The 123,943-nt window shown below is 51.7% G+C and overlaps 1 protein-coding gene across 6 annotated transcripts; it reads left to right on the top strand.

The window, feature by feature from the left end:
• The first annotated feature begins 21,951 nt into the window (after positions 1-21,951).
• On the top strand, positions 21,952-78,211 carry Blk (BLK proto-oncogene, Src family tyrosine kinase). 6 transcript variants are annotated; one of them, XM_047549351.1, is made up of 13 exons: positions 21,952-22,516; positions 58,418-58,523; positions 61,485-61,533; positions 62,942-63,035; positions 63,932-64,030; positions 65,005-65,108; positions 70,568-70,714; positions 70,968-71,120; positions 71,937-72,116; positions 72,853-72,929; positions 75,285-75,435; positions 76,337-76,468; positions 77,146-78,210. In XM_047549351.1, the coding sequence occupies exons 2-13, from the start codon at positions 58,419-58,421 to the stop codon at positions 77,349-77,351; spliced, it is 1,497 nt and encodes a 498-aa protein (XP_047405307.1). In that variant the 5' UTR covers positions 21,952-22,516; position 58,418; the 3' UTR covers positions 77,352-78,210. The 6 variants fall into 6 exon arrangements, with proteins under 6 accessions (XP_047405307.1, XP_047405312.1, XP_047405308.1 ...); XM_047549356.1 differs by lacking the exon at positions 21,952-22,516 and adding an exon at positions 35,350-35,447 and having other exon boundaries at positions 77,146-78,211; XM_047549352.1 differs by lacking the exon at positions 21,952-22,516 and adding an exon at positions 39,783-39,908.
• Positions 78,212-123,943: the final 45,732 nt, after the last annotated feature.

Genomic DNA, 123,943 nt, shown 5'->3' with positions numbered 1-123,943 from the left:
ATTCACTGATCTTCCACCTCTTCCGAATTCTGCTGGTTTGTTCTGGGTCAGGGAGGTGACACATCATGGTCATTGGAGCCCTGGTGAGAGGAGAGGGATTGTCTGGGGAGGGTGTGGTGAGTCCTGATGTGGAGGGCTGCTTCAATCCCCAAGGTCATGGGATTAGGTCAGGTTCAAGGTGTCAAGGGAGCTAAATGAGGAGGCCTGGGGCAGGAGACCCACAGAGACATGGCTTCCATTTTGCCAGAGGTGATGACCATCTAAACTGTGGTGGGGGTAGCTTGTGGACTGTGGCTGGCTGTATTCCAGGTGATGGGATGAGGGGACTGCAGATGGTGACAGGAATCAGCAGGGGATCTGGAGTGAGGCAGCCCCCAGGTCAAGTCCTGGCTCTGCTGGTGATTGGCATGTGCCTGGAGCAGTCTCTTGAGTCTGCAGTCACTTGTGGATGGAATGGACATGGCTTCGTTACTTCTGACTTGATGCATGAGCAAAGGGGCCTGCCCCAGACCTGGGTTGCTCTGGCCTTGGGGACTTGCCACTCAGCCCACACCCTCCCTTTTGTCTGTGTTCTAGGTACCAGGACCCAGGAATTTCCAGCCTGTTCGACCTTGTTCCTGGGCTGTGAGGCTGTGTGGATGTTGGAGTCTTAGCTTGGGGATCTCCTCCACCAAAGTACAAGTCCCTGTCAGGGTGGGGGAAGAGGAGACCATGGATGGGGGCCGAGGCCTTGCTCCCCATGTCCCTCCAAGTCCCAGGAGTCCAAAGTGACATCAGAGTCCAGCCTTCGAGGTTGTTTTAAAGGTGTATTTTGTAAGGCAGAAGGGAAGAACACACCTTATTTCACAGAGTATTAGGTTGATTCATAATGTTGGAATCTTCAGGCACATGGCGTGTGGGCCTCCTGTGCGTTTGCTCTAGACCTCTCAAATGTCAGGGGCGGGATTGATTGCCGTCCATTCTGCTGGTCTGGTTAAGGAGCAAATGACACACACCGTGCACATAAGGATGAGCTGTCGCCATCCTCCTCCCTCTCAGCTCCAGCATGGCCTCTGGGGACTTGCTCTTTCCTCTCGTGAGCGTTCCTAAGAATCATCATTGGGAAAGTGTTTCCAGTCCTGGCCCCAGCACATGACTGGTGACAACTGAACAGAGGACTCCGGCACTTGAAGGAAATAAAAAATGGCACCGTTCATGGAGATGGTGCACAACCCTGAACGGCAGGCACAACCTTCTAGATGTGATTCTCTACGTCATCTCTGCTGAAGCGATGGGCTCCCTAAATGATGGAAGGAGGCCTGGCAATGTGCTAAGAGATCCAGGGTCTAATTAGACCTTTGTCACGTCACTTTGCCCCACTGGTTGGTCCCTCCCCACTAGAACAGAGTACAACTCTGGCATCCTCTGACCCCAGGTCCTTGGCACCCACCTCCCAGAATCCTTCATGATGGGCAGTGGAGGAGATAACACCAGAAACTGCAAAGTCAGAAGTTCAGGGGGATCCCACAGATCTGGACCAGAGAGATGGAGCTGGGTGGAGAGAAGAGCTTACTCTGGTGCCCACAGAGAGCTAGCCTTGAGATGCTCATGAACAAGGTAGGGAGAGGGTTCCAGTGCCGGGGGAGAGCCTGGCTGTCCTGAGTCCTGTTTTAAACTCAGGTGGGTCAGGTATAGTGGCTTTCGACCTGCAAGCAGGGTCCAGAAGTCGAGGACCTCAGTAGGACTCTGCTCCTCAAGGAAGCGAGGCTGGGGATGTCCACGGCTTACCCCATTCAACAGCCCACTCCTGGCAGAGCCAACAGCCATGTCAGTACTGGCGAGAGAAGGCCCATGAGGTGATTTCATTTCTACCAGCCAATCCCCGAGGATAGTGGACCCTAGAGGTGGGATGGGAGAGAAACTGCTGCCCACTGGACAAATTCAAACTTAACGATTCTATCACCCAGAAAACCTGGACAGAAGCACAAGCTTTCGAGGTGGGACCCAGACCAGTGGCAAAGGCAATGAGTGTTTGCTGGGAGGGAGCAGAGCCCAGGAGGGAGTCTGGGGGGAACTTCTGTGGACCCTCCTGTTCACCCTCGTTCCAGGAATTGCAGCCTGAGGAGATATCAGCGAGACCCCCTTAGTTCTGGCTGCTCTCTTCAAATCAGTTGAAGAGATGTTGAAACGAAAGGGACTCAGGCCCCTTTCCCAGCCCCAATCTGACCAGCAATGTGTGGGGGTGTGTCCTTGTGCAGAGTCTGTCCTGCCCCAGTTTCCTCGTCTACACACCAGGGCTGACAATATCTTCCATTAACGGCGGGCAGTCGGGATTGTTAGAACGAGCGCCTGTCACGCTGTTCGGCAGGGCATAGGCATACGGTGCCGCTCCTCACACTGTGGCCCTCCATGGAGCACCACCTGACGGGCAAGCCTCGCACCCACTTCCCGTTAAGGCCCAGCACGCGCAAATACTCCACAGCCACGCCAGCAGAGCCTGAGCGACTTGGCTGCCTTGTCTGTCCTTTCCAAGAGTGAGGTGGCCTTGTTTGGGATCTGACACCAGCAAGGAGCGCCGAGCAGACAGGCAAACCCGCCATTCAGCCGCGGTTTTGGGGGCAGATTCCAGAGCACTGCCTGCTGGAAATGTGGCGGGCCGCTCCAGCGTGGTCGGCTGCCCCTGGACTGACTCGCAGCTAGGACCAGGGCTTCATGTGCTTCGCAGAGAGAACTGGAGTCAGAAAGGGCGAGAACGACAGACCCAGGCACACAGCGCGGACGTGAGGGAAGGACAGTCTGGGGAAAGCTCACCTGGAGTCGCTGCTGCAAGGGCCCCGGGGCCACCTCGGCTGAGTTTCATGTGAGCCAGATGTTTACAAACACATCAGCCTTCCTTGAAAATGCTGTTTGGGATGATGCCTGGGTTTGTGAGGAGGAGGAGGGGGGGGCGGCGAGGAGGAAGAGGCCCATGATGACCAAGCCAGGTGAGGGTCGAGGAGGTGTGTTCTCAGCAGCCTGTCGCCCTGGAGCCAGGAGCCTGGGTATGTGGCCAGGACTCTCAGGAAGACTGGAAACACCCTGACGCTTCCTCTGCCTGCTCACCGAGGCCGTGGTCCAGGCAGGCCCGGGCAGGCAGCTGTTCCAGGGAGGGCCTGCTCAGCCTGGGGCTACTAGTTCTGCGGCGGGCCCCACCTGGGCTCCCCCACCTCAGGACGGCCTCACCAGGGCTTCCTCCTGCAAGCAGTGCTTGTCTTCTGCCCTGCAGAACTTCTCCCCATCCTCTTCCACCCTCACCTCCATTTCCGACCCTCGGACATGCTCATGGATGGAGGGCGTTGGATTGTCTTTGAAGTTTTCCAAGAGGGAAAACCGCCAATGGGCAGTTGGAGATCAAGGCCTCAGTGTGACTGCAGACTTTCCTCACCACCTCTCCCACCCCATGGACCTTCAAACCCTGAAGTCCAGCCATGCAAGTGACTCAGGCCTACAGGATCTCATAGATTAAAGGAGATCAGATGGGGCCCAAAGAAGTCGGGTAGAGGCCGAGATTAAAATACAGTTAAGATAATAAGCTTTTCAACCTTATACTCCTTCCAATTCTCCCTCTATAAAAGACTTCTTGCCCCCATTTTTAAAGCCCATTCACACCCAAACTTACCCACCCAAATGTATATAGAACAGATCATGTGGTCTGACTTCATAAACCTGGTCAGATGTCCTAGAGTACAAAGATTCTCTGACCTTCCCTTAAATACATTGGTTCTATTTTCTCTCCCCTTCCCCCAACATCCACTTCCCCAGCTGGGATTGTTGCCCCTCACTTCTGCTCCCCAGGGCAGGCCCCACTCTGACACTTGCCAGGTGGTCACTCCCCTCTTGTCCACCCTCTGTCCTGTGAGGTCAGGGATGGTGCTGTATTGACTTCCTTTTCTGGAAAAGTTCTGCCTGGGGCTGGGTGGGGAAGAAGTGCTGAGTGAGCGTGCCTCCTCATAACCCTTCTGCTCAGCCTCTGTTAATGCAGGGACGAGGGGCCTTGTGCTGGCCCAGGGATGCAGGGATGCTCCAGGTGGACATTTGGCCATGGGATGGGTGACGGATGAGTTGAGCCTTTGTCCTCTCCACCTAAGAACCAAAGAGATAGGAGGAAGGAGCTGTGGAAGGAAGCAGTAAGAAGCTCCGTGGGGCTCCCTTACTCACCTGAGATGTGGGTCCACCCCACTGGCCTGTAAACCGACCACAGGAACAGGCCTCTGCCCTGTTTTGAAGGGGCCAGCATGCTGTCTCCTCTTTCCTGAGGAGCTCAAAGGGGGCTGTGATTATTCCATCTTCCTTCTCTAGAAGTCAGCAAGGAGCAAACTCTGAAGTGGGAGTCTCTGCAGAGAAAGAGGCGAAGGCTAGAGGAAGGTCCCTTTGCAAGGTGCCTCCTGGTGGCTCACACAGGAAGCTGCCCTTGACTGACTGCCCATGCTCCTCCAGCTCTGTGCACTGGGCCAGGGCTCTGCCTGGGCTTATCTCTCCCAGGCATCCTCCTGCGGTCTTGGGCCCTGAGCTCAGGGGTGAGACATGTAGAAATATTTCCTCCTCAGTGGCCACGATGACTTGGGGAATTCCACAACTTGCCCTACACACACACACACACACACACACACACACACACCACACACATATCCCAGGCCTAGGCTGCTGATGTGTTTGCACCCAGTTTCTGGAGACGCCTGTGTGTCAGGGCCAGGAAGAGGAAGGGCACACAGGGCCCATGCATGTCCTGGACTTGACATCAACCCTTGGTGGGTGAGAGCCTGGCCTGAGTCAGAATGGGAATTTGGCAGCCTCTGGCTCAGAGGCCCTGTGCAGGCCGCAAGCCCTCTATAGCCTTGTTTTGGAAACCCCTTTGGGATGAGGTATGGGTGAGACCAAGGACTGTGGGAAAGCAAAGGGTGTTGGGAGGGATAAAGCAGGCACTCCCTGCTCCTTAGGAGGCTGGAGAGGACCTGAGGCCTCCAAGGCCAGGAACCTTGGATCCAAGGTCACTCTGAAATGCCTTTGCTCCTTAGCCCAATTCTGGGCTCCACCCTGTGCTCCCCACAGAGACAGTTCCCCAAGTCGGGTAAGGATCAAAGGTGGCTCCCCAGAGAGCCAAGCAACTGCTCTTCTCACCCAGATGGGCAGGTGGCAGAGAGCTAATGGCTGAGAAGAGCCAGCCTCAGGCGGAAGGAAGGGGGAAAGGCCCACCCTTGCTCTGGTGCCTCTCAGCCCCTCTCCCAGGAGGGCCCCTCCAGCCTTTCTGCCCTGCATAGTGCCCAGATGCCCCCTTCTCTTTGCTTTCTGGGCTCCTGCTCTGCGTCCCCTGGCCCCTGGGCCCCTCCTCATGTCCCCGCCACCAAGGCTGCCCTTGTCCTCCACACCCCACTCCACACGCAGGGAGCCCAGCCCTGCTCCTCCTCCTGCTTCCACACAGCCTGTCCTCACTTGGCATCGTGTAAAGTGTCCCTCCCTCAGAGGGACCAGCCCTGGCTACTGGGGAGGGCAGGAAGCCACGTAGGAGAGGTAATGCAGTTTTCCTGGACACTTCCAGAATGGTTGCCTTCCAAGAGAGCTATCCCCCACCAACGGACCTAACCAGAGAATTTCAGCATGTTGGCATCTCCACAGACTTAGGGTTGTTCTTCTCCCGGAAGAAAACAGCCATCCGTAGTCCCGCCACCAATAATGAACTGTTACGGTATTTCAGCACATTTTCTTCTGTATTTTTTCATTCTGTACATTGCTTTTCAAAGTGTGCTGGTTTAAGCTAATTGATTCTTCTAAAAAAAAATTAGAGCCCTCTAGGTGAGGCCGAGTGCTTTTTTTTCAGGCTAAGTCTTTTTGGATCAGGCCTCCTCACTCCCCTGCTTCTCTTCTTCCTTCCCCAGAGATTATTGTTGCTATGCATTTGGGGTGTATTTTCCTGTTCCATTGTTTTGCTTTTATAAACATGTGTACCAAGCACACAGCTTCGTTTTGTCGGTTGGCATTTTTTCCTCGTGGTGGAGTGTCATCCGTGTGTTCTGTGGCTTGTGTTCTTCCTCCCAGCAGGGACTTGCTGCTGACAGGCACAGATCTGCGCAGATCTGCGCACGTGCACTACCCGCGCCTCCTGATGGCTGTCTGCCTGTTCCCAGAGCCGGCCGTGGTGGCGTCTGGCTCCCCAGTGCAGGTCCCTGGAGGTGGCACTGTGGGTGACGGTCCCACACATTTTACCAGGTGCTAGCAGAGTCCTCCCTGTGGCCCTGTCATTCACATCCACATCCCAGCCAGGAGGACCCCTTGACCTGATAACCAGGTCAACTCGGGGAGTGGCTGACTTTCCTGAGTGTGACCGGGGAGAATGGAGTCTCGGTGTCACTTTTCTTTGGTTGTGGCTGAGGCTGAGTATATAATTTACTTTTTTTATTAGGATGCCAAGTGCTTCAATGTCATTTATTGACTCCTTTCTCCTTTCTCCACTGGGTTCAAATGCCAACACTTAATACAATTTATTTCAATATATGCCCGGGTGGTGGTGCTCAATTCTGCTGATCTAGCCTAGTCCGAGTCAACACCATGGTGTTGAGTCGTTGCAGCTTTCTAGGATCTTGACATGCACACAACTCTGCGGTTCCTCGCCTGCTGATTCCTTGGGCTTTCTTCCCCTTGACACATGTGTGTGCTACTGGAATGACACCGCAGTCATTGTGTCCCACATTATGAAGTGGCTGCACCCAGGAAGATCCATTGGCTGTTCTGCAACGCTGGGTGGACGTTTTAGTGATCTCAGCCTCCGGAGAACTGGGCTTCTTGAGCAGCAGGTTTATTTTTCTGTTTTGGAGACTGGCTGCTGAGCATGCTGTGGGCTGTCCATTCTGGGCTCTAGAAAACCCAGAACCAAGTGAGTAGCCCCCTGAGCAAGAGGAGAAGCCTCCCAGGGGCTCCGGCCTCTGCCCTTGTTCCTCCTCGTCTTCCTTCTCTGTTGCCCCTCCTCCCTCTGCTGCATCATAGATGGCAGTCTGGGACACCACACTGTTTTACTTGTAGCTTTGTCATACATTGATGACGACGTAATTTTGCTAGTTCCTGTCTGCTGATTCCCCTGCCTGCTGTAGCAATGTGATCTGGGAATGCAAAGTGAAAGGAAAGCATTTCGGGTGGTCCCAGGAGCTATCTGGGGTCCCATCCCTGTGTGCTAGGAGGTTCCGAGGTCTTCTGGGGGTTTTTCTTCCCCAACCAGGGCCTCTTCCTCCTCCTCAGAGTGAGCTTGCCACATGCCAAGTCCTGCAGCCTCTGCCCGGCCCGGCCCCAGCTCCCGCCTGCTCCGTCATGCTCACGAGCCTTGGCCTGTGCCTCAGGGAGAGACCCTGGCTTGGCCTCAGCTTCTACTGCTGCCCTGGGCGAGACTAGGATCCTCACAGGCACTGGGCCTGCCATAGCTTACAGACTGGGCTGTGACTCACCAGGGTGGGCCCCACCAGGACAGGGTGGCCCTGGTGGCCAAGCTGTGGAGGTTGTTGACCTTTTCTTAAATTACTGAGAAAGTTCGGTTTGTGCAGCTCAGCCTCCAGGGTTTGAAGTTCCCAGCACATCTGCTCTCGACTCAAACCCGTTATTAGTGGGACTGTGGAATGGAGGTCTGGGAAGTGTTTTCTACCAGGCACCCGCTGGAGAGAAGGAAACTGGACCGTAGGTGGAGAGGCCTGGGATCTGGTCTGACGTCACTGCTTGCTGTCCTGTGACCTTGAGCAAATCTCTTTTCCTTCTTAACCCTGCAAAACAGGGACAGCAAGATCCAGATATGAGGCTCCCTCAGTCACTCTGTAATTTTGATGGTGCACCTTCCAGGTACTAAGGACTCTTCAAGGTTACGGGGGGATAGTGATGGACAAGAATGGCAGGGCTCCTTCTTGTAGGTCATACTTGCATCCTTGTAAGCAAAAGTAGTCAGCAACGGTCAAATAAGCCAATGGACAAGGTATCTTTAGATCCGGATAAATATCATGAAGGAAACAAGATGGGTGACTCCAGGGAGCAGGGAGTTACAAGTGATGGGAAGGCAAGTGCCTTCGACCTGGCGGAACCGGGAGGTAGACACGGCTTCAGATCCCCCTGGAGGTGAAGCCCATGGGGTTTGCTGCTTGTGAGGGAAAGGAGTCAAGAGGGCGCATCCATGTTCAGACCAGAAGGCTGTCCTTCCGGAAGCAGACGGCTCATCCTGAGCAAGGCTGGGTGGCCCAGACGGCGAGTGGCACATACCCCACGGCTCTCGCTGAGTGGACCTGAACCTGTGGAGAGGCCTCAATTGCACCCCTCCCCGCAGCAGTTTACACTCTGCCACCAAAGCTTGATTTGCACCTGGGGAAATGTAGTGTTCCTGGACGGTGGAGCGTTCAGCTTGGTGACCATTGGTGGTTGGAAGTAAGCGGTGGTCAGGACTCACTAGAGAGCAGTCGGGCCAGGGCTCTGCCACAGAGCCTGCCACCACAGACCAAACGGGGTCCACGCGGAGTCACCATAGGCATGTGGGGGCTTGGTAACAGGGACACTCAGCTTTCAAGTATGCTCCTTACTCAGGATGAGCAGGGGAACAGGTTTTCTGACAGTCTCAGACCTCTGCATAAACCTAAAACATTCTCCCCTAAAAACAGCCCCTGCGAGAACAGTGCTCATACCCCAGTTTGCAAAGGATAGAGCAAAACTTCAGAGGACTTAAGTAACTTGACCAAGGTCACATTTAGCAAGTGACAGAGGCTGCAGGAAGTTTTCTCTGCCATGACAGCCTACGCTCTTTCTGTTCACCACCAGGGCAGAGGCTGAGGACTCGAGGAGGGACTTGTCCAAGAATGGAACCTTTAGACACCAACTTGCCCCCAGAGTCCCAGCTGGAGACAACATACCACTGTGCAGACAGCCCTCCTGGGACACCTGGCAGGGAATTCAACTGAAACTTGGACAAGGAATTAGGGGCAGGGACTCAGGATCACAGAGTCACTCCAAATCCCTTTCCCTCTTTGGGTCGTAGTGCCCTTAGCTCCAGAAGGCGGAAGAAGTTGGAGCAGATGAGATGTCAAAAACCCAGGGCCCCATCAATCCAGAACCTGTGACCGGTGGAGCAGATCCAGGTTAAGGGCAGCCTCTTTCTCTGCCATTCATTGTCACACTTGTGATAGAAGAATGGAGACAAAAGTGATTTTGCCTTCTGTGGGCCCAGACACAGCAAGCAAGCCACAGCCACAGTGCAGCTCGGTGAGAAATGGTGACTGAAAGTCAGCGTGCACTGGGTAGACTTGACGTCGACCTGGGCTCTCCGCTGCCTGCCTCCCCTGCCTGGAGCCTCGGGGAGCGCAATCCCCAGGAGTTTCCAAAATGAAACGGGAATCTGGATCTAAAAATAAACCTCCTGTTCTAAAATGACTGTTGACAAATCCCAAACGTGAAATAAACGGGCTCGTGAGTGAGGGGCAAACAGAAGACATCGCATCTGCAGGGGCTGACCACACACCCGGGCTGCTCGCCTCCCGCTTGGTGGCAGGGTGGGGTACTCCGGGGATGCCACGAGACAGTCCTAAGATGATACAGGATTTCGATGCTGTTCAAACGGTGGAGCCACTCGCAGGCACGGACACCGGCAGGATCACACAGTCTCTGGCTGCAAATGGCAGCTGTGCTGGTGTGATCATACTCAGCGTTCGGAGCTGCCTATCCTCCCTGTCCCCACTTGCCGTCATCGTTTCATGTGTCCTGCCAATGGGATTACAGCGATGGTGGCAAATGTCTACAGACATCTGTGCATTGGAAACTATTCTAACAGCTTTAAGTGTATCAGCTCATCAAATCCCCACAAAACCCCAAACGGTAGACGTCAATCATTCCTGTTACGAGTCAAGGAAACAGACCCAGCTAGGCTGGCAGCTCCAAGCTGTTGGCCACTAAGCTACACCAGGGACACATAAGGACTCACAAGTGAGTCCTAGGGCAGGGTGCCTTCTATTTTAAAGAACAGATTAAAATGCTTTCTGGGTGCTTTTCCAGGGCAAGTCACTTTATAGACCTGCTGATACAAGAACCCTAAGAGCTGCATTTTGTTATCCTAATTTTAAAGATGAGGAAACTGAGGCCTGGATAGTTAGACAATACAGCTAACTCTCAAAACTGTTGCATTTATACGGCTGGGATTTCAACTTCATATTGCATGGTGTTAAGGCCTGGACTTGTCCTGCTGGATCCAAGGGCTTCCTAGGTTCAACAAACTCCCTTCCAGAAACTCCACACCAGCATTATTTTTTTTTCTCTTTGGGATTTGATGCCTGAGTGACAGTAAAAATCAACATAGTTGGTCAGACTAACATTATAAAAATGAAATAGAGACAGAATGATGTCAGCGAGATGGCAGACTACCACTTGTTTACCCACAAAGACAAGGATTTAACAACTACCCGCAGATGAAAATAGCTCTGGAGAGCTCCAGAGTACAATCAGGAAGCTGCAATGTCCCAGCAGGACACAAAAACTGAGAGTGGCAACGTAGGAAAGTCTAGGAATCATTTTTCATGGATCGCCCTAATCCCAGGCTGGCGTAACTTGAGGCCAAGAGCTTTCTCTTTGGCTGTAACTTCCTGACATAGGAAGAGGAGAGCAGGAGGAACCCAGTAGCTTTCTCCACTGAGGATCCCAGCAGCTCTTGCCATGGCACCCACAGCTGTTGTCACTGAAGACCATGCAGTCTTAACTAATGCTGACCCCAGCTGATGGAGCTGCCTCAAGTCCACACCACTGTGCTCCCTAGGGCCAGAACCACCACTCCACAACGCCCAGAGCTGCCTCTCTGCCCTCCTCGGGCTGGACCTGCCACCACACATACCAGCATCCCAGCCTTCTTGCTGCTGCCCCACACAAGCCTGTCCAGTTTTGGTCTTAACATCACCAGTGCTCAAACACCAAACCTGCTGTTGCTACCTGATCCCAGAACAGGCACCTTGCGTGCCCTGGAACCAGTGTCTCTGCACATCCAAGAAGCTGGCATCTTCCACACCCCATCCAACCACCACCCTTTAGCCTACTCGTGGGTGAAGGCCTTTTCCCACCAAAGCTAATCCATAAAGTTGGGAAGAGTGACTGTTCTTAAAATGTTCAGACTTCCAACACAAGGTTCCAAGGAACACACAAAAATCAGGGAATGAAACATCACCAAAAGATATAATACATTGCCAGTTAACAATCCCAAAGTAATGGAGATTTACAAATTGCCTGACCAAAAAAAAAAAAGAAAATTCAAAATAATTGTCTTAAAGATGCTCACAAGCTATAAAAGAACATAGGTAGACAATGCAACTCTGTCAGTAAAACAATATGGGAGCAACATTAGAAATTCAACAAGAGATAGAAATCATTAAAAAGAACCAAAAAAAATTCTGAAGTTAAAGAATACAAACAATGAAATGAAAAAATTCAATACAAGTAATTTACAGAAGACTTGATTGAACAGAAGAAAGAACCAGCAAACTTGAAGACAAGTCATTTGAAATTATCTAGAGGAGAAATAAGTGAAAAAAGAGTAAGTATCACTTATGAGAATTATGGGGTATCATCAAGTGAACCAATATACACATGTCAGAGTTCCAAAAGGAGAAGAAAGAAAGCTTTTTTTTTTTTTTTTTTGCAGTACTGGGGATCGAACTCAGGGCCTTGTGCTTGTAAGGCAAGCACTCTACCAGCTGAGCTATCTCCCCAGCCCAAGCTTATTTAAAGAAATAATGACTGGAAACTTCCAAAAATTCAGGAAGGAAAATGGACATTCAGAAGACACCAAATAGGATTGACCCAAAGAAGACAACAGCAAGACACATTATAATCCAATTGCCAAAAGTCAAGAATAAAGAACTTGAAAGCAGCAAAAGAAAAGCAACTCATTACATATACAGGAACTTCCACATACTATAAGCATATTTCTCAGCAGAAACTTTCAGGCAAGGAGAGTGGAATATGTTCAGAGTATTGAAAGAAAGAAACTGCCAATCAAGAATACTGTATACTTCAAATTTAAGAATATATATAAGCTGAAAGTGAAGGAGTAGAAAAAGATATTCCATGAAAATGGTAAACAAAAGAAGGCAGGGACAGTTATACTTGTATCAGACAAAATAGATTTTAAGAAAAAAAAAAACGGGCTGGGGAGATAGCTCAGTTGGTAGAGTGCTCGCCTCAAAAGCACAAGGCCCTAGGTTCAATTCCCAGCAAAAAAAAAAAAAAAAAAAAAACCCCAAAAAACAAACAAACAAAAAAAACTGTACTGTCTCTAAGAACAAAGAGGGTCATTATATAATGATAAAAGGGTCAATTAATAGGAAGATATAAGAAATATAAATATATATGCACCTAACATCAGAGTACCCAAATATATAAAGCAAATATAAATAGATCTAACAGTGAAATTGACAGCAATACTACAATAATAGGAGGCCTTAGTATCTTAGTTTCAATAGTATATAGAACACTCAGATAGAAAAATAGTAAATAAATAGATGACTTGAGCAAAACCATAAACAATATGGACCTTGCAGACATATGCAGAACTTTCTACTGAACAGATGAATAAGCATTCTTGCCAAGTGACATGGAAAAGTCTGCAGAATAGATCTTTTAAGTCTTTTAAGCAAGACTTAAAAGATCAAAATCATTCCAAGTACCTTTTCTGACCACCTGGAATAAAACTAGAAATCAGTTGGAGTGTGTAGAGGGAAATGAGGAGAGGGGAGAGGGTGGGGGGAAGGAAAGATGGTGGAGTGAGACAAACATCATTACCCTATGTACATGTATGACTACACAAATGGCGTGACTCTACATTGTGTACAACCAGAGAAATGAAAAGTTGTGCTCCATTTGTGTACAATGAATCAAAATGCATTCTGTGGTCATGTGTAACTACATAGAACAAACACTTTAAAAAAACTAGAAATCAGTGATAGTAAAAAAAAAAATGGGGAAAAATCACAAATACACGGAAATTAAATAACCTACTCTTGAACAACCATCGAGTCAAATCACATTACAATCTGGCAAGCCCATTTCTAGGTGTACCCCACAGGAAATAAATGAATATCTCGGAGACATCTGCACTCCCACTTTTGTTGCAGCATTAATTTACAATAGCTAAGAAATGGAAATGACAAAATGCTTAGGTGGATTGATAAAGGGACAAAGAGAAATATAGCTATACATACACAATGGAAAATTAACCTTTAAAATGAAGAAAATCCTGTTATTTGTGACAACGTGGATGAACCTGAAGGACATTGTGCTGAGTGAACTAAGGTAGACACAGAAAGACAAACACATGATTTCACATAAAATAGTAAAACTTATAAAAGCAGAGAGCAAACAGGCAGTTGCCAGAGGCTGGGGAATGATGGGAATGGGAAGATGTTGGTCAAGTGGCCTAGGTGACAGTCACACAGGATGAGTGAGTTCTGGAGATCTAATGCACAAATATAGGAACAGAATCAGCAATACTATTGTGTTTTTGAAATCTGCCAAGACAGTAGATAGTGGGTGTTCTACACACACACACACACACACACACACACACACACACAGGAAAAAATGAGAACTATGTGAGGGGATGGATTTGTCAGTTAGCTTGATTGTGGTGATTATTTCACTGTGTCTGTGTGTATTTATATATGTATCTTACATCAAAATTTTACCTGTTATTTATATCTCAACAAATCCAGAAAAATTAAATAATAAAAATGGAATAGAACAAAAGACCAAAGAGCACAAAAGAAGATATAGGTATGAAATAGAATAGGATAAGATAGGATAGGATAGGATAGAAGGTGAGGCAAACCGCTTTTTGGGGAAACTGGTTTAGTTGTTCACGTGTGTAATATGAACAATGTGGTTGTAACAGAAACTCTGGTCGCTAAAAAGACTTTGGAAGCCTCTGCTGCTTTCCTTCACTGCTCTCTGTATGCAGGCATCTCCTTTACGGCCCAGGGATGGTGGTCTCATGTCCTAATGGTGTCCCTGTACCCTCCTAGCTTTGGACAGAGCAATTCTGAAAAACAAATCCATTTCCTGTTGGCATCCCCAAGGATTATGGTCCAGTCTGTCAATTGGGTGAACTCTGGGATAAGTGCTGAGTAATGTCTCCTTGCTGCTCCTTACATTAGCATCAAGATGTTCCTCAGGGCCACCCCAGAGTCTCCCTTTGTTTCTGGCAAGATGTCACCCGTGAGGTCAGGAGGAGCTCTCCTCCCCAACTTGAGTTATCCTGACCTTTCTCCCTTGGTACTCTGTTTTCAAAATTTAGTTTTAGAATTTATCAAGGTCATAGGTGAATGTGATTTTAACAATGAAAAGAAACTTTCTCTGAAAAAGGTTCCCTTGGTTTTGCCAACTCCCTATTACCTCTGCTCCCCAGAGTCCCGGATCTTAGCTGGTTCAGCTGATACTGGGACATTGACCTCTGCTTCACTGAATAAACTGCTTGGATTTCTACCTCTTGATTTTTTCAGTTTTAGGCATAATTTCTGATTTCTTACTATAATGTAAATTTACCTCTTTCACCTCTCCAACTCACCATCTCCCCAGGATAGCTATTAAAATTGAGTAGATCAATACTTAGTATTTATATTATAATGATTACAATAAACTGTACTCACAACTCATGAGCCCCATAGTATACCATGCTTATTTTGTTTTGAACACAGTATTACATTTGTCCTGGCTATAACTGATTTGAATTTTCATTTGCTTCGCTATCAACATGTTAGATAATTCAACCTCCAGACTAGTTGCCCCTACTGTGTAAATCTTTTTTCAATACATTCGAACATAGTAGGCAATTTGGTAATATCACTTTCCCAGGGAAATGCCCCCAGAGGCCCTCACCTGCTCCAGGATGGGTGGGTTTCTCCCAGGCTTGCTGCACAGCTGGATCCTTAGGATTTCTCTTCACTGGCTTCTTGGGGACCCCTTTGCCTCTCTCCTGTTGTCTATTCTATTGCCAGGATTCCTGATCTTTTCTTCCTTGTCTTATGACTTTCTTGAATGGTGCACCTTGTCGAGTACCTTCTAAGAAAGGGGATACAAAACCAATGTTTTGAGATCCCATGTGCCTGAAAATATCTCTATTCCACTTTTATCCCTGGCTCATTCTGACTTAAGACAGGACTCCATGTTGCAAGCAATGTTCCCTCAGCATTTAAAAAACATTGTTCTGTTATTTTCTGGCTTCTGGTGTTATCTGGAGAAGCCCAAAGCTGTTTTGGTTATCGATTCTCTTCTACTTGTTTTTATTTCTGGAAGTTGTAGATATTCTCATTACTTCATTATTCTGAAATTTAATGGTACAGAGCCTTGGTATAGTTTTGATTTTGATTTTATCACTGTTCTGAACCCTTTCAATCTGGAAACTTACATCTTTCAACTCTAAGAAATTTTCTTTATGTATTTGAAAATCTTCTCCCTTCCGTTTTCTTTTTCCATCTTTGTATAAGATTATGTTATTTAAAAGTTAGACCTTCTGGAATGATCTTTAAATTTTTGTTTCTTTTCTCTACTGTTTCTCTCTCTTTTCTCTTTTGCTTTATTTCTTTGATTTCAACTTTGTCTTCCAACTTTTTCATTTTTTCTATTAATCTCTAAAACTTTGAAAAAAATCTCTGGCTCTTCTTCCTTAAACATCCTGTTTTGCTTGTTTTATGATTCAGTATTACCTGCTTAACTCTTTATGAATAACTATCATAATCTTTTTGAAGTTTCTCACATAGGCAGTATCCTCCTAGATGATTTTTTTCCTATTTTTTCTCTATATGATTTTTTAAAGATTTTTTTAGATTTTTTTCCCCCTCAAATATCTACTTACCTACTTGTTCTTGGCCAATTGCTCATAATTTCAGAATGCTGCACTAAAAGAAGGAGTGGGGGAGGGGAGGAAGAGGGAGAGGAGGGGGAGGAGGGGGAGGAGAAACAGCTGTTTGGGAACTTGGAGCCCACATGTGGGTCTTGTCAGCTTTCCTCATTCTGGAGGGATTTGACTGAGGGAGTTTCCATGGAATGCTCTCCCACCTGGGTGATGGCATGTGTAGGCTCTGGCTGGGCAGATTTCCCACAGAGGATGCTGTCACTCTATTTCTTGGAGGCCTGGGCCTGGATGCAGCGTGGGGAAGGAGGCTGGGGCTGGCAGTGCCCCCCGGCAGCAGACTGACGTCCCGTTTTCCTCTGGTTTCAGTATATCTCAAGCGGGCCTCGCCTCCCAGCTCAGAGTCCTTGTGTGGAAGCCTTACCAGGAAACAGCCTTCAGACTCCTGGGCGGGGAGGAGGGCACATGCCAAGGGAGTGGCCAGGCAGAGGGAGGCGGGGGTCTCACTGCTTCGTAACCACCTTCCAGCTCCCCACAACCCTCACTCGTAATCCCTGAGCCTTTGGGGGATTCTGCGATGAACACAGAACCTTCCTTTCTTTCTTGATTGGTATAACCAAGGATTGGTCAATACCATCTTTGGTTTCATGGTTATCTCTTTTGTTTGTCTTTTACTCCATTGATTCCTGTTCTGAGCTTTATTATTAATGTTCTTCTACTTACATTAGATTTGATTTTCTCTTCCTTCTCCTTGATCACAGACCATGCTTCTATAATTTTCTAATATTCACATTTAAAGTCATAAATTTCCACATAACTACTACTTTCACTGCTCTCGTAAAATTTTGTATGCTACACTTTCATTCTGATTCAGGTCAAAATCTTTCCTAATTTCCCATGTAATATTTTCCTTTGAGTTTATTTAGAGTTATGTTGTTTGATTTGTGCACCTTAAATAAATCTAAAGTTTGACCAGATTTGTTTTTGGCATTGATTTCTAATTGAATTCCCTTGTGGCTAGAGGACACACTTGGTATAATTTTCTTCCTTTTGTGATCAGTGAGGCTAGCTTTAAGGCCCACGCTGGATCTGTCCTAGCCACATAACAGGTAAGGCTTTCTCGGATCTGCCAGTTAGTCCAGTTGGTTGGTAGTGCCCGTCAGTTTTCAGTCCTTACTGATCTGCTTTGCACTTCTTTATCAATTACTGAATGAGGAGTATCCAAATCTTCAAATAAGTGTTCCATGGTGTGCTTTGCCTTTTAATTCAGTCAGTCTTTGCTTCATATGCACCAGGGCTTTTAAAAGAGGAACATACAAATAATTTTGACATCTCTGACTGCGTTTATCCTTTTGTTACCACGAAGCTGCCCTCTTTCCCCAATGCTATTTCTTTTCTTAGACCACTTTGATATTAATGTAAGTACTCCGTTTATTGTGTTTATTATTTACATGCTGTATATTTCCTATCCTTTTTCAATCTGTGTTAGTGTTTCAAGTTGAAGTAAATCTTTTGTAGTTGCCATAGAGTTGGATCTTGCTCTTTTATTTGGTCCAATATTTGCTTTGTATGTGGAACGTTCAATCTACTTATAATTAATGCAATCTTTATGTTTGGATTCCCATCTACCATTGTGCTCATTTTTATCTACTTGTCAAGTTCTTTGTTGGTCCCCCTAGTCTTCCTTACTATATGCTTCTATATTAAAAAAATATTTGTGGTAGACCATTTAAATGCCTCTGTTCATTAAGCTATTTGTTTTAGAGTGCTGGGGCCAACCCAGGGCCATGCATGTGCTGAGGCTCCACCACTGAGCCGCATCCCCAGCCCTTTATTTTTAGAACTATATTGCTTTGAATTTTCTTTTCCTTAGTGTTTGCTCCAGAGATTATAATATGCATCTTCAATTTATAACAATCTGATTTAAATTAATACTGATTTATACTTGGTGAAAAATGAAAACTTCACAGTTATAGCTCTATACCTTATATTCTTCTGCTATTATTATTATATATTTTCTATTTATATAGTTTACAGATCTGCAATACCATGTTATAATTTTTGCTTTAAACAATCATGAATTTTTTAAGAGAGTTGACATATACACACGCTTTATATTTTTGTGATTATATTATGTATTTTAAACTTACCCATACGCTGGCCATTCTCACTGCCCTTCTTTCCTGTCTGTGAACTGGGTTACTATCTGATATCATTTTTTTTACCATTTGGAAGGACTTTAGTTTTTCTTGTAGAATGCCTGAGAGGAACAAATACACTGAGTTTCGTTTATCTGTGAGCTATTCATTTTGAGGGACAGATATGTTGGATAGGAAATTTGCGACCTATAGTTTTTGTCATTGCTTCATCCCTGTAAATAGGTCATTTACCCCGCCAGTCACCATTGTCTCTGATGAGAAGTCAGCCATCAATCATAGGGTTGTTGCCTGAATGTGATTCCCTCCCCTTCTTTCTTTGGTTTTTAGCATTTTGACCGTGATGTCTTTGTGTTTGTCTTATTTTGGGTTCATGCGGTTTCTTTAACCTTTAAGTTAATGATATTCACTAACATAGGGGAATTTTCAACTATTTTTTCTTCAAGTAATTTTTTTCTGTGCCTTTCCTCTTTCCTCGCACTTTGGGGCTTCTATTACATTTGTTCCAACAGTTTACGTTATCTGACAGGTCTCTAAGTCTCTGGTCATTTCCTTTGCTCTTTTAGCTCTCTGTTCTTTGGAATTAAAACTATACTGCTCTTTTTTCAAATTTACAGTTTCTTTCTTCTGCCATCTCAGATTTCCTGTTGAGCCCCGCTCATGAATTGTCAATTTCAGTTTTTGTAGTTTTCAGCCCTAAAAATTCCATTTGATTGTTTTTAATAATTTTCATTTCTTGATATATTTTTATTCATTGACTCTTGTAAACATAATTTTATTTAACTCTTTGAACATAATGTTTTTTCAATTACCTGAATATAACAGATGCTCTCAAGGGTTGTCAGAATCTATTGACTGCTTTTGTTTTAATTTTTTTTTCTAGTCATACTTTCCTAGATTTTTGCATATCCAGTAATGTCGGGTTGAAAACTGAATATTACAGTGATTCTGAATGAGTGTTTGTTTTCTTGGAAGTTATTTTTTAAAAACTTTTAGTGACTTATCTGGACTTAAAGGGCAGAATTAGTCTTCTCCATGACATTCAGCCACTAAAATCACAGAGTAGTGCTTATTGTAAATATTTTACTTGCTTCTCAGTCTGGTTTCCTAGGGTGACCTTCCTTTCTGCCTTGTGTAATGACCAAGCAATCATTTGCTTGGTCAAGATGCTCAGACATCTTGAATGAGGAAGATTTTCACCCTCCACTGCCCACTGTGTGTGACTGGAGAAGCACATTCAAATTTGCAGCCAAAGCTCGGACCCCCTTAACTCTCACTTGCTGCTGTACTCTTGGGTCTCCCCCATCCACCGACCCACTCTTGCATGTTAAGGCAGTCAGTTAGGAATGTATAGGAAGTTTATTTTCTCAGTCCTTTCTTGCATAGCCCCCTCACTCTGGGATCTCTCCATTCCAATTCTGGTTGATTTTCTGTCCAACCTGAACTCAGGCTATAACCTAGGCCAGGAAGCCTGCAGTTTTTCGCATCTGTGTAGAACTGATTGCATAAGTTTTAACCCATAAAACTGCAGGTTTTTCATTTCCCCATCTCAGATCAAATCTGTTACCTACAGCTGGCACAGCTGCTGGTGTCTGCTGACAGACTTCAAACCAAGTCCACCATTCCCACTAGTAAACCTGTGGTTTTCCTCACCCGAGATAAGGGCAGGAACCTCCGGCAAGAAGACCACACTCTCCTGACTGTCTGATACTGTTGCAGATCCTAAAGATCAGACTTTCTGATTTGTTGTCTGCCCTGGTGCATTTATCAGTGCCCTGATGTTTTTTAAACAATTTTATCTAATTTTATATTTGTTTTCATCCAAAGGAAATTGCCCAACTTCTCACACTCCCATTCCAGAGGTAAATCTTGAACTGAATTATTTTGATGATTCTCCACTCAAATATTCTATGCCCACAGCTGTTGATTTTGATCATAGATGACTTGTATCAGGAGGCTGATGCAGACTCATGGAAGGAGAATTCTGAATTTTGCATAAGACATCTTAAATGTGCAAAAATAAATGGGGGAGTCAGTGAGGCTGAACGCAGAACTGGAACTTCTGAATTGGGGTCTGTCCAGTCCAGGCCTGAGAGGACCTCTCTGAGATTCTCTAACAAAAGCGTCTGGCCAAGGACGCAGCCTCCTGGCCCATCTCACCATTTTCTAACTTCCCTGAGTTCTTTCCCCACCTCCCCTTTCTCATGGACTCTGTGACTCCGTGAAGGTGAAAATGGCTGAAATTAACTTTCACTTCTGTTCAGATATCTGGAACCCAAGAGCAACATCATTTCCTTGTTCTTTTCTGAGTGACTGCTTGGATCCGTGTGTGCACACATGTTCTGTGCCTTCTGTCTACAGGGATTGGGCAGAGAGGCGGCTTTTCCCCAGGAACCCCAGGGCCAGCAGACAAGCTGCTTTTGTACAAACTCCACACGCCTTTCTACTGTCACCTTGCATAGATGGGCCGAGTCAGGAAAATGGGCTTTCTGCCCAGGGACCTGAATTTCTTCTTCCCTGTTACATTCTTTAATACTAGGGTTCACGCATATAAAGTTGTTTGAAAATTGTACATTCAGGCTCCACTGATAAATCATGAGAGGCAATTCCAGCAGCATCACAGGGTCTCTGTTTAGTAAAATTCTCAGCCCAGGGCTGTGCCTTTGAGAAGCAGTGCCAGATTCTTAGTCACCAATCACATTAAGGCTGCCTCCTGGGTAATTCTCCCAGTGATCTCGGAGGGGTTGCGATTCCCGCCTTTGCTCTGCTCTTGGGTGTTGCTGGGGCTTCTCTAGCCACACTTGCCTCCCCGATTGCAATTGCCTGTTTAGGAGAAGCCACCCGATGCCCTTAGGCTGAGTCCCTGGGAGGGGAATGTGCCTATTGATAACTGACCTCCCCCCAGTGTGAGCTTGCCACAGAGTAGAGGAGAGGTTCAAAAAAGTTTGCTCTGTTAATTGAATTGAAATAATAAGCCTGGGTAATCTCATCTTGAATTAGTAACTTTTTGTTAGTTTATTTGGTACTGAGCATAGAACCCAAGGGGATTTACCCCTGAGCCACATTCCCAGTCCTTTTTATTTTTTATTTTGAGACAGGGTCTCGCTAAATTGCTTAGGACCTCACTAAATTGCTGAGACTGGCTTTGAGTTTGGGATTCTCCTGCCTCAGCCTCCCAAGTTGCTGGGATTATAGACTTGCGACACTATGCCTGGCTCTCAAATTAGTCACTTTATAAATGGTAAATTTAAGACTTTTGACGCTCTTTCAATCTGTATTTAATACTTAGGTCCAACTCTTAGGCATCAGGAAGTTGATATAATAATAAATTAATAATAGCTGTCATGCAGTGAGCATGCCCAGTATTCTGGACACTGTTCTGAGTCCTTTGTATTGGGTAATTTTTATTCGTCAATCCATTTATTCTCACAAAACCCTTTGGGGAAAAGAAGCAGATTGTTTTCACAGTGACTTAAAACCCGAGAGCTGAATACTACTGCTGCTGCAGCTCCTGCTGCTGCGAACACCTGCCGAAAGGTCTTCCACAAGAACTCACAGAGAATTGTTCCCTTAGTCCTAAATTGTGAGGCAGGAAAGTCCACGAGGAAACTGAGGGTCTGGACCGTGGAGTAGAAACGGCCCTGACTGACCCGCGTGCCTCCAGGATCTCAGCCTGGTGTCTGGCTCGTCCCCGTCACCCCGCTCTCTCTGCTCTGCCGAGTGGTCATCCAAGTGGAGTGGTGCAGTCGAAGGAGCTCCGAGATCAGAACCAGCCACAGCTGCGGGGCTATAAAAATGGGGATTCACGTTTCTCAAGCACCAGTCCCATGCCCGCCATCTGTACCCATTCTACCATGCAGTGCTCAGAGCGTCCTGTGACTTGGCTATTATTAGCATCATTTAAAAGACAAAGCAAAGCCCATGAGGCCGAGCGAACAGCTGCCTTGGCTCCCACAGGTGGCACAAGCAGAGGCCAGGCTTTTTGTCTGTAAGGCAGAACAAAATGCCTCGTAGAGTTTGCTAGAGATTCGCTCACCCCGCCAGACTCGGCGAGGAAAACATCAGCCATGTTGTTAAACCAAAGCCCCAGGAGAAAACATCGGGGAGGCAGAGGGGCATTTTGACCAAGTGGCCCGAGGCTGGGGAAAATCCAGCGGCTTGCGGACCATCCTCAGGGGCCGTTGTGGGACAGAGGGGCCACAAGACCCCGTGAGCCCACAGAAGCCTTCGCAGTGCCCGGCTGCAGGGTTGAGGGCTGCAGACTCAGGGCTCCTGTTGAGCTGGCTCTGGGAGGGCAGCTGGTGCAGACTGGGGTGCAGATGCTCTGCCTGCTGCCGGCAGGAAGCCACGAGCTACACACACTGCCTGAGATGAGGGGACTCCACCTGAGGTTGGGCTTCTCCTTCCCAATTACATGGAGGGCTGCTGGTCACCGCCAGAAAGTGGCTCCACTGTGAGGGCACTGGATTCCGAAGAGCTCTGGCGAGAAGCCACGGGAGCCAGCAAGGTAGGTCTCTGCCCCTGGCAGTGAATGACCGTCTCGTTTCTGTACATTGCGCCAACAGTGCTCTGAGCCCTCGAGTCGGGTGAGTAGGAGGGACGCTGCTCGGTGTAGAAAGAGGGATTTGTATGGTCTGCACCCTGGCTAGGAAGAGATGGCTGCTTCTCTTTCGCAGGGATTTCTGTTGTTTCTAGAAGCTCATCCATCCAGGGTAGATGCTGTGTCTTGGGCTCTGAGCTGGAAAAGGCCAAGGGTGTGTCACAGAGGATGTGGCTGGACATGGGAGGTGGGATGGGACACCAGGCCAGAGGCAAACTGGAGGCACAGTATTCAGCGTCCCGTGAAGGACCGCGGGGCTGGCAGTAACATATGGGAGCGCCGGGCTCAAGGTCAATGGCTGGTGTTGTTTTGTTTGTTTGTGAATGAGGTTGTTCCATTTTTCCATGCATTCAGAATAGATGTAATGATTACTCCTTTGGTTAAGAGATTTATTTTACCAGGAAAAGCCAACTGTGAAAAGGAAAGGAGAGCTGCTAACATACTTTGAGAGATGTTTTCGATCCTGGGGACTGGACCACTTTTCTGTCCATTTTGTAACTGGCCACGGATTTTACCCTCCTTGACCCTCCCAACACGAAATCAAAGGTTGTGGCCACTTGCATGAGTGCAGCATTCCACAGTACCGTAGCCACTTTACTCCCCACCTGCAGAGAGGAGGGACCTGGCAGGTGGAGAGGAAGAACATGGCTGTGAGGCCGAGAGCCCTCCAGACACCAGCTGAGCCATGGGACCAAGTCAAACCCCAGGGCCGAGTCACTTTTCCTACAATGCTAGTCTTCCCCTAAGTCTGTAATCTGGTTTTAATCATGAGAAAACATCAGATAAATCCAAACTGAGGGACAGTCTGCAACATATCTGACCTTCAAAAGTGTCAAGGTCATAAAACAGGAAAATATATGAAATGAATCACAGCTCAGAGGAGAATAAAGAGGTGTAACAACTAGATCCTGCGTTTGCATCCTGGGTTGAATCCCAGAGACAAAAGTTATCAGTGGAAAGATAGGTCAAATGTCAACAAAACCCAGGTTTTCATTAATATCATTGTACCAACGTCAGTGCCTTAGTCCTGGCAAATAAATGTACCCTGGTGAGGTAGGATGCAGGGAGCAGGGAACCTGGGTGAGGGGTGTATGGGAATTCTCTTTACTATCTTTGCAATTTCTCTACAAATTTAGAATTATAAACTAGGGTCTAAATCTAAACTAGAATTATGAATCTAGAATCATGAACAAACTAAAAAGTTTGAAAATATTCACACTCATCCTGCCTTAGAGCAGAAGGGGTCAAGAGCTGAACTTGACCCCTTGTCTTGGAAAACTCTCGTCCGTGGCCTGGTGGTCCCCTCTTTGAGCCTTCTGTACTGTGGGAGGCCTTTCGTATTTTTGCGTTCTCTCTCCCAATCCCTGCCTTACTCAGGGGAGAGTGCTGTGTCCCCACTTTGGGGACCCCAATTGTGTCCACTTAATTTTTCATTCAGCACACTTTCCAAGCCCTCACTTTTGGGGGGACATGGGGCTGAACACAGGCTGGTCTGCCCTGCAGGGCTCACTGTGCTGGTGTAGACCCAGCTTCCCAGACCTGAGTCCTCTGCAGGAAGGAAGCCAGAGGCCCAGAATGGAGGACAGGAGCACCCAAAGCCCACACAAAACCCTGTCTCCCACCACATAGAATCTGCCACCCTCAGGCTCCACCGTCCCCACGGGATCTGGGGCCTCTGCGGTGGCCTCTCAAGTAGCTGCTTTCTCTGTGGGAAAACGCATAGGGACTGGAAGTCCCTCCCTGCTGAGCGGAGACCCTGACCTGGGGGCCCCATCCTGCCGCCCTGATTGGTGCCGCTGTGAGCACAGGCCTCAGAGGCCAGCGGCCCACTTGGGGGTTCAGGGTGCGGAGAGGGAACGGCAGGCAGAGCAGCCTAGCCCCAACCCCCGCAGGCTCCACAGGGCAGGTGCGCCCTGCTCAAAAGTGATGCCTCACCAGATTAGAGATGCTTAGAATCTGTCCAGGAAGAAAACAGAATCACCAAGTTGCAGGAAGACAGCGCTTAGATGAAATCACGACACTGAGATGAGAATCACAGGACTTGGATGAGCGCCAAAGCTTAAGAGTGAGGATCACCGTCGGCCCCCACGACCTTCCCGTCAGACCTGCTTCCCCACTGCCAGCTGTCCTCCCCTGGACTCCTCCAGCCACACAGCTGCCCTGCATGCCTGGCCTTACCTGGTCTGCTTCTGCTGGCCTCGGCCTGGAGTCCCTCCCGCCTCCTCAGGGAGGCAGGTCTCCCTTTCTAGCTCAGGGGCAGTGTGGACGCCTCCTCTTTGCTCACAGTGCACCAGTCAATCCCTGTGTCCTCAGTGCCTCAGTGCCTGCTAGGGCTCTGTCTTGCGGGACTGCCAGCCTCTCTCGAGTGCCTCAAGGGTGGCTGGCAGAGCCTGCTTGCCCTTTGAGCGCCGGTGTCTGGCCCACAGAGGGGTAACCTGTAAACGGGCCACGGTTGAAAGAAACAAGGACAGAACCTGAATGAAGTCTCTTAAGTGAAGGCTAAGGCGTGAGGAAGAGCTGTGGACAGAGCTATTGATCACCCTGCAGACACACTCTGGTGCCTCCCCGGGGGCTCTTACAGGAGGGAGCCCTTGCCAAAGGGCATGATCTGCTTCCTGCAAGGCGGGTGAAGGGGAGCTGGCGGCACATGAGGCAGCCGCCTTTAGAGCGCACCCCTCCCCAGGCAGTGACCTAAATAGAGTCACGCGATGGGAGTCTGGGCCCTAAGGCCATGGCCACCGTGTGGCTCTTGGTTCCCCTTTAGTGAGGGTATGACACGAGGAAGTTCTGGGGGCCCTTGCCATCACCACGCTGCTGGCCTCTTTGCACACCCTGATATCCGCATGCGGAGGCGGGGCTCGGGAGGCCTTGCTAGCAGCGTGGTTCAAGTGCAGAAGCATTTGCGAAACGCATACCCATCTGTAGTGTCCCTAGGGCTGTGGCTGCTCTGTGCTCAGGGGGCCAAGTCGGTTCTGACCTTTGAGACCCGGGACTCCTGTGCTTCCGTGAAGTCCAAGTGCCCTGGACCTGTCCATGAGTTCTGTGTGTGTGTGTGTGTGTGTGTGTGTGTGTGTGTCTGTGTGTGTGTGCACGCATCTTCCACAAGGGCTGTGGCTTTCAGTCGTTTCCCAGGAGGGTCCGCAACCCAGCAAGGTTTGGAATCACCAAGTCTGCTGTTTAGTGAGGCATCACTGTCCCCTCTCAGGGTGCTGGGACTACGAGCAGTGGCAAGGGCAGGAGCAAAGCAGCAAGATGGAGCAGCTGTGTCTGCGAGGGGGTCTCCTGGGGGGCTTAGACGCAGGCTTGTGTTCAGGTTCCAGCCCTGCCGCTCCCGACTTCGTGCCCTGGCAGGTCACTGAGTCTCTTCACAGGTGACTTGGCCTCCCCGGGTTCTGGTATCCTGACCTGCCTCAGGTGAGCTGACCACAGCCTCCGAGTTTTCTTTACTTGTTGATGATAACACATCACAGGGTTATCAGAATTGAACTCCAAAACCCTAATTCTCAGGCACATGAAACTTGATGAGCACACACCGTTCCCGCCCTTCTAGATCCCACTCAGTTCTCATGGTCAGATCCCAGAGGAGCCCTGCAGTTAGAGAAAAGACACCTTTTACATGACAAGTTCTTTGATTATTTTTTATGTAGTGTTTATTTTGAAATCTCAAAAAGGGCAGCATGCTTTGGTGATATTTCTCAAAAGAGGAAATGAATTTAACATGATTGTAAAAACATGAAGGTAGATATTTGGGTCCTGCCCCCGTATCAAGCCCGTCCAAAAGCCGTGTGTCTGGATCTCAGTGCCTGGGCTGTTCAGAGGATGACCTGCCTGGGTCATGCGTGGCTGCATGTTCCTGGTGCAGGCACGCTGTCCTCTGCAGGTGCTCAGGCAGAGGTGGGGGGCTCCCAGGGGCCTGTTGCTGCTCAGGGTCCTCCCAGGACCCTCCTGGAAGGAGTCAGGGGAGAATTCTTCCGACTACAGATCTGGGAAATGTGTGCCTCTCTGGATCCTGGGTGTGACTTTACGGGAAAACCATTTTCCACTCTCTGCTTTGGACTCCAGGTCGCGCAGGGCGAGGTGTGCCACTCACTGCGAGCCACGGTCCGCGGTGGCGTGCCAGGTGTCTCCACCAGCTTCTCCCCACTCTTGCTTTCTGCCCTGATTTGCCTTCCGGTCTGATTTCGTGGACTATTTTCCTCTTCCTTGTGCTGAATGTTTATATAAGTGGCCTCAGGTCTTTTCTGGGAAACACCAGGAAATGAATAAATAAATAAATATAAACAAGCCAGCATTTCTGAAGCAGACTGATGTGTATGTAGTTCTGTAAGAATTAGCTCCTGTCCCTGATGGAAAGAGTCCTATTGTGAAACGGTCAGCTGTGAGTCTCCCGTGGTCAGACCAACAGCGGAAGTACCTACTGCCTGCTTTTACAGATGTCCCACCTTGTATTGTCAAAAATCACATAAAATTATTTTAAGATTCTTTTTTTCCTACCATCTCAGTGGCACAAACACATTTTAAGAATGAAATTTTAAAAATTTTAAAAATATTATGCATTAAGACAGATTCCAAAGTAACAACCATTTTCGTGATTTTTATCAGTGACTTTATGAGAAAAACTGACCCTCCTTCCTCTACACATTGATATGGAAATGAAATGATTTCCACCCTGTGGCATCTGTCTGATGGGCTCCCTGCACATGTCAGTGGGTGGGGATATTGTTTGGTCAAGGTAGTTTCCTTGTAGATTGAAGCAGAGTGTGCTGGAAAGGTTTAGCAACCAGATTTCTGGGAAACAAATGTACTATACTCACACGTATTCATTATAAAACTTATTATCATGAAAGATAATAAGTAATCATGATAATCTTATTATCATGAAAGATAATAAGATAATATGTAACTCATGATTTGCAAATAACAGCAAGATACAGTATTCCTTGTTATAAATGCTATGTAGCCGACTGAAGCCCTTAGAATGCTTTCCGATGAAAGCTTTTGCCATCGTGGATTGCCAAGCTGTGGTTGCTGCTGATCAACATTGGCTGATGTTTTCACTTATGTTAGGAAGATAAGATGAAACACGAAGATGTGTGAGAACCAATGTCTACTTACTGACCTGGGCACCAAACTGATTAATGGACTTGACACACCCACGAGAGTTTGCTCCATTTTTCGTGATGTTCACGGTGTGCTAACATAGGACACTTTTAAGTCTAGAAAATTCCGTAATCAAATCGAGCGCAGACTGGTAGCATTTGGCCATGGTGGTGTGAACGCTCCCACAGCGGCTGACTTCAAGTACCAACCAGGCGTGGCTGGGTGTGGAGCTGTGAAGATCAGGCGTAGGACGACGCACTCGTGCTGAGTGCTTCTGCTGTGCAGGTACAGTTGACCCTAACGACCGCAAGGGCAGAAAGAGCATTAAAATGTAGTTAAAATAGTTAGGAGGCAGTGCATCCTACGCGTTGATTGCCTTTGTTTCTAATGTAAGTCATTTAAGTCATGTTTTATGTAGCTTAATATGAAGTTTCTATCACTTTATTTTACATAATTTTTATGATTTCATTCTGAATGACAATGTGCTGAACTACCAGCTGACAGCATTCCTGAAACAGTCGCTCTTGGCTCTTGCAACCTGGCACAAGCTGGTCCTTGATGTCACGCTGCAGACCTGGGGCCTGCTTGCGTCTGGCTTTGCTAAGTGGAGGGTAACCTGCCTCTTGGGCTTCCTGAGTCCAACGCTGCTCAATGGCAGGCATGGGGGAGCGGGTGTTGCCTGAATGGACAGCTCCTCCGTCAGTTGTCACTCGCCACACCAGTTATGGCCGGCCACTGTCCGGCTCACAGGTGCCCCTTCACCAGGGGGCAGCCGCTTGGTACAACTGTGTGGTGTGTGGAAATTCTCCACTGTCCGCTGGCCTCTCTGCCCACCTTAGGAGAAGGCAAGAGCATAGGGCTGCAGGGCTTTAGGTGGCTCCGGGCCATTTGGGGCACCATATCCGCCTGTCGCGTCCATAGGACGCTAGATGTTCTGCGCTTAATGGGCTGCTCTGCCCTTCAAGACCAGGGCCTCCTGGTGAGGCTCCCGCGGACTGCGCTGCCTGAGGCTGTCCACCAGCAGGAGCCGGGCACTCCTCCTTCACCCAGGGTTCTTGGGCTTCCGTCAAGTTCTTCAGGTGGGGAGGGTTTGGACTGAGGCACAGGAAGAGGTGACTTCTGGTGACTCCAAGGGAGAGGAGCAGCTCTGCCACTTGTTCCTGGGTCAGCGGGGGCTTTCCTGCTCCTGCCTGCCCAGCACCTGCGGGGCACCCTCTCTGGAGAGGCCTTTGCCCTGTGTCAGATCACATGCACGTGCACACACACACAAACACACACACACAGAGCCCACTATTAACAACAACAAAACCATGCACGTGCACACACACACAAACACACACACACAGAGCCCACTATTAACAACAACAAAACCACCTCCTACAACAAATACCACCGCAAGGAAGATGAATGAACAAATCCTGTCCCTTCAAGAGTGTGTGGAAATCTAGGCCCTGGAGCTCCACTGTCCCGAGTCCTTCTTGTTCTTTCAGCTGCACGGTGTCTGTAGTCAGAAGGCGAGAAACCCCAGCCTTCTCCTCCGAATGGCTGGGGAAGGCAGTCAGCACCCACTCCTGGTTCCGCTGGCCCAGTGCCCAGCACAGGTGCTTGCAGCGGGCACCCCCAGGGCTGCAGGCAGTCGGGGAGACACTGGGCAGTGGGCCATGGGATGGAGGGGGCCGAGGCGCAGGCAGGCCATCCTCGCGTGACTGAGCTGCCGAGGCTGAGTCTGGAATCCTTGGAATGGCTGCTTCAACTTTTATGCCCCTGCTGTGAGCCACCAGCTATGCTGACATTTCTGGATGAAGGTTTTGCTCCCAGAGGAGGAAACGTGGAGGCATAGGGGAGGCAGGAGCGTTAGCAAAGGCCCAAAGTTCCCGGAGCCCCACCTGGCCTCGATGGTCCCTGCGGAGGGCACATCTGTGAAAGCTCCTGTCCCCTCCTGTCTCTGTAGCTCCATGGCCTTTGTTCTGGTCCTCCCTCCTCCAGACTGGACAACTGCCTTGTGGTTCCCCTCTGTCCAGTCTCCTCCAACCCAAACCATGTGTGCCCAGGCCTCCCACCCAGGCCTCCAGAGACTGGATGGTGCAGGCCCCTTGCTTCTCCAGACATGCTGGGCTGTCCTGTCCTCAAAGACTCCCTGTGCACCTCAGAGCCTTTGCCAAACCCTCTCCTTGCCTAAGGTGCCTGTCTCCCCTGGAGACCTCCTATGCATGCACGAAGGCCCAGACCTAATCCCAGCCTCTGTGAGCCTTCCAGTCCTCGCCCCTCTCACGCTGCTCCAGCACAGCCAGGCAGGGCTAACTTTCTGGAACTGGGCTCAGCGGGAGGGAGAGTGAAAGGAGCTTCAGGCTTTGCACCAGTTCCTGCACATATCCAGAGAGCCGAGTGCCTCCCCTGAGGTCACACCGTCAGTGTCCAGCCGGGCCCTGGAGCGACGCCTCCTCTTCCGGCCACACTGCAGGGTGCCTAAGGCAGACTTGGAAGGCCCTGGAGCTCTTCCACCCCCTGTTTGCAGGCCAAAGGGGAGGACAGTTCAAACTCTGAGTTACCTCACCCTTTATTCCTTTTGACCTTCCCAAGGTCACACAGCCTGTGGACTCCCGGGGCGTATTTGGCTTATTTATCACTTCAAACAACAACAATAACAGAAGGTGCTATTAGCAAGAACAACTACACCAAGCAACGTCTTTGAAATAGTTGGGGACTCTGGCTTCATAGCAGGTTGAAGCGTGGGTGAATTCATTCCTAAGGTGCTTCTAATCTCTGGAAGGATGTGAGGCTCAGGTAGCTATGAACAGACAGCAGATTCAGGTGTGGCCAGGGGAATCTCAGCCCACAATTTGATGTGCAAAATCAATAATTTTTGTGTTAGTCAGCTTTTTCGCTGCTGTGACTAAATGATCTGATCAACACAATAGAGGCGGAGAGGTTTATTTGAGGGCTCACGATTTCAGAGGTCTTGGTCCATAGAAGGCTGGCTCCATTCCTCGGGGCTCCAGGTGAGGTTGAACATCGCGGCAGGAGAAGGAAGCAGCTCACATCATGGTGATCAGGAAGCAGAGAGAGAGAGAGAGAGACTCCACTCTCCAGATACAAAATATGCACTGCATAGTCACACCCCAATTCCAATCTCCAGCCACACCCCGCCACTTCAGTTAATCCCATCAGGGCTTAACTCACTGATTGGTTAAGATGCTTACAACCCAATCGTTTCTCCTCCGAACCTTCCTGCTTTGTCTCACATACGAGCTTTTGGGAGACACCTCACATCCAAACCATAACACATCTTAATTTCTCCAGAATAGTAGAAACTAACACCAGTTAGCTGGGGGTTCTCCCTGCTTTCTGCAAGGGTAGGCCCAAGTTCCAGGGGGATCATGGGTCTCAGGTCAGAGGTTTCTGGGGTGGCCCCTCTGGTCTTTGGCATCAATCCATGCATCCTAGGGGCGGCCAGGATGTCTCATTTCAGCCTCTGGCCCTGGCCAACCTCATCCTCAGAACTTCTGTGCCACAATCGTGGGGCACGGGCTCACTGGACCTCTCCTGTTCATTCCAGCTGAGACTTGGTGAGGCTGCCTAAGCCCTGTCTACCCAGACCAACCCAACAGCATTGCCCTCAGGTGAGCCCACGCCCAGTAAGTTTCTTTATATTAGATCATTTCCTGTTGCTATAACCAAATTCCCAAGACTGGGTTCTTATAAAGAAAAAAGCTTTATTTAGCTCCAGTAGTAGAGGCTCAAGAGCATGGTACTGGTTTCTGCTCTGCTCTGGTGATGGCTCGTGGCAGATGGCCTCACAGAGTTGTAAGGGCATGTATGAGGTCACATGGTAAGACAGGAAGCCAGAGAGCATGAGGAGAGGCCAGGCCTGCTCTTTGGTAACAACTCTCCTGGGAGCCACTTTAGCCTCTTCCCAGGACACCCCCCAGTGACCCCCTACTAGACCCCTCCTCTTAAAGTTGCCTCTACTTCTCACATCACCGCCCTGGGGACCGAACCTCCAGCACATAAACCCCTTTCAAACCACAGCGTTCTATTTCCTGGGGACAGCAGGTACAGAAGAGCCTCACCCACAAATGGGCTAAGGTGTGGTGTGGACGGAAAGTGAAAAGTGAACGGAAGAAAGAACAGTCCGAGGGTCTCAGAGACACAGACCCTGCGCCTCCTGCCAACAGGCCTGTGGGAGCCGCTCTGAGTTGTGACTTGGGGGTTTTCCCAGCCAGAATATAAGTGTCCACTGTATCTGCGACCTGCGTTTACAAAGCCTGGAGCCTGTGACCGTGCCTGGGACGGGAGGAGTGACGGGCAAGGCAGTAGAGGCAGGACTAGGAGGAAGGACAGCCTGCAAACCAGGGAGAGCCCGGGAAGGTGTTCAGAAGAAGCAAGCCAGGGTCTGACCTTCCTGCCTGTGGCCCGCCGTACCCCTGGGAATGATCCTAGGTCTTCCGGGCGCTGGCCAGGGCTACCATGAGTGTGTTGGGACGCAGCTGGCACTGCAGGGTCCTGCCAAGCACTACCCCTGGGGAGGGCGGCTGTGGCCACCCTGGCTTGAGAGGCAGACACCACCATGCTGCAGGGCTGGTGGGAGCCTTTAGACAAGGAGGGCCGGTGCTCTGAAGGATGTTAAAGGGACATCCTAGTGGCCCCAGTGGAGATCAAAGGCCTAGGTCAGCAGGGCCCAAGTGCCTGAATTTAAGAATCACTAACCAGAGATTTCCAGGGGGCCAGCTCGAAGGCTTGCGGGTACAAGCGTCTGTGCCAACATAGAGCTGAGATCTGCCAGGCCTCAGGGTGCAGATGATGTTAGTAAGATCTCGGATGAGGACCGGAGGGGGCATCCTGAGCCAGGGGCACTGGGAAGGGGTGGCCAAAGAATGTTGGCCCCTGCCAGCCTAGTTTTGTCCCTGAGACTATGATTCGAAAGCTGGGCACTGGCCTGACTGTCTTGGCCGGGAGACGTCGCCCCTGGCTTGTTTTCTCGTCTGCCTTTCCAGGGGCGGCCTGAAGGGCCAGGGGCATTCCTCCGTTTGGTCGGCCCTCTGGTGGTTCTGCGTGGCACCTCGGGCACACAGGCCAGATGCAGAAGGGCTGTGGACTTGGGTGCCAGGAACAAGACAGATGCCTTGTGCATGGGCTCCATGTCCACAGTAGCCCATGCTGTCATCAGGAGCCTGTCCAGGGCCAACCAGGGCCCCTGGTTGGGAAGGACCAGAGCCGAGAGGCAGACTCAGGTCTGTGTGCTCTTCCCTCTCCGCTGGCCTGTCCTCATTAGGCTGCGCCGGGCACTGCAGTAAGGCAGAAGGCATTGCTGTGGGGGTAAGCTGAGCCAGATTGGGAAGTTGAATGCAGTTCTTCTGCACACGTGCGTGCACACACACACACACACACACACACACACACACACCATGCACTACACACACAGGGCACTACACACACAGGGACTGAGAAGTTGAGAGTCAGGAACTGACTAGTTTGGAGTTCTGATCAAAGAGGAGCTTGGGCTGGTGACCCAGGCAACATGGCCTGTGGCTATGGAGGTTCTGGCACGAGCTCACCTGAAGGAACAGGCCTGGGGAGAATGTCCTGTGGAGCCCATTCCCGTCCACCCAGGAGCCCGGCCTTTACCCCAGGCCCCCACGTCTCCTTGCCCCACATGCCTTCCCTCCTTCATGCTGCCACCTCTGATCAGTCCTCCCCCGTTCTCTCTGCCTCCTTGGCTCCCAGCGCTGAAACTGTCACTCTTCACTCATTACTTACTGGGACACATGGGAAGGCAGACACTGTGACTGGCCCTGGGGCCACCAAAATTAAAGTCACTGCAGAGTTAGCCCTGCGCGCCCCACATTCATTTCAGCCCAACTCAAATTGCAGTGGACATATTCCCCAAGGTCCTGCCATGCACTTGGGGCCACCAGAGGAGGGAGCCATTCGTGTGTCCAGTGGCCAGGGGGCATTTGGGAAGGGTTTGCAGGGCAGGTGGGGGCTGTCCAGCTCTCACTCCTTCCTCAGCAGCAGGTGGAGCTGGATGAGGGGGAGGTCATTAGGAGCCCAGAGGGGAGGCCAGGCCTTAAGGTCAGAGCTGCAGGCAGTAGGCACTGTCTCTACCCAGGAGGCTGCCCAGTAGTGACTCCGGCCCTGACCGGACCCTAACTAGGTGACAGTGGCCTCCCACCTGATGTTGGAGCTGCTCTCTGCCCTCAGGCTCCACCCCAGGAAGACTTGGCAGTTTTCTCACGGTGGCTGTTGTGGTGGTAACTGACCTCAGGCTCCCACGAGGATACCATGAAGACCCCAGGTCTGCTTCTAGCCTCAGCAGATGCCAGCTGGAAGCTAGACCGGGCCTGGGTTTGTCAGCAAGGGACTCCAATGCCTCCTACACCCCAGCGACATCGTGAACACATCATTCATGTCTGACTCCGTGTCAGTCTGTTCCTGTGTGAATGCAAAAACTGGAAGCTCCCACAGGGTTGGACTCACCCTGCTCGCCTGAGTCCGTCTCTGCCCAGGGCTCAACCAAGTGAGGCCTGATAGAAAGCCATCGGGGTGGGCGCTGGAAGTGCTGACTCTACCCTGCAGCACTCTCCAATGCCAGCCTTGGGTTTTGTGGTCGTCTGGGTCGGGGGGCTTTGCTGGGTCTACTGCCCGCTCTGTAGCCCAACCACAAGGAAGCCACAGAAGGAATGCAGCGGCCAATGCTAAGTTGCTAGAGTGGCCGTGGCCATTTGGAAGAACAGGCTAATTTTGTACGGATGTATCATGTGTCTCCTGACTTAAAGATTGTAAAAATTATGTAATCCTGAAGGGAAATCTGACAGAAGCCATTGGCAAGGCTGCCAGGCCAGCCTTTTTACCTAAGCAGTTCTCATCGCGGTTCATCCCATGCAGATTCTGTTTCTGGAAGCACAGAGCAGCTCTTTGAATCTGCTTTCTTTTTCCACCATAACAAACACATCTTTCCTGTGGCTCCAGGTCTCCACGAGGGCCGTGTTTGAGGCTGTGTACCATTTCCTTGTGTTAACTGTTTCAACCTGACTTGCCATCACAGAGGGCCACCATCACAAGCAACGCACAGCTCTCAAAGTCGCCCTGACCCGCGCGGTGCACCACGCAGAAAAGAAGCCACTCTTTCCTAATCCCTCCGCAGACCAGACCGCAGTTCAGTGGGGAACTGGCCTAGAGACTCCTCCCCTCTCATCTGGCATCCTGGTGACCGTATTGTGGGCCAGTGCTGCTGATGTGGTCTTTGGCCAGAAAGCAGACTTTCCTGCCTGTGAAATGAAGTGACTCAGAAAGAAACAAACCCCAGTGTTGGCCTCATTGTTCTTAATCAGAGGCCCAGGAATTGTGGGGCTTTGCCGGGAAATCGGTCCTGAAATTGGGTGCCAAATCTGGCACATAAAGTTAAATTAAAAACCTGTTTATATGTATCAAATATCAACAATAGTTATGAACAAGACCCCTCACTCTACTTCACAAATAAAGCACTCATTGTTTTTTAAAAGTGGCATGTAAATGTCTTCTGGGGACAGATCTGTAGTTTCAATAGATTATCTGAGCAGGCTGTGATTTCCCCGAATATTTTTTAAACTGGGTTCTCCCCGCTCTTTCTCTTTCCTTCCCCCTCCCCTTGGTTTCCAGGAAGGGTGGAGTTGAAATGAAGAGTCTGAAGATCCCCACCTGCACACTGAGGGTCAGCCCTGCCATGGGGAACACACGCTCCCCACTTTGAGATGTAGAGGTACTTGCCAAGGGACACTGCGTGGCACATGAGATCCTCGGGTGTGAACCCAAGTGCTCCTTGCTGTGAGTCTGCATGGGTGCCTTCTACACGCAAGTGCCTCATCACTGAGAGGGGTCCTTCTAATTGACTTGTTTAACCAAAGCTACTTGCTCACGCATTAAAGCATGAGGTGTGGCCAGATTTGTGGCCATGGTGACTCTCAACGAAAGGAAATGTTTGGGGATTTTTAAAAGAGATCCGTCCCACCAGTTCTGCGTGTCTCAGCAGGGAGTCAGACAGGCACAGACGTACTTGTGGCTGGTTAACTGCTCTTTCCTGCTCCAGCATTAACCATAGCAGGCAAGTTGTATTCAAACCAACATGTTATTTGTTAAGGCTCAAGGAGCCAAAAAACCTTGAAATTCAGGAGGCCAGATCCCAAAGTTCAACCACAGGGTGGGAGATGTCAGCCCCTGGCTTCCTGGATGCTTTTGGCCTTCCTCTTCAAGCAGCTGCTTTCAGTAACAACAAACTGGTATGTGGTTACCGTGACTTCGTAAGTGTGTGGGATTCTGTCTGTTAGCAAGCCCCCGGAGTCTCCTTAAGCTCCAGTGTGCAAATTGCAGGCAGAAAGCAAGGGCAGAGTTCGATGGCGCCTCTCCTTGCTTCCTCCAGAAGTACCACGTTCCCTACTTACTCTTACTGAAGACTAGTGTCATCACAGGGGAAAGAGCTTCCTGAAATGTGGCGAGAAGTCACACAATGGGAGACAGCAGATCACATTCTCGTCCTGGGCGTCTTCAGTGGCATGCAGGCCACCTGGGTATCCCACCAAGCAGTGGGAGCACGGGAAGGGATGGAGTGGAAAGGTTAGGACCTGCAAAGCACCTGAGCAGAGGTGCAGTCCTGGCCACGGTGGCCTCTGTGCCCCTGACCCCGTAACTCTCTGCTCTCCCACCCTGGGCTACAGTAGCCCCTGAGCCTCCTCCTCTTGGGGCTGGTCACCCACCTTCTGGCACAGTGGCTGTGATTGTGCCTATGTAGTAAGGCCGCCCCCAGGATTAGGAGGACCTCAGAACTGCCCTGGCTGTGTGCCAGAATTGTCAGGAGACAGTGGGGAAGTTTTAAGAAAAGTACAGCTTCAGACTTTCGGTATCATGCAGGGCCCGGGGAGCTGTCAGCCCGTCGTTTCCAATGCAACCAGCCAGCACCTGCCCAGGAACTGGGACTCAGCACCCTCAGCCTGCCCACTGCTGACCAGCACCTGGTTGGGGTCAGCACACAGGGCCTCAGCCTTCCCTGGAGAACCCTCCCTGCCTGTACCCCCATGCAGGCCACAGGGCCCCGCAGTCGCTTCAAAGCCCCAGTCTCAGGAGTTTACCCTGCTTTGTCAGCAGGAGTGAGCCACTGCAGTCTCAGGTGGGACGGATCCAGGCTGGCAGTGAGGGGAGTCGGCCTGGTTGCCCCTGCCTGCCTGCACACCTGCCTGCAGTCTGCTTTCTTGGTTGCAAAGCGGGGCCATCGGAGACTGCCTCCTGGGAGGGTGAGGACTAGAGGGAGCTGAGAGGTGGTGCCATGGGGACATGGTGGCTTCAGCCTGCATCCCAGGGCCTGGCGCAAAGCCTGGGAAGAAGTGGCAGGCAGCGCATGCTGGGTCCCCTCTCCCTTTAAGTTCTTTGTGCATTTCTCACGAGCTTGTCTTCCACTCTGGTGTCTCTGCGTTCTGTCACCTGGTCTGACCCCTGGCCTTTATTTCTCCTTCCTGCCGTTGTCTTGGATGTTTTCTTCTAAATTTTTACTCCCATTGCTTATCCATCAATTTCCAGGCTTTTGTCTTTTCTAATATCAAGTAAGCACCTGCAATCCCACTCTTCCTTAAAGGGGCTGCCTAGCCAGGCTCCCTAGCCCTGGTGTCACATGTGCTGTGCTGGACTGGTGTGGCATTGGCAGGACACGGGCTCCCTGGGCACCTCGGTTTCAAATGGGAAGACCCCCGCTCTTCAGTGGTTTGTCAAAGCAATTTCATGGGTTGTTGCAGCCTCTTAAAAACGAAATGGTATAGGATAGAAGATCTGGGGGTGCCTGTGCTGCAGATGTGCAATGTCTTTCTCGCTCATGGTCACAGTAAAGAGAAAACATCCACACTCGCTGGTGGGTGCCCTCCGGCCACGCAGCACAGAGAGGGTGCTCTCGGCCCTGGGGTGCGGGGACTAGCCCCGAAGGAGTGCAGCTCTCCTATGCCTCGCAAGGAGCTGGCCCACCTGCTCCCCACACACCTGTCGGGACCTCTCGAGGGTCTTGCATGTTCCCCGTCTCCCATTTCCCCAAGAACTAAAGCCAGAAAACCCCACGGAGGTGGGAGGAAGGAGTTCCCTAACTTCCCTTCTTTAGACCCGTGAGGAACAAATGTCTTGTTGAAGCCACACAGCCATGGCACCTTGTGAGAGCACCCCTAATACACTAACACGCCATTAGCACCCACCCCACCCCTCACGGCCCCTGGCACCCACCGTTCTGTTCTGTCTCCATGAATCTGACTCCTCTAGGGACCCCGTGAAGTGGATTCTCAGTGCTGTCCTCCCGTGTCCCTCACTTCGCCTGGCATCTGTCCTCCAGTTTCCTCCGTCTTCCAACATGTTTCCGTTCCCTCCTTCCTGGGGAGGGACCGACTCCAGCTGTGTGTGTAGACCACTTCTGTTCACCCACTCACACATCGAGGGATACGGGTGGCTTCCTGCTTCGGGCGCTTGTGAGTCATGCAGCAGCCGATGCCCAAGCTCCAGGAGCACAGAGCCCCTGCTTGTGGGCGTTTGGGGCAGAGACCTAGGAGTGGAATGTCTGGATCTTATGGCAATTCTACATTTAATTTTTGAGAACCGGCACACAGGACTTTGGATTTGACACTGAGTGGCAGTGGGGGCTTAGAGAGCTCTGAGTAGAGAAGGGAAATGAGGTGGCCTACCTTCGGCAAGGCCACAAGCGGCTGGCCTTTGGGACTGGGCTGTGGGAGGACAGGGGAAGGATCAGGGAGACCAGAGGAGGGCGCTTGGGAGCTCTGGGGAGGGCGAAGGGGGTCGCAGCAAGGAGGCGGGGAGACTGGTCCAGACCTGGCTGCTTGCTGACTGTGCGCCAGCAGGAATTAGTGGCGGACGGTTGTGAGCCACTCTAGGGAGAAAGAGCGTGAGCAACAGAAGGTGGAGCTGATGTTGGCCAGGATAGGGGCCGTCCAGAGACAGGCAGGGTGCGGGGAGACCAGGAGCTCTGTTCCGGCACAAGGCTGAGGTGTCCTCCAGAAGTTGCAGCAGCAGCCGGCGCGGTTCTCAGCGGCTTCTCTGAGCTCCACCAGCCCCTCCTCAGGCCCCTTTCCCGCATGCAGTCATGGCCCCCAGCCTCTGTGCACACCGACACTCCAGCCCTGTGGGACCTTTGGGTCAGGGCTTTTCTTGGGTACGTGGAAGTGAACAGTCCCAGGGAGGGGTCCGGGGAGGGTAGGAGCTGCCCAACCATGACAAGGCAGGGACCAGTACAACTCCTGAGGACACTGTGGTCTCCTCAGAGAAGCCAGGGCTTGCAGGCTGCTGGAAACGACTGAGTGGCCGTTCGCAGGCCCCGTCTGCCCATGCACAGCCTGGTCCTGTGGTCAGAGATCTAGGCTCCTTACATGGGAGGATCCTATCCCCCAGGGCCCAACAAGTGAGACCTGAGGCGAGGGTCCCCTTAGAGAGGAGAGTTACCCTGGAAAGCCAGAGAACATCCCCCTGCGCACCCGGCACCCAGAGGTGCCATGGTGGGCCTACTGGGGGTGGGGAAGCTTCAGGAGCCGTCAGAGGGCACTGGGGCTGGGCTCATCCCATTCCTGTTGGCAGAAGGCAAGGACGCCAGAGCCCCACCTCCCTCTGTGGACGAGGAAGCTGAGGCTGGCAGGGGGACAGTGCCGGGGCACACAGCTATCACTGGGTGGATCAGGTCTAGAACCTAGTCCTTCTAGGGCCAGGTGAGCTGGCAGCCATGCTGAGCAGCCTGCAGCCTCACGTGGACGCTGGGGACCTCTGTCCTCAGGCCCAGACTTTCCACGGAGGGCAAGACACGGCTTGGCTGCACGTTAGAGGGTGGCTCCTGTCAGACCCAGATGGATGTTTTTCCTAAGAGCTCGCTCAGTTTTATAGAAGGTTGCCTGTCAGCACCCTGACAGACTGGGTTCTGATCTGCATCTTCACACCCTAGAGCAACTGGGCTGGGCAGCAGAAGATCCTAACCTTCAGGAGGCTTGAGGGGTGTCTCCTTGCCCTGCATGGGCAGCCCCTCCCACCGGAAGGCCTTCGCATGCAGAGGTTGGCATCTCACCATTTCCATCCACGTCCCCGGTTTCCGCCGACAACACCACGTCCCAGCCACAGCTTCTCACCTAGCCTCCCGCCTCGCCTCCTGCTTCCAGCCCTCACGCCCAGTTGCTGCTCCACGTAGCAGCGCAGTGACCAGGTAAACTGACCCAGGTTCACCCGGGCATTTGAAATGATATTCCGGCTCCTCGCCCAGGGGTCTCTCTGCCCTCACTTCCTCCCTCAGGGCCCAGCTGCTTCCTGCTCCTGGACCTTGAGGAGCCCCCGCTTCCTTAGAGCCTTGCCTCCTGCTCTTCCAGACCCTGCACAGCCTTCTCCTTGCCGTTCAGACCCGGGGTAACTCTCGCCCCTGGGAAGGATCTATTGGAACAGCCCAGCGCCTCTGCGGCTCCCACATCTTCCTGGCTGACTTTCTCCACAGCTCATGTCTGCTCATCGCTTGGCTCGTTTTCTGTTGTCTTCTCTTCACTCTCCTTCTGTGACAAGAAGGAGCTCCCAGTAGTCCCAGCACCTGTTCCCAGCTGGCGCAGGGCCATGCGATCCCATGGGAGGAACTGGACTCCCTGGGATCCCTCTGGGTGTCGAGGACCATGCTGCCATTAGGGGGCGCTGGTGGAGGCAGGTGGTGTTGCCACCTATCTGTAAAGCGCGTTGGCAGCCTGGGCTGGGAATCCTGAGACAGTCCCAGCTACAGGGCCACAGCAGTTTTCCTCCTGAGACTGAGTGATGTGAAATGTAGGCGCAGCCCTACGCACAGGTGTTAGATGAAGATAAACACACATTTGCACACAAAGTGCGAGATTTTAAGAATCGTGCTTGAGTCTCAATAACACGGAAAAGACTTGTGATGTAGCACTGAGGGTAAGAGGAGAACCAAGGCCGTGGGCAGCAGAATGGCAGCTCCCTGAGAGTCCGTGCGCCCTACCCTTGACCGCCACTTAGGTCTCCTCGTTCTCTTGCCGACCCCGTGTAGTAGTTATTATCACCATCTCTATTTTACTGTCGCTGAAAACGAGATGCCCGAGGTCAAGGAAGCTGACAACTGTGCCTTGCTTTGTAAATTGCAAGCTGGGATTTGGATCCAGAGTGTCTCCTTCTGAAGACTCCGCTTTAGTCTCTGCTCCATATGGACTAGTCCTCCACCCAAAAAGACTAAGAAGAAATACACCAGGATACTAATAGAGGTTGCTTTGCAGTATTAGGATTATGGCAATTTTTCTATATCATTTCCTATGTTGTTAACATTATTTTTCTATAATAAGCACATACTTTTCATATAAATTTCTGAGCTTTATCAAGAAATAAATTGTCATACACAAACTACAGATAAATTTAGCTTACTGATATCCAAACAGAATACTTCTAACAAATAGGCAAAATTGCATCAAACACAATATTTCACATGCTGTGATAGAGTAGGACTCATTGCACATTGAAAGGAGAATATAATAAAAAATATATTTGTGAAGGGCTGGGAATGTGGCCCAATGGTAGAGGACTCGCCTGACATGCATGAGGTAGCTGGATTTGGCACCCAAATCTTAAGAAAAAAAAAAAAAGAAAGAAAAAGAAAAAGAAAAGAAATACATTTGGGAAATTTTCCCATCAGCAAGAAAAAGCAGAAAAATGATTGTCAGCTGTTCTGATAGGTGCTCTAGAAGACATTTGACAGAATTCAATGGCATTCCTGAAAAGGCTTCTTATGACCCACAGAAAATGGGAAATAACTATTACAGCCAACTCCAAGCTCAGAAGAAGTCAGAGGTGCCTACTGGCAGTGATACCATTTAGCTTTGTTTTGGAACTTCTAGCCAGGGTGATGAAATAAGAAAAAATAATGAAATGTCTACATATTTAGAGGAGATGCTTTTAAGATGGCATATTAGTCTTCTAGGAACATTGATGACTGAAAAATATTAGAGTTAATGAAAGAACTGAAATACACAAAATAATAACTTTCTTTTTCCAATAATAGCATTAATATTGCCAGTTCTCAAAGACTACGCATGAATTTAAATGCAGTACCAGCAAAAATTAATGCAAAGGTTTTTAACTTGTCAAAATTCTTTTTAAGCTATAGTATAAAAATGAATGCACAAAATAATGAAGAAAGTCTTGAAAAGGAGTTAAACTGTATTGTTACGTGGGAGTAAGTGATACGTGTGGTTTTGTGCAAGGGGTAGACACCTGCCGTCAAGAAACAGGCCCCAGGATATGTGGGAATTTAGTGTGTCCTAGGTAGGATCTCTCATCAGCCAGAATGGTGTGTTTTAAATTTTTTATTATATTTTATTTGATTCATTGATTCAATAATACTTATCTCTACTCTAAAGATATTCTGCTATATTTTTTCTGACAATTTTAGTTTTTACCTTTGATGTTTAAACCTTGGATCAATCTGGATTCCGTAGTAGTTATTGGCTGTGAGTTGAGGGCGGTAGTTGTTTATTGAACAGCTCCTCCTTGGCTGGCCATCTGCAGGGTCTGCTGGTTCCTGGGTCCTATGTCCCAGGAGCGTGAGGGTGTCTGACTCCTCTCTCACTCTTTTTCTTTGTGGATGTCTTTTCTGTTCTTGAGCCTTTTCTCATCTGTAGGATTTTAGAGCCAGCTTGTAAAGTTCCTTGAAAACACTGGTTGGAATATTGACTAATGCATCTGATGTTTGAATATGTGTGAATGACTGAGAGAGAAGGTGGAGCTTCATGCTGAGTCTTCCTGATCACAATCAGTGTCTCTCTCTCCCTTTCATTAAGTACTTTTTAAGTGTCTTTCAGTGAAGTTCGTATCTTCATGTAACTTTGCACATCTTTCGTTATATATATTTCTAGGTAACTTACAGTTTTAGTTAGTTTTGGAAATGAAAAAAATTTACTCAATGGTCAAAAGATTAGAATAGATCATAATATGGCCCATTGCCCCTCAAAAGTAATCAGGGAAGAACAAGTTAAAAAAGATTCCATTTACCACCAACCCTGTTAATAGGAAGGAATGCTGATGTCAGATTTGGCAAAAATATGGGCAAGCAGAGACCTTGGGTGCTGCTTGGGGGGGTGTGAGTTGGCTCTATCCCATTGAGATCCTGCTGGGAGTCCATAGTGTCACCGAAGGAGCGTGTGCCCTGTCCTGTGGTCCATGAGTAAACTAAATGCAGACATCCCCCTTGTTCAGAGAAACTCTCACCTACGCACACAGGGGACACAACAAGGAAGCCCCTCAGCATATTGCTCCTCCTGAAGAACTGGTCCTTTGTTGAAAGTGGGTATATAAAATGAGATTTATTTGCTTAACTGAACAGAATAAGGCAAAAAATAAAAAATAGAACTAGGTATCTGTCACAATGAACAAATCTCAAAACCACAAAATATCTGCAAGAAAAATAACAGACTTGCAAAAAATTCACATATATCATAAAGTCATATTTGTAAAAGTCCAAAACACAAAGCAAAAACATGTATTGCTATGACTGCTGATACACGCTGCACACGTATGAAACGGTAGCTGATGGGAACACCCACTGGGCTCAAAGCAGTCATTACTTCTGGAGAGAAAGAAGGGAGAAAATAGCGATCACGAGGTGGGGGTTGCCTTGTCTTTGTAATATAAAAAAGGATGGTGGTGGGGAAGAGAACTGAGGTGAGAGTAACGAAATATTGTCATCTGTTTGATTAGTGCTGTTCCATTATTTCTGTGCCTTTTAGGCATTTAAAAAATATTCATCATTAATAGCAGAGATTTTTAAATAGTTGTTTATTTCTATAATCTTGGGGCGGGAAAGACATTTGCAAGTGATAAAGGTTGATAAGAAAATTAACAAGATAATTAAGAAAATTAACTAGATAAAATATGATAGACTTCTGTTACAGACCATAAGTAACGTTAAAAGGCAAAGGCCAAATGAAGAAGAATGTTATGTGACAAAGTGGTGGATAAAAGCTCTTGCATGTCACACAGAAAATGATCAGCACCCCAGTACCACAGCGGGCGAAGGACACAGACAACCCAATCAGAGTATGAGAAACAGCAATGAATAAATACATGATAAACATTAATAGGAGAGTAAACTGAAGGCATGTTGTCCATCACTCTTCATTTAGCAGACTGGCAAAGCTGTTTTAAGCTGCATTAAGCCAAGGGGGCGGGGATGGTTTTCTTCAACACTGTGAGGATGTAGGTCAACCTTGCCTCCGTAGTCAATTCGGCATAACACCAGGAACTTTCAAAAGGGACATATTTTTGACACCATAATTCTGTTAACAGAAAACTTTAAAAACACTACACAAATAGCAAAATATATATTTTGTAAGTATGTTTACAAGGGTCTATTTATAATAGCCAAGGTTGAAAATAGCTTATTTGACCAATGATGGTTAAATAAATCAATGGCAATGTGGCAGGCGGTTTAATAATATGGTCTCAAAGTCATATTTACTTAGACATAATTTACACTGGAGTGTTCACGGAAAGAACCACGGTATGAAACAGGGTGCACAGTCTGGCCTATTTTTAAGTGCGTGTGTATGTAAAGCCTGTGGTGGTGCAGATGCTAACCAGTCATGGTGGTTTTCCATTGCTGCAGTTTCAAGTGATTTTTATATTTTGTGTATAGATGGATCCAGAATTTTCTGATTTTCTACCTGTATCAATTACTTAATAAAATATGAGATTAAAAAGTAAAAGACAACTTTTTAATACATTAACTTAGAAAGAATAAAAAGAACAACAGGCTTGTAGAGAAAGTGCAGGTAAATACTCACATGTGGCCGCGTGGAGCGGCTAAAGGACAACCCGGCCATGTGTCAGAGGACTTTCAAAAGCCACTCCCTAGTGTCAAGAAATCCCACCTGTAGGATTTGAACCTCTGCAAAAATCAATGAGCCAACTTGAAGTCCGTGAGCAAAGGACATTTTTGCAGCATGTTTATGGTATTAAAAACATTGAAAGTGAGCTGGGGTGTGACGGAAGGAATGGGTACAGTAAGTGCCACAAGCTCATGGTAAGATGCTCCACAGCCTCTCCCACCACAAGGCAGACAAGATAGGTAGTGGCAGGAAAAGCCGATCGCCATACGTTCTCCTGAAAGCAGGTCACAAAACAGGATGTAGATAATGATCCCATTTTTGCTTTAAAAAAATAGCCTCGGAAGATCACATACCAGAAAGTCAACAGTGGTCCTCTCTGAATGATGATGTTGTAGATCTTTCTCATCTTCCATCCTATGTTCTGAAGTCTACGCGGGAAAAGCAAATTACTGTGTATGTACAAACAGAGAAACAACATGTATACCATTTGTTTACAATAAAAATAAATTTTAAAAAAGGGGGGGGATGAACTCTCAACCTGGTTCCTAAGAGGAGGCCCCGACCCGCAAGCACAGGCTAGACACCTGGAGACAGGTGTCGCCTCCTTCATCCCACTCCTAGACCTTTCTCTAAAGGTGTTCCGGGGCACACACTCTTTTTTTTGAAGATTTGAGTAACCTCCTGTTTTTCTTTTAGTTTCACATTTTAAAAAGGCAGGCAGTGTGAGCTTATGACCCTCCCAAGCTGTCAATCCCCCGCTCCCTTTGCTTACAAATTTTACTCCCAAGAATCGAGTGTTCAGTTTGATTTATACCAAAGGCTTCCACACATTTCTTTTCATTTGCAGGTGTATTTATAGACTCCCAACCCACCCTGTTTTTTTTCATGTAATACAAAACATTGGGCAGTTTACTCCTTTGCCAGACCCTAATATATTCTGGACTTTTTTCATTCATATTGCTTTCATTCTTTTACAGATTTTTCTATCCATTCATTCACTTGGCTAAATTTTGTTGTTCTTGAATGCTGTTTTAAAATTGGAGGCAGATGCTACCGGTATAAACTGAAAACTCAAAGTCTGCCTCTCTGCCGACACTGTCCCTCCCTCCACAGAAGCAGGTAGTGATGACAGGTTTTGATTTTAGATACCCTTTCTGCAATATTTACAACTGTCCTAAGTGGGAACAGTGACATGTCCGTGCTCATCGAATGGACCACACTGTGCGTGCTGCATCCAGCTGCCTCTTCTTCCTTGCCAGCTGCCTGAGCGCCCCCTCCTCAGTCCCCTCAGTTTTGGTCAGTTATTTTGTACCTTTCTAGTAATTGACTTCTGCTTTGAAATAATATATCTAAATCCTTATATTGTCATTTATCAACTTCCTACATACTATTTACACCACATGCACAAACACACATACTCACACACTGTTTTCAGTTTCACATCCTAATTTTCATTATGTTATTTTCACATATTAAGTCTCGGAGCATTTCTATTCTGTTCTGTGCTTACGTGACCTTTATGGTGCTTCGTAAGTAAGTTAGTGCTCAGATATTTAAAAAATGAAAAGCAAGCATTGCAACAATATGACCATGTGAATTTTTTCTGTAGTGTCAAGTGGAATAACTAGACACTCCGAGAAGGTTTATGGACAGGATGTCGCTCGCATGTGTCATTAAGAATTCCCCAAATACCAAAGTGTGGAGGAGCTTCTCTTATTTTCTTCATGTATTTGGAGCTGCACTTGGCTGCCAGTATCCTCACATCTCACGCTACTCCTGAAGCACTTCACTTGCAGTCTTTCCAGAGTCCTAGGTAACTTTCTGTCCCCTGCATGTTGCAATGTTGCGAGGGCGGCTCTTACTGGTTTTTAAGTTTAATTTGGGATGTCTAGACAGAAATAAACTTTTCCTAACATGTTGCAAAACTCAACATTCAAAGGAAAAGCAAAGCTCAACACCCTGCAATGGTCCCCAGTGATTTTTAAATCAGTTTTAACAAGGAGTAAATGCCTTCTCTAAGACTCACCTGTTTTTAAGTGTATGATTATTATGAGCTTGCACAAATACATAACTTGTGCGACCTCTACCACAATCAACACGTACAACGTTTTCGTCACCCCAAAATGTTTCCCTTAGCCCTTCTCAGGACGTGAGCTTTAGTGTTCAGTTACCTTCTCTTAGTATCCTGCTCTCCTTGTTCAGGTAACAATACTTTGTTATAGTCACAATTTTTAATCCATTTCTCAGTTGATGGACATTTCTGTTTCCAGTTGGGAGTGAATCTGAGTAAAGCTACTTTGATTACCAATGTACTAGTCTTTCTGTGGTGATGTTTTCATATCTCTTTAATAAATGACTAGAAATTCAACTTAGCAATTTTTTTTTTCCAAGGATTGTTGTTTGTACTATATTTTTAAAAATTATCACTAAACCCAAAGTCAACTAAATTTCTCCTGTTGTCTTCTAGGAGCTTTATAGTTTTCATTTCATATGTAGCCTTATGACCCATTTTGAGTTAATTTCTTGTGAAAGATGTGTGTTCTGTATCTAGGCTCGTGTTTTTAAATTTTTTTGCATGCAGATGACCAATTTTTCCAACACATTTGTTGAAGAGATTACCCTGTATCTGTGAAATCACACTAGTTCTTTGTCAAAGACCAGCTGACTATGCTTATGTGAGTCTATTTGGGAGCTTCCCAGTCTACTCTTTTCTACTGATCTGTTTCTCTGTTTCTCACTGAACTACTCTGTAACTTTAGAATGGCTTTGAGGTCAGGTAGAATCAGTTCCCAACTTTGTCTCCTCCTTCAATGTTGTATTGACTCTTCTGGGTCTTTTGTCTCTCTTATAAAGTTGAGGATCAGTTTGTTAGTATCTACAAAATAAGTTGCTGGGATTTTGATTTAATTGAACCTGTCTATCAACTTGGGAAGGACTGATATCTTGACAATATTGAGTCTTCCTATCCATGTACATGGAATATTCCTCCATTTACTTAGATCTTTTTTTTTTCCTTTTATTAGGCTTTTGTAGCTTTCTTCATATAGACCTGGTACATATTTCATTAATTTATATCTACATTTAGTTGTTTTTGGTATTGACGTATTATTCTAAATGTTAAATTCCCATTGTTCCTTGACAGCATGTGAGAAAGTAATTAACTTCCATATTAACTTAGAACCTTGTGATCTTACTTGCTTATTAGTTCTGGGAGCACTTTTTGCTGTTGTTGATTCTTTGGGATTTTCTACATAGAGGATCATGTCATCTGTGAATAAAGACAGTCCATCTCCTCTTCTCAGTATGTAGACCTTTTATTTTCTCATCTTATTGCACTAGTTAGAACTTCCAGAATGATGTTACACGGCAGTGGTGAGAGTGGACATCCTGACTGTGTTCTTGATTTTGTATTAGTTATTTTACCCTGTTTCTGGGATATTTTCCAGACTTACATTTTGGATCACCAACTTGAACTTCATTTACATCTATCTTGTATTTTTTCAGTCATATTTTTAATTGGCAAGAACACCTTTTTTTCTGATTATTTCAGAAGAGGAGGGAAAGGGAAGGAGATTATGACTCACAGAATCATCTGAAGCTCTTGAGATGCTGTATGGGAAAATACTTTGCAAGCTGAAAAGTACCACAGAGGTGCTAATTATTACAGAAAGGGAAGTTATTTTGCCATGTCAGAAATGGAGGCAGAAATAGAGTATTATGTAGGAAATATTTGTATGGAGGACAGAAAAAATTCATTTCATTTAGAGACAAGAGGATCACTAGCAGTAAAACATCTATCATTATTTATGAGGGACTCAGAGCCAAGTTACAGAATCAGCCCAGGTGTCCATCAATAGATAATTGGATAAAGAAATTGTGGTCTATATGCACAAAGGAGTTTTATTCAGCCATGAAGAAGAACAAAACTATGTCATTTATGGGAAAATGGATGGAATTGGAGAATATCATATTAAATGAATTGAGCCAGACCCAGAAAGACAAGCATCGTCTGTTTTCTCTCGTGTGTGGAAACTAGAGGGAAAAACAATGAAAAGGATGTCATGAAGATAGAAGGGAGACCATCAGGGTAGAGGAAGGGGACCCAGGAAGGGATGAGGGAAGGGCAAGGGGAGGTGCTGAGGAGTGAAATTCATCAATTATGTAATAAGCTTGTATGAATACGCCACAAGGGAACCCACTATTCTGTATAATCGATAAGCACCAATTACAGAGAGAAGAAGCATAAGAAAGAAAAAATGGACCCAGTTCTTTAGTTCTTTTTGCAACTTAACACAGACTTCTGAAGCAAAGCCCCCAGTCAAGGAAAGGATCTTTGAAAGGTAGCATCAGCATCCTCCAGAGCAAGTTTGTAAAATGCAGATCCTGGAGCCCACCCTGGATTTCTGCATCACGAGTGCTGGGGCAGGACTCAGGGTCATCAGGCTCCCCAGTAGGTTCTAACGCAAGCTGAGTTTGCAGAAACACGTACCACCAAGCAGAAGGGACCCCATCAGGATGTAAAGAGCCCATTACTTTTCTTTTTAATTTTTTAAAATGAAAACAGTATAAAAAATTAAAAATTGAAAAGTAGACTAAGGCTCATTGTCCTATCAATGCAAAATACAACAGTTGCTGTATTCATGGTTTAGCATTTCACTAACGTGTTTTAATTATCACTACTTTGAGGGCTTTGAAAATATAAATTTACATGGTGCCTCCCTCCAAAAAAGGAATTTTGTTCATGTAAAGGAATTTGTTTGCATAATTGCCAAATAAATCTCAAGCTGGCCCAAGTCTGCAGAGTCAAGTGAACGTTCATCGGAATTACTAAGAATGCCATCTTCCTTCCTGAAGTTTTGCTCAGAACCCTCAAACTTCTTATCATCTGAAAATCTTTTCTATCGAATTTACCACAATGAGGAGGGGGAGGGGAGTGAATTTCCACACAAAAATGTTCTAGAAAATTGAAATAGCCACACGGTCCTCTCCTCACTGTGCCCACTAGCAGCCACCTGGACAGAGGTACACACGAGTCATAAGTTATCACTGCAGGCTCAGCCATTGCAGGGGCCACGTGTGCCCAGTGGCCCTGATATCCTCTACCAGGAGTTAGGAAGCAGCATCAAAGGGGCACTTTGCTGGTGCTGGGAACACGTCCATACAGGAGCTAAGCAGGGTCAGGCCAGTACTAGGATGGCAGACCACCTGGGGATACCACCTGCCCCAGGCTTCAAGAGTATCATACAAGTTCTGAGTTGTGGTTCCTTGAATAATTCCAGCCAATGGAAAAACTTTTTCTGAAATCCAGCCAATGGAAAAACTTTTTCATCTGAATATGTTTCCTGTCTCAAATGTCTTTGGAAAAATACCCATTTTTCAAATCCAGCCCAACTCTGGTGATTACACATGGCAAGGTTTCTAGTGTTTCCACTTTTGCGTCCTTTCTTCTCTTCTCCCGAACAAACGTGGGATAAATGATGAAATCAGTTCATCGGCATTTCGTGGCCCCTAACAGAGACATTAGTGGAAATGTTGGTGAGGAATGTTTTGATGGAGGGATGAGGACCACCTGAACCCGATCCCTCTCAGCACCACTCGGATGGTATAGCTAGACATTGTGGGCCAGCTGGTGGGGTGCGCCGTGGAGCAACATGCCCAGGTAGCGTCCCAGGAGACGAATCTGGATCTGGTGGAGCCTGTGGAGTTCATTCAATGTGTAAGGGAGAGCGAGAGAGAAGCACCTTACCACCATCACGGGGAAGCACAATCCCCAATGCAGAACATTCTATAGGATTGAAGTTTACAAATCAATGGCATGAATCTACCCCAAGCTGGGGCAGGAAGGGCTCCTGTTTGAGGAGATGTGGAGCATCTCCTTGGTTTGGGAAATAATTCAATTAAGATTTGAAACTTCTTTTGAATCTGAAGTAGAACAAACCAAGCAAGAAGCCATATTTGGGATGATTGTTAGAATGTGATCAAGGGTCAGGTTGGGTGGCTGGAAGTTTAGATGATACCTTGATTCTACAGCTAGTGTCCTCAGAGTGGATAAAATGACATGTGGTCATGTTGAGAAAATATGTCCACATTTTAGAGATGTGTGCCAAGTACCAGGAAGTGAAATGATTTGCTTCAAGTCACTTGTTTCATTTCAAAGTTTCACTTATTTGTGATGAAATTGTTCATTATCAAATGTTTCGGTCAAGAGTAAAATTTAAGAATAAGCATAAGTCTATTAAGATTGATTCATTCATCACTATTTTAGTTTTTTTTAATGTTTCATAAAAGTAGGTTCGACCTAAGCAATTCTATCTCAGCTGTCCTCTTGGCCTCTGGAGAGTCCTTCTTGCTGAGCCTCTCTTCTGTGCCATCTCATTGCCCTTGAGTGACTGTGAGCTGGGCGTGTGGCTCTCCCCTCCATCTCCCACCAGAGGACTCTTTCTTGTTTCACCCTGTCTTGGGCTGTGCCTGACACAGCACGTGGTTGACAGCAGAGACGGAACGCTTATGACCCAATGAACAAGAGAACAGGGTTCTAAGAGCATCTTGGGGGTCATCTCATGTTCAGACGGGGAGGGTGGATCTCGGGGCAGAGCTGAGAAAGCCTCGTGGAGCTGGGTTATTCTGAGTTGAGATACAAAAATGGGTTGTTGCTCAGGTTTTTGGCCTCTGCTTTAATTTGGAGTCACAGGCCAACCACTCTACTTTGTGCATCTAGGGACCGGATCCAGCATGAGCTGGTCTGTGTAAGTCCTGGATGACTGCAGAATGCCCCTGGATTGACCTCACCAAGGTGGGCTGTGTCTCCGTATAGCTGCCGATACCCGGGATGAGCTCGGCTGTGCCGATAGCACTGTGTCCAGCAGGGTCGAGCAGCTGGCCGGAAAGGTGCAGCTTTCAACTCAAGCACAAAAAGGGCTCCGGGACTCAGGCTTACGGGTCTTCAGAAAGCACTTCCAGGCTGGCCCCACAGCTTACTAGCAAGTTGCCCGAAGCTGCCAATCCCATACGAAGAAGGGCACTAGTAACGCCTACCCCATAGTTCCTAAAGGAGTCGCTATCCCTGTTTAGTTCACGTGGAGGAACAGTGAGATGCTTATCAGACACTTGATATGAACTAGGCACTGTTCCAAGGTGGACTGATAATATGTAATCCCAGTCTAGTCTTTGTAACAGCCCAGGGATAGAAATTATCACTCTGCAATTAAGAGACGGAAACATCAAGCTACTTATGGAAGGGCAATTACAAAATCGCTAAACTAGCCTGGATGGAGCCTCTGCAATCTGTCTGCTGCACTGTGTGGCCTCCCTGAAACAGGATGCTTGAAGCAGAGTGTGCAGCCAGGGCGCAGAACACAGGAGATGCCAAGCACCCGGCAGCCCTGCTACCCAAACGCCTTGACTAGGGCCGGCTGATCTTCTGCCATTCCCTGCACTTCCCAGAGGGACTTCATGTAGGAGATTCCTTTTCAGTCCACTGTCCTCTGCCCCCAGTAACCTGCTTGGGTGTCTGGAGCAGTCAGTGCTGATGGGGGCACTCAGACAGCTTGGCACTTTGCTGGTGCTAAGGTAGGTCTCTGTCCTTCCCTGCACAACCTCCTGGCCCCCGACTCCAGCCTTAGCCCCAGCAGGAGGGACTAGAAAGCCCAATGCAAACTGGGACCTCCCTGGGCATCACCCAAGTTCCACAGGCCACCACTAGTTCATGTGCATCTAGAAATAGGCTCAATTGTCAATCAAAACTAAAATTTTTAAAAGGAAGAAAAATGAAGACAAAATATTCAACGTGTTTGTTCCTTGTTCTTTCCTCACTCTCATCTTGCTTGATTTGCTTGGCAACTGTGTGAGTTACACACAGGCTGTTGGTCTATAAAATCTGTGTTATTTGCTTTTTGTGTATCAACTTCCAAAACGTTTTCCACATGCAGAGTTCAGACTTGAGCACTTTAGCAAGTGCCTGCTTTCCCAGTCTCCCTGGGGCTGCGCCCACCTGCCGGCGCTCAGCCTTACCCCACAGGGTTTGCACACTGGTTTTCACGTGTTGGTGCCTCTTCCCCTCATTTTACACAAATAGTCCGAGCCCATAGTCACGTGGAAGTGCCTAATTAAAAGACACCTGCAAAGGACTGAAAGTAGATTGTGGAGACTGGCCAAGCAGGCGAGGTGTAATTGAGACTCGTACAACTCGGTCCAGTTCTGCAGCTGCAGAACTGCCCCTTGCACAGAACAGGGCGTCAAGTGACCTCTTCAGCTCTGCCTTGGGGACGCCTATTGGTGTAAACCAGGATCAATTTCATACCTTCCTTACAGGTAAGGAGACAGACTCAGAGAGATGAAGGGATTTGCCCAGGTTCACCAAGCCAGTCAGCAGCTTGTCTTGAGTCCTGGCTCCTGGAACCACTGACTGCCCTCTTGGGTCCAGGGACAAGCAGGAAGTCTATCCAGTCTGCCTGGAGTTCCAGAGTGGCCCTCAGCTGCCAGACCTCCAGTGCCAGCAGCTTCTCTCTGGTTCTTCCTTCTCAGGCAGAAGGCACCCCCCCCGCCCCCCCGCCCAAGGGAATCTGAACTTGAACCTGAATTGTGGCCTAGGGGGTCAAGCCTCAGGGAGGGCCACGTGTGTACCTGCTTTGGGCAGTGAGCTCTGTGCACAGTGGGAGGCAGACACCCTCCAGCTATCTCTGCAAACCTCTTCACCTCTCTTTCTTCAGCTGCAAAACGAGGAGCACGTATCCAATCTGTGACCCCTTCATGCGTATCAAGGGATCATATGTGTCAGTGCTTTTCAACTTGACACCTGGCAAGTGTAAAGGCAGGGCTTCTGGTGGCTCTATTTTTAGCTGTTGCCTCCACCACATCCCCTGTTTGACTGAGGCTGTTTGGGGCTTTGAGCCTCTCCCCAGGGGGGACAGGGACCACTTGTTTCACAAGGACAGCCTTTCCCTCCTTTCTCTGACCACCCACTGTGCACACAGGGCCCATGCGTGCCCTCCCACACGCACGTGTACCTACACACAGACAGGCACATGCCCCTGGTGCGCGCACATGCTTTCTCTGTCTCTGTCTCTCATACATGCACAGACACACGCACACACACGCACACAAACTCACACCCTCTGCCATCCTTTTCTGCTGGAAAGGAAGCCAGCGTTTGCTCAAGGAAGCAGAGCCCCCGGAGCACCCAGACCTGCAGGTGCTCCCTCTGCTTTTGGGTGGACTTCTGCACTTCCTGGCCCCACCCAACCTGAAACTGCCTGGGGGCAGCCCATGAGCCCCGGCCACAGTGCTAGTTGTCACTCAGCCTCCTGAGTGACTCTACTCCCCAGTCAGAGCTGCTGGGACAGAGGGCTCCCTAGAGATCCCAAGCAGTCCTAAAGGCCAGCGTACCCTGCTGAGCAGTTGCAGGACAGACGTGTAAGTAATGGGTTGTTTAATGTTAGGAATTCTTCTTTCTGACAGGTTTTTAAATGTTCATTTATGGTGTTTAAATGGACGTAAGTGTCCGCCCGAGTTTGAACTTGGTGGTGATTGGGCTGACTGAACAGAGAAAGATAACAGGGCTGGTCACTTGGTGCAGAAGCAGGTGTCCAAGCCCGGGGGAAGCTCTGAGAGCAGCTGCCAAGGAGCTGCTTGAGCTGCTTGAGTGTTGAGCTAAGGAGGCTGGGAGGTCAGGAAGGGCCTGAGGCTCGGGCATCCCTGGGCCATGTACCCTTGCCAGACCTGGAGGACGCCTGGCTCCAGGCCTTGAACCCCTCAGCTCCTGGGCAAATCATTCACATCCTTTGTATTTCTCGGTTTGTACCAATAACATTTGCTTCCTATTTGAGTATTCAAGGAATATTTAAAATTGTCACATGACTTCATTACCTGAGATAGACAATATCGACATGTTAGGAGCTATCATTTTGGGGCCTGCTTTGCATGAGTGCACCGCCCCCCCAAACGACTTTTAAATTTTGCTTTTGTGTTTGGCCTCTCATCTGTTTTTGTGCCTACCTTCCCCACTTCCACTGCCACTACTAATAATCCAAATAACCAGGAGAACAACTCTGGTTCCTCCTCCCAGACCTCTCCCCACGTGACAAACGCAGACCAGTGCCTAGGGAGGGGTTTCTTCTCACATTCTCAGATACTTCCAAACATGGGATTTCCTCAGGGCCCCTTGGCATCTCTCCTTTCTAGGGTTCAGCATGTGGTGGAAATCCCTCTTAGCCCCAGTAAAGATCCAGCGTAACCAGATGTTATGCTGCATAACAGTCTAGAGAATTTTAGAGTACAGATTTATTCAATAGGTCCCTAACTGGTGAACAGGTGCATTATTGACTTTGGGGAGTTTTTGTTTGTTTTGCTGCTACAACTATTGCTGCAAAAACATTTTTATATCTCATATATTTCTATATAATGATGTTACATTAATCTGAGAGGTTCCAGAGTGGAACTGAAAACAAATTCCTTTTGTTTATTTTAACAGACTGTAAAAGAGTTATTTCCAGCTGGGAGTACATGGCTCAGTAATAGAGTGATTTCCTAGTACGCAGGAAGCCCTGGGTTTGGTCCCTAGCACTGAAAAAACAAATAAACAAATAATTGCTTTCTAAAAAGTAGGTAGCATTTCACATTTTATTTGCCTGATAAATATTTGTTAGGTACACACTCCATGGCAGGCACTTTTTTTTTAGCAATTTGGAACCAACAATGAATAAAACAAAGCGCCCAGCCCTCACAGAGCTTTACCATTAGAAATGAGTGGGGAAATCAAATGAAACAATGTCACCTAGAATACATGCTTTTCTTCCTGAAATGTGTGCAGACACAATTCTCCTAGCTTTACCATTGACAATTGGATTATCATTTTGTTAGTTGGTTGTCAGTCTTAATGATCTAGTGTGTTTTCCATTTAGTAGATAACCTTAATCTTTTCCATTTAGCAATTTGGACATGCGCTGTATGGACTTTCTATTTACAATCTTCATGTATTTTTGTGTTGAGTGGATCGATGTTACAACATACTCCTTGTCAATTTTTGTGAGCTCTGAATACATTATAAAAAGACCTTCCCTACCTTGTGCTTCACAAATCTTTTCCCCAACCTATTGTTTATTTGCTGACTTTATGAGTTTCTTTTGTCATGAAATACTTTTCATATTTATAAATTGATGTACCTTTTTGTTCTCTCAGCTTCTGGCTAGTCTATCTTTGTTAATAGTTGTCCAAACTCTGTGTTATATGTATAATTATCTGAGTTTTCTTCCAATCAATTTTTTGGTTTTCTTTTTTTAAATTTTTTTGAAGTACACCCAGATTTTCTTTTCTTTTCTTTTCTTTTTTTTTGGTACTGAGGGTGGAACCCAGAGTCTTACACATGCTACCCAAGCCTCTACCACTGAGCTGCACCCCGAGACCTATTTTGAAATATGGCATTAGGTAGGACTGTGTTTTCATCTAAGTAGATAGTCATCTTCCCAATACCACTTGTTAAAGTGAACCATCGATTCGCCACTGAATTAAAATAGCACTAACTTCATCTATGCAGCTCCCGTGTTTATCGGAATCCATGTGCAGGGTTATTATTCTACTCCACTGATGAGATATCCACTTCTGTTCCACTTCCATGCCGTTTTTGGCTTTGTTTTGCTTTGTGCCGTGCTGGGGAGTGCACCCAGGGCCTCTCGCATGCTAGGCAAGTGCCCTACTGCTGCGCTATCCCACGCAGCCCGTGCTGTTTTGATGAGTCTTCTTTTTCACAATTTTTAAGCTAGATTAAAACTTTATTTGGTGGCGCTAATGTCCGGATAATTTTATTCAATTAGAATTTTAATGATGGTAGAAAGTACATTCAATTTATATTGAGAGCAAGAAGTCATAATCGAGAGAGAACCATTAGACTAATTCCAAGACGATGCTAGGGACTGGGGAGTGGCTCAGTGACAGCGTACTTGCCTGGCACCTGCAGTCTGCTCCATCCCAGCACTGCCTGACAAATAAACATAGAAAGACAGCACTGCACAAACTTTATGTCAACAAACCGAGAACTGTAGAAGAAATTAAAGGTCTCCTCTAAATCATACAAGGCATTAAAATGGCACAAAGAGGAGGAAAGATGGGCCAACTGCTGTAGAAGAAATGAGAGATGCATTTGATGGTCTGCTATTTGAGAAAGCCCCAGAAACATGTGACATAATGGCTGAGTCCTGCCCAGCCTTTAAAGAACAGGTAATCCCAATGTTACCAAGCTACTCAAGACCACAGAAAAAAGGGAGAGAGCTCCCCAGAACACATGATAGAGCCAGCAGAACCTTAGTGCTAATGCCTCATACAAATTTCACTTGGAAATGTAGGTTCACATTCTGAAGAAGATACTATCAAATAGGGTCCCTTTGCTGACAAAAAGGATAACATAATATAACCAAATAGCTTTTATTCAGGATTGCAAGGATATTTTGTTATCAGAAAATTTACCAATACAATTCATTGTGTCAACAAACTAAAGAAAGAAGATGATCGTATTGATAGATACTAATTAGAGGCCTCTTAAAATTCAGTAGGTGTTCCTAACACAAACCTGTGATCCCATAATCAAACTGCTGGAAACAAAAACCTCTGCAAGTCGAAGTGCTGCTTGTAATCTTTGCACTGCAATTCATTTGGTGGTAAAGCTGATCTGAACTAACATAAAGAAACTTTAAATATTAAAAAAAACCCAGACTTAGGGTTTAGTTACTGTGGCTCTTTTCGCTATCCAGTTATTACAGTCTTTTCTTTTTTCAAGGTGGGTTTGAGGAGAGATGTGCATTTCATTGACTCCCAGGCACTGCTCTAGGGAGCCAACTTTTATTTCATGTGTCACTAAAAGAGGGGAAAGATGCCCTTGTAATCATACTCCAATGCGTCGTGGGTGGTAAGGCTCCTCCTGGGTTTAAAAAGGTACGACTTAGAATTGGTGAAATATGGCCTCCTCGCCTGAAGGAAATCACTCACATGGCGCTCAGCAAGAGAGGTGACGGGGGTGCTGTCCAGTGAGTGCTGACATCCTGCAGGTGGTCAGCTGTGCACGGGCTGTGGTGGTCTCAGGTTAGATGGGGCTCCGGGCTCGGTTCTGCACGGGCTGTGAACAACCTATGGAACACTGAACATCACCCCTCCTGGAGCAGAAGCCCTGGAGCAGCATGGCGATGACGGATGGGTGGGGTTGAGGGCGTGGTCTCTGGTCTTCCCCTGGTCTGCCATACTATGATTCTTTACCCAAGAACAGCCTTGACCATGCTTTTCTCACCTCTGAAGAGTCTTGATATTTCTGAGAAGCCACAGTTGGCCTCAATGCCTACATTATCAGTCTGCCCCCAACATAGGGTGTCCCACCTGAAATCGGATCAGGAAAGAACAGCAGACACATTCTAACAAAGCCTTGCCATCTACAAAGGAGCCCACGGCCCTGGGAAGTGTGACTTTCCTAGTGACCCAGCCTGCCCAGCAGCAAAATAAGACTAAAACCCAGGCCACCGGACAGATAGGTCAAGCTCCTCTGGAACCCAGGGTGGCCTCCCTGTCCAGTTCCTGTCCACAGGGGCCTGTCTCTGGCCATGTCATTTCTTGTCCTCAATGCAGTTATTTCTTTCTCTGGGCAAAGAAGGAGGAGGAGGAGGAGGAGGAGGAGGAGGAGGAGGAGGAGGAGGAGGAGGAGGAGGAAGATGGATGCAATCTTACCTGCCCGGCCCCTGCTAGCACGCTCTACCCGGAGTCTTCACTGCCCGACTTCCACCCACCTTTCCAGTTGAAGCTGGTGGCGGTGGCTCCTTGGTGCAGAGGTTCTGAGAACATACGGTCTCACATCCGTCTGCTGTGCTCCCTCCAGGATGGGTCTGCTCAGCAGCAAGAGGCAGGTCACTGAGAAGGGCAAGGGCTGGAGCCCCATGAAGATCGGCACCCAGAGCAAAGACCCCCCGCCACTGCCACCCCTGGTAAGTGACCAGCCCTCAGAACAGGAGAGGGAGCGGGAAAGAAAGCCCAGTGCACGCAGGCCCCCTGGACCAGCTCCTGGTGGGGGGTGATTGTGGATGACTATCTGACCCCCCACCCCCTGCCCAACCACAGAGCCTCTTTTGGTTTAGGGTCTTGGAGAGTCACACCTAGACCCCTGTTCTGCTGGGTCCACCACCGTGGGCATGTTCATGTGGTCATCATTCTAACAGGGGCCCTATAGGGTGTAGGGACTGCTGACCCCATTTCATGGTGAACCTGGGCATCTTATCTGTGTCCCCATGTAGTACCGAGCTCAGCGGAGGGATGTTCGGTGAATGAATGACCCCGGTGTGAATTCAGACTGAGACAGGTCACTTTCTCTAAAGTTATATGCTAATAAGTAATAGCTTGGAATTTTTTAATATAAAAAAGTCACAGGCTGCTATGAACATTGATGTGGCTGCGTCACTGTAGTATGCTGATTTTAAGTCCTTTGGGTATAGACCAAGGAGTGGGATAACTGGGTCAAATGGTGGGTCCGTTCCAAGTTTTCTGACGAATCTCCATCCTGCTTTCCAGGACTGCACCAATTTGCAGCCCCAACAGTAATGTGTGAGTGTGCCTTTCTCCCCACATCCTCGCCAGCATTTATTGTTATCTGTATTCCTACTAAATGCCATCCTGAGTGAGATGGAACCTCAGCATAGTTTGTTGCATTTCTGTGATTGCTAGAGATGTGGAACATTATTTCATATATTTTTTGACCATTCAAATTTCTTCTTCGGTGAAGTGTCTGTTCAGTTCCTTAGCCCATTTACTGATTGAGTTATTTATTTTTCTGGTGCTAAGTTTTTTGAGTTTTTTGTATATCCTGGAAATCAATGCTCTATCTGAGGTATAGCTGGTAAAGATTTTTCTCCCATTCTGTAGGATCTCTGTTCACATTCTTGATTGTTTCCCTTGCTGTGAAGGAGCTTTTCAGATTGATACCATCCCATTTATTGATTCTTGATTTTACTTCTTCTGCTTTAGTCTTATTAAGGAAGTCGGTTCCTAAATAGAATAAGTTATACTCTATATATGTATAATTTGCCAAAATACATTCTACTGTTATGTGTAACTAAAAAGAACAAATTAAAAAGTAATAAAATAATAAAATAAATAAATAAGTAAAAAGGACTGGGGCTGTGGCTTAGTGGTTAGGCATCCCTGGGTTTGATGCTGGTACCAAAAAAAAAAAAAAAAAAAAAAAAAAGGCCACGTGCTATGCAGTAACTGTGGAAAACGTGATCATTTCTCATCATTTCACTTCCCAGAAATACCTGCAGTCAGGTCCTCAAAGTTTCTGCCTCTGGACTCTTTTCTGTGTGTTTACTTATCACGTGAGCAAGTTTTTAATGGAACCACACTGTGCACACCATTTTGCAAAACTTCTTCAAAATTGTGTTCAAAGTATGGAATTAAAAAGGAATATTTATAACACCTATGTCAGGTTGATAGAATACAATCAAGTAAATATGCAAAAAATGTGTTCCTATGTCTGCCACACTGAGAAATAGATCCTCTTCCTCAGAAATCAAAAGTGACTCCTTCCCTGGAATCTCTCTACTCACCCCAGAACCCCCTATTCCAAACCGGTTTATCAATCCTTGGCTTACCTTTTTCTATCAACACATATGTATGTATCCCTAAACAGTACACAGCTTCATGTTTCACATCGTGAACGTTAAATCAACTGAATCAAACAACTTGTGTTCCTTTGAGAGTTGGGTTTTGGCTCTGCATCATGTTACTGGGATTCATCTGTGTTGGCGGGTGTGGACACAGTTGGCTAATTTCACTGCATGGCTATACTTCAGCTTGTCCACTCTTCCATCATGGGTCACAAGGGTTATTTCCACATTTTAAAATCCGTTATGTATTACTATTCTTGTTGTCATTATTAGGAGCATTCTTATCGTGTTTTGTGGTATTCACAGACAGCAGTTTATCCACAGGCTACATACTTATGAAAATATTCATTGAGTTTTGGGGAAATACACTTTTTTTTTTAAGTTAGTAATCCTTTATTTTTCCTGTTTCTTTTGCTCAGCATAATGACTTAGAGATTTGTATACTTTTTTTATTGTAAACAAATGGGATACATGTTGTTTCTCTGTTTGTACATGGAGTAAAGGAATACCATTTGTGTGATCATACATCTACATAGGGTAATGTTGTTTGATTCATTCTGTTATTTCCCCCCCACACCTCTTCCACCCCTCTTTTCTCTCTATACAGTCCCTCCTTCCTCTATTCTTGCCCCCCTCCCAACCCCCATTATGTGTCATCATCCGCTTATCAGCGAGATCATTCGTCCTTTGGTTTTTTGAGATTGGTTTATCTCACTTAGCATGATATTCTCCAATTTCATCCATTTGCCTGCAAATGCCATAATTTTATTATTCTTTATGGCTGAGTAATATTCCATTGTATATATATACCACAGTTTCTTTATCCATTCATCAGTTGAAGGACATCTAGGTTGGTTCCACAATCTGGCTATTGTGAATTGAGCAGCTATGAACATTGATGTGGCTGCATCTCTGTAGTATGTTGATTTTAAGTCCTTTGGGAAATACACTTTCTAAGTATCTTTTCATGTCACCAAAAACCACTGCACATCTTTCAATGGTAGGATCAGGATTTTTACCTTGGTGACTGGGTGTATCTCTTCCCTCAAAGATGGGACATCTCCTGTGGTCAGGGCTCAATGGCAGAGGGTCTGGGGCTTGTCTAGGGGCCACGCTGATACGTGGGGAGTGGCCACGGCATGTGTGGGATTTCCGAGGGGCCATCCTCCTTCCTCAGACTGGGTCACCCAGGAGTCTGGCTGACAAGCTCTGGAGTTTCCTCCGGGATCCTCTGGGTTCAGCAGCAGGGAGCTGCACTAACTCGGAGTGTGTGTGTTTCTGCCCAAGGTGGTCTTTAATCATCTCACCTCTCCACCCGAGGAGCACCCAGACCACGGTAAGAAGGGGCGTCTCCCCGTGGGGCCCCAGCTTCCTGGAGTTAGAAAGGGGCACTCGCATGGGTCCTCCAGGGTGGAGAGGAAAAGCCCGCAGGGGGCGCTGGGAGCCGGCAGCTGTGTCCGTGGCTTCAAGGAGTGGAGCAGACTTGGTGGGGTGGGCCTGTGGGATTAAAAACAACAGAGTCCAAGAAAAGGTTACAGGAAGTACAGAGCGCACCCTCAGCCCCCGCCAGAGACAGGACAGTTTCTCCTCGGCCCCCCACCACCTGGATTCTACTCCACTGGGGCACTTTCTCAGCCATGTTGGAAGCCCCCCGGGAGACCCTCTAATCGCCCACACCATCGCCCTGGCTCCCAGATTCCTCTTCTGCCCTGGTGGCAGCACAGTGCTGTGACGTAATGAAGGAGCTCAGCCCTCCTGGGCTCGCGGCCCGGCCAGGCTCAGAACCGGCTTCCCCAGCACCCCCTCACCTGCTCCCACACTCCAGGAAGGGCTGCCTTGGCCAGGCGGGAGGGGTAAGAGAGGCTCCTCCCTCAAAGACCTGAGCCTGTGCCCCTCATGAGCCAAGTCCCTGAACCAGTCAGCACCCTCGCCTGGTGTCCTTCATCCCGCTGGGAACACCGCTGCTCCCGTCTGTCAGGGAGCCTCCCACCTCCAGGAGGAAGCTCAGGGGAAGGGAAAGTGCTCACCACCTGGTGCACTGGAACTCGAGCCAGACCCACAGTGGAAAGAAGCTGGGGGAGGAGACTGGCCCAAGGTCACACCACCCATCAGGACAAAGCCGAGTCATTACTCCTGGAGAGGCAGAGAGCCATCTGGGAGACCTGGGCCAGGCGTGCGGGGAGCCTTCATCCCTGGCAGTGGTCATTTGGAAGGTGGTCTGCCACACGTCCCGCCCACTCACGCATCTATTCCTGGGATCCCCAGAGTGTGCTGCCAGCCAGACTCGCCACAGGGGCTTGGACACCATCAGGGTGGAGAGGTGACGGCTTTAGCTGCCACCTTCCAAGATGTGATCCTCTGGGATAAGTCTGGGTGGGGGACAGGGAGGGGACAAAAAGGGAGGCCCTCATGCTCAGAGGCTGGGGCAGGGTAGGAAGACTGGAGGGGCATCAACCAACGGTGGCTCCGAAACTAGGGTCTGCGGCCCCCTGACGGCAGCAACGGTGGCCTCCACACATCCGCCACCCCAAATCCTCAGCTAGGCCCTGGGTCTTCTTAGCGGGCTGGTCTCTGGAGCAGGCACACCACCAGGAAGCCAGTCTGCCTGAGGAGACTCTTCTATGTAGCATCAGCCCTGCCCCTAACCCTCCTGATAGCTAGAAGATGGCTCACGACACACATTATCCCAGCACCCTGCTTCTTGTGGACCCAAGTGGTGGCCATCTCTACTTTGTTCTTTCCAGAGGAGCATTTTGTGGTGGCCCTGTATGACTATGCTGCTGTGAATGACCGGGACTTGCAGATGCTGAAGGGGGAGAAGCTGCAGGTCTTGAAGGAGTAAGTTTCCAGGAGGCTGTCCCCTCAGCCCCGCGGGCCCCTCTGCAGCCCCTCCTCACCACCTGGCCCTCCGTGGCTGCCTCCAGAGTGTCTCTCCATTGCCTGCCCCACCTGTCCCCCAGCAGTTTCTTGAATTTGACCAATTGTCCCCACCAGAGCCTTTCTGGTGAGGTGGTTTCTGTCTGTGAGTGACCTTCTACTCGGCTGTCGAAACCCCACCGGCCCTGCGGAGCCCGCCTCAGGCTGCCTCGGTGGGCACCCTGGCTCCCTGCGGTGCGAAGCTCTCCTCTGGGCTCCTGCAGCGTTGCCTGGCTGTCCTATGGGAGCCTGGCTGGGGGCCAGCGTGTCCACCCCTTTCTCCCTCTGGCCACAAGGCCACCTGTGGTCATGTGGCAAATTCAGCTTTGACTCGTTTTTGTTGTCCTTCTCAGAAGCTCCTCGGGCCCCTGAGCTCCCAGTCCCTAGGCTTGTCCTGGAGCCCTGAGGCCTGATTTTGTTCCTAAGGTTCTGCAATGACCTTGAGCCGAGTCCACAAAAGCCCTGATTTTTGGCCTCCCGTGAGCTGCAGGTCCCTCCAGGTTTGGTTTTCCTAGGCCAGTCCCCACTCTCTCCCTGAATCGTGGACACGTCTCACTCACAAGGACAGAGCTTGCTGTTAGAAGGCACGGCCCCCGGGCTGGTTGGGCTGCCAGGTCAAATCCTCCTCCCTGCCCTGCACAGGGAAAGAGGCCAGCGGCCAGCGCTTCTCTGAGTGACGTGCACAGCCCCTCCTCTCTCTAGACTGTCCACCTCCACAGTCCCCACCCTCCCCAGGCAGGGCATGCTGCGGGGGACCAGGAGCTGCCCAGGGAGGCCCTCGTGAGTTTATCCTGCTCTGTCTTCCCTTCTCCCCTCAGAACTGGAGACTGGTGGTTGGCCAGGTCGCTCGTCACAGGGAGAGAAGGCTACGTGCCCAGCAACTTTGTGGCCCCAGTAGAGACCCTGGAAGTGGAAAAGTACGTGACCAACAGAAGTCCCCTCGAGCCAGAGGGGCAGTGGCTGCTTCTGCCCTGCGGGCTGCCGTTCAGGGCAGGGCCAGAAAGAGGACTCCCCTGTGAGCCTTGGGTCCCCAGCAGGGGACCAGAGAGCTGTGGGGAAGGGTCACTTGCTGGCTCCAGACCACATCTAGATGACGGAGTGACACCAGGGAAGTCGCTCTTCCCATCTGACACAGGAGCTGCCCCTTCCCTGCTTCCCTAGGTGCAACCGTCCCCGTGGTCGGTGGCTGCAGAGCTCACAGCAAGGACCTAACCAGCAACTCCCCACTGCCTCAGGGACAGGACTCGGGGGCTCAGATCCCGGGGGCAGGGGACTGTTCAGAACTGGCTTGCAGCGTGCCTGTCGCCATCCCCTACAGCACACCAGGAAGGCCCCCACCGGCCAGGGCAGCCGGCCGCTCGCTTGCTCACTGGCTCGCTCACTGGCTCGCTCACTCCGTGCAGGTGCACGTGTGCTGTCCCAGCAAGGGGAAGGGGTCGCTGTGGGCGGCCTGCGCCCCTTCCTTTCTTGTCTGGGCACCCTGGGCCCTGTGTCTGTCCCCAGAAGAGTGTGCAGGAAGCTAGGGCACCTCCACGTTGAGCAACCCCGTGCTGGACACAGAGGGAGCCCAGGCCGCGCTGCTGGTGGCTGGGTGGCTCAGATACCCTGCAGCAGGCGGGTGTGCAGGTGGGCTGCGGCCTGCACTTCCGGGAGGGGCACTCCATCCAGGGCACGTTTGCAGGATCATGCAAACGACACTGTCTTGTCATTTCAGGAGGACGCAAGTCCAGCGGCCAGTGGGAAATGGGATGGGACGAGGTCAGAGGGACGGAGGGGTCTTTACATGGACAGGTGCCCGGAGCAGGAGTGCTACAGCCCAAAGGGCGGAGGGACAAGGATGTCCCAGCAGCGTGGCCGCTCTCCGAGGCTCCCTGCCTTTGCCATTTTCTAGGTGGTTCTTCAGGTCGATCAGCCGGAAGGAGGCTGAGCGGCAGCTGCTGGCTCCAGTGAACAAGGCGGGCGCCTTCCTCATCAGAGAGAGCGAGACCAACAAAGGTGAGCGCTGGCCTCCTGGCCACCTGCCTGCTGGCTCCCCCAGCAGCTGCGGCCTGGTCGCCCTCCTGCTTCGGACTCTACTCAGGAGCTGGCTTTAACATGGTGCACCCGACGGCTCTCCCGTCACCCAGGTTGGGTGGCAGAAAGCCGCACAACCCAGCCACGCCACCCAGGCAGCAGGAGCCCTGAGGGCGAACAGTGGGGGCGAGGAGCCTGCGCCCCCTTCAGCCTCAGGGCCCAGCCTATGTGGGACTCAGAGGACCTGGGGGCTCAAAGAAGCCCCAGGGAGCATCTCAGTCAGAGACCACAGGTAACAGGCGTGTGGGGTGATGCTCCTCCTGACGGATGGGAAGGGGTGTGTGCAGAGCTGGGCAGGAGGCCCGGCCCGAGGTCCGCAGATTCACACGGGGCCTGCGCAGGGTTCCTGCTGCCACCCTCAGGCCACCGTGCCTCTCTTTCTTGGTCATTCAGCTCAATGACATTCCTCCTTTCTTTTATTTTTAGAAATTTTTCCTCCTTTCTTTTCTTTCCTTTTCTTTTTGGTTTATTTGTTCTGTTTAGATACACATGGCATTAGAGTGTATTTTGACACATTGGACACACGGAGTATAACTTACTCTCGTTAGGATCCCATTCTTGTGGGGTTGAACATGACGTGAAGTTTCACCGGTCATGTATTCGTTTATGAACAGAGGAATTGATGTCCGATTCTTTCTACTGTCTTTCCTATTCCCACCCCTCCCTTCCCTTCATTCCCCTTTGCTTAACCCAATCAACTTCTTTTCTTCCCTCCCCCCACTTTATTGTGTGTTAGCATCCACATTCAGAGAGAGCATTTGACCTTTGGTTTTTTGGGATGGGCTTATTTCACTTTGCATGATAGTCTCCAGTTCCATCCATTTACTGGTAAATGCCATAATCTCATTTTTCTTTATGGCTAAGTAATATTCCATTGTGTATATGTACCACATTTCTTTATTCATTCATCTGTTGAAGGGTATCTAGGTTGGTTCCATAGTTTAGCTATTGTGAGTTGAGCTACTATAAACATTCATGTGGCTGTGTCACTGTAGAATGCTGATTTTTTTTGGGGGGCGGTATAAACCAAGGAGTGGAACAACTAGGTCAAATGGTGGGTCCATTCCAATTTCTCTGATGAATCTCCGTACTGCTTTCCAGAAGTGGTTGCTCCATTTTGTAGTCCCACCAGCATTGTACGAGTGTGCCTTTCCCCTCACATCCTCGCCAGCATTTATCATTACTTATATTCTTGATAATTGCCATTCTGACTGGAGTGAAATGAAATCTTAGAGTAGTTTTAATTTGCATTTCTCTAATTACTAGACATGTTGAGCATTTTTATATATATTGGTTGATCATTCATATTTCTTCTTCTGTGAAGTATCTATTCAGTTCCTTTGCCCATTTACTGATTGGGTTATTTGGGTTTTCTTTTTTTTTTTTTTCTTTTTTTTTTTTGGTGCTAAATTTTTTGAGTTCTTTATATATCCTGGAGATTAATGTGCTATCTGAGGTGCAGGTGGTAAAGATTTTCTCCCATTCTGTAGACTTTCTCTTCACATTCTTGATCGTTTTTAGTTTGATACCATCCCATTTATTGATTCTTGATTTTACTTCTTGCACTTTAGGAGTCTTGTTGAGGAATTTGGTTCCTAAGCCAACATGAAGGAGATTTGGGCCTACATTTTCTTCTAGTGTTCCAGGGTCTCTGGTCTAATACCTAGGTCCTTGATCCACTTTGAGTTGAGTTTCGTTCAGGGTGAGAGATAGTGGTTTAATTTCACTTTTTTACAAGTGGATTTCCAGTTTTCCCAGCACCATTTGTTCAAGAGAAATTAGGAAAACTATCCCATTCACAATAGTCTCAAAATAAAATAACTAAATAAATCTAACAAAAGAGGTGAAAGACTTCTGCAATGAAAACTATAGAACACTAAAGGAAGAAATGGAAGAAAATCTTTTTATTTTCTTTTGTTCTTTCTGGTACTGGGAATTGAATCTGGGGGCACTGTACTGCTGAGCTACATCTGCAGAATTTTTTATTTTTATTATTTATTTTTTATTTTGAGACAGGGTCTTGCTAAGTTGCTGAGGCTGGACTCAATCTTCTGATCCTCCTGCCTCAGCCTCCTGAGTAGCAGGGATTGCAGGTGTGTGCCACTGCCCCTGGCTACAACATTCCCTCTTCCTGCCCTTTGAGTAATAAAACACATATAAAGCATGCATGCATTATGAGTGTGTAGTTATAAATTACATAGGGTAATAATAAGTAACCACGACCAAGTGAACTCGAGCACTCCAGGGCCCCTCCCGCCCCTCCCGGCTTTCCCGTTGTCCCCTCCCTGAGTGACTCTGCTGCATGGAGCTCCCTCCTTTATAGTTCCCCACCCACATCTTGTCTGCTTTGCATTTTGCTACCTGCTGGTTTTATTTATTGTGTTACTTCTTTCACCCAACGTGGTCTGTGAGCCTGTCAGCCAGCCAGGGCCACCCCCGGAGCACCCCAGACGGCAGCTTCAACGTCAGGCACTTAACTCCTTGCAGTCCTGGAGGCTGGCGGTCCGAGCCAAGGTTGGCAGGGCTGGTTCCTTCTGTCACTCTCTCCTGGGCTTGCCGTCTGCCTCTCCTCCTCTCAAGGTCTCCCTGATGTGTCTGTGTCCTGAGCTCTTCTTATAAAGACACGGTCCTTTTGAGTGAGGGCTCACCTCATTTACCTTAACCCCCCCTTTAAAACCCCATCTCCAAATTCAGCTGCGTCCTGCAGGACTGGGTGCTGGCACTGCGGCGTGTGAATTCGGGGCTGGTGGGACAGAGAATGGCGGTAGTTCAGTTCCTTGCGGTACAGGACGTACTGCGTGCGTATCCTGCAACTGATTTAGCCGTCCTAACATTGGTGGCACTGGGTTGTTTCCCAGTGGGACCACGGTGCACGTGCTGTTCTGGATCGTACCGTGTGGACTCCTTGGTACGTGCTCGCCATCGCCGTCTATCTGTGAGACACGAAGCCAGTCCCCCATCTGACTGATGAGGAAGCCGAGGCCCTGGGAGAGGAAGGCCTTGTCTGAGGCCAACAGCAGGCTTCGTGGAAAAGGCTCTGACTCTCCCACGCTGTCGACTGGGTCAAGCTGGGGTGAGCAAGGGACCTTCCAAGTGGTGTGAAGAAAACCTGTTCATCAGGAGGCTGCCTGTAGGGACCTGCTGCATGCTATGGAGAGGAGATGGTGACAGTGACATCTGAGGAGGAAGGGGCACAGAGTGCGTGGAGTGAGAGTCTGGTTCCTGTTAGTGGTCAGTGAACGGCAGCCAGAAGTTGCATTTTTGAGCAGCAAAAGCTGGGGGCAGAGAGCTCAGAGCACTCTGGGACATCCTGCCCCAGGGCCCAGGGCCAGGCTGGGAGCAGAGGGGCCGCGGGACGCTGGGGTGCTCTGGGCAGAATGTCCTGCGATGCCCCCACAGGGGCACTGGATTCATGTGCACACACGTGTATCTGCATGCCTGTATGTTATGGACAGATGTGGGGGACTGCCACCACCCCTCCTCCTGGCCAGGCCTCCCTGTCCAGGGACCGACCGGGGCCTGTGGAGATGACAGGCACGTTCTGGGGTTGTTACTGGTGGAGAGCATTTCCAACCCACGCAAAGGCAGGAGGGAACCACGAGCCCTGGGCCAACGCCCCGCTTCAACGATCAGCAGCTCGGCTGGTCTTGTGTCCTCCTTACCCCGCCACCCCTTTACTTTCAAAGTCAACCTCAAACATCATGTCGTTCACTCTGGAAATGTTTTGACCATGGCCTGTCGCCACCATGTCTCTGCAGGGGAAGGGACCCCCACCAAGACAGAGGAAGGCGAGGTTCTCTCAGAGGACAGGTGTTTCTCCCCGTCCTGGCCCACCCACCCAGGATTGGCAGATGGAACCGGGGCAACAAGTATCGTCCTCCACACGTGTGCACACACACAACAGCACACAGGCACACACAGGCTCCTCAGCATTCCAGAGCAAGTCCCTGAGTCTCCTCACTGAGCCACAGCCAGTGGATGCCCTGTGGGCAGGGTGGCAGCCTCCGGTGGTCAGGGACTCCTGGTGTCCCTCAGCTTCTCAAGCCTCTGCTAGTGGTGTCTATGTGAGGACAGCCTGGTTTCCCAGTCCAAAGGCAGGGGGACCCTTCTGTGATGAGAAATTGGAATCTAGGAGAGCCCATCCCTGGGTGCCCAGGGCAGCCCCAACACCCACAGAGGCGGCGTCCTGGTTCTGGACACCTGAAGCCGGTCGGAGCTGGAGGTCCCCCTTAAGAATACCCACTTGTCATGAGATGCCACAGACGGGATTGTGCAGAAGACCCCCATGCTTGAGCTCTAGCTGTGCAGGACGGCTGGGCCTCCTGGCTGGTGGAGAGGCACCTATGCTGGTGCAGACTATGAAAAGGCAGGAAAGCTCTTGTCCTCACTTCGGTGTTCCAGGATCAGTGAACTCACTGGAGGCGAGGTCCTTACAGACTGGGGCACCAGGGTGCCGAGCTGGGCTGGTGTGGGCAAGGACCTTGTGGCTTCCAGTCTGGGGCTGGGGTGGGTGTGGAGGCTGTGGCCACCGCACGGTTCATCAGTCAGTGCATGGCCTCTCGGATCCTTCAATAAGTAGATGGCATGAGAGGCGCAACTGCCAAGGAAGGTGAGAGGAGGGTGGGGTGGCGGTTCTGACCCCAGGAGAAGCAGCCTGGAGACACAGGACCACGGAGAAAGAGGTGTCTGAGCCTGACCCCTGGTGGGGATAGGCGGTACTGCAGTTAACTTGGAGAGTGACCTCCAGCTCAAATAAGAGTTGCAGAGGAGTGTCCTTGGTACCCAGAGAGATGGACAGAGGCATTTTGTAAAAACACCAAGTTCACGAACAGACGCTTCTCAGCTGAAAATTCTTACTTCCAAAATTGTTCTCAGCCCTTGGTATCAGCTCCCACTTGTCCACAGATACAAAGTATATAGGGGTATGTATGCCAAGCCATGGAGAGAAACAGACCCCCGGGAAACGCTCTCTGTGCTCCCCACATGGACACGGTACCTAAGGCAGATTCACCTCTTGCCTGGAGGAGTCCTCAGCCTTTACAGCCAAGAACCCCAACATGTCTCAACATTCCGTGGCACAGGGTGGCTGAGTGACCAGGTGCTCAAGCAGAGGACGTGTATGATTGCTGAGAGGCTGTCCTCCCTGCTCCCAAGCTCGTGACTCTCAGACCGAGTTGGGGGACCTTGGGTGGAAGTCAAGGCAATCAGATGGAGCCACAGGGAGGCGAGAGTGGGACGAAGGGAAAGGAATTTATGTCGAAAGCAGTGAAAGCGGAGCCCAGAATTTGGGGACCCGTCCTTCAGACACCGACACTGAGTCCCACCTGGTCCCGACATTTGACTCTGAGCCTCATTTTCCTTTGTGTCTGTTGACCCTCCAGGCGCCTTCTCCCTGTCTGTGAAGGACGTCACCACCCAGGGGGAGATGGTCAAGCACTATAAGATCCGCTCTCTGGATGAAGGGGGCTACTACATCTCCCCCCGGATCGCCTTCCCCTCCCTCCAGGCCCTGGTGCAGCACTATTCCAGTAAGGGGGTGTCCGGGAGGGCCGGGGGCTTGTGCCAGAGGAGCTCCTGGGGTGGCTATTGCTAGGATCCCAAATTGTGTGAATCGCCTTCGGGAGGGGGTGGGGGACCCGAAGCCAGACCTCAGGAGCCGGCCACTCTCCACCGAGCAATTCACAGTCAGTGCCTGGTGCCCACAGCTGGGGGCGATCCGGCTCCCATGTGAAGTCTGGCTGCTGGGGTGGCCTCCAGCCCGTCTTTTCTTCCCTGGCACAGAGAAAGGCGATGGTCTATGCCAGAGGCTGACGCTGCCCTGTGTGAGCCTGGCGTCGCAGAACCCCTGGGTCCAGGATGAGTGGGAGATCCCCCGGCAGTCCCTCAAGCTGGTCCGGAAGCTCGGGGCCGGGCAGTTTGGTGAAGTCTGGATGGGTGAGTTGTGGCAGTGGTGCCCTCCCCGCCGTGCATCACGGGGCAGGGAGTTGCCCGAAGGTCAACGGCTCAGTGTGTGCACAGCCCGTCCTGGAGGCCTCGTGAGGGAGGGGCAGAGGCCAGGCCCAGACGCTGAGGGGACGCACGCGTGGTGGTGACGGAGAGGACAGAGTCCACTCTCCCAAGCCCCTTCTCAGCCCCCGGCTGACTTTGTCACCACTCTGTGACCTCGACTGACTTGCTGACTCTGCTGCCTCAGCTCACCGGGCAGAGCTGTGTGTTAGGCATGGTGGGCCACTAACCAGGAGTTCCAGAGCCTGCTTGCAGACCAAGGCCACCGCCTCCAGAGTGTGACTTTGGTCCTCTCCTCTCCTCTGCAGCCAGGGGCAGCTCCCGCTCACACGGCACTTTCACTGCTTTCCTTTCTGCCTGCTCTGAGGCACTAGGTCAGGGTCAGCTCCTGAGGCCCCTGACGTCTTCCGCCCAGGCCTGGCGGGAGCTGCAGCCGGGTCCCTGCGGAGGTGCAGCTTCCCTGGGAAGGGCAGGTCTGTCATTGTCTGTTACTCAGTATGATGACACCCCACCCCCATAAATCCCTCCACTGTCTGAGGCTCCAGTGTGGCCAGGGGACTGAGACGGTCACATCCTCGCCAAGATGGACACACGTTCATCGCCCTTGGGGGATGCACGCTCCAGCTCTGGCCTCAGGTCCTCACAGAAGGGTCTAGCACCTGGAAGCTCATGTCCATTGTGGTGAAGGCTATTCTCTGAGCATCTAAACGGCTCCTTTATTCCCCACCCCTCGCCCTTGGTCAGGCTATTACAAAAACAATGTGAAGGTGGCCATCAAGACCTTGAAGGAGGGAACCATGTCTCCAGAAGCCTTCCTGGGCGAGGCCAACCTGATGAAAACCCTGCAGCATGAGAGGCTGGTCCGTCTTTATGCTGTGGTCACCGAGGAGCCCATCTTCATTGTCACCGAGTACATGGCCAGAGGTGGTGCCCCCAACCCCTGCAGAGGACCAGGCTCAGAGGGTGGGAAATCTGGGCGGGTCCCTGGGTTTGCCAGGCCAGGGGATCTCCACAGGACCTCCACCAGGTGTTGCTGGTGCAAGGGGGGCGGGAGGGAGGAGGGCTGTGTCCTCGGCTCAGGAGCCCTGCAGCCAGCGCTTCCGGAGAGCATCTTCTGCACCCAGGGCACTTGGATACCCACGGGGAGGGAGAGCCCTCGGCCAGGATCCAGAGGGCTCTACTCACCCTTCCTATTGATGAGACTTTTCACAACTGTGTAAACATTGCACAGCAAGGGACCAGAGGCAGGGCGGGGCAGCCTCTGAGGCCCACAGTGTGCTCTCAGGGGACAGTGGGTGCCAGATCAGCTCTCTCCATGCCAGCGTCTTCTTGTAATGCTTGGAGCTCAGGGCAGTTTCCCTGCCACTGAGGATGTTGGGAGCAAGGCAGGAATGTCATGTCCTGTCGGGAAGTCCCCCAATCCCAGAGCCACTCCCACTCCCCTGGCCGTGGGACCTCAGACAGCTCTCTGAACCTGGCTGAGTTCACTCTGGGTGGCTGGGCGCTGCCTCAGGGGTGAGACTTGGGGTTCCGTGAGTCCCAGGGCCGCTTCAGGCAGAGCTTCCCTGGTGCATCCAGAGACCCGGGAGAGCAGCGCCTCCTCCTGCCCCCGGCCCTCAGGTCACCATGCAAAGTGGAGTTGTGCCCTCTCTCTTCTCAGGATGCCTGCTGGACTTCTTGAAGTCGGATGAAGGCAGCAGGTTGTCCCTCCCACGACTGATTGACATGTCGGCCCAGGTTGGTGAACTACCCCCTGAGAGGGCACCTGAGGGGATTGCATCCTCCTCTGAGTCCCGTGGCTTCAGTGAACCCGCTGATGAGAGGTTGCATTGGTTAGATTTCAGATGGACTGTGAAGGACAGAAAGTAATAATGACATGAATGGGTGAGGTCCAGCTATGGGCAGGGTGGAGGCTCCGTCCATCAGGAACCTCAGCGTGTCTTCTTACTGTCCGAGATGGTGGCTCATGCTCTGCCATCTTGTCCCACTGTGTCTTACTGCCACACCGTCAGCAAGCAAGCCTGTGAAGCAGTCTCCATCCTGGGCAGCAGTGATGGGGTGAAGCTGGCCCGTTGGGCAGGGAGGGAGGACAAGTGTCATGGGGAACCCAGAGAGTGGCAAGGATGAGCAAGTGTGCTCCATGTGGCCATTCTTCCTTACACGGTGCCACCAGTACCTTCAGCAAGGCATGGATCTGAGGACACAGGGTGGGCCCAGACAGCTGGGCAGGCCTGGGACACACAGGAGTGCTGGGGACATTGCCTCTCTGAGCCCTATAGAACTTCTACCATCAGGGAATCTTCTCAGCCATCCTAGATGTGTCCTCAGTGTCCCTGGGGTTCACATGCAGAACTTCCCAGACTCTGTGAGGGGAGAGCAATAAATGAGGAGGGAGGAGCTTTCCTCCCCTGGGGATTGTAGCTGGGGGTTCTAAGTAGCAGGAAGACACAGGTGGCCCTGTGTGTGTCTGTTAAAACTGGAACTCTCTGCAAGAATGCTGTGGTCTGTGGTCAGCCCCCAAGATGGGTGCTCACATGTGCACACACAGAGTTACAGAGGGGACCCTCCCCGCCCACGCCTCCCACCAGCCCTCCCCGCCCTGTCCCTCATTATCAGCAATTAGTATCAGTGCAGGAACTGAGGTCTCTGTGCCTTTTTTCCATGAGGCAAGAGACGGGTTTAAGCAACTGGCGAGATGGTTATGGAAAGTTGATGCTGGTAACCTGTGGGGGCCACACAGTGGCGACAAGCCCGTCCCCTCCCTTCCTTCCTTCCTTTCTCTCGCCCTCTGCTGTCTTTTCCAGTCCCCACCGCAGGAAACCTTGGGTCACCCGGGGAAAGGCCAGGAGAAGCCATCTGAGCCCAAGACCTAGATGTGGTCAAACATCTGGGGCTTAGGAAACCAGAAAACCAGGACCTCCCGGACAGCTTCTAATCACATTCGGGTCACACTGCGCCTCACCCCGCATGCCAGAGCACACACACACACAGGCACGCGTGCACACGCCAAGTGCAGGGACCTCGGGGCTCTCCTCCCCTTCCCTGGGGTGGGGTGCAAAGCACAAAGGGCGCTTCCTCCAGGCCAGCACTGGCCCGCCCCATGCGCCCAGCCACAGCCCCACATGCCCTGCTCTGCAGCCTTGTGGCACCGTAGCTGGCACCTGGTACCTGCCACGCCTGCCTCCTCTGCCCAGAGCACTTTGTCTCTTCCCCACCCTACAAAAATCCCAGTCAGCTCAAGACCCGAGTCAGTGTCATTAGGTGTCCCTGGACACTGGAGGAGGTCACCTGGCTCTGTTCTCTGCCTCAGTTCCCTCACCCATTGAGGGTGAATAAGCCTTAGCTAAAAGGCACCTCAGCTAAAAGTCTCCAGAGTGGCATGAGCTGGCAGTGGTGGCCTGGTGTGGCCTGAACCGTGACAAGGCCCCTCTTGAGCGCCTCTGCTCGCCTGGGTTCCGAGTACCTGGTGTGGCAGATGCAGGTTAGCGCCTTGGCCACGAGTCTCTTGAAGGCTGTCCGCCACCTTGATCTGGAGCCCCACCCGCCACGTTGCAGGTCGGGAGCCCTCGGAGGCTGAGAGGCTTGCTGCACGGGCTCCAGGCTCCGGGCAGAGTGCTCACCAAGGAGAGGCCCTGTACTCTCTCGGCCTTCCTCGCCCGCTCTCGCCTCCCTCGCCCTCTCTCGCCTCCCGTCCTCTCAGAGGCCTCCCTTGCTCTGCCTCCATCCTGCCACTCAGCCGCCTGGAAGCGGAGGGCAGGAGGGCGACAGCAGCCCTGGGCTCTGAGGACAGCATCTCTGCTGCGCTGGGCCTCTGGGCTCACCCAGCTGGGAGCAGTCCCGGCCTCTTTCTTCTCCACCCAGGAGGACCCAGGGCCCTCCCAGTGGTAGCCGCCCTCCATGCATCCATTAAAAAGCAAATCGGAGGAGCCCACCCTGCCGCTCTGCCCCCACAGCCTTGCCATAGCTTGAGCACGTTCCCCGGACAGGTGGCAGGCGAGGGTGGTCAGGTCCTTGCTCTCTCCAGGGCCAGTGTGGCGGGCCCTGGGAGGGGAGGCCCCCACGCTGCCCTCACGGTGGGGCCTGTCTCCTCAGATTGCCGAGGGAATGGCGTACATCGAGCGCATGAACTCCATCCACCGAGACCTGAGGGCGGCCAACATCCTGGTGTCTGAGACCTTGTGCTGCAAAATTGCAGACTTTGGCTTGGCCCGGATCGTTGACAGCGAATACATGGCCCAAGAGGGTGAGCGGAGCCACAGGGAGACCTTCCCCACTCCCGAAGCCCCCGAGCTCCTTGGTGCTGCGCTGCAGAGCCTCTCTGAGGGACCAAGGGAGGGCTCTGGGGTCCCACCGATTTGGCCTTCCCCTAAATGTGTGTGGCAGAACAGAAGTGCCTCAGGACCTCCCGTCAGGCATGCTCTGGCACCTGGAGGGGCGAGGCGGCTGCGCAGTGCAAGCCCCCGGCCTCGGAGACAGGCGCACATCAGCACATCAGGGTGCGGCCGTCCTACTGGACCCTCACGTTCACTCTTGCTTCATCTGGCCTCATGAGCCGATTTGAGTTGCAAATGCTTTTCCCACTTAGCTCCTATGAAGGCGCACGGAGCTCGGCTTCCACAGAACACGCTTTGGAAAACATGGCTTCAAGGCGCGGGCAGCCTTGGACAGATGAGGGTTTCCACAGGGCTCTCCTGCTTTCCTCTTACGGTCCATGAGTCGAAATCCGCTCCACAAGGGGATCTGATACCTTTAGCAAGCAAGCATGAAAACCAGCAGACGCGGGGGAGCCCTCGGGGACTTCCGGCTGGCTCATGGATGGGAAACCAGTGCTGAGCCAAGAGGGCTGCCCTGAGTGCCACCCAGGGCCTTCGCTTTGAGGACTACCTGAGGCTGGGATAAGTTAATAAATGGCCTATGCCGTGTCCCTGCCACCTACTCTCTTTCTAAAGACCCTAACGACAGTGGGAGGTGGTCTTCGTGTCCTGCACTTTCTCAGGCACATGTGCTCAAGGGTCCTCATGACCTGGGAGCATCTCTGCAGTGTCCCGTGGCCGAGCTCTGTGAGGCCCAGCAATGAGGGCAGGCGGGGAGGCAGTGGGGACAGCGGACGTGGCCTCACAGAGCTGCCGGGGCTTCTCCCACAGGGGCCAAGTTCCCCATCAAGTGGACGGCCCCGGAAGCCATCCACTTTGGGGTGTTCACTATCAAAGCGGATGTGTGGTCATTCGGAGTCCTCCTGATGGAAATTGTCACTTACGGGCGTGTGCCGTACCCAGGTAGGCTCCTCCTGCAGCCCCCACAGTGCTCCGCTCTCCTGAACGACCCTTGTCAGAGTGCCACCCCTCCGCTGGGCCTGGGACCCAGGCCTGCCTTCCAGTTGCAGGATTCTGCCCCTTTACCAACATCGCTCTGGGCCTCAGGGCTGTGCTCAGTAGAGGTCGAATAAGCCCCCTAAAAACAGCAGCCAAGGTAAAGGTCAGGTCTAAACAGAAGTTCACCCAGTAGCTTGTCATCTGTGGAGAACAGTGGTCCCTCTTTGACCTTAGCCTAGGGCCATTCCTGAAGTCTGTCCCTGGGCAGAACCTGAGCCCCAGCCTCAGTTGCAAGGTCCCAGGCGGCTCTGCCACCTGCAGGGAGCAGGCTCTATCGGTGGCAGGAGACTTAGTTTTCCTGGGCAGGGGACCTAGACAGGGTCCCATCCTCAGACAGATTGTCTGATTCAGAAAGAAATCTACAGCCTCATCTCCAGTTCTCCAGACAATAGAAAGGAAACTAAGTTGTGTTTAAAGGCAGTGCCAGCTGGGCAGCCAGGTGACCAACCAGGAGGAGACTGAGCTGAGCCTGTGAGGGCAGCTCTCCTCCTCCCAGGTCCAGTGTCCCCGAGGGTCACTTGAGTGGCACATGCCCTCTGGTCACCACCCTCCCCCATAGGCTCTGTGCCCTCCACCTGCAGGCATGAGCAATCCCGAGGTCATCCGCAACCTGGAGCGGGGCTACCGCATGCCGAGACCGGACACGTGCCCGCCCGAGCTGTACCGTGGGGTCATCACGCAGTGCTGGCGGAACCGGCCTGAGGAGCGGCCCACCTTCGAGTTCCTGCAGTCGGTGCTCGAGGACTTCTACACCGCCACCGAGGGCCAGTATGAGCTGCAGCCCTAGCCACTGCTGGCTCCAGGGACTCCCTGCCTTGGCCTCATACCAAGGATGCCCAAGCCTGGGACCAAGGTCGAACTTAACACATTCACTTCCAGCTCTCCGTCCAGTCAGACAGGCTGCTAAGGCAGGGAGGAGTGCATGCCGTTCCTCAGGTGGGAAGCCAGGAGGTAGAGTGGCTTGGTAGGTGGGACTCTGGAGCTGGAACCAAATAGAAGCCTACTTTTCACTAGCTATGTGCCCTTGAACAAATTACCTATCCTCTCTGTGCAATCCATTCCTTGTTTGTAAAATGGGAATAGACCGTTTGTGTTTGTCAGCCAGTCCAGGAAAGAGTTCAGAGTGCCCAACAGGCCATTAGGTGATTGTCATCGCCTAGGGCTTCAGTGCTGCCGACCATAACCTGAGGCCGGCCCCAGCAAGCTCTGAGGGCGGGGCCTCGGCGGGAGCCGCTCCCGATCGGCTCCTCCCAGACGTCTGCCTTAGGCTGCGCACTGCGCTGGGGACTTTTCCGTAATAAAGCCACGAGCGTCTGACGTGTTCCGTGTCATTGCTGGCCACACGCCTGGATATTGCACGCAGGTTGTGCACACGCGAGCTGATGAGGGAACCATAGGCGACGCGGACCCAGCTGTCCCTGCCCCTCGAGGCCGGCAGGGGGCGCCCTCACCCCACAAATCGTGGGCCTCTGGGCCTGTGTCCTGGAGTCCTGGGAACCAGGGTTTGGGGTCCTGCGAGAGACCCGCTCCTCGGCTCCGGTGGCGGCACAAGGGCTGTGACTTGGATGGTACACCAAGGCCCGTGGGGGCTCCCCTCGGTCACGGGGCTCCCCACTGTCCTGCTTTTGTTTTGTTTATAATAGCCTTAGTTTTTTTTGGAGCAGTTTAGGTTTACAATAAATAAATAAATAAGCACCACGTGGACAGTCCACTTGCTCCCCGCCCCAGCTTCCACCATCATCTTGAAGTGGTGGGTTGTGTGCTCGATCGACGGCCAGTATCAACACCTTACCACCAAAGACCACCGTGCACATTAGGGTTCACTCTGTGCAGGGACAAGGACAGCTTCAGGTGGCTGCCCTCAAAATCCCCTGGCTCCCTACTGCTCCCCACCCGGGGCTGGGCCGGGCTGTGTGCGTCTGGGAGTGTCCCTTCCAGGAGCGCCCGGGGCCCTGGAATCACAGCCCAACGGGTGCTGTGGCTTTTCCCAGCTCTGATGTGCAGGCGGCACCTGCAGAGGCTGGAGGAGACCAGCACCCTCGGGCTCATTGGGTGGACGCCCTGCTCCCCTCCCAGGTCCCCTTCCCAGATCTTCTGGAGAGGAGAGGCCAGGGAGACTCTCTCCACCAGGGGGCGCGGTGACGAGGTTTCCTGGTGCACTTTGGTTCCCCACCTAAGATTAGAGGGACAAAGCCCTTGGCATCCCAGCCAGGAGGTGAAATGTGAGAGCGATGGAGAGACGGTGGGTCTGGGTGGGGAGGGGGCTGGCAGAGAGCAGGGATGGGCCAGGAGGCGGAGGCTGAGAGGGCATGGCTGCAGCCACAAGCCTCCACCTCTCCCCCAGTAAGACAGACTCCCCCAGCAGGAAAGGTCGGATGTCTGGGCCACTCAGACCCCGTGAAGGGAGTGGCAGCAGGGCCTGGGGTCAGACGCCTGGGTCAAACCAAGGACTTGCCCCCAGGACTTCTTACCTGACTTCTCTGAGCCTCATCTGTACAATGGGCCCACTACGGACATCCCGGCGTGGGCTCACTGGGAGGCTCGGAGGTAGCAGTATCGCGAGGCATTGCCCCTTGGCGGTGCCCCGCCCCTGTGGCCCTCTTTGCAGGCCTCTTGCTTCATCCTCGGGCTGTGGAGCACTTCCACAGCCTCCCCACCCTCAGGCAGGACTCCAAAAAGAGCACACCCCGTTCCAGGGGAGAGCCTGGCTGGCCCCAGCCCTGGCCAGCAGTGTGACCTTGGGGGAGCACTCGGTTCCTCCGGCCTCGCTTTTCCACACATGGTGCCTCCCTTGCAGGGCCTTCTAGGGCTTGGGGGGCCCTCCGGAAGTGGAGCAGGGCATGGGTGTGCCAGGGCCTCTGCCTTGAACGCACGGCGGGGCGGCTTCGACAACAGACCTTCATCTGTGCAGTCCTGGGCTGGAAGTCCAAGATCAAGGTGTGGGCAGGGCTGGTTCCCCTCCCCCTTTTTTTTAAAAATATTTTTTTAAGATGTTGATAGACCTTTATTTTATTCACTTATTTTTATGTGGTGCTGAGACTCGAACCCAGTGCCTCATACATGGTAGGCAAGTGGTCCACCACTGAGCCACAACCCCACCCCGTCCTCTTGAGCTTCTCGCCCAGGCCTGTGGATGCATCTCTTCCCTGTGTCCTCACCTCACGTGGTCCTCTGTGTATGTCTGTGCCCCAATCTCTGGTGTGAACAAACCTCCCATCTACAAATAAGGAAAAAGCAAGCCGGAGTCCCCGGCACCAGCCATGAGCAGAGCCCACGTGAAAACCCGGATTTACTCCAAAGACAAAACGGCCCTTAGCGATACATTTCATGAGCGTGTCCCCCACATATTCCTTTAGATACTCGAAACCAGACTCCAGTTTTCCCGGGCCTCATGGTGTCTTCTTCGTCCTGTTTTAAAGCAGAAGAAGACATGTAACACAGAGTGGGCGACCTGGGGCTGGTTTCGGTGCGCTCTGTGGCGCAGGCTCACTCGTGCTGCCGCCTGGCTGCCTCCGCGCCCGGCACCCCACCCATCCCTGCAGCCCCGCTACCCGGGTGGCTGAGTAGGGCGCTGCGACCCGCATGGTGGAACCGGCAGCACGGGCCTTCCTGCGACTGCTGTTCCACCCGGGTGATCCTGAGGCTCCTCCTGTGTGGCACGGTCAGACCCTGTTCCTCTTTGAGGCTGTGTGGATGGTCACCTTTGGCTTCTCCATCTGTTGATGGTGGGCTTATTTTTGCCTTTGCCAGGAGGGCGCAATGCTGCTGGGAACAGGTGTGACGGCGGACGTCTGTCCTGGACCCGCTACCCGATCAAGTGGTGGTTCCGAGTTCCATCTCCGCACACGCTGGGCCTTGGGCACCCCCGCAGCAGTGCCTTGGCTTCCAGTTTCTCCACATCCCCACAACCCTCCTGGGTGTCTGGGTTTGTTGGTTTGTTTGTGTTTGCGGGGTGAGGTGGAAGGTGTTCTTTTAACAGTAATAACCCCACGTTTTTTGGCTCCGTCCCCACAGGACCCCAGTTCTCTTTGATAGGCCCCTGGTGGTTCTGGGGTGTTCTGTGTGTTCCTGACGAGCTTCGTCAGGCCCAGTGCCTCCGAAGTTCTGCTGCCCACTCTGGGCCCTGGGGTGGGGCTTTGTAGGCCCAGCTGGGGCACTCAGTGGGCATGGGGCTCCCCGGGCTCCACACTCCACAGGGTCCAGAGGGGGCAGGAGTACTTCCCTTTGGAAAAACCTGGGCTCTGACCTTGGGAAAGAGTCTGGTAGATTTCCCGTGGGGCCCCAGCACTGCCCCAGAGGCTCATGGAACTTGACTGAGGCTCACCTGCTCTTCCCAGGCCGACCTGCATCCCAGTGGCCAGATGTGTGACCCCTCAGAATGCCTGACACCCAGCCTCTCAGGGTGTAGGTACGAGCACGTCTGGCTCCAGGCCCTCGGTCTCAGGGCTGTGGCCAGGGAGCTGGAGGGACACCTGGGTCTCCAACAGGCTTGTTCCAGCTGAGCTCAGAACACCTTCTCACTTAAAGAAAGATCAGCACTTGACATGTTTAGAATCTTGATACCACCCAAAGAGGACCTCTTTAACCCGTCGCCACAGTGAGGATGAAGTGCCAGGGACTTTATGAGCACTAAGAGCTGGGACTTCTGATCCTCACGGTACAGATGAGGAAACTGGGGCACAGGGAGGGCAAGTGACTGGCCCAAGGCCACACAGCTGGAAGCTGGGGAGTGGAAATTCACCATCGTCCTTCCTGGAGGAAGAATCGGGCGGAGATGTTTGAACTGTGCTCCTCACACTGTGGGAGTGGTGGTGGGCTCCCAGGGGGCGGGGCTGCAGCGGGTGGGGGCAGGACTTCCACCCCCACTTCAAACTCAGCCCTCCTCTTGGTCCGTTTCACTTATCTGATTGACTTACATGAGTCATTAGCACGAAGCTCAACGTCTGCATGCCTTCTGAGAACCAGGCACCGAGTCCAAATGCCCCCCACCTGTGGGCAGCCGTGCTGCTCACAGGGGGGAATGAGGCCTGGAGGTGGGAACTGCCCAAGGACCAGGGCCACACCGCAGGAGCTGCGGCCAGGCCTGACCTCCGTGGCATCCCCGGCTCACCTGGGCTTCCTGGTGCACAGGCGAGAGTTCAACTTCAAAAAGCAGAAGTGTGTGTATCAGAGAAATCTCCAGGCTGGACGGTCTCCTTCCCTGGCCAGTTCGTGGAGCACCGTATGGTGTCCTTACTCCCAGGCGTGGGGCTCCCCGGGCTCCGCACTCCACAGTTCACCAGCGGCTTCCCGTGCCCACCTGCCGGGCCTCCTCACAGCACCTCCCAGGCCAGCAGCCGTCCTCGCTTCTCTTCATCCTGGACAGCAGGGGGCAGAGACTCAGGCCGTGCCTCACCAACTGACCCCTAGAAAGTGGGGAGCCTGACCTCACATCCTGGGCTCCGATCCCTGCTAGCACCTAAGGGACCCAGCAAATGGCACTGAGACCAAAGTGCCTTCGAGAAGTTGCGGAACCAGGTGGACATAACCCCCAGGCCTGCAGAGCGGCCCCAGGGCCGGGACAGCGGAGAACAAGGTTAAGCAGACCGTTCGCAGAGGATGACAGGAGGGCTCGGGAACACAGTGGAAAAGAAACAAGAGAGACATCCGGTGCTGATGGCCACCAGGCCTAATGGACCCACGCTGGATTCCATCACAGCGGTCCCTGGAGAGGTGAGGTGGCCACAGTCCCTGTGCATGAGCTCAGGATCTCTGTCAATGATTCATAGAGTAACAACTCTGCCTGACATCACTGAAGGCCCAAAAATAGCCCTCAGGGAGTGTCCGGGAGATAGTGGCAGAGTTAGAATTTGTGGGCGTGTACGAAAAAGTCTAAGTGGCACCATGGGGATTTTGTGACCTCCTGGGCCCTTGTTTGACCCTGAAGAGATACAGCTCTTGCAAGACAGGGCCCCTCCTCCCAAGAAGCCCTCCCATCTGCCCTTTGTCCAGGGGAACGAGGGTGTCACTCGCAAGCACGCTGAGAACAATCCAGAAGCTAACAGTACTGCCTGTCTTTTGTTACTGAGCTTGTGCCTCACACAAGCTGGTTTACCAGCACCATGCGCCTCAGAAGTAGGTTCTGTTCCTGGTTTTGTAGATGAGGAAACAGAGACCCAGGTTACTGTGGTCATCTGGCAAGCTCCCAGAGCTGGGACCCAAGCCCAGGTCAGCCTGAGCTCCCCACCTGCCTCTGCAGAGCTCCTCCAGCCAGTGACCTGGGACAGGCACAGAGCAAGGCTCTGAGGCTGCAGGTCGCACAGACAGCTGGAGCCAGAGCTGGGCTGGCCCCAGAAGCCACCGGACAAGTGCTGGGACCACACCCTCACATCCTTGCCAGTTTCAGGTTGTGTTGTGGGAGAAGGACAGGCTTTGACGGAGTCTGGTAGGGATCGCTTCACTTCTTGGGTGTGCCTCAAACTGGCTGTGAGATCCTTGTAAATTATTTAACCTCTCTGAGCTTCAGTTTTGACATTTTAGAAATGGACACATGCAGACCCATCTGAAGAGGAAGTTGGGGATGAACTAAGATAATGTACACAAAGCTCCAGGCAGTGTCGTGCATGCAGTAGGCTGTCAATACATGCACACTCCCATCCCCCAAACACACTTGGAAGCTGAAGCTCAGGCCAGATGGCACCTTCCCTGAGGGCACTTGGGGGCGTGGGCTGCCAGGCCCCTCCTCCCCCTCCCACCCCTGTCCTGTCCCCCCATTTCCACTCTGCAGCGTCTTGGCCCCTGGGCCTCCAGGCTTCTGTGGGCAGAGGCTGACAGAGGCTGATGGGAGCCAGCCCCATGGGTCTGAAGGCAGATTACTGAGGACTGATGAGGTGAAGAGGGAATGCTGCCCGGAGCTGACAGCTCGGCTGGAGGAAGGGAGGCAGGAGGGCGAGGGGACTCTCTAATCTCCACCTGATGCCTCGGGGAGGGCCAGGGTGCCATCTAGGGGCACCTCTGTGGGAGCGTTCCCCCACACCAAGGTCACTCTGCTGCTCACGGTTAAAATTAGCCTCCTGTTCATGGCACTGGCCTGCAAGTGACTTTTCCCACGATCCATGAGGACCTGGCCTTGCACAGACATGGCTGGGCTACCTGCCCTCTCTTCTCCAGAGAGCAAATAGAATGCATGCCCCTGCCCCCGAGGCAGGTGGGGTGGGAGTGCCCGTGTGCCGGGGTGGGATGCCTGCACACGTGGCGACCACCCGGGGCTGCTAGGCAGAAACGATCATGGGATCATGCGAGTGTCTTGCCATTGGCATCTTGCTTCGGTTGCAGGAAACCTCTGAGTTTCCCACATGAGAGTGGATGGCATCGCCTGGCTCGGGCGAGCCCTTGCATAGGCAGTAGGCCCACCGCCCCGGCGTGCACACCACCCCTGCATCCTGGCGATTCGCCGAGTGAGCCAGAGTCTGTAAAGCAAGACGAGGAACGGTGTGGCCAGCCTGCCTGCTCTGATGAGTTGGGCAGTCTTTTCCCCACCGTGTGCCCAGCCACTGCACAGGGCCTAGTGCACAGAAAGTGCGTGGTGGGCATGTGTGGAATACACGAGTGGATGGGGACAGTCACTGTTCTATTCATTGTCCACATGCCATAGATGGTGACATTAAACCCAAACCAAACCACTCACTCAGGCAGGACTCGGGAAGGATGGTTTGAGCCACGAGCAAAGCCATGAGATGCAGGAGGAGAAGCTCGGGCTGCGGCTCCAGTCTGCTCGCAAGTGGCTTTCTGCAAGGGGTTGCTCCTGTGCCCCCGTTTCCCACCTGCAAGTGCATTCCCAGATCAGAGGCCTGCGTGCAGGAGTGCAGGAGGTGGGGCAGGGGACAGCAGCCCTCCAGTGCTCGGCTGCCTGGCCTTCTGCGGAGGGGCTGCGAGGTGTGTTAAACATCCTGGAGCAGAGGACGCCTCGCTGCTAATCCTGCAGAGGGGACCCTCATGAAGGCATGTGATCAAAGTTGAAGTAAGTGTCAGACGGGAAGAAAATATTTGCAGTGCTTGTATAACAAAGGATTACTACAAAGAAAACTTAAGGAGTGCTTCCTGTTCCTAAGTCACCCAGAGACAAATGGACAGATGATAAGAATGGGTCCTGCTCAGCTAAGGAACACAGCCAGAGGTGCGCCGCCGCACCCGCGCAGGAAAAATGCACATTCGGTACTAGTGCTGTTCTGTTTGTTTTCTTGTTTTACTAGACTGCCAAATGGCGACAGTGCCAACATCCAATTACATAAGTGATTCCTCTTAAAGGTCGGGGAGCATCTGTGACAAGGGATTTTGGGGGGAAGTATTTTTGGCAGGACCTCTCAAAATTCTGAATGCCTGTGTGTGCTGTTAAGCTATTGCACATCTAGAAACTTACCCTCCAGCAAAACATGCCCTCGTCCCCAAAGATAAATGTGCAGTACTCCTGTCCCTGCACCTCAGTGCACGTTGGTGGAAAGGGAACAAGGAAGGAAGCTAGCCTGCCTTTGCAGGACGGGCACTTCATGGGGAGGGCCGTGGACCCACCAAGGCGACAAGGCAGGGATGCAGGAAAACACGCGCAGGGTTTTACACACAATTTCACGTTTGTTACCCACACATGTACGTGTGTAAGTACAGCAAAGGGATCCCAGGGCAACACACCAAGGAGAGGCTGCGACCTCCGGGAGGGGTGGACTGAAGGGCAGAGCAGCGTGAGGGAGGCCCCGGTGCTTTGCTCTGTCCAGCGTGGCCTGGGTCTTTTAGGAGAACGCATTAATGCATTTGGGGAAGAAAAAAGCCAGCCAGCCAGGCAGTGATGGATGGTCGGTGCAATCGTGTCTGGTGGCAGGGAATGGATGACGTGACCCCGCCTGGGGGTGCGCTGGGTCCTGCCCTGCGCCCCGCGGCCCACTTTACCGGCCTGCCGGCTCCATCCCGGCCAGTTTCCGCCGCGAGAGTGCTCCCCGGGTTATCAGCGGAGGCACCAGCCTTCCTGCCCCCACCCGCCACCACGACGGGGCCATGGGGCTGCTCTGCTCGTCCAGCTGGAGGGAGGCCATGGGAGGTTGGGACCGTGCAGCCACCAGCCCAGTGCCTGGCGCCCGCGGACAGTGGCCCAGTCTAGGCCACATCCAGATGGGCAGGACCAGCTTCCTGCCACCAAGGGCTCCTCACAGCCAGGACGTCCCAAGGACAGACGCCCTTCTGCATCCTCACTTCCTATGTTAATAGTCATGGCGCCGAGTGTGGACTGCCCTGCTATGACCTGACAGGGTGCCAGGCAGGGCACCTTAACAAGGCTTAGCAGGTAGAGGCTGGGTGCCCTCCTCACAGCTGAGGAAACGGACAGGGAAGGACTCAGGTGCAGGCAGGTGTGTGGCAGTCAGAACTGGACACGGACACTGGCCACAAACACATGGACAGACCCACCTTGGCAGACTTGAACCCAGGAAGTAGAAGGTCCTGCTGGTCCTGGTCAGTGCCATCCTGGGTCTCCCCCAGTGTCCCAGCTGTGATTCATTCAGTCCCCTTTTCTTTGGCAGTGAAGGAGGGGTTGGCCACAGAAAGCAAGGCACTCACAAATGTCATAGTAACTGGAGTCCATTGGTGGCAAGCATGAGTCTCCTGGCTCCTCCGGGCAGTGGGAGGGCTAGAGAGAACCCTGGGTGGAATCAGAGCCCCAGCAGGGTCTGGTGGCATCCAGGCCTCTCTGAACTCAGCCAGGTTGCTTTCCAGCCTCACTTTCTCATCTGTAAAGTAGGTAGAGTGAAAGTACCCATGGGAATAAAGCAGATGCCAGATGTATGCCAAACCCTTGCATGCTAAGTGTTCTACTACCTAGAACCCAGCTGAGCACCACCATCATCATCACCCCATCGTCTTCACCGTCACCACCACCACCACCACCACCATCACCATCACCATCACCATCACCATCATCACCACCACCACAACCACCACCATCACCACTACCACCACCACCACCACCATCACCATCATCAACCATCACCATCACCATCACCATCACCACCATCACCACCACCACCATCACCACTACCATCACCACCATCACCATCACCACCTTCACCACCACCATCACCATCACCACCACCATCACCAGCACCATCACCACCACCACCATCACCATCACCACCTTCACCACCACCATCACCACCACCATCACCACCACTACCATCACCACCACCACCATCATCACCTTTATCAGCACCATCACTATGATTGCTCTCACCATCGTCATCACTGTGATTACCACCACTTCCATCAGCAGCACCATCATCAAATCATGAGTGCCAGTCTCTAGACCTTAGTTTTCTCATTTATAAAAACAAAAGGAAAGATTAGATGATCCTTTAGTCTTTTCCAACTTCATAATTCTGACAAATCAAGGTTGAGCTCCTTCGGTACTCTCCTTGAGAAAATGAAATTCTCCAAAATGGTATAAAAGAAATATCTCAGCTTGTGGAGGGGAGGGGGTGGTGCAGGCAAGACTGGCAACAGGTTGCAAGAACCTCCAGAAACCTGCCTAACGTGCTCACCATGAATGCCCTGCTCTTCTAAGGCTTTCGCAGTACTCTTGGCAGCTCTCCAGTTACTTCATGTCCCTCAGAGTAACAGGACAGCCTTACTCTAAAGTCTTCTATTCTGCGACTTAGCTCTCCCTAGCTCCCTCTGAGATCTGGCCTGGGGACAGGGGAGGAGGATTCTGTTGGGAGGCATCTCAGGGAAGTCTGAAGGAGCCTGGGTTTGGGGAACTTTGGAAAATTCTGGGTACAATCCCTTGATGAGCCCAGGGACTGGAGATCTCTGGTCTTTGGAGACGACCCTTGGGTTTCAGAGATTTGACTTCATTCCACTTGGTGCGAAGCCACAGCTCGTCTTGGCTGTGAGAAGAGGACGCTTTTCCACACCTCAACACAGCCTAGAGCCGTGGGCTTGGGCTCAAGGTCTCCTCATGGCTCCCCATGGGTCCAACTCTGCGGTTTCTGGCAAGTTATCTAAACTCTGTGTGTCAGGTTTTCACATGAGTTATGACACTTCTACTTTCTATGGGTATTGTGCATACTCAGGGCAGGACCTGGATCTCAGAAAGCTCTTGCCCCATGTCTGCTCACTCTTGGGGACAAGGATCAAGACTTAGAGGGGTTGATCCGGGAAAGCCTCACCACCATCTTGATTCTCCTAGAGGCCAGTTGGGACTGCTCCATCTTGCCTGGATCTTTTCCTAGGACAGGATCTTTTCCTGACAGAGGAGGGTCCCCAACTCAGGGGTCCAGGAATGTTTTAGTCAGTTTTTTTTGTTTTTGTTTTTTGCCTCTGAGACCAAAACACCTGACGAGAACAATTAAAGGAGGAAAAGTGTATTCGGGGGCCCATTGTTTCAGAGGTCTCGGTTCATAGACTGCTAACTCGATTCCTCAGGGCCTGAGGTGAACCAGAACATCATGGAGGAAGCGGGTGGTGGAGGGAAGCAGGACACGGCACCAGGGAGCAGAGAGAGAGCTCAGCTCAACAAGGACAAAATATAGACCCCAAATGCACGCCCCCAGGGACACACCTCTTTCCAGCCACACCCCGCCTGCCTACAGTTGCCACCCTGTTAATCTTTATCAGGCGATTATTGCTACTGGGTTCATCTTTCACCAATCTCTCGCCTCTAAACCTTCCTGCATTGCCTCGCACATGAGTCTTGGGCGACATCTAGCAGCTAAACCACAGCAGTGTGCTGCTGAGGCTGGGTGTGCCACAGAAGTGACTGCCAAGGAGAGACGGTAGTGTAGGAGCAGCTATACCTACCACGAGGGTTCTAGCTGGTCGGCGTGTCCTGGGATGGGGAGGCTGGCTGTGTGGTGGAGGGGTCAGCGCAGTCTGTTAGTGTTCGTGGCAGAGGCTCATGAGCCTTGGGGTCTCTCATGGGGCTAGAAAGAGCAGGGGGCAGCAATCTCCCCCATCCAGAGCCCCACCACCAGGCTCGAGCACCTTTATGGGGCCTCTGGTCAAAATGGCACCCAGGAAGAATGGTAGGCGAGATGGGGCAGGCCAAGCAAAAGCACAGTGAGGCCACGGTAGCCAGTGTGGCCAGCAACCTGCAGGCGCCCGTCCTTGGCAGTGAGGCTGGGGAGGAACTTATGAGAATCGTCAGTCCTGGTTGTGCATCTTCACAAAGCCCCTTCGTGAGCCGACCATGACCCTTCTCTTCCTGCTTCCGACTCACTGCACATGTGCCCACTGGGTAATGACTGAGAACCTGGCCAGGGCTGGGGACTTGGCTCAGGTCATTTTGTTCAATGGTCTAAAATCCCTGGGAGGGGTTCAGAAGAGGAAGCTGAGGCACCAGTTTTGACCTCTGGTCCAGCACCTCCTGCTGCTGCACAGGCCCAGAGGTGGCCACAGGCCAGGACCCAGCTACTCCCACAGGACTGCTCTGGAGAACAGAGCAGGGTGGGAAAGGACTCAAGTCCAGTGTGATGTGAGAGTTTCAACTGGGGCGAATTCTGTTGGGTTGGTCTGAGGAGGGACGGTGGAAGTGCCAGGTCTGTAGGTCAGAAATAAGTGAAGATAACAAGACCTTGGGGTCAACCCAACAGTCCTGGGGGAGGGAGACCGTGTAGCCTGTTGTAGACCCTTCTCTCAAAGATGACCTCTCTCCAGCCCAAGGACCCTGCGGCTCCTCCCCTGAGGTTAATGGCAACTGTGACCAGCCTTGCTGGCACTCAGGATGCTGCCGCCGCCGCCTCCCACCAGGTGGGGGCTCACCCGTGGCCTCAACGAGCTGCCTCCTGTGGCTGGAGGAGCCCGCATGGGATGATGCCCTCCCTCGGGGAAGCAGGTCAGTGCGGCGGGGCTGGCGGGCGGCTGGCCCTGCCTGCTGCCCCACTCCCGCCTCGAGGGTTCCATGCCACACTGGGACTCTACTGGCAGAGCCAGGTGTAGAGGCTCCGTCAGGGATTCCAGCGGGCTTGCGTCCTGGCAGCACAGGTGGACACCCCTGGATGCGGGCCCTGCGTCTGTCCTCCCGAGGGCAGTGACCTCAGGCAAGGTGCTTGCCCATCTCTGCGGTGTGCTTCCGTGTGCTCGGCAACCCAGTCTGGATCAAAACAGCACCTCCATTCAGGAATGCTGCGGGGCCAACTGGGCGTGCGCCTAGGGGCCCAGTGCCCTACGTGTGCTTCCAGTACTGTCCCTTCCACGTCCAGCCTGTGCTCAGCAGCCGCTGCGGCCGGCCCTGGCCCGAGGCCTGGGGGATCCTCCCCTGCAGTTCCCTGCTCGGCTCGGCCGCCGGGTCCTTGCTGCAGCGTTGGTGGTCCTGGCCCACCACAGGGCTGTCTCCCTGTGATGGCTCTGGGGTCACGGGGGTCAGCTGGGGTCAGCAGCTGGTCAGGCATCTCCACTCTCCCTGCTGCTGGGAAGGGCCTCTCAGCTCAGAGAAGACGTGTAAACATGGAGCATCCGCAGAAAACCTGGATGAGCCAGGAAGCTCGTGCCCTCGGCTGGGAGCTGCAGGCCTGGCCGGGAACAGCAGCACCCCGCACAGGAGAACCTGCACGGGTCCCAGGCCCCACAGGTGTGCCCCAGGGACCCCATGCATCAAGGAATGTCCTCTGAGGCCTCCTCTCCCCAAACATGCCCCTCTGGCTTCTCTACGTACTCCTGGCACGCCACCATATTCTCCTTTGGATTCCCTGGGACCACTATGAACCTTAGACTCCTTCTCCAAGAGGAGGATACCATCTCTACCTGCCTGGAATGGCAGTGCCCAGCATGGTGTCTAGGCACAAAGGCACAGTCCACAGAGACAGCACCTTCCCACTGAGAGTTCTGCTTCTTCAAAGTTCCTTTCCAAGATGCTCAGGTCCCCAGGAAGGGCCACTAAGACAACCTGTGTGACCTCTACTGGTGAAAAGAAAGTCCTGGTGGACACTTGGAGGTGAGAAGCTGAAGGAGCTCTTCAGAGCTGGGCTAGCCTGGTCCTGTTTTGGTACTTCCTAAGGGACCGTGGATGTCTTAGTCAGTGGGAGCTGCTGTAACAAGGTGGCATAGCCCAGGTGACCTGGAAGCAACAGACACTCACCCCACACCTCTCTGGAGGCTGGAGGGTGGAGATCAAGGTGCCAGCCCGGTGGGTTTCTGATGGCCGCCTTCTCTCTGGACCCTCCCATGATCCTCCATATTAGGGCACTGGTCCACTCGGCAGAACTCCGCCTTCAAGGCCTGATCCCCCTGCAGTCTCCACACTGATTCAACACAAACGGGGGTGGGACATGACCCCCATTCATGGGCTCGAGGCTGAGTGTCCACAGGCCGGCCGTACCGATGGCAGCAACAGCTCAGCCTCCCTGAGCCCCAACTCCTGCTCAGAACCCTAACCCCCACAACGCCTCCTCTGCTCCTCCCACCTACAAGAGAGGAGGGAGAAGAAAGTGCCGTGGGTTCAAAGTTCTCCCCAGTTATTTCACTGGCTGCAGAGGCCCCCAACGTCGGTCAGCCTGGATCAGACTCCCTGGCTGCTGCCCATGCTGCTGGCCCCCAGGCCCAGGGAGGCAGGAGGTGGCCTGTCCGGGCTTTGGGCTGAAGCTGGCCGGCATCGTGGGGAGCACGGGTCACGCTGACAGCCGTCGCCTGAGGCACCCATTTCTCTTTGAAGGAGTCGCCTGCCTTCTGCCCCAACTTCAGCATTCTGTGGGTCACCGTCCAAAGCCTGAAATGCATGGACACAACATACAGGGTGTGTGCCGGGCTGGTGTCTCTGGGAAGCGGGAAGGTAGTGTTTAATGGGTGCCATTGTAGCTGGGGAGATGAAAAACTTCTAAAGAGGGATGGTGGTGATGGTTGCCTGCAATGTGAAAGGACTTGATGCCACTGAACCGTACCCTTAAAAATGGTGAAGTTGATTGGTTTTATGTACGTGTATTTCACCACAATAGAATAAAATTAAAGTGGGTGCCAAACTCGGCAAATAGTGGCCCCCCAAGGTGTTTGTTGAGTTGGATGTGGTGGTGCACACCTGTAATCCTCATGACTCAGGAGGCTGAGGCAGGAGGATCTCAAGTTCGAGGCCAGCCTCAGCAATTTGGCCAGACCCTCAGCAACTTAGCAAAACCCTGTCTCAAGATAAAAAATAGGAAAGGACTTGGGACATACTGAGTGGAAAAACATCTCTGGGTTCAATCCCCAGTTTTAAAAAAATGTTGAGCAAGCTGTCTTAAGTTGTCTCTGTTCCAGAGTTGGGGACAGATCTAGGCATGTTTGAAAGAGCCCACCAGATCGATCCCTGTATCCCCTGGGCACGTGCAAGTGCTCAGCGAGTACTCGATGAATGGCTGAGTGTGGAGGCCACGACAGAGACCCCGGCCTCCCTTATTCCCACCTCAGACTCCACTCACTGTGTCCTTTGCTGTCCTCACCAAGAGGGCAGAGGTCCGCAGATCTGCCCTGATGCCCAGCAGAGGAGGCCTTCTGGAGGCCTTGGTGCACCCTGCAGGACAAGTCTAGCACACCATCCAGCTGGGTGTCCGTAAAGGCACCAAGGAGAGGCCCCTCGAGGCCCCAGGTCCTGCTGATGCCGCTCTGATTGACAGGTGGCTCTTCCCAGGAGAGAGGCTGGTTTGCTCCGCCCTGAAGTAAACCTCCCACATCACTACCCGGTTCTGAGTGTGAGTGGGCGCTGAGAGACGGGGGCACCCGGGGCTGCGGGTGGGGTGCTGGGCAGCCCGGGGCTCGGCCGCCTCTTGGGTGCTGTCAACACGAGGCTCCTGACACAGAGGGACCAAGTCATCTCAGGATGCCCCCGTCGGTCCTGGAATTCACTGAGCCTGGGGGCGCCTCAGAACGACCCGGGGCCAGGCTGCAAGAGCCCCTCCGGAGCCTCCTGGAGCAGACCCATTTCTCAGAGGCGAAGCACGGCCCCAGGAGACTGTGGGATAGCCCTGAAGGCCAGGAGGAATGCCGGCGAGCTTCTCACGAGGATCCTCACTGCGGCCTTCCGGGGAGCGTGCCTCCTGCAGGGGTCGAGGCAGGACTAGCACCATGTTTCCCAGAGTGTGTGCCCTGGAACCCTGGGGGTGATGCTCCCCTAGACAAGCGAAAGCAGCCGGCACACGAGCTCTGGAATGGCTTCACATTACATTCACCTGCTGGATATTAATACATATTAGCATATTAAAATATTTGAATGACTCTTCAATAAAGAAATTTGTTTTACTTTTCTAAATCTAGCATTTCTCCTAATTAATTTTCTATGAGAAACGTTGCCAGTATTTATCATTCTGTGGAAATGGAAACTCTCGGAACACATTTGAGAAAATGCTTAAGAATGTCATTCAAATACCCTTGAATGACCCAAGGCTTCATCAGGCGGTTGCTATTTTTCATTAAGACTGGTTGGATTTTCTGGGCGCTAGGAATTCAGAAATGGCTGAGACACGGTTCTGTCCACCAGAGTCCCACGGGGCCGAGGGTGGGTGGAGGGCGGGCGATGAGCCGCTGGCCTAGTTGGGCCATGCTGATCCACCAGGCGGTGGCTAACTTGCCAAGGGGCACCTTGCAGAGCAGGGTCCCTGCCCCCCAGGTGGGGTGACCCAGCAGCGTGTCCACCAGGCCCCAGGCTTGACCTGAGCTTGGACATCGAGTAGAGGACCTGACGGGGCCTGTGCCAGGAGAGGGATGTTCTGGGGGCAGGGGCTCCGAGGCAGGGGCAAGAAGCGTCAGCCCCGGGGAGGGAAGGGTCTTGCTGGGACTGGAGAAAAGTGTGTGCAGAAAGGAATGAGGTGGGATCGGAGAGAAAGCTGGGGAACTGCCGTCTCAGGAGCAGACGCGGGCGGGCGGCGCCAGGGGAGGTGCTCGGCATGTGACCGTCCCTGTCAGTCACCGTCACGCTGCCAGCACAAGGGGCTGCACTGCAGTCACAGGCACAGGACAGGCCACCCCAGCCGCAGTGTGGAGAGGCCTCAGCTAGGACCTAGACTTTGGGCAAAGCCTCTAAAGGCCTCTACTCTCCACGCCTATGTTGATCGACTTTTCTAGCTTCCACAGATGAGTGAGAAGCTGTGGGACTGGTTCTCTGCATCCTCCGTCCTCCAGGACAAGCCTAGCACATAATCCAGGTGTGTGTCCATAGAGGCACCAAGGAGAGGCCCCTCTAGTCCCCAGGTCATGCTGATACTGCTCTATGATTGACAGGACACTCTTCCCTGGAGAGATCCTGGTTTGCTCTGGACATTTGACATAATGTCCTCTGGGTCCACCCACACTGCAGCCGTGACAGGATTTCACCCCTTCTGTGGTGGAATAATATTCAATTGCGTATGTACCACATCTTCGTTGTCCATTCACCTGCCAGCGGACACTTCAGTGGATTCCGTGTCTTGGTTATGGTGAGAACTATGAATCTAAGTGTCATTTTAAAAACCAAACAATGTCATCTGTCTCCACAGCACTTGGAAGGGCTCAGGGGCCCTGCCCAGATGAGTGAAGAGTCTTCCTCCACTCTCTTCACCTCCTCCTGATTACACCCGTCTCCCCTCAAGCATCAGTCAGCATCTGGGTAAGAAAAGGGTTGCTTTATCCAATTTCTTGTTTTGTTTCATTGAAGTGACAAGGTGTGCAAGGGCACACACCACTCTGCACATGTGTAATGTCACAAGCAGCGCATGTGGGCACCGGGGATTGGAGGTACACGTTGCTTCTGCAGAGAGATGTGTTCCCAGTCCCAGGTGAAGCCACTCGTAAGGACAGTGGGGCTGCTGGCAGCATCACCTGAGACAGGCGCCCCCGTTAGACGGCGGTGTGAGAGTCAGCGAGCTGACCCCAGCCGCACTGCTGCTTCCCGTGAAGAAGAAGGTGAGGGACTCGTAGGCACAGCTTCGGTCCTAGCAACACCAGTTCGGGGACACGAAGAGACACTGAGGTAGAGGAGCAGAGGGCCCGAGCCCGGTTCCCCTCCCAGCGACTGTGCTACCTGGGTCCTCAGCAGCTCCCGGCCGGCCGGTGGCTGGTGCACGGTCCCCCTGACAGCTCGGCAGGCTTCCAGGTACCTGCCTTTCCCAGGGGCTTGCAAAGTGGAGGCGACAGATGTGGAGTCACCAGAGGTGCAGTTGGAAGATGCACAAGTTATAGAGCCAGAGTGTGGTTGGCAGGTGTGGGTGCAGCTGGCTGGCTTGCGCTGAGTTCTCAGCCTGTGAGGGTGCTGGCTGTGCCTCTGGGCCTGGGGAGCAGAGGGGCGGCGGGTGACCCCGCCCTCCCTCCCCGCTCCCTCCCTCCTCCCTCCCTGCCTCTCTCTCTCTCATGTGGGGGTGCTGCACACACACACACACACACACACACACACACACACAGAGGCATATTCCCACTTAGCTGTCCTTTCCTCTGGGGATGATCAAGGGCCTCTGTCCTCCTGTGGCCGTGGCTAGGGACACCCTGGTCTTCATTTCTCAGCAGGGTTTTGGGGAGCACCCTCCCCTGTAATGAAGAATTGGGGTGCACAAGGCAACCGCAAAGGCACAGGGTGCATTGCAGTGAGCTCTACAGAGGCAAGACTTTTAAAGGGATGTCACCAATCCCGAGTTCCTTTTCTTGCCTCCTCTTGCTTGTATCTTCTTCCATGTCCTTTCTCTCAGGATTCCCCATTCCTCTTCCCTGGCTTTCTCTCCCCCAGAAGTGACTACAGAATGTCCACCCAGCAGGACCTCGAGGCTCTGGGAGGTCTTGGTGCTGCTAGTCAGCACAGTGGCCGGCATAAGACAGGAATCAAGTGCCCTGTCAAAGACAGGGGAGCCAGGGGAGGCTGGGAGCCTGGCTCTGCTCCTCCCTCAGCCGCTGCCTCTCTGGCCCCTCGCCTGTCCCTGTGGCCTCATGGCCAGAGCCTCCTGCCCAGCCGCCACCTCTGCCTCTCCTCAGAGCTCTCTCCTCAGGGCAGGGCGGCTCTCTGCGGCCCCACCAGCTGGGCCCAGCATTTGTTGGCTCTAATGGACATGCAGCTCCCAGCTCTGACATGTTTCTTGCATCCCCAGGGGGCTTTGATCTTGCCTCATACATAATGAGGGGATTACAGAGACATCCAGGACCCGCCCCAGAGTGTCTTTCACGGAGGTGCTTTTGCCTAAGGAAGATAAGGATAATAAGCTGCAATCTCCAGAGCCATTAGGGCCATGAGCTTGGGGGATCCACTCAGGGAGAGCAGGTCAGAGACAGGCTTGGAGGGCCTCCCTTTCATTATTCCTGCTATTGTTTACATCTGTGTGATGTGGATAAAGAAATGTCCCCTCCCCTCCGGCACCATCTCACCTCCCTGAGCTGTGGCTGACATTGGCCGACGTCTCCCTGATTGACAAGGGGGTCGAGTGTGGTCACCGTCAGGGATTTCTTGAGGTGGGGTTGGAACCAGATGGGGATTTTTCAGACCCTGCCTTTCCCGCCCTGCTCCATCTTCTGGGGAGAAAGGAAAGACAAAGGGCACCCATGTCCCACTGGCCTCTGTTACCTCTGTGGCCTCTGTCAGTGAGGCTGAGGGCCAGTGTTTGATGCTGGTTCTTTGGGCACGTACCTTGTGCATGCATAGTGCATAGAGTTTCAAGGTGGCAGCTGAGGTGGGGTGCCCATTAGCAAGGTGGGAGGGGCCATCTGCAGCTCTGATACAAATGCTCTGGCCCCCACTTGTTCAATTAGGTCCCCTGAGCCTACTGACATGGGCCACCAGGGTGGGTGGTAGATGACAAGTCATATCCTTCCCTCCAGAGCTCAAGACCCTGGTCAGCATTCTCCTCTTAGTGAAGTAACCGTGGGAGCTGTTACAACTTGGAAGTGATCCTGAAAGTCCATTTAACCTAACCCATCTAATGCTTTGGGGCTGCTGGGAAATCATTCCCCATTCCCAGCTTGAATGCTTTGGTGATGAGCACCTCACTACCTCATCTCTTTGATGCTTTGATGACTGTAAATCTCTTCCTGTGCTGTGCTGACACTTGCCGGCCCCTAGCAAGCATCAGCCTCTTGGCCTTACTCTTCACCTCTGTGGCAGAGCAAAAGAAGCACAACCTCCCTCCACAGATCTTGGCAGAGCAATAGCTAACCTACTCCACGCCTGTCAAAGGGTGAAGTAAAATTAGGTAATGTCTAAGCCACTGTCCTCATCACACCCCAGACCACCACGAACCCATATAGGGCCTCTGTGTGAGTTTAAAAGGTGTCTTTGGGTGTGATGCTGCACACCTATAATCCCAGCTACTCAGAAAACTTAGACAAGGAGATCACATGTTCAAGGTCAGTCTGGGTAACTAAGTGATACCCATCTCAAAATAAAATAAAATAAAATAAGATAAAATAAAATAAAAGGACTGTGGATGTAGCTCAGGGGACCAGCACCTGGCTATCTTGCAGAGTCCCAGAATTCAATTCCCAAGACCAGTGGGGGAAAAAAGTGCCTTTTCCCCTAGACAAGCTGCTGCCATCTGCTGGAAGATTGCCATAATGCTCCTGCGCCTCCCAGCGCCTGCAAGGCATGCTCACGTGGTGCTTCTGCCCCGTTCCGGGTGTCGGGATTCTCTGTGTCCTTCACTTCTCCAAGGGACGTGGAAGAAGGAACTCTCAGGAGCCTCAGCATTGGAGGGGGGGTGGTGACGTGCAGTCTAAATCCAAAATGACTTTTTAAAAATTTTTTTAAAAGCAAACAAATTTATGCACATATAATACATCAATGAAAAACTTTTTTAAAAAAATTATAGCAAACACAAACTTCCTAAGTATCTAGAGCAGCCCTCCAAACTTTTGGAACTTGCCTCAGGCTCCCAGAGGCTGGTAGCTCCTCTCCGGTGCTGGTTCCTCATCCCCAGACCCTGCCTGGCTGCTGTCTGGTGGTGGATGGGGAGGGTCTGAGGCAATGGACTGGGCGTAGACCCTGGACACTCACTCTGGAATAGGCTGCGTTTACAATTCTGCCACCCAAACCACCCAGGTGAGCACGGGAGGGTCGAGTCAGTCCTCTTCAGGGTCTGGGGACCTAGCTGCTGGCACGAGGTCCAGCCCCACAGGGTCTCTGCTTAAACTTGATGCCGATGTTGCCTTCTAGGAGAACAGGCCCATTCTGTCAGTCTGATTCATTCGGTTACTTCCAAGTGACTTTCACTGTGACTCCTGGGCCACTCTGGGAGAAGTCCCTCCCACAGCCCCAAAAAGGAGCAGGAACTGCCATTTTACCATTCCTCTAGGGTGGGCCCAGAGGGCCACAGCCCTGGTCTCCTGGCCAGGGGGAAATTGCTCACCCACCTCACAGGGCCTGGACGTTTAAGGAGCAAAGCCCAGTGTCTTACTTTGCTTTGGGATCAGAGACATAAGTGGGCACTTGGGCCTAAGGGTATTGAGCAGCGGTGTGTACTTCAGTCAGAGGGGCTGGACTCTCCCAAGGGAAGACCTTGGTGCACCAGGCATTACCCGCGGCCTGTGGCCTACCGCTCGCCCCAGTGTTCCTACTTTCTTGCTGCCTGAAGACCCCAACACTGAGTGGAACCCCCTCTCCCTGTCTTCTGACTTCATGACCTGCTCTCTGGACCAATCCTGCGACGTTCAAAGCATCCCTCCTCCTGCACCCAAGGCGCCAAGGCTGAGATGTGCCCTGGTGGCGACTTCCCTAGAAGCCGTGCTGGTGGCCGTTGCTGGGGACCGCCACCCTGGGCCTCACCTGCATGTCCTTTGTGGGGTGGAGGCTTTATCAGTCAGACCTCCCATGTAGGCCAGGAGACCAGTGCGAGCCACAGCCGCAATGCTGGTGACCTCGGACACATCACGAAGCTGACCTCGGGGGCTGCGGTGGCCTTGCCTGAGTACGGAAGAGGTGTACCTGGCCTCTTCATCCCAGACCGCTTCAGAGACACAGAGGGACAGCAGGCACCGCAGGGCACTGCTCATCACCCCCTGAGCACCAGAGGGTCGCTGTCCCGGTCCTCCACGTCCACTCTCATGGCGTCTCAAACACACAGCCCACTGGGCCTCACTGGTGGCCGGGATCCAGCCTCAGGCAGAGGAATGAATGAGGAGGGTCCTCTGGATGCCACAGATTCTTTAAAATCTGTCTCTTTCAGTCACTGAGTCGCTGTTTTAGATTTCTGGGATGCCGGAGCAGGAAACCCGCCTCTGCGCAGCCTTCCGCCTCCCACGAATCCCTGGGCCCCCTCCCCAGGCCCCTCCGGCTCTGCGCCTCGGCCTCACTCTGCAGCCCACACTTCCAGGTCCACCGTCCGGCGCTTGGACCCGATCCAGCCCGGAGCAGGGATAGCACGCAGCTCTCCTCCCAGCATTTGAGCCAATTAAAAAGACAAATGATCACCGGCTTATCTCGCCTCCCCCTCGGCCCCCTCCCGGTCCCTCCCTCCTCTTAAGGAACCGACAGGGAACCTCTGGGCTTCGGGCTAGAACAACCAGGCTCCCCACCTCCCTAACCCGCCCTCCTGCTTGGGACCTTCCAAGGTTGGTGCTGGTTGGAGCACCTCCATCCTCCTCCTGGCGCTTTTGGTGTTCCTGAGACTCCCTGGGAGGGAGCACGGTGGGAGGGACAGGGTAGATGGGGTGACTCAAAAATCTGTTTCGAATTTTTAGTGTAAAAGTCTTAGAGCCCATTTTTAAGTTCCGGCCTTCGGACTTGGAGCTTTAACAAAAGACTCTGTTTCTGAGGACATTGAATTCATTCACCCCGAGGTTAGGGTGACTGTATCCCTTGCCTCCAACTGGGGCCCGCCAGTCCAGGAAGGGGCAGGCACTGTGGATACAGAAAGCCCTAGAGCTAGCCCAGGCTAGTCCAGGCTAGCCCTACAAACTCTGACACCCAGTGTGGGGGTTCCCGGGAACCCCAGCCTTAGACATGGTCAAGATGGCGCCTGACGCTGAGCCAGAGGCGGCCAGCTATACAGTAAACAACCAGCGAATTCCAATAATTGGCTAGTTAACGATGTGACTAGAGCATGCCCCCCCCTCGTGCACCCGTCCTGTGCCTGCAGCTGTCCGCGTTTATCTCGTGTACTCTCCCCTGATTGACTGAAGTGTATATAAGCCTGGTGGGTGGGAGAGTAGGGGGAAGAAGCTGAGGAAGGGACGGAAGAAGCGGAAGAACCGGCGGCGGCGACGGCGGCCGCGGCAGCAGCGGGAGCGGAAGGAGCTGGGAAAAGGGAAGCTGAGAGTGCGAAGAAGCTAGGGGTAAGAGAAGCGTAGGAAAGAAACTGTGCACAATAAACTTCCAAAGCTTCAGACGTTTGCCGTGTCTCTCTCTGCGGGCAGAGGGGACGCGACAACCCAGAACTAGTCTCCGCAGTCCTCTGAGCCAGCACTTGAAGGTGGTGAGATGCGAATCCTGCGGGGAGGCTTGCAGGTGTAGGTTACCAGGTGCCAAGTGCAGGACACAGCACCAGACAGACACAGACGGGATGTCGCTCCTGTCAATCAGTTCCCTTCCCCGTTACGGCAACCTCCAGACATTTGTTCTAACTCCTCTGCAGATCACACCTTCTCTCCTGTTGACTTACCCAAAGGTCTCACAAATGTCATCAATAAAAAGTTCATCCTGAAATCTAACCGGAGAAAAAAACAAAAACCAACCCTTTTTCCCCATTGCTACCTAATGAACTCCTATTCGAAACCCAGTCCAGTCGTTGCCTCTGACTTGTACTTTCTCCACCTTTCCCCCAGGACCTCGATCACACTTCCTTTCTTGCTCCGTGACACCATCATCATTTCATTAAGCTAATCAAGGTTGAGTGAGTGTCTGGCGCACGGCTGGCAACTGCTGGCTCCAGGAGTGCCTCGGGAAGCAGGATGGAGGAAACCCCTCTCCCGGGCCTGCGCTCGTGTTGGAGGAAACAGACACGACAGTGAAGCCACTCGTGTGTGCAAGGCCACGGACCCCTGGCCCTGCTTCCCAAGGGCCCTGGAGCTGACCCTCCTCCCGTCCTGCTTTGGGTGACGTTCAGCCCAGGTTGGGCCCCTGGGGCCCCAGAATGACGGGGCCAGCAGGAGCTCAGAGACCAGTCAGCCTGGCCCGCGCTGACTTCAGTCCCTGACAGGGAGGCAACTGACATCCACACGTGGGGCCCGTTTAGACAATCGGCTGGCAGAGGTCACCACTGTCAGGAGGGAGAACTCACAAGTCCCTCGTGGCTTTCAGCACCCATCGTGACCAATGGTGGCAGCACCCTGCCCAACACAGACACAGCCCAGTCCCTCATCATGACTGTCCAGGCATATACCCTGCGCTGCCCCCGAGACATTGAGGACCACAGTGACGTCAGTGGCATGGATGACAGTGACGGTCACCGGTACGTGTGAGAAGCATGTTCTGCATGCAACCCTGGCCTTGTTTGAATAAGGGAAGGTGCCTTCGTACCCTGCTTTGCAGACAAGAGTGGGAGGCTGGGGGCATGGGCTCGCCCAGGGCACAGCTGGTGACTCCAAGGCTCGCCCAGCCTCTGGCTGCAGGTGTGCAGGAGGCAGATGAATGACCACAGGCACCAACGCCCTGTCTCAGAACTATGCAAACTCTGCCCCAGTCGGGCACTCAGTTCTGCCCTGCTCATCACAATAGTATCAGTCACCATTTATTTAGCGACTACTACATGTCAGCTTCAGGGTCCGGTGACACACCCTGTCTAGTTTCCCCCTCAAAGCAGTCCTACCAAGCAGGCATCGTTGCTTTCACTTACAGGTGGAGAAACTGAGGCTCGAGAACCAGCCGTCAAGCCTCTCTTCCAGGCGGCATCAAATGTGAACTTGGACCTGCTCACCCCACCCCTATTCCCTTTCCATGACATTGTACCTCCTCCTCAGACTGTCACAGCAGAAGTTTTGGTGGAAGATCAGACCCTGCCTTGTCCAGGGCCCAAGTGCTGCTGCCTGCAGAGCCTGGCTCATCCAGGAGATGCAACACCAGGGGTGGGGTGGACGGCCCAGTTCCCAAGCCAAGGCACCCTCCTGCTGGACTCCCCATCCTGCCGGTCACTAATCACCTCCAGCAGCCGGACCATTAGCACACTGAGGGTGGAGTCTGGTCCTACACCTACCAGACCCACCTGTCGCCATGGTTGTGTTGTTGTGTTGTTGTGGTGGAGGAAAATGTGCCCAGACCTGACATTAGGAGACATGTTTGAAGTCAACTCTGCCTCCACCTGGCTGCGTGATGTGACTTTGGGTCCTCACATGCACTCGGGGGCCTGAGAGCTGAAGATTGCAGCCCTCCCTTGGGGCTGCAAGGGGATTGGCTGAGCTCCTGTAGACATAGGGCAGCCTCAGATGCCAAAGGGCTGGTCCACCACCTGCCAGTTCCACCGCCTGGGACAAGCCATTGACCTTGCCCAGCCTCAGTTTCCTTATCTGCACAGTGGGCTGAAGAGTTGGATATTTCCTGCCCTTTACCACACAGATCAAGTGGGGCAATGTCTGAGGGGCAGCGCGGCAGCCAATTCAGTCCTATGCAGAGGGGGTTCACACATGCGTGGGAAATAGCCACTGCCTGACCAAACAGACCCTTCTTTCCAAAGCAGCAATGCTGCCAGCACAAAAGCAGCAGTTGCAGGAAGTTGCCAGCTGCCCCTGGTCCTGCAAGTGTCCTTGTGCCCTCCCAGGGTCCCTGATGGTTAGGCCCTTGGGAATGGATCTCACAGGTCATTTCCCAGAATGACAGTTTCTCAGGACTGGTTCCCTCAATGCACAACAAGCTAGAACTTTCTGGCTCTCCCTGGGTGCTGCAGCTGCTGCCTGAGACATCACTGTGCCCTTGAGAAGGTAGCCCTCTAGCTCAAGTTTAGTCTGAAATTCCATCCCACGGCCTCCCCTAGCAGGCAGCCGGAGGCCTTGAAGACATGGCGTGCTGTGTGGGCTGGACCAGGAGAAAGTCACAGTGTGTAAAAAATAGGAGCTGGAGACAGAGACCATGAGCTCAGCACAGTCCGGGTCAAGGCCGGAAAACAGGCAGGCGGAGGCTCCTCTATCCCTGTTTTGGTTGAAGCAATTATTACGGTAATAAATAAGAGTGCGCCTCTTCCACAGCTCCCTCATCTCAGAACTTCGGTTCCTTTCCCAGACACAAGTCCCTCTCGCATCCTTGGCCTGTGATACCAGCAGTGTCCCCAGGATGCCCACCTAGAAATGACCAGGACTTCGCCCACATTGTGCCTGCATCTTCTCAGTGGTGCACCCCCAAGGCCGTCCTCCACCCTCCAACTCGACAGGCTGACCTGAGTGCCACAGCCAGGGAGAGCTGCCTGGGCTTTGTTATGGGCCAGAGTGTCCCTATATTGGAGTCCCGGATCCCCCACCCTCAGAATGTGATTGTATTTGGACAGAGGATCTTCAGGGGTAGTTAAGGTAAAGTCAGATCATTAGGGTGGCCCCCAGGTCCCTGGTGACATTATAAGAAGAGGAGATCAGTGCCAGCCACACACAAAGGGAAAGCCATGTGAGGGCACGGGGAGAAGACGGTCATGTGCACGCGGAGGAGCAAGGCCTTGGGAGGAACCAAACTGCGGACACCGATCTCGAACTGCCGGTCCCCAGAACTGAGACGATAAGGGTCTATTGTTTAAGGCACCTGCTCTACAGTCCTTGGTTTTGGCAGCCCCAGGAAGCAAGCTAAGGTTTCATACTAATTTCAGTTCAATTCAGGAGACACAGATTGCCCAGCCAGGAGGCAGGCACCGGGCTAGACAGATAGTGCAGCTCAAAGACAAATCCCCCATGGAGCTCCTGGCCCAGCACGGGTCAGAGGAGCTTGGAGAGTGCATTTGCACAGGGCTCGGAGGAGCACAGAGCTACGGCAGTAAATTAGGAAGGATATCAAGGAAGACCTCTCAGGGGAGATGGAACTGCAGCGAAGCTCACAGAGATGGAAAGTCTGGGCAATGTGCCTGGCAGAGAAGAAGCAGGAGTGGCCACTGAGCACGGGGATGGTGTGTGCAGAGACGCAGCGCGTGGAGAGCCCTGGTGACTTCACTGACGTCCGTCCGTGTGCTGCTGCACGAGAGTCCACTTCTTGGGTCATTTATAAACAATGGACACTTACTTGTAATGGCCCCGGAGGCTGGAAGTCCAAGTTTAGGAACCAGCATCGATGTCTAGTAGGGTCTGCTCTCTACTTCCAGGATCGCCCTGTTGCTGCGTCCTCACATGGCGGAAGGTGGAAGGGCGAGAGGCCAGGGTCTGTCTCCAGCCCCTTCATAAGGTACTGAGTCACTGATGAGGACGTCTTCATACCTCTCAGTTTCATCCTGAACCCTGGAGGGGACACATTCAAGACACAACACTCTCAGTTGGTTTCTCCATCTGTAAAATAAGGATACAGTAGTTTCCTCCTGCCTGTGAATTTTTCCCCATTATTTTAATGATCCACATTCAAACACAGTCTGAAAAATGGTAAATGAGAATTCATAGAAATAAACAATTCATGCGTTTTAAAGTGCTCACCATCTGAGTAGTCTGATAAAATCTCTCGCAGTTCTACTCCATCCCAGGCAGGATGCGATTCACCCCTCTGTCCAGCATATCCACCCTGTATATGCTGCCTGAAGGTTAGTCACTTACTAGCCATCTTGGTTACCAGACTGAGCAAGCATCACAGTGCTTGTATATAGGGTTTGGGACTCTGTGTTTTCAGGTGTTCACTGGGGATCTTGGAATGTATTCCTCTTGGATAAATGGGCACCACTGTAATAACATCTCACATGGTTGATGAATGACTGAGACAGTGGAGAAAGAGGTACGTTGACTGCAAGGCACTCACAGATGTTACTTCAAACCAACCCCGACATTTTTCACTTACCTCGTTCCCTTCCCACCTGAAGCCCTCAGTTGACAGGGGTGCCATTTACACCAGCCAGTCCTTGTTTTTAAAAAATATTTTAGAATATACTTAAATCTGCTGGAAAGAAGGGAAGGTAGTACAGTTGTACAGTGGCTGCTGTTCCCCATGCCGACATCTTCCGTCAGCACGTTGTGTTTGCCACCTGATGCCTATGATTGACAGTCAGCCTGACCTAAGTCTTATTTATTCAGACTTCCTTGGATGTTACTTAGTGTCCTTTTTCTCTCCCGGGATTCTATGTTGCTGTGTTTAGTAGTCCTGCCTTTTCAGGCTCCTCTTGACTGTGACAGTTCTGGTCTGGTTTTTTATTCTAGGAAATAGCATCTGCTAAGAAATGTACTTCTGTGTAGAAATGGGGAGGAAGGAAAGAGCTGGACAATTGAGAAAAAAGCAGGGAGTGTCTCAGCCTTGTCTAACTGTGCTGATCACACTCCGCATTCCCTTTAAACTTCGCACCAGTGGATATGTGCATATCTTCTACCCACATTTATGTGGGCCGGAACTCTATAAGGGAACTTTTGACATTCCCCCACATGTGATAGCCTGGGTCCTTCCCAGTTGCCCTTCTCTGGTCTCATATGTCCTACGCTCGTGGACCTTCCAAGCCCATCTCTTGGATCAATTGTCGCCAAGTACCCCAGGGGAGAGGTGGGTATGGGGCAGCGCAGCTTCAGTTATTCTCTCTGTCCCAGGACTTGTGCAATGACCCCAGGGTCCATACCCAGCACCCACACCCCGTGCCGTGGGATTGAGGCCTCCCCTCTGAGCCTAACTGGGTGGCCACAAGGGGAAGGTGGGAAGGGGTGGGGATTGTTCCTGGCTGTTCCTCATAAACAGGGTGGAGGGACGTCACTGTGGGCCCTGCCTCTGGGCTGTGAGGGGATCTACACCCCAGGCCTGCAGGAGTCCACACAAAGGGACAGAGTCTTCTCGCCGAGCTTGCCAGGGCGGCTCTTGCTGTTTGGAACACTGGGTTCTAGGATTCTGTCCATCTGCAGGTTTTGTGTCAGAACGAGGTGGGATCCAAGAAATGGAAGCATTCGGAGGAACCAGAACATCAGAGGACAGACAAGCCTCCGACCCCAGCCCCTGGCCAGCGCTGGTGCAAGTGCATAAAATGTCACTCTCTCAGCTGACCCTGTTTCTTCTCACTTTTTTCACTTAAATAAAAAATAATGTTTCAAGTCATTGTAAAAAAATTTCAAATAAACAGATAAAGCAAAAATTCCCCTTGACCCCTGTACTGTCCCTAGCCCTCCCCGCTCCCCGGCCCCAGGGAACCAATGCCATTGGCTGGGCATGTGCTTAGAGGACTTTCAAGGTAGTGAGAGGCGCATGTGCTGCATTTGGAAACAGAGTATACAGTTTTACACAGGGTTTCCAATGTGAGGGTATCGTGTGGTTTATGCAGTTATTTGCTTATAGAAATTTGGGTTCTGTATTCGTCCATTTTCCATTGCTAACAAATGAATGCCACCCACTGGGTAAGTCTGTAAAGAGAAGAGGTATATTTCAGCTCCCAGTCTGGAGGTGCAAGGTCAAGGGTGAAGGCCTTCTGCTGGCGGAGTCCGAGGCAGCCCAGGCAGCTCAGGAGCTGTGGAGTGGGAGTGTGCGCCTCTGCTGGTCTCCCTCCTCCGCTATGAAGCCCCTGGAGGCAAGCCTAGGGGCTCCACCAATGACCTCGGAAATCCTAAACCCCTCCCAAAGCCCCGGCTCTGCACACCACGGCCAAGCTACGTTCCTTCCCTCTTCATACCTCACAACAAGGTTGAACTTCACTGAGTTTCAGGGGACAAAGGCAGATTCAAACTGCAGCAAGCTATTTTCCATTTTTGAATTATAAGCCGTTCTGAAATTAAACTTGTTTTTTTCTTTTGTAGTCAAGACTGGTGGGTATTGGCATCTCCATGGGGACCAGGTGACCGTCAGTCTTTCTCTTTATCCTGGAAACAGCAAGGAAGATGTGACCTTCCCAGCGTGGCTCAGGCAGAGTGACCAGCTATGTCCAGTGTCTTGTTTTCCTTCCCAAGTTGTTTCTACTTCCACAAGTACAGCTGACAAACACCAAATAGTTGGGATCACCAAAGACTGTCCCCAGTCCTGGCTCTTTATTTAGGTTTCAGACTGTTTGGCCTGAAGTTGAGTGGAGAGATCATAGGGATTATATTTTCTGTGACTGACAGAATATCTGATCACAAACCTGGTGACTTTAAGCAACAGAAATGTTGCTTTCCCAGTTCTGGAGGTGGAAGGCGGAAGTCCGATGGTCAGCAGGCCTGGCGCCCTCCAGAGGCTTCGGGAGAGAAGCTTCCTGCCTCTTCCAACCTCCGGTGGCTGGGGGCACTCCTGGGCTTCTGCTGCCTCACCCCAGTCTGGCTCCTCCTTGTGTGTCTGCATTTGTCCTCTTCTGTCTCTGTGACACCTGTCATAGGCTTAGGGTCCACCTGAGACCAAGCTGTGTCTTCTCCCTGCAGCCTCGTCAGCAGCCAGCTCTGTGCTCAATGCCTACTACACAGTGAGCAAACACGTTGTGAAGACATATCTAACAAAAACACGTATGGCCAAATAAATGAAGGGACCCATGGCTGAGATGACCTGAGGAGGCCATCGGCTAATCTGGGCAATGCTGAGACCAGAACTCTGGCCTCATAGAAGCAAGATGGCGCATCTCTGAGAAAGCACATTTTTTAGTTAATACTCTTACGGGGTCAGCTTCTCAGCTTGCTGTGTTGAACTGCATGAACAGATGTGACCACATGCAGCTCAGATCATGGGCCCCTTGGATAGGAACACCTCTTCTGCGTCAACCTCAGAAAACATTTCATAAATGGCCATGGGTCCAAGAACGAAGAATGAACAAAATCAATTGGTCAATGCTTGGAAGCCGAAGGGTGGGGCTCAAGGCCATCATGGACTGGGCCAAGTGACCTCTTCAGGTCAGCAGGACTGGGAAGGTAAATGGAAAGAGCCGGCATTGTAAGTAGGACTAGGTGTAGAGAGCTCCAAGGTGTAGGAGGCCAAAGGCCAAGGTCACGGCTAGAAAGACAGGTCAGCTGGTCATTCAGAGCACTGGTCGAAGCCTAAAGGCCTCTGCCAGCTCTGCAGGGGCTCTGCTGAGGAGCACTGGATGACTGGGCTCCCAGCCCACAAGTCCCAGAGATTGACACGTGGATCCTCCTCTGACAGGCGGCTCTGAGACTTACTGGGTCTTTGGCAGTCTTTCAGTTGTGAGGGACAGAAGGGGTGTGACCCTCTGAACACATTTCCCACGTGTGGCGTTTCTTCCGGTGTTGTGTTGGCATGACTGACGGTTGTCAACACCACCGTGGAGCATGAGAGAGCAGTGGTCCAAGGCAGGGCCTGCCTGTGCTCAGCCCTCCCGGTCCACCCGTGCAGCTCCACCCAGCCAGCTCCCTGCTGCAGACGCTGGGCCCTGGCTATGCCTTGGCCAGGGTGATCTCACTTCAGTGGCTCAGGAACCCCCAGGTCAGTACGCCAGGCCAGCACACCTGTGGGGTGTCAGGTGTGCGTTGACTTTGGAAACGCTTAGCAGCAGAACTTCTTTGAGCCTTGATTTTTCCACCTGTAAAGTTGGGCAATGGCATCTCACACGCTGGTTGCGAGGATCATCGCAGCTATGCAGAGTGCCTGGCAGGTTGGCAGAGGTTCCACAGGGGTCCCTGTCGGAGAGTTGGGTCCATTTCCCAAGTGCCCTGCAGGCTTCCCTTAGGGGCACACTGGGGTCAGGTACACACCTCTCAGGTCTTTGTCCTTCTCAGTGGTTTTCAGCCCCTGCTTATCCTACCTTCTATAGTTCAAATGAGTCCCCCAAATTTCATGGTGTTGAAAACTTACTCTCCAAATTCATGTGCTGATAGCACTTGGAGGTGGGTTTTTTTGGGAAGGTAATTAGAATTAGGTGAGGCCATCAAAGTGTGGCCTCCATGATGGGACCGATGGCTTCATAAGAAAAGGGAGGGACCACAGGCAGCATGCCCGTTCTGCCTCGCCAAGGACGCCCTCCACTCTGTTCGGTTGCAGCAAGAAGTCCCTTGCTGGTCAGCACCAGGCTCTGGACTGCCCAGCCTCCAGAACCACAAGCCAAATGGTACTTTTTATTTTGTTGTTGTTTTTTTTTAAATTATTTTTAATTTTTTAATTTTTTAATTTTTTGCAAATTACCCAGTCTTAGGTATTTTTTTAAGGCAATAAAAAACTGACAAAATACTGCCCAAGGTGGAAGCTCAGGTCCAGCAGGATCTTGAAACAGATGCTGGAGGAAAGATCAAAGTAGATTCTTCAAAAGCCAGAGGAAGAAGTGCTTGGTTCTTAAGAGTCTCTTCATGCACCAAGGAAAGAGCGTTTGCAGAGAGTGCCACCACGCCGCCCTGGGGACCAGCAGGTGGGGTCTCGGTGACAGCACACTTTCCGGCGGAGTCAGCCCAGAGCTATCTTTGGGCAGTCCACGCCTCACCAACATGAGAATGCTGGCGAGACCATCTGTGACCAGCCGCCCTTACCTTGTGGGAGGAGAGGCGGGTGCAGGAACCAAGCTGACCTGGATTCTCACCTGCCTCTGGTGCTCACCGGCTCTGTGACCTTGAGCCCAGTGCCAGGCTTCACTGAGTCTCAGCTTCTCCCCTGAAACATGGAGGGAGGGTTCCTACCTCAAGAGCGTGGTGACCAGGGAACGAGAACACGTGTGCAGTCCCTGGTGGAGGCAGGCGCTCGGCGATTCCTGGCCCCCACCTTCCTCCCTGGGAATGACTATTGGGATTTCCAGGGGAACGGGGCCTAACTGCTGGGCTTCAGCATGGGCTTTGGGAGTGAGCTGAAGACTCGCAGAGCTGGAGGAGCCCAGCCGCTACGCCATTATCTTCATTGTTATGGGGCCCGAGCGGCAGAGCAGCCTCCGTGCCATGACTCCTTGTGCTGCCAGTGGCCAGAGCCCAGCGCAGGCCAGGGTGAGTGGTGGAGGAACGTTGGGAGCTCCGGCACCGCTGGATCCCGGGACTCGCGGGCAGTTGCCAGAGCTTTCTGCCCTCGCAGTCTCTTTGCTCTCATTTCCTCTGGGTTTGGTCTCTTTGCTCTCATTTCCTCTGGGTTTGGCCCCTTGTCTGCTGCACCTGGCCAGCTTTCACCAGGCAGAGGAGAGGGGATGGTGGCAGCTCTAGCTGTCTACCGTCAGCTCAGCAATCCCAGGAAGGGCTCCCCACCCAGCAGCCCGTGCCATCCCAGAGAAAGTCACCAACGCTCTGCTGACCCCAGCACACTCTTGGTCTCAGGAGTAGGACTTTAGTGACTGGCCAAGCATGGGATGTGGTAGGTGACACAGGACTCGTGGTGAGCTGGCCGGACAGAGAGGGACAATGTGTCTGTTGTTAGCCAGGTCACCCAGTTGGTTAGCAGCACTGGGCAGATGCTCGGGCATTCCGGTTTCCAGGCCAGGGCATTCCCCTCCATTGGCTCTCACTCTCAGGCCCACAGTAGCCCCCACTGACCAAACAGAGGGAAAGGATCTGTGCTACTTCAACCCCTTAAGAAATTAGGGCCCGGGTGCCGTGGCGCATGCCTGTAATCCCAGTGGCTCAGGAGGCTGAGACAGGAGGATGGTGAATTCAAAGCCAGCCTCGACAAGAGTGAGGCCCTAAGCAACTCAGTGAGACCCTGTCTCTAAATAAAATACAAAATAGGGGTGGGGATGTGGCTCAGTGGTTGAGTGGTCCTGAGTTTAATCTCCAGTACCCCCAAAAAAAATGAAATTAGGGGACCCACAGCTCCTATCTGGAGACCAGCCAACCAGAAATTGGGGTGAGGTCAGTCTCAACCATGGTTGAGGCTATAGTCTGGGGAGCCTAGATTTTGATCCATAGCCACCTCGGATAAGCAACCCCAGTCATGTGTGTGGGGTGCTGGGGGCGGCAGTGTTTTCGACTTCCCTCAGTGGTACGGGCATGACACTGAGCGCCATCGCTGCCGGGAATTTCCTCTCCTAGACGCTAAACAGACAACATATCCTCACCATGTCAGAGAAAAGCTCCGAGGTGTCCCTGAATCTGCCTGTGCCCCGACAATACAACACACCAGCTGATTCCTCACACTGGCTGTCGGTGAACCTGGTGTCATCTCTGCGGTTTACAGAGACGCCGGTGCGGCCAGCACTGATCCCCACTGCTCCAGTCACGAGGGCCAGAGGAGCCTCAGCACCAGCTGGACCTCAACAGGGCTGATCCACAGGCAGCTCTTGACCGTTCAGCGCCAGGGGACGGCGGAGCTGGGAGGAGCCTCCAGGGCTACCCGGACCGATTCTTTCATTTCACCAATGAAGAATGTCAGGGGACAGAGCCGGAGTCGCATGACTTCAGGGCAGAGATTGGCAACGACTTTAGTCCAAGAAGTATGGAGCATGGGCTGTGCCTCCAGGAGCCCACCCTCCGGGGACCCTTGTTCCCCTTCCATGGGCCAGTTAAGCCCTGGGGACAGGAACCTCAGACCTTCTGTCTCACATGGACCGGCAGTGGGCAGGTGGGCTGTCCCCAAGGGAAGCCTCGCAGAGCCCTGGTGTCTGGGGATGAGGGCCCCTGAGGCACCCCTCCCGCTCCCCAGCACTCAGGAGACCCGCGCCGGCAGCTGTTCTGTGTCTGCTTGGGGAGCCGAACTGCTAATAAGGATGATTTACGCGTCTCTGTGCGAGGAGAATGGAGCCACGCTCCCCCTGACACAGAGCCTGGTCCCGGGGGTGCGGGTGAACGATGCTCCCCCGTGGGCCAAGGGCTCTTGTCCAAGTCAAGGGATGATTTAACTCCTCAGGGAGCTGGAGTCTCCCTCCTAAAACTCACCCTCCCTGAGAAAGGACCAGGGGTCGCCCCCGCTGGCGGCTGTGCCCTCAGAGGGCAGGAGACACCTGGGGGTGGCGGCTGGGTTGCCAGTGCCCGAGACCAGCACCCTGCAGGGTGGATCAGGGCCAACAGGCATGAAGAGGGACCATCCACCAGGTCTGTACACCGAGTGTGTGAGCAGGGTCTGCTTCCCGGGGGAAGAGGGTGATTCCAGGACCTGGCCAGTCAGGAAAGGTGGCAGGCGCCTCTGAACTCCTTCCCAACAATTGGACTTGTCGCCCATGAAGAGCTGATCCCTGGGCTGGGAAGGAGCTCAGCGGTGGAGCCCTTGCCTGGTGGGCACGTGTGAGACCCTGGGTTCTGTCGCCAGCACCAGGAAAAAAAAAAAAAGGACAAATCTTGGGGAGGCGGTGAGACGAAATCCTGAGTGCGTCGGTAGGAGGGAGGGGCTAGAAAGAGCCACCTCGACACTCAAACGTGGAGTTGCCACTAGAGCCTGCAGGACACCATGGACACAGAAGCAGGCAAGCTGGGTGGACCTGGCTACACAAAGGGGCGTGGGAAGCAGGCCTCAGCGGACACAGGGCCGTACCCCACCTTCAGAGCAGCCTGGTCCACAACGGCCAAGGGTGGGAGCCACCAGTGTCCACTGTGGGTGGACAGATAGACAGCAGGCAGTGTACCCAGAGAGGAAGGAAGCTCCGACACATGGATGGACCGTGGAGACAGTAAGCTAACTGAAACAGGCCAGTCCAAGGACACACACAGAGTGCTCCACTCAGACCTGGTACCCAGAGAGGCCAATCCAGAGGGGAGGAGGGTAGAACTGCTGCCCGGGGCAGGGGAGCGGTGGGCAGCTGGTGTGGAGTGGGGCAGCCTCCATCTGGGACAGAGAGAGGTCCTGCAGGAGGACCCAGGCCTGTCCACAGCAGCCAAGGATGCGCCTGCTGCACCAAACTGCGTGCCTGAGATGGTTCCGGCTGCAAGCCTCAAGTTCAATGTCTACATTATGGCACGGTTTTAACTAAAAGAAAAACGAAGCTGGGTGATCACAGGAAAGGGACCTGGGTTTCTTTAGGGCCCAGATGACTGGAATTCACAGGTTGTTTGAGCTCTGGGGAGACTCTTCTGAGCCAGAAAGGAAAATGGGGAGGCAAACCAGGCCGTGCATCTGGACAGACCCTCTGCCCTGGGGTGGGGGGCGGGCATAGTGAAGGGTCACCCAAAACCAGCTCTTCGGTCACTCCCCTGAGAAGCCCCTCTTGGGGTAGTTTCCTGTAGTAAACAGTAATTACAAAAACAATCACATCAAGTGGGTATTCTGTACCACTCACTGACCGAGCTCATTATGCATTTAAAACCCACAACAGGCTGGTGGCACTCACCTGTAATCCCAGCAACTCAGGAGGCGGAGGCAGGAAGATCGCAAGTTAGAGGCCAGCCTCAGAAACCTAGCAAGGTCCTAGCTCAAAAGGCAGGGCGATGCTGGAGATGGAGCTCAGTGGTAAAGTGCCCCAGGTTCAGTTCCTAGCACCCTTTAAAATAAATAAGTAAAATAAAACCCACAATAAACACAGGAGGTAGGTTATTACCCCCTTTCACAGAGGAGGAAGACTAAGACCCAAGATACCACTAAGTATCTTGAGCCAAAGATGTTTACAAGCTCACTCTCTCATGCAGAAGCTCCTGAGGTCACAGGGCTGGAGCGGAGGGGAAGCGGGAGGGAAGGGGCATCTGGGAACAAGCGTCACCCTCGCCCACTGACAAGAGTTAACTTCTCCAAGCCTCAGTCTCTCCTGCTGTAAGTTGGGGTGATAATCACACCTGCCCATGGGTTCACCTCCAGGATTAAATGAGACAACTGTGCCGAGGGCTCAGCGCAGCGCCCGGCAGGAAGAAGGGCTGAAAGCCAGGAGCTGTCCCGGGAGCACCTCCTGCGTGCTGGGAGCACTTGGCTTTCACTCTCTTCTTGCACTGAGCACTCCCACCATGCATTCGGGCTCTTCAGTCTTGCGGAATCAGCCACTGTTTATAGGCAGAGGTCTTCCCTTGCTCATCTCTGGGTCTCCAGCCACAGCCCAGGAAGGGTACAGTGATTGTCAGAGTGAAGTGATCAACGACACATGATGCTCTGTGACCAAGAAAACCACGCAGCTGTAATCAGAGCCACAGCCAGGCCAGGGAGGGGAAGGGCCAGAGACCTCGTTAGTGAGGAAGGCCAGTGCTCTGTCCAGCCCAGCCTGGCTCCGACAGTCAGACGGCCGGCAGGGCCACTTCTGGCTGGACTGATCTCCAAGAGGATAAGAAGGAGCAGGCGACTTTGGCTTTGGGAGGCGGGTGCCAGGTCCTCTGCAGACAGGCCCAGAGGAAGTGAGAGTGCTGGGCCTTCAGGCCTGGGGACGCAGTGGCTCCCAAGGACAGCCTGACTCTGGAAAACTGGAGCCTGTGAAAAAATGAGAGTGGGAAGTGGGATCAAGGAGCCAGGGAAACACGGGTCTGTCAGCGGACTGTTTTGGCTTTTGTCTCTGGAGAAGGAAGAGGATGGAGAGTGGAGAGAGACTCACGGGCTGGCTTCCTGCTCTGCCCGCAGGGTGGGATGGCGCTAGATAATGGCTGATAGCAGTGGAAACTTGGGGACAAGATAAAGGGGGCTGGCCACAGATAGCAGACCCGCGGAGCCAGGGAGGAGCCGCAGGAGCGGTGAGGAAGACGGTGAGGAAGCGAAGGGTCTCCCTGCCACAGGACAGGACGTTGGCCTGAGCAGCTACCGGGTGACCCAGACTGAAGGTCCCAAGGACAGCAGCGCCGAGCACTCACTCGGGCCAGGCAAATCCTGCACTCTGCAGAAAGTTCCCAAGCAGCCGGACACCCCTTCCCTCAGAGGGGAAAACAGGCCATGGTGGCTGGGTCAGCAACTTCCTGCACGAGCGTCTGTGAAGAGAACGGAAGGCTGCAGACAGAGTGGCTGTTGCCAGCGGGTGCTCAAATAAGTGGTCATCCCCCTCCCTAGGTTCACCCGAGGCACAGCCGAGGGTGCCCACCCAGCTCGGCTCGCTTGGTCCTGGCCTGGTCACCTTGGAGGCTGACCTCTCGCCATGTGCGCCTGCCTGGCATGAGCGAGGCCTCGGGATGGGCTGCCCTCCCTCTGAGTCTAACTCACAGATCTTTTCCTCTTTGAACCTCAGCTTCCTGCTCCAATCTCAATGGTCTCCAACAGTTCCCGCTCCTGATCCAGGAGCCTGGGTTGTGGGTAAATGCAATCCGTTTCCTCCCTCTTTGATGCAAACCTGTCACTCCTCTATGAAATCTGCCTTGGAAACCCAGGGCACAGGGCCTCCCCAGAGTCACTGGTCTTTGCCTGACCCTTGGGTCTCTCCAGCTTGCTTGACTGTCTGTGCCCATGGGCTTACATACGGGGGAGGGGACTCCAAGTGGACCATTGGAAGGTGCTGGTAAGGCCCCTGTGAAAGGTGGAACTGGGACGGGTGCTGATCTGGGTGGTGGTCAAGGAAGAGTAAATCATTCCCTGACCCGGGTCCCTGACGTCAGGAGTGAGTCATCATTCCACGTGCAAAACTGCAGATCCCAAGGGAGAAAGGAGGGAAAAGGTGAAAGACAAGGACAGGCAGAGGGAGAAAGGAGCAAGGGGAGACTCGGAAGGGAGGAACCTGGCATTGTATGCTGAGCAGTGTTTGGAAAGCCCTGAGGAGGGGCTCTGATAACTCTCTAAACAGGATTGTTTGTTCTGGGAAGGGAGAAGGCCCTCCAGTGTTTGTAAGAATTTTCCAAGAAACCCAGTGAGATTCTCTACCATCCTGGAAATCAGTCACTGAGATAGTAGAAGCTTAAGGAAGATAAGAGCACAGCACAGCCAAGGGATGTGCTGCCTGGAGCCACAGGGAGCCAGCAAAGCAACACGTTGGGAACATGAAACTTGACAGGAGAGAAAAGTGTTCCTCCTTCCACGCTGGGGGTGTGGGTGGGGTGGTCAGGTGGGTGCTGACCTTCTGTCTCTCTACGCTTCCTCTCCTTGCTGGCCTTTCCCTCTGCACCTGGCACCTGGCACTCTCAGAGGCAAGCATGCGAGCTACTCATCCATGCCAAAGTGGCCATGACTCTGTGTGTCGGTCCACCAGAAATACTTGCAGTTTAAAACAGAACACGTGGAAGACTCATGGGTGGAATTCTGTCCTACCCGTGGGAGGGAGTGTGGGACCTCAGGCAAGAGAATTCACTTTATTTAAAGCTGCCCCTAAACAATGCCATCTCCTGTTATCCACCATACGGGGCATTTCTGCCTCCCTTTCATTCTGTCTTCAAGCTTTGGAACTTCCAGAATAGAGTGTGACCAGAATGGAGAGAAAGTGGATCTCATGTGGTCTGGAATTGGGGCCATGGACGTACACCGCCATCCTGGACTTCTGGTCACCAGGTCCCATTTCTGGGCCAAGAACCCGAGGACAGCAGTGTTCACCAGCACGCAGCCAGATCCAAAGAGTGAAGCTCATGGGATTTGCACAGTGACGAAGAACATGGCCCTGCCCCTATTTATAAGCCCCTTTTCGTCCGAGGAATGTACGTTTAAGAGACAAAGTCAAGTGCTTTATCTAGTGTCTCTTGATGTCATGGAAAAAGGCCCAGATTTGGACTCAAAAGGCCTAGATTTGCAATCTAGCCCTCTGTGAATACCCGTTAGCTCTGAGATTGGTACAAAGATTCCTCCCAATGGGCCTCAAGGGGCCTGGCAAGAACACAGTGAGGTGGCACCCGCCTGGACCCCTGGCCTGGACTGTGCTGGGCCTGGGACTGGCTCTCAGCTTCACAGCTGTGCTGAGCAGCTTCTCCTGAGTATGTGAGGGCAGCTGGCGCTCCGTGTGTTATCAGACAGGTCCTGAGCTCCTCGTGCTCCGGGGGACAACAGGACCCACTCACCTTAACACAGAGCTTGCCAACCTGGGTTCCAAACGACGTTTCATCAGGAGCATTTGAACAGAGTTGTTTGATATAAATTTTGACTCCACTGGCATCCCAGCCCTATTTTCTTCTTAAAAGTCCGGCAAGAACTTGAGGCCCAGCAGACTCAACTTGCCCAATGCCTCCTGGCCCAGCCTCCTGGCTGTCTGGGTTCTCCAAGGAGGGGTGTGAGGAGAGAGGCCTCAACCCCCATTTCCACTCTGCCTTCTACCAGTTCCCTACAAAAGGCTTTTTGCCAAAGCCTCGGAGAGCTGTACTATAAATAATAGTCTTCATTTAGTGAGTGTGTACTACGTGCCAGGCACCAAGTTAAGGGCTTAGTTATCTCACTTGGGCCCTCTCCGCGATCCCCAGCCCCCAAGAAGCTGCCCGGCTGTGCCTGCCTAACAGAGGAGTCTGGGAACTAGGCGCTTCTACCTCAGCGAGTGCACCCCATCCTCTGTTAGCCAGATTCCCGGGGGGAACTCACAATGCCACACCCCAACACACACACACACACACAGACACACATACACATGCACACATACACAAGTATGCACACACACAGAGCTATCCTTCGTCCTCAGGCCTCCACTATGTACAAACAGAAACCAAGAAGGACCGGTCCCCGGAGACAGCACGTGGTATTTCCAAGGCTCTTCTTGGGAGCGGGCACTGTGGGCCTGTGCTGGGGCGGAGATGAGGGGAGATGAAGAGTCTGGGTTTTCCGACTTGCTCCCAGACTGGACCTGTGCAGCTGGCTGCCCTTCCATAATTAGGGAACTCCTACTACTCCAGGCTCCTGGGGAGAGGTCTCCAGAGGCTGCAGGGAAAGCCCCTGGGGCAGCCAGGAGCTCACCATCTGCCCAGGGTCCTGTCAGATCTCAAGATCCCCCAGTCCCAAGCACATGGGGACAAAAGTGCCACTGAACTCTCACCCTACTCCCTAGTATCTCAGCTTTGAGGGAGGCCAGCTGGGTGAAGGCCCAGGGCCAGAGGGAAAGACCAGGAATTGTGACTGGGTACCCCCCACACACACCAGGGCGCCCTAGGTGGCCCGCTGGAAGGAGAAAAGGGGTGAATTCTCGTGAGAATTCTGATAAATGGGCCCCTCCGCCCCGCCCCCTCCCCCAATTAAAGCGAAGCTGTCCCAGCACCGCGGCAGAAACCACTTCCAAGCCAGGCATGACATCAACATTTCAGTGATAAGGGGTGGACAATGGGGTGTCAGACTAATAGAAAAACACCGCTGGATAAGGCCGGCTCCTGATACCCAGGCTGATGGGAAATACCATTGTCTGTCCGCTGTCAGCTGAGTCCCAGGGCGACCGGGATTCCAGCGGCCACAGGCAGCGGCGGGGGAGGGGCGGTCCGCGATGCGGCGGCGGGAGCGCAGGAGGCGGCGGCAGGGCGGGAGCGGGTGGGGCTGGGGCGGCAGGGGAAGGGGCGGGGGAGGGGAGGGGGGACCACCGTGCGCCCCAGAGGGTTTGCGTGGGACCTGGGCAGCAGCTGGGCGAGGACCCGTGCTGCCTGGTGCAGAGGGGAGCGGTGGAAGTGTCCCCTGCCCAGACGGAACCTTGCAACGCCCGGTGGCAGGCCCTGGGCCCAGGCCGGCAGGACGTTGAACACAGGACCCGGCCAAAGGCCAGGCTTCACCCATCACTCACGTGCCCCTTGCGCGGTGCCTGCCTGACCAGGGCACTCGTCACTCTCGGGTGCACTTGGCTTATTGATTTCACAGTCGTAAAAATTTGCATTTAAGTCATACGTGCACATGATTTTGTGTTTTAAATCGATTCATAATAAAAAAAAAAATTTAACAACATCAAATACTCTTACCTGCCACCCACCTCCTATCCTCCTCCTGTCGCTTTCCTGGGCCCAGCTCTGCTCCCCAGGAACAACCAAACCAGTGCCAGTTCCTCGCTGCTGCTTCTGGTCCTGCCGGTGTGTTTCTGTGTCTTCCCTTGCTTGTTTCGTCATTATCCAGGGCTCCTTCCAACGGCAAGACACAAGTTGGCAGCCTCCCTCCCTCTCAGTGCCATCACCGTATTTGCATAAGACCACCATCAGATTACTCTAAGAATAAAAGTATTACTGTAAGCCTGTTTCCGGGGCCCATGTCCTCTGCTTCTTTGTTTCCTCCTTCAACTTGCTCCACTACCTCTTACCTTCCTGGGACAGTGCTCATTTCCCATCTGGGGTGGAGGTGTCTCTTCCCCTACTTGCCGGGCTGCTCCTGGCCTTCCCACTGCTTTCCAGCTGTTTGGCAAGTCTGACACCGCTGATTCCTGATTCCTGAGCCTCTGGTTTTTCTATTGGGAATTTTAGGACTGTGTTTCTATCCCGGTTATTGGAAAGTTTCATGTCCATATTATTTAATGTGTCTTTTTTCATTCATTGTTCTGGGCAATCAGTAGGTGATGCCAATGCAGAAACTTATCCCCTGAAATTCTAAGGAAAATTCATTTATTATTTTTTAGCTAATGTCTACCTTTCCCCATCTCATCTGTTTTCTTCCCAGAACTTCTATTCACTGGATATTAGAATCTTAGATTGATACTCCTGAAGTCTCATCTTCTGTCTCCTATTTTCTATTTATTTGCCTTATTTTGGGGGGGGGAGTTTTTTCAGCTTTTCTTCTTTTTTGGGGGATGGGTACTGGGATTGAACTCAGGGTCACTCAACCTCTGAGCCACACTCCCAGCCCTATTTTGTATTTTATTTGGAGACGGTCTTGCTGAGTTGCTTAGCACCTGCCATTGCTGAGGCTGACTGTGAACTCAAGATCCTCCTGCCTCAGCCTCGCAAGCCGCTGGGACTACAGGCATGTACCTACACCCAGCTCAGCTTTCCTTTACCCTGTTCTGTAAAGTTCTTCTATTTTCCCCTTACTTTCTTTTGATTTGTAAGAGCTCCTTCTTACTCTCCGAGTGTAGCTGCTTCATAGCCTTCCAGTCTTATTCCACACAGGCCACGTCTGAAACACACTCCTCACACCTGGTTTTTATCTGCTTCTCAGGCAGTGTCACTTCCTCTTTCTGGGCCTCACTCTCTACTCTTCCTCTTTCTCTCTGCCTCCTCGGGCTGACCACAGGAAGGTGAAGAAGTCTATCCCTACCAATATACCTTGCATGAATGAGCATCTTAAATATCCCACTTGTGTTTAAAAAACGCAAAGAAGTGGAAGACAGTTTTACATAAAGAGATCTGTAAGTGAAAGCCACGTGATACTCAGCTTTAGGTATTTGGTGGTCACATACCACCACTTTCCTCATAGACTTTCATGAGCTCTCTCAGATGTGCCTGTCTGAAACCGATGGCATTTCTGGAAGGAACGTTGAACTCTGGTGTGGTGGCGCTGCCTGGCTGCCAGCAGGTTGCCTGTGCCAGGTCTCCCTCCAGCTTCCTCTGTTTATTGGTGCTTATTAACATGATTATTTGTATTAAATTAGCACATTTTCCTTCGTTACATTCTCCGACCAAATACAAAACAGAAATGAAAGTGCTGGTACTAGTGATAAGAAGGATTAGGTCTGAGGAACTTCATTCAGCTGGAACAAGGAGCCACAAGAGTGGCCGATCTTCACTCCAAGCTAAGGCAGGTTAGATTGATGGCTGCTTGTGTTCTCGCGTAGGGAGACAGCGCAATCGGAAACAGGTATGCATCGCGGGACATACATCAATGAACATTATGCTTAATTGGTGAGCTGTAATTGGTGAGTTCATAGTATTTCTTAATTCTCAGGGATTCTCTTTTCATAATGCAAACCTATTGCCAAGTTTTGCACATTTGAAATTGTCTGTAGTTTGGGAGTTTGGGGTGGGTTTTGTTTTTGTTTTTCTAACTTAAGAAGGAGGGAGAGAATGGATAAGACATGATTGTTAATCTCCCTAGTGCCTAACTCTGGGGCCAGGATTCGAGTTTTGCCCTCTTCTGCAGCTAAGCCCATAGAAACCTGCAGAGAAGCAACTGCCCATCCGGAAAGTTCCTAGGATCCCTGATGCTTGTGTGCCAGGGCCTGGTCATGCCTCTTGGTTCCTGGACCCTTTGCTTCCCTCACAGAGCAGCACTCTACACACCTCAGGAGAGGAACTCATTGCTGTGGGCACCACCCAGTTTGCCTGCTCCTGCTTCTGCAGGGAATCAGGGTGCAGCTGGCCTCTTATCTCTGCCCCATACCTGCACCCCTCCCGTCCGACCTTCTCCTCTCCAAGACGTCCTGAGGCTGGTGGGAAAGCAGAGGGCACATATGCCCCAGTTAAGTGGATGGAATGCACTTGGACCTGTGAGCGCCCACCGTTCCTCCAGCCTCGCGTCTGATCTCTTGCAGCCTCTGGTCGACTTCCATCCTTACCTCCCTGGAAACCCCCACCTGCCATTGTCCTGGCATGGGCCAACTCTATGTCTCATCAGAGCTGTTTCGGTAACCCAGCTGCTCCTTCAGCTCCAATTTGCCTCTTCCTGGTCCACTCTTCACACTGCTGCCTAACTAAGCCATCTTTCCAGAGTGCCCTCTGCTCACCCCAAGTCCTGATTCCAGCCTTTCAGGAGCTCCTTACTGTCACAAGCCAGACTGCCAAGCACCCACCACCTTCCTTCTCCAGACTTATTCACCCCTCTTCCCAAAAAAGCACACTCACAAGCCAAAGAGGTCACCGGAGTTTCCAGACTGACCACAGGCTGCCTAACTGGGAATACTGTTGCCACTTTAGGGATGTTCATGTCCTCGAAAGTCACATCTGCCTATGGCTATGCCTTAGCCTTCTTCCCCAGTAAGAATTAACCCCTCTTTCCTCTGCTTCTAAAGTACTCCAAAAATCTCTATTCTCCATGCACTGAACCCACCTCACTTTCCTCTCTTCTCCCCAGGAATCTTGCAGCGATATGCCTTCTGTCCCCTCATCTCCAGTCTTGGCACATAATTGGCACTTAATAAATATCTGCAGAGTTTGTTTAATTGGGCTGAAAATATATAGCCCCTGACCACATATGGTTTACTATCAAAAAAGTGGCCAGAGAACTGTTTACATAGAATCAAAGACATGTTTTCAGAGACCAGGACAAAGAGTTTGCTTTTAAAATAATTAATCAACAGCAAGGCTGGGTGGCCACTCAATCAATGCATGTTCGCCAGACATCTGCAGAACCAAGGGACCTCCCAAATAAAAGAGGTCACCTTCTTTCACCATCTGCATATCCACATTCCAAATACCTCCATCCTTTTAATCAGAACAGGAGACAAAACCATTAATGTGAGAATAAGTAGTAGCCCTTCTCTGCTTAATGCAGAAACTATGGGTAATCACAATGGCTACAATTGACTACATGTGCTCTGTAGGCCAGGCATGGTCTCTAATAGTGACCACACGCTGTGGTTTGCTGCTACCCATTTTTTTCCTGCAAGAAGTAGATTAAGACATGGTTCTTACATCCAAGTGTTCATCTCTGCATGGATTTAAATATCACTTCTTCAGTGAAAGTTCCCTCAACCCCCTGACCAGGTGAGATACTCCTCCTACTTGCTCCATGCCACCATGAATCACTCTTTTCAACTACTTCTCTAATCTCTTTCTTCTGTACTACGCACGGATTCTGTGAGGGCTGAAGCAATGTCGTTGTACCCACTGTTCTCACCTTGGCAGGTGCCATGCTGCCTGGCATGCAGAGTGGGTGTTTGGAGGGTGGGAGAGGCAGATGCCTCCGGGCCTCTGGCCTGGTCTCTACTCACCTCGCTCATCTTTCACCCGGTCCTGTTGCCCCTGCTGCCCTGACTTCTCTGGTGCCGTGTCTTCCTGTCCTGTTCAGCCCTCACTCTTCCCGCCTCTACTTAGCTCCCTCTGCCCATGGCTGGGACTGATTTCGTCACTATCCTCCAGGGATTTTGTTTGGTGACTTCAAACTCGTCCGCATTTCCTGCCTTTCTTCGAGTGCCTAGGTTTGGATTAGCCTCAGGTTACAGCAGACCAGAGGCCTACCGCACACAGAAACCATCCTGTTCTCCTTCAGAAATGCCAGATTCCTTCTACTGCCAAGTCGGGTTCAAAATGGGAAACTGTCACCAAAGATCCAGATGCTAAACCAGTCAAGACTCTTGGGTATAAAGAACAAAAGCTCAATTCATGTGATCCTAAATGGGAAAAGAGAAGATGGTTGGCCTTGTGATTGGGCAGTCTGAGTCATAATGATCTCAGGCAGGACGTCATCCAGTGTCTCTTCTTGCCATGTCTGGCCTTTGCTTGCCTCATACAGTGGTACTGCCACTCACAAAGGCTCTCAAGCACAACAGGAAGCACAACCATGGGAACCCCATGAGCCCACAGCTCATGCTCCAATAGGAAGGCTCTTCCAGGGTCCTGTGTCAATCTGCAGGAGGGTTCTGACTGGCTCTGCCCAGTACACATGCCCACCTGTCAGTGTGGGGCAGGGGCAGTGATAAGCAATTTGGTTGGACTGGTCTAGCTCACAAGCCGTGTTTGAGGCCCCATCAGAGCTGTGTGAGGTTGGAGAGTTTCCCTAGTGAGGCTTGCAGGTCGCCAGAGTCAGTCAAGTGCGAGACTTCTCAGGAACAAAGCAGCAGATGAGGTTTTGTGGAGAAGCAAGGTAAGTCAGACTTGTCCAGGCCAACAGGGGCGCAGCCTCATTGGGAGATTTGGTCAGGAGCATTCACATCTGCAGGAGAGCAGCTGGGACTCAAAAGCACAGGCAGAGAGCTCTCAGGGGTGAGATATCTGAGGGGCCACCTGCGGGAGCCAGGCAGAACCATGCAGTGAACTTGGTGGTCAGTAGGTTGGTGGTTAAGGTGAGGAAATATCACCCTGTCTACCCAAGCTGGTAGACGGGACATGACTTTCCAAGGTCCTTCCAGACATCCAGGATGCTGTCTCCATCTCTGTCCAGCCTTCAGCCTTCATTCTCAGCCTCGTCTTTGGTCACCAGCCCTGCCAGGCCCCCAATAATAACTATAATGAATAAAGTGTCCCTTTATCCTCTAGCAGACTGCTCCATCCAGTGACACCCCCTTCCTTCAACCATCATCATGACATTTCTGCTACTGACTCCTAAGCCCCTCAGGAAGCTGGGTGGTGATGGTCTTTGGGTCAATTCCGTTCTAGCTTTGCTGTCAGGGCCTCCTCTACTACTCATTTCTGGACTTCTCACCAGCCCTTGGCCAGCTGACAAAAATAATCTGTCCAACCACAGACAATCTGCTGGGGTCCTTGAAGAGCCCCCTGCTCAGCCCATCACACCCCGAGCCCCGGCTTCTAGCCCGGTGCTGTGATCTTTATAACCTGGTGTAGCTAGGTCCAGAGGGACCTCGCTGCTTGGAGGCAGGGATATATCTTGAAGAAAGGGACAAGTTCAGCCAACCCACTGGCCTCTGGTCGAGTGATTCTGCCTGCTCAACATGGGTGTTTTAAAATTCCACATGCTCCGGGGGCACACATTGCTTTTTCTCACAGTGGCTATGATGTGAAAAGCTGTCAGTCAATAGTTTCTTCTCTACAAGTGGCATCTGATAGGTTTTTAATATTCTCCTGTCTCAATGGCTCTCTGAATAAATTCTTAAATTAACAAGTTCAATTAAATTAATAATAATTTGTTAATATTATAACTAAATATATTCATAAATTATATTAATATTATATTGCTTATAAATAAATGATAACTTATTATGGCTTATTGATAATTAGTTAATAATTTTTTAGGTTAAGGTGAAGTTTGCATAACTTAAA

The sequence above is a fragment of the Sciurus carolinensis genome, chromosome 4 (assembly GCF_902686445.1).
Source record: "Sciurus carolinensis chromosome 4, mSciCar1.2, whole genome shotgun sequence".
NCBI lineage: Eukaryota > Metazoa > Chordata > Mammalia > Rodentia > Sciuridae > Sciurus > Sciurus carolinensis.
The sequence above is the reverse complement of the archived record's forward strand: the minus strand, read 5'-3'. Positions and strand labels throughout refer to the sequence as shown.

What these genes read in the sequence shown, in the direction of transcription:
- Blk (XM_047549356.1), top strand. Translation starts at nt 58,419, where the DNA reads ATGGGTCTGCTCAGCAGCAAGAGGCAGGTCACTGAGAAGGGCAAGGGC. An exon ending in CGAGGAGCACCCAGACCACG is followed by an intron (nt 61,534 to 62,941) that starts GTAAGAAGGGGC and finishes TGTTCTTTCCAG; the next exon opens with AGGAGCATTTTGTGGTGGCC. An exon ending in CACCGAGTACATGGCCAGAG is followed by an intron (nt 72,117 to 72,852) that starts GTGGTGCCCCCA and finishes CTCTCTTCTCAG; the next exon opens with GATGCCTGCTGGACTTCTTG.